Below are 135,576 nucleotides of genomic sequence, written 5' to 3' on the forward strand. Positions count from 1 at the left end.
AAATGATAAAGATGAGGGTGAAGACTAGGAATCAAGAAGAACGAGAAAAAAGAAGATGAAGGCCAAGATTGAGAATAAGGCCAAGAAGTTGATGAAGGAGCGAATCAAGGAAGAAAGCGAGAAGCATCCTTTCTTTGGTGCAAGTTTCTCATAATTATACTTCATCACAGTATCCTCTTCATAATTTTAGTCTGTCCACTTGGGAAAATCTCCTTTCTTCGATGGGACAGATTATCCCAAGTGGTTGTATGATATGAAAATGCATCTCTACGGACTTCACCCCTCTATTTGGGAAGTTATGGTTGTAGGTGTAACTCCGCCTACAAATGGTGTACTCACGGCCGAACAAGCTGAAGACTACTTCTAAAATGTGCAAGCCGTGAGGGTCATCACAAGCTCTCTTTATGCCTAAAAATTCAACAAAATCCGCAATGTTGAAGTGGCCAAGAAAATTTAAGACACATTGAGAGAGCCTCATGAGGGACCGATGATGTTAGAGAAGACAAGATGCACTTGTTGCAAGGAGAGTTGGAGCACTTTGTCATGCATGATGAAGAAACCGTGAGATAAATGTATGATAGACCAATAGTCCTTGTGTTGGATATTAGATCTCTTAGAAGCATAGAGTGGGATGATCATAAAGTGACAAAGAAGTTTCTTAGAGCTTTCAAATCAAGGAACTCTATTCTTGCAACAATGATTAGAATAGATCCAAAATTCAAGATCAAGACACCCAATCAACTTCTTGGTGAAATTCTCCATTAAGAGCTGGTTGAGAGAGATGTATCCAAGTCATTTAGTCACAAGATCAACAAGAATATTGCACTCAATGTTAGCTCAAGTGATAAGGTTGAATCAAGTCCCAAGACCCTCAAGTCAAAGAAGAAAGATTCAAGTGATGAAGTTTCCACCGATGAAGAAATAGCCTTGGTCTTGAGAAACTTCAAGAAGTTCATGAAGAAGAAGTATTACAAGAAAAATGGTGATGACTAGAAAAAGCCATCACAAAAAAGATGCTATGAGTGCAAAGAAGTGGGCCATTACATTGCCGATTGCCCACAATTAAAGAACAAATAAAAGGAGGAGAAGAGGTACAAGTAGAAGACCAAGGACTGTAAGAAGAAATATCAAGGTCATGCTCATGTTAATCAAGAATGGGAGTCAAGTCATGAAGACTCCGACAATGAAGGCATGGCAACTCTACCCATACTTACATCATCAAGAAAGCTCTTCAACAACATCTCCGATGATGAAGATGATGCTCCTTTTTACCACATGGCAAGAGGAACTAAGGTACAAGAATCGTTAACCTCTCCTTCCCAACCTTTCTCTACATCTAGTAGTGCACAAAATAATTTTGAAGATGAGAAAGAACAACATAGAGTTTATATGATAAAAGAATTTGGTAAGAAAGGTTTCAAAGAAATTAAAAAACTTATGGAGAAATTAGAGAAAAAAGTGTCTCGATAGGCAAGAAGACTTTCTCATCCTTGAGAATGAGAGAAACCTTGCCTTAGAGAAAACTTTTGCCGAAGAAAAGGTGAAGATTGAAAAATTGGCTATTGACTTGTCTCTAGTTAATGATTCAAATGAGAGGATGTCAAAGGAGAATATTTTGATAAATGAATATCTAACTTCCCTAAAGGCCACTTATAGTGAACTTAAAGAAAGCTTCTCATGCTTAACGACTAAATACAATGGTCTTGAAGTTAGCTATAATGCTTTTTGGGAAAGCACCAAAACCAATTCCAAAGCAACTCTTAACCTCAATATCTCTACAAGTGAAGGTTGCTCCAAATGCTATAAAATTGACGTGCAAGCTTGTGTTACTAACATAGCAAAGCTAGAGAAGTTGATCCAAGCAAAGGATGCTCAACTTGAGAGAATGAACATGTTAGTAAAGAATGGATATGAAGGCAATGTCAAGCCCAATCCTAAGGTTAACTACGTCAATGTAAGACATTCTAACAAAAAGGATGGGCTTGAATATTATAAGAGAGAAAATGTAAATGACCGGAAGGTGGTTAAGGTAAGGAATGTGTCATGTTAACAAAATGAGCAAATTTTGAGAACTCGATGACATTGCTCATGGTGTGACCACCACAATTCCCTCCAAAGTCAAGAAAAGTGTTGAGACTCCCATCAAGGACAAGGTTCTCAAGCATGAGCCATCACCAAGATACACCACTAACTACATGTTGGCAATGGACCACAGTGGTAAAATAATGGTCAAGTACATTGAGCTTACACTAAAAAGGCTATTATGTGGATTCCAACAGTTTATCCATCTAACCTATAAGGACCCAAATCTTTTTGAGTACTTAAATTCCAAGGTTAACTTGTTTCGTAGGCCTACTCCTCCAGTGGCACTTATGGTTGCTTGAGAGTGGATGCTCAAATCATATGACCAGGGAGAGGAACTTATTCACATCTCTAAAGCTTCATAATGTATCTAAAGAAACTATTGTCTTTGGAGACAATAGCAAAGGGATGTGATTGGTTTGAGTAAAATTGCTATCTCTCATGACACTTCAATTACAAATATTTATTTGGTTAAATCTTTGGGATGCAATTTGTTGTCGGTCTCATAACTTTGTGAGAAAGGCTTTAGTTGTCTATTTACAAATGAGGGTGTGATCGTCTTTAAAAGGGAGAATTTCTCTATTGCCTTTACGGGTCGTTTGAAGGGCAAACTCTATCTTGTTGATTTCTCAAAAGAGAAGGTTGAGCCCGAGACTTGTTTAGTGGCAAAATCGGACTTGGGTTGACTTTGGCATCACCGACTAGCCTATGTTGGGATGAGGAACTTGGCCAAAGTTCAAAAAGGCGAACACATCCTAGGACTAACCAATGTTGTTTTTGAGAAAGATAGGCTGTGTAGCGCATACCAAGCCGAAAAGCAAGTTGGTGCTTCACACCCCGCCAAGAACATCATGACATCATCAAAACCATTGAAGCTTCTACACATGGATTTGTTTGGACCTATTGCATATATAAGCATTGACAATAACAAATATAGTCTTGTCATTGTTGATGATTTTTCTCGATTCACTTGGGTATTGTTTTTGCAAGATAAAAGTGAAACTCAAGGAATAGTTAAAAAGTTCATTAGAAGAGCTCGAAACGAATATTAACTGAAGATCAAGAACATTAGAAGTGACAATGGCTCAGGATTTCGAAACACCAATGTTGAGGAATTTCTTGATGAGATAGGATCAATTGTTAATTCTCCGCTCCATACACTCAACAAAATAGCATCGTGGAGAGAAAGAATAGGATATTGATTGAAGCTGCAAGAACCATGCTTGATAAGTACAAGACTTCGGATATTTTTTGGGCCGAAGCAATCAGCACGGCTTGCCATGCAATCAACCGCCTCTACCTCCACAAATACTTGGGCAAGAGACCCAACGAGATAATCACCGGTAACAAACCCAAGGTGCACTACTTTAGAGTTTTTGGGAGTAAGGATTTTATACTTAAGAAAAATTAAAAGCTCAAAATTTGCACCAAAGGTTGATGAAGGCTTTCTACTTGGTTACGATACTAACGAACATGCCTACCATGTCTTCAACAAAACCACCGATTGTGTTGAGGTCACGGTAGACATAACTTTTGATAAATCCAATGGCTCTCAAGTAGAGCAAGTTTATAAAAACCTTGTAGATGAGGAGGAACCCCAAGTCTATTAATCATGAGGATGGGCTTGGGTAAAGTGAGGGCTCATAAAGTTGAAACTCAAGCTCAGGTTAGAGAAAAAAACAATGACTCATCATCATCCACAAGAGTTGAACCACCAAGCTCTTAACAACCTCAAGATCAAAATCAAGTTCATGGTGACGATTAAGTTCATGGCATTGATCAAGGGGGAGAACAAGGTAGGGAAGCTCAAGAATATGCTCCACATATTGAAGATGATGATGATAGACCCATTCAACCTCAATCACAAGTGCCTCATCCAAGAGTTCATCAAAGCATTCAACGGGATCATCCCATTGATAATATCCTTGGAAGTATTGAAAGAGAGGTAACTACTCATTCACGTTTAGCAACTTTTTATAGACATTACTTGTTTGTTTCCTCCTTGGATCCTTTCAAGTTAGATGAAGCACTTGATGATCCGGATTGGGTAATTGCCATACAAGAGGAGTTAAACAACTTCACAAGAAATGAAATATGGGAGTTGGTTGAAAGACCCAAGCAAAATGTGATTGGCACCAAGTGGGTATTTTGAAACAAGCAAGATGACACTAGTGTCATCACAAGGAATAAAGCAAAGTTAATTGCACAAGGTTTCACCCAAACTGAAGGTTTGGATTTTGGTGAAACCTATGCACTTGTAGCTAGGCTTGAGTGAACTCGTATTTTATTAGCCTATGCTACACACCATGATTTTAAATTTTATAAAATGGACGTGAAAAGTGCATTCTTGAACGGCCCCCTACCGAGCTGGTGTATGTAGAACAACCGCCGGGCTTTAAAGATCTAAGATTTTCAAATCATGTGTACAAGCTCCATAAGCCGCTCTATGTGCTCCTAGAGCATGGTCTGAATGCCTTAAGGATTCTCTTCTTATGAACGACTTTGTAATGGACAAAGCAGATTCTACCTTCTTTACTCACAAAGTTGATACTACCTTCTTTACTCACAAAGTTGATAAGGATATCTTTGTTTGCCAAATCTATATCGATGACATTATATTTGGTTCTACTGATAAAAAATTTTGTGAGGAGTTTAGTAGGATCATGACCAAGAGGTTTGAGATTTTCATGATAGGTGATTTGAAGTTCTTCCTTGGAGCAAATGAAGGAAGGGACTTTCATATGTCAAACCAAGTATGTGAAGGATATGCTCAAGAAGTTTGACATGGCCGATGCCAAGCCCATCAAGACACCCATGGTATGAAATGGTCATCTTAATCTCAATGAAGAAGGGAAGTCGGTTGATCAAAAGTATATCGCTCCATGATCGGCTCTCTTCTTTACCTTTATCCATCTGGACCCGATATTATGCTTAGTGTGTGCAAGTGTGCAAGATTTCAAGCCAATCCTAAGTAATGTCATTTAATAGCTGTTAAGAGAACTTTGAGATATTTGGTTTATGGTATCCCAAAGGCTCCACTTTCGATCTACTTGGCTATTCCGATTCGGATTATGCCGGTTGCAAGGTAGATAGAAATAGTACCACGGGAACTTGCCAATTTCTTGGAAGGTCCCTAGTGTCTTGGAACTCTAAGAAATAAAATTTGGTTGCTTTATCCACTACCGAAGCTGAATATATTGCAGCAGGTGCTTGTTGTACCTAGTTCTTGTGGATGAAGCAAACGTTAAGTGGATTTGGTTGTGAGTTTAGCAAGATTCCGCGCTTGTGTGATAATAAGAGCGCTATTAAGCTAGCAAACAATTCAGTGCAACACTCTCGAACAAAGCACATAGATATAAGACATCATTTCTTAAGGGATCATGAGGCTAAGAGAGATATTGCTTTAAGTCATGTGAGCATCGAACGACAACTTGCCGATATCTTCACTAAGCCTCTAGATGAGCAAAAGTTTTGTGATTTGAGGAGTGAACTAAATATCTTGGATTCTCGTAACTTAGCTTGACTTGTTGCATGTACTTGATTGTTGTCTAGGTAGGAAAACTGACTTTACTTATGTTGAGTTGTTTTAAAATATTTGGACTTTGATCTTTAAATCAAAACTTGACTCTTGTGATCATAGTTATGTATTGTTGATTGTGGCTGATTACTAAGTGTCAAGTTATCTCATATGTCTACTAACCATATCTCTCAAAATCTCCAAAATTATTTATCTCAAAATCTGTCTCTTTGGAGAAAATAAGCTACCGTCGCAACTTCCGATCTGCATCGGAGGTTTCTCTATTATTCTGATCAAGGGCTCTCGGGAGACAAATTTAATGTTCATGGGAACTTCCGGCACAAGGTCAGAACTTCCAATAATCATCAGATCTTTCAGCATTCTTCCGACCAAGGGCTCTCGGGTTCGAATTTCTTTTCGTCGGAACTTCCGACCCCGCATCGGAACTTCCGACAATTCACTTACACCAATATATACCCGTTGGACAGCCTCCCCCAAACCCTAATTCCACTCTCATTCAAAATCGATGGCCTCCTCACTCTCCCCTCAAACTCTCCACGGGATTTCAAGTTTCAACTGTGGGATTTGGTTGTTTGGTGTTTCTTTAAATTCTCTACTCCTCGGAAGATCCGATCCCCATCATCCTTCCTCCGATTCGCATGGAAAATTCTCAAGGTAAATCATTCAAAAATCCCATCGCTCAACCAAGATCTTCCATTGGACCATACAAGGCAAGCCTTTTTCAGTTGAATATGCACAGTTTGCAGGCATTCTTGGGTTCTCTAATGCTGATCTCACGAGAGAAAGATACATGAAGAGGAAAATGTGCTAGATGATGGAGAACTTCACTTCATGTATGACAGTGCTTATAGTGATATTAAGTTTGGGACAATACATGGGTTGACACCTTACTACAAGCTGCTCAACCAACTCTTCCGCTACACTCTGTGTCCCAAAAGTGGTGGTTAGGACAACATCTCCAACATGTCCAAGAATTTGCTTACAAGAATGGCTCCCAATAAAAATGAGTTTAGCATGTTTGACTTCATTTGGGAGGAGATCATCACATGTTCAGTTTCACCCAAAAAGGGTTGTCACTATGTTCCATATATCTTTGCTATGATCAAAGAAGTGACAGGTGTTGAAATCTTGACCGATAAGGGCCATCAAGTTTACAAGATAAAGAAAGGTTCACTTCAGCATCTCCTCAAACTTGGAGCTCATGCACCTCGCCGCTCCACTCAAGGACCATCACATGCCCCTTCTAGCTCTCATGGTCCATCTAGTTCACAAGGTCCTTCAAGCCTCTCGTGGTCCTCCACGTGCTCCAAAGAAGAAAGGGATTCTCAATTTCATATCTCAAGGGTTATTTGCATGCTTCAATGTGGGTCGCCACAATGCAGAGGAGATCCATGCCCACAAGAAGTATGTTGATGAGCAGCTCCTCAAGATTGAGGCAAGGCAAAAGGAGATAATGGCCAAAAGTGATATTCCACACTCTCCTATTCGTGCTCCTCTGGATTTTCCTCCTCCACCAGTTTTCTATAATCCTTGGGAGGAGATGGGAGGCCCCTCCATGATGTTTGGTGCTCCCTAAGTGGATGATGATGATATTAAAGAAGATTTGGGTGGGCACGAGGAGTCGGATAAAGAAGAAGAAGAAGAGGAAGTACCCGCTGCCGACATACCTATGGATGATGAAGAAGATGATGGGGATGATGAGTGATGGCTATGGAAGAGCCTCTCCTTTTTGGCGCTTGATGCCAAAGAGGGAGTGATCTCACCATAGGGCCATATGTGGATGTGGATGATCTATCTATGTATCTTAGTATCTAGTAGCTTGAACATTGAACCCTTGTGCTTGTGGACAAATGAGACTTGTATTTGTGTTATGTGTGGTGGTGTGCCAAGTGAAACTTTTAATTTTTAAGACTTATTTATGATTTGCTATGCTAGTGTGATTTTAGAACTTAATGTTTGTGTGACGCTCATGACTTGATGGTTGTTTATTTTCACTTTGTTGTTGTGGTATATCCTGTCATATGCATCACATTTATTCTTATCACACTTTGCACCCCATGAATGAAATGATATAGGGCGACTCTTTTAATATGTGCAAATGTCATTTGAGGCCATTCTTGATTTCATCTTGAAGAATGCACATACTAAGGGGGAGCTCAACTATATGATTGAATTCATAATGTTTATGGTATTACTTATGAGCCTTAATTGTGTTGTCATCAATCACCAAAAAGGGAGAGATTGAAAGTGCATTTGGCTTTCTAAGTGGGTTTTTGTGTTGATGACATGCATAACTAAGGAGCTAAAGTGTTTATTGAGCTATGGATAGATTAAAATTCAATGAAATAAAATATTTGCATGAAAAGACGCCAATCTACTTGATAGGATGTGATGGAGCTCAAAAGAATATCTTTATTTTTTTCTATTTTGAATTTGAGTACAGGAAACACCGTACTATTAAGAGGGATGCGAATGGATAGCTTGAAGATATCAAATTGCTTAATTGAGATGCTTACTACCTAAGAGAGACATAAAATCACACACTTGTCTACTTAGTTTTCTCACTAACTTACTGTGCATCGGAGGTTCTGAACCCTGCCGGAAGTTTCTTGATAGTTCCGACAGGGGATCTTCAGCCGGCTGTTCTTAATAGGGTCTGAAGTTTTAACCAACACACTAACGGCTAGTTTTTTGGGGGTCAGGTATTTATACCCCTCCGCACCCCCTCCTCACTTGCTGCTATTCTTCTCCGAGAAAAACACCATCATAAGCTTCTGCTCCACTCCCCAATCCTTCCTTTGAGCAAATCCTCGAGTTGATTCGAGCTAGGGCTTGGGTGAGAGCAAGATTGAGGTGCGAGGCTTGAACACTTGAGTGAGAAGGCAGCCACGTTCATCTCAAGAGCACTTGAAGCATCTCCATCCATCGATTCGCATTTGTTACTCTTGAAGCTTGCTTCTAGACGGTTCGGCGTCGCCCGGTTGAGCATCCTCTCGTGTGTGCGCGCCCCGGTAAGTTTGTATTACCCATCCTTTGTGGATTTTATAGTAACTGACTCAATCCTCTTTTATGGTTGATTGAGTGAGGTAAATGATTAGTGCAAGATTCAGCTCTTTGTGAGCTCCTCAATGGAGATGTAGCTTCCTTAGTGGGAGTGAACTTTGGGAACAAATCTCTTGTGTCTTGAGCTTATTGCATTTATTTAGTTCTTGTAAACCTAGAATTTATTTTGTGACGATCTACGTACTCAACTTATTGTGCTTGCAAAAATATTGCAGAAGTCTCCTATTCAGTCAGGTTCTGCAGTTTCAGGTTTAATCTTAAATTTTGTATAAAAACTTTCCTTTTATCGGAAGTTCCGGTCCAGTGCCGGAACTTTCGACCCACTGGAACTTCCTACACAGGGTCGAAAGTTCTGACAGGTTTAACCGCTGCAAAGATTTTTTTTAGAAATTTTCAGATACGCCACCCCCCTAGGCATCACCAAGATCCTTTCAAGATCCCCTAACAAGCTCGATGGCATCTTTCAACTTCACCACCGTGGCGCTCGAGGAGGGCGCGACTTTCATCTTCGGCTCGTGGGTCTTCGTCACCAACAGCATAGACAACATCCGTCGGCACCTCATCGACATCAGGAAGTCGAAGGCATATGCACCAACTTCCCGTCGTGACATCGATGACCTCGTCGAGGATCTCGACGAGATTCAACTATCTGATTTGATCAAAACCCCAGACGACCTTGACTTCAGCTTGCGCGACAACGTCAACGTGCCGCTGCTACTTCGACTGCTTATCTCAACTAGAAACTAGTCGGGGATGGCTGTCGCACGCTAAACAACCAGTCGGAATCGATTCAGACTAGATGGATTCATCAATAAATCGCCCATGAATCAAGCTAAGTGACTTATATCTTTCTCCAACTTGTTAACGACAAGATTGGTCATGTGCCAACCACTAGTTTGGGTATGCCCATCGATGGGAATTACCCTCGAAGGCTACACCACAACCAACTACTTTATACGCTGCAACACACGCTCTCGCCGACTACTTTAATTTACACGGAACCCGCATTATCGCCGACTACTTTATGCCAACGAGCATTCTTTTTGTCGCAACGACGAGTACTTATTCCTACATTCATTGTCTTCTCTTAATGGTCCCTATTCTACTTGGGTAGCAAATGTCTTAATCCGTGAAACCTTGGATCTTCAGTCATGCCTAAGCGACTCTATATGTACACGGGACAAAGATCTCGTACACGCTATCAGAAAAGGCCAGAACGGGACCAGGTGATTAAACATAATAGGCGGACTACCTGGGACGTGTGGTTGGGATATAGATGTGTGCACCAACCACACATCTATGTCATAGCCCACCCAGACATAAAAGTGAAATCATACTAGAAATTTAGATCCTTACCCAACAACAGTTTCGCAAAAATGATCTTACTCCCCAATGCTAGCATCACCTACAAGTAGTATACACGTACGATAGGGGATGAAAATTATATTGTTGATTTGACATGAAAGAAAACGAGGACATTAGGTTGTTAGATCCAACATAATAGGATAAGTGGTAAACTGGATTATGTTAGGAAACTCTATCCTTAGTCGAGATTGTTGGAGGTGAAAATTGAATAGAAATAATAAAACGTAGGCATTACATGCACCTTTGATTTCCATTATAGATCCCATCAAGGAGTGCACTTGGATGGGAAAACACCCAATGAATACATAGAATGGAACTAAAATGACCGTGTCACTTCAGATGTATGTAAAGAAATTCTAAATTTACAAGTAATTTGCATATAAAATAAATCTAAAAATCTGAACTTCCATATATATATATATATATATATATATATATACATACACAATATGCATTAGCAAGTACATTCATGTATTCACTTAATCAGCCTAGCAGTCCCTTGTTCCATTGCTGACACTCTTTGCGCATTCACCATTTGAATTCCCTCACCATCAGGTGAACTATCACCTAGATTTGTTGCTGGCATTCTTTTACGTTGCCTAGCATTTTGAGCCCAATTGGCGAGGCCTTCAGATATATTCTCATCGAACATTGCTTTCTTAAATGAACTTCCCATCTTCATCAATAAACAATATAGGAAATCATAATCAAAACTTAGAATTAATTAGAGAACATTAACAATCTAGGATTGTACTTGTAGCTTAATACACATGCATGGCATAGATTGAATATATTACCACTTAATATGCATGCTAATTTTTTTAATAAACTTAAATGTTGTTAAAAGTGGCCAATTCTCTAAAGCAAAACACAAGGAACAACATGGGTATTACAAATAAATGAATTCATTTTGAACACCCAAATAAATTTAGTTAGCATACCTGCGAGATGATAGCATAGAGTGGTAAAGTGCTGTAACCGCATAGGAGTTGGCTGATCACACTGAAACCACAGAAATAATATGAGCTCCTGATTTATTGCAAGTTTAAAAGTTTCTAATATGATAATTATAGGATACCTTATCACAAGTCGAGCTATAACATATGCTGGTTTTCCCATAATGCATGATTTGAATCCATATATAACCTGCAAGGTTCATTGAGTTTTAAGATGACAAATAATTTCACAATACTATGTAAATTAAGGAAAACATGTTGAGGTTGTTTGATATGGTATTCTATATGGTCCAATTTATGATTGTGTCAATTCTTCATGATAAGTTTCAATGTTAAATTTTATACAAGAACACAACCCATCATGTGATTGTAAGTTTATCCTATAACCAATACATTGATGCTTGGTAGGATGTCAAGGGTATAGTTTATTGATCTTACCAACAACCAAAAGAAAAATGCAATCTCAAATGCATTTTGGAATAAGACGATGTGGATCAAGAGGAGGACTAGTTTAGGCCGGCCAAACCAAAAGTATTCATCCGAAGGAGACACAACTAGATCCCCTTCTATTGCCGTATGCTTTTGGGCAACCTCGAGAGCCAATTCAGTAATAATATGCTCCATCTTACTTCCAACCACAAGTAGCACCTATAAGGAAGAAGATACATAAATATGTTGCGAATATATTGGTGAAATAGAAGTATATAGTGACCTTACTATAAGACAATCATTTTACTATGAAACTAGCACAAGGTGCGTGATTAATACTTCCAGACTATTATCAGATGAAAAAATTGGAATTTGCATATATTAATGTATTTTAATATTCATACTTACAATATAATTATTTACTTACAATGAAAGGGACTACCGATAGCCATATGTAGACATACCATCCTATAACAACACGGCAAAAGAACAGTGTTAGTATTTCTCATAGGCTTAAACATTTTAATATAGGCCAAACAAATATAAGTGATAAAAGATAAGTTATGAAGAGAAAAATTCACAAAAGGTATTGTATCTTATATAGCTATAATGAAGAAGTAATACTCATTTAGCAGACAAATTGTACCATGAACATTCAGTAGCAAGAATATCATAAGCAAAGCCCAAAGGTACCAACTGCAACAAAAAACATGTGCATTAGTTCATCAACCATTACGTTTTAGCGTTACTAAACTATATGAAAACTAATATATATTAACATGGTAGCTTCTGCATTTACCTTATGCCAACAACTTTCTTGAAGTCACCCTCCAGTGCTCTATTCATATAATCGTAAAAATTGAATTTTGGATGCCCCCTACAATGTTTCTACAAAACAGACAAATAATAATATAAAGATATTTCATATATAATGTGGCATATTATAAAAAAGGCAGAAGAGAGTGTATTAGTAACTACCATGATGAAGCCAAGTCTCAGGGTTGTGTAGTCCTCCTCAGTGACTGACCCATAGAATTGTTTGAAGAAGGCACGCTAAATTTAAAGGTATATTTACTATTAGTTAGTATCCAGTTGGTGTTAACATCATACATTATGTGCTGACAATATAAAAAAAATACATGGGAAGTAAGATACCAGCCAACCGAAAATTCCCCATCTTTTTCCATGACCTTTGAAGTGAGATTGGATAAATTTGAATTCTTGCACATGTTTGATCATTTGAGGACCTACAAATGTTGACCCAATGACACATAATGAGCATGCAGTTCCATCACCGCTTAAAACAAAAGCTGTGTAGTTAATCACTTGCTAAACTAGGAGATGCTTGTATCATACCATTGTCATCATTTTGCTGGATCTTCTCCTCCCAGTGTTTCCATTTTCTTGTCTAGATGGTAATGAACAAAATATTTAGCAAACGGTGTGACAAGTCGTTTTGAACACAAAGCTTCACGTTTGAATACCTGTGTGACTCCAAGAATAAGTGTAACAGCACTGAGAACCACGTGCGTGACTGCTAGGGCAAAGATAAAAATGTGCAGCTGGTGAATGGCTTCAGTAGAGAGGATTGGAACTTTGCCCTGTATTAGAATGTGACAGCAGAGAAGTGGTGTGAGCTGTCCATGAAAGATGAAGGGGGCAGTGATAGGAAAATGGCAATATATATCTTTCTCAACAGCGTATAGGAAAACAAAATAACGATTCTACAGAATCACTTCTCAAGAAAAATACTACTTTGAAACGTATAAATAACTCAGAGATCAGAAATAAAATAGCTTATTTGCAAAATATGACTTTTATTTCTCTGAATGGATCGAGTAAACGGAAGCCGGTCAGACATGAGAGGGTGTCCTGAACGGGTTCAGGTAAACGCCGGTTGCCACGGGAATAATCCCATCCGGCAAAGCAGGGCAGACGGCAGATGGTGCGCACCTTTTTCAGGCAGTAGTCACTGGAGGCGCCTCCTCCGGCGAGGAGCCTCCTCGCGCTGCCCAGGACGCCGGTGAACGCGGCGGCGCCGTAGTGCGCGGCTTTCTTGGGGGCGCGCGGCGGCGGGCGCGGGCACGGCAGCAGGTGGTGCATGACGCTCTCCCGGACGCATATCTTCTGCGTGGCGCCCTGGAAGACGTTGAGCATCAGGGAGATGAACCCCAGCAGCATCAGCTCTGCACCGGCGCATCGATCAGGAAACAGTCAGAATCGCACTCCACGTTCTCGAGGCAACAGCGATCGAGAGGAGGAGAATGGTGATGATGTCCGACCAACTAACCTTCCTTTACCTTGAGGAGGGCCTCGTACAGCGGCTTCCGATGGCTCTTCGACAGCCTCTGTTCTTGCAGGAGAACACACGCATTAGAACAAGGGCCAAATAAAGCAGTGATTAACCGTGGAGAGCATGTCTCATGAACCGGACCTTGCCGAGGCGGTGGAGCAGCCGCTCGAAGAGCAGGGAGATGACGACGATGACGGAGCAGACGGACGCGACGATCCATGTGGGCGTGTGCTCCAGCGTGATCTCCGACCCGCCTTTGGCCCCTCCCCCGGCCATGGCGCCAGCCGCCAAAGCCCACAGCAGGACGTTCGATCGGAGCGGTGTGTGGGTGGGGTTCTTTACTCCTTATTCCTGTTCTTCGCCGCCCCAACAATGTCAAACGGGGGCATTATTCATGCTCAGAGGTGGTGACCATGATGGCAGCAAATTAGACATCGCCTCTTCATCATATTTATAGATATATGCTTACGAGATGGGGCTGGTCATAAGCTTTGACTTGGACGTTGAAGAGGAAAAGGGGAGAGAAAGAGAGAGAGACTAACAAGAAACAAATAAAGCAGCACGAAGTATCTCGATACCTTCCTATGTCTGCATTATTTTACCAGGTATATGCAGCATATATATTATCGATCTGGAACGTGCGTTTTGTTTTCATTTGAGAAGACTTAGTTTTTTTTCCCGATCACAGTCAACGGTGCAAGAATAACCTGCCCCGTACCCGTCTGTACTGGGCTACTAGCCGACCCTAGAGCTCACTAGGAATATTAAATATAGTTTAATTATAAAATTAATTGTATAAATGAAGATTAATTTGCGAGACGAATCTATTAAACATAATTAAGTAATTGTATAAATAATGAGAAGTATGAGCTGACTGGCTCATCTGACTAGTACTCCCAATGCAAACCGGCCGGTCGATTTCAGCTCAGCAGAAAGGAAGGCCAGATGGAGGCCTAACAACTGATGCCCATGGTATATCCTATTCGCCAGGCCGCGTCCGAAATGAAAGCACATGAAAGAAATAGTTACTCACCCGCAACTAGCAAGACACTCCCAACTGCAAGCATGCCTTTGCTGACTGCCACTTGCTCGCTGACTACTGGACTTGACTGTGCCGATCGATCCGTTCGCAAAGAGCCGATCTGAAAACTGTCTAGATGCATGCATCGAACATGGGCTGATCGATGATGGACATCTACGAGAGAGATGGGGAGTAAACTTGGAGATGATGAAGCAAGTAAGTTTCCAGTGGGCGATCGAGCAGTATGCGGACTGCGGTCGATGAGCCCCTGCCGCATGGTGCCATTGCATCCCACGGGCGCGGACTGCGGTCGTGGGAGTGGCCAAATCGGACAGGGACTTGGCTCTCGGAAGGAGCATCGCAGCCGCGTCCGCCCGTGTTGCTGGATGACGCATGCTTGTATGGTCGTTGGTCTACTGTATTCTCGCTCTCTTATGTACTTAGGCTGGTGCCAACGGCGGCGGTATCGCCCCCCTATCGGCACGGCTCAGGCGGGAGCGAGGCGGGAGGCGAGCGGGAGGGAGAGAGAAGGCGGGATCGATCCCGCCGGGCGGGAGCGCTATCGCCCCACTCTCGCCCACATTGGCAGGCGCGCGAGGGCAGGAGGCGGGCGGGAGCGAGGCGGCGCGCTGGCGTCGGGCGAGAGGGGTGGGGTGGGAGTGATGTGACGCGTTTCTATTGGTCCACATGGAGGTTGAAATAATTAAATCTGGAAAAGAAAAACTGACGTGGAGGAGAGAGAAGTGAGAGCTGGTACTATAACCTGTGCATTGGAGGGGTGGGGTGAGAGTGGCGTGAGAGCTGACGTGGCGGGGAGATATCTCCCTCCACTACTCGACTCAGTCTTAGACTCGGTTTTGTTACTACAGGGTTTATTATAAATCTCATCACGTCGAAGGTTTATTATAAACCTCATCACGTCGAATGTTTGATACTGAGTAGTATTAAATATAGATTAATGATAAAACAAATTCCATAATCCATAAGCTTTTTTGCGAGATAGCCTGATTAGTCTATGATTAGCCCATGTGATACTATAGTAATCATGTTCTAATCATGTCCTAATCATAGATTACAACAACAACAACAACTTAGCCTTTTGTCCCAAGCAAGTTGGGGTAGGCTAGAGATGAAACCCACAGAAAACAAGAATAAGAAACACAAAAGGGCACAAGCCAAAGGAAGAGTTAGGAGTTAAACAAAAAGTAACAAAAATTACGGTTCAGGTACGTTAATTGCTAGTCTCCAAGCGTTCCTATCCATAGCTAATTTCTTAGCGATATTCCACTCCTTAAGGTCTCTCTTAACCGTCTCGTTCCAAGTTAGTTTAGGTCTACCTCTACCTCTCTTAACATTATCGCCCCGCTTTAAAACTCCACTACGCACCGGCGCCTCGGGAGGCCTCCGTTGTACATGTCCAAACCATCTCAACCGATGTTGGATCAACTTCTCCTCGATAGGTGCCACCCCGACCCTATCTCGAATCTCTTCGTTCCGGACTCTATCCCTTCTTGTATGCCCGCAGAACCAACGCAGCATACGCATCTCTGCTACACTCAGTTGCTGGACATGTCGCCTTTTTGTAGGCCAACATTCGGCACCGTATAACATCGCCGGGCGAATCGCCGTCCTATAGAACTTACCTTTTAGCCTCTGTGGCACCTTCTTATCACAGAGGACGCCCGAAGCCTGCCGCCACTTCAACCAACCAGCTGAAATTCTATGTCTAACATCTTCATCAATGTCTCCATCTTTCTGAAGCATTGATCCTAGATACCGGATCCATCTTGCGAATAAGCTCTAGGTTTATACAGTTTTTATAATTAACTTATGCTAAATTTTTTAATTGATATTGAAATATTCAGTGTGATAGCACTCATCCAAACAGCCTCTCACTGACTACGACGAAGGAGCATGTTCTTTTGGCAACCTCCTAACCGTCACCCACTTGGCGCTTCTGCTAGTCAGCGTGTGAAGGAGCATGTTGACTTGGACCTTCCGTGGAAATGTGGAATGGGCATGCATTGTCTAGAGGTGAGAAAAACCAAAGCAGCACGAAACATCTCAGATGCGACGATGAGTTGTTCCTTCTCGATGCGGTTAATTAACCTGCTGAGACAAAAAAAAATTAACATGTTCAGAAACGACAGTGACGCCGCGGCGGAAACAAACATTGACTGGACCGAGGGTGTGTTCGTTAGCCGGTGATTTTTGCAAAAGCTGATGTGACCTGTGTGGCCAGTGGAAAAACTGATGTAGAAAAGCTGTTGTAGGAAAAATAGAAGACTATTTGGTTAAAACAGTTATGAGCTGTGGAAAACTGTATGTTGTGGGTGAAATACCTGTAATACCTCTGAAGGTTCGTGGGACTGTCTATATACCAAAATACTCGTACAAATCTAATATGTTCACTATTTCACATGTAAATATATCTTTTGGAAAAGAAAATATTAAATTTTCTAAGTTTTTCGTCCATATGATCCACATAAATAGAACTGTAGCAATTACACAAGGTAACTGGCTCGTAAAATTATAATATATGTCAATGTAAGCTTAGTGTTTGGTAATTCTGATTATTTTTTGCCGATTCTCTGAGGTGAGTGGTAAGATGTCTGAAGTGCCCCCGAAACTGACGATATCTTATTTTTTTACTAAATACAAGGAGATGTCAATATTTTTTTTACTTTTTTATCTTGAATAGATATACAACATATTTACAAGAAATTAAAATAATAATTAGCAGCCAACCATATATCAATTTTGCACTAATGGTCCATTAACAAATCTAAAATCTAATGAATCTTTACAGCACCAATAAAATGCAATAATCGCATCACAATATTTCTTGCATTATCTGTTCAGGGAGGAGCAGCCAAGATGTGTCGGTGTCCAGAGGATGAGCGGGCACAGCAGGGCTGGGAGAGAGCATCCGGGCGGGGCGACGCTGGGGCTGGCGGGACGGCGACGGAGCGGGGCGGGGCGATGACGAGCCGGGGCGACGCCGGGGCAGGGCGGTGCGGGGCGGCGCTGGGGCTGGCGGGACGGGGCAGGGCGGGGCAGCGACGGGGCAGGGCGGGGCGACGCCGGGGCAGGGCGGGGCAGCGACGGGGCAGGGCGGGGCGACGCCGGGGCAGGGCGGCGCCCGGTGGGGCGGGAGGCGCGGGTGGGACGGAGGACGGGAGTCGGACGAGCGGGGGATAGAAGCGAACCGTTTTTTCACAACCAGTGGTAGGTGGGTAATTTTTTACCCCAAAAGCTATTGAAAGCGGTGGGAGAGGTGCTCTTCCATTTATACTATGGTGAAAACTGCTTTCGGACAAAAAGGCTTAGAGCGTTTAAACATTTTGGTTGGTTTTTAACTTTTACAAAAGCAAAAATAGGTTGGAAAGTTTAACCAAACATACCTTGAGCCTGCTAGACGATCCAAAGCCAGCGTGGCAGCGGCCGAGGGTTGAGAACGACCGATCGGAGAGGGGCCTTCAATTCCGGCCGTTTTGTCGCTCGCATTCAGGGGATGGCCGGATCGGACCAATCTATCGTTCGTCGGGCGACATGCATGTTCACACACACATACAGAGAGAGAGAGAGAGAGCCATCTGGGAACGATCGTTCGTTAGGGTCATGTGCAGAGAGACGACTGCTGGATCGAGGGCCTGCTAGTCGCGCTGCTGGGTGGTGATGATCGAGCCAGCTCATGCTGCGTGCTGCAAGGACAATGATAGCGAGCGAATGAAGAGAACGCTCAAAGCTTACCAGCAAACCACCTCATCGCGTTGGCATTTCCATCTCCCAAATGAATCATCGCGGTGTGAATGCGTTGGCTTATTAGCCAGCAAATCAGCAGGTTGAGCAGCTAAATTATACTAGAAAAGTCCGCGGCTTTGGCGCATGAGATCCGTATCCCGCATCCTTATATTGTAGTTGATGTGGACTTTAGTTCGTTCATGCAGTAGTCGTATCTGCCAGGTCGATGCGATGATCTAGTAACTAGATGAATCGGAGGCATAACATAAGTATGCGAGAGGCGCGCGCCTCGGTCGGAGACGCTGTTTTTATTCAGTTTAATTTGTTAGCAATATCTTCAGTCCAGGTTTGTCTGATGAAGTAACTATGTGGACTAATGACTGACGTAGACATACTGATAAACAAACCATCGTCATAAGTCCGTCGATTTCAGATCCACGCACTGATAATTAAAAAGGGATGCCTGCATGGCAAGTTGGTAACTGGGATTGTGCGCCGTTCCCAAACATGGGAGAAAAGTAAGACCGTCGATCCATGCACCGAGCTGGCCATCAACCACCACTGCAGCATGTGATGGCAGTTTGGCAGGAGAGATGGAGATGGAGACGAAGAGTGTGTTCGTTTCCTACCTTCTAAATTTTAGACCCATCACATCAAAGAGAATCTTGTCATTTAGAAATATTAAATAAAGTCTAATTACAAAACTTTTTGCACAGATGGGTGCTAATTCGCGAGACAAATTTAATGAGCCTAATTAATCCATAATTTACCACAGTGATGCTACAGTAATCATCCGCTAATCACGAACTAATATATCTCATTAGATTCGTCTCGCGAATTAGCCCTGGGGTTCTGCAATTAGTTTTGTAATTAGACTTTATTTAATATTTCTAAATGATAAGATTCTTTTTGATGTGACCCCTCTAAACTTTAGACCCCAGAAAACGAACACACCCGAAGACGAAGACGAGGAGCCGCTGCATCGTCAGACGATGATCGGGGGAACATCAGTTGACCCGGCCAGTGACTGAGGAGGTCCGCCAGCGCCCGCGGGAAATGGTTGTCTGATCCCCGCAAGTAGCATGGCAAGATGGTCAGTTTAAGAATCGAAGACTTGACTTGACTTGACTTGACTGCATAATATTTAGATAGTCAGCATTGCATAATCTGAAATATTTAGATTTAGAGCCTGTTTGGATCCAAGGGCAAATGGCAAAAGGGCAAATTGTAAAATTTTTGCTCCTGTCACATCAGATGTTTGGACGCTAATTAGAAGTATTAAATATAGTTTAATTAAAAAACTAATTACATAGATGAGGACTAAATAACGAGACGAATCTATTAAGCCTAATTAATCCATAATTAGCAAAATTACGGTAGCATTTGCCCTTTTGCACTTTGGGGTGTTTGGATCTAAAAGTGCAAAAAAAGTGTAAAAGAGCAAAAGTTTTGCACTTTCTCTTTCTCTTTCCATTGGATCCAAACAGACACTTAGCTGTTACTTGGTCCGCTTTTGATAAGTATACAGTACTCCCTCCGTTTAAAAAAGAATTCGATTCTCTGTTTGGATGCAGACGGACTTAATACCGCAAGGACTGATTCGCTTGTCCTAAACCTTATATCGGAAATGGTATTGAGTTAAAGAGATCTGGAGGGTGGTGATCGAGCGCACGCTGCAAGGACAACGACGACCATCAACCAGCGAGGCCGTGGCGGGGGCCGGATCGTGCTCGACGGCACAAGTGGACAGCGGCGTCCATGTACACATGTGATCAACCAACCTTCCATGGGTGCAGCACGCATGGAGTGCCAGTGTAGGCGGCCACGACCGAGAATAGTCAGACAATCGTTTCCACGCGTGCGGACTCCGGTGGCGTGTGGGAACTGGAACACAGAGAGACCGATCGAGCTGTTGAATTGGAATTGGAACGGGCAGCCGCGCGCGTCGTCGTGACGTGTCGTCGCACTGCTCTAGTAATAAAAATGAAAATAGTAATTTTCGATTTTCGAGAATTATTTTCGAGATTTTATCGACCTAAACGAAAATAAAAAAGATTATCAAAAAAATAAAAGCGAAAATGTTTAGAAAAATATAAAGTGAAGATGAAAATGATTTGAGCGTCTTCCGATCATTTTCGAGAAATATCATATTTTTAGAATATTCTACCGTATTTTATCGATAAAAATATCGTATTCATATAAAATGCCAGCACACCCTACTGCCTACACTTTTAGAATATCAGTCAGAACTTATTTATTCTAATCCTAAATCACGACTATGGATAATCTCATGGATGGTGGGATTAGTGTTTAAATTTTTAGTAATATGAAATGAGATACATGTTATGAATGGATGGATACTTAGACTAATATCTTAACCATCGGTACTTGTCTATGAAATGTGTCAAGTTATATGGTTAAGTTATATGGTTAGTGCTGTGCTCTACGGTTTAACATATTTATTACTTTTTAAAATATCATTTCGATGTTACCGATGTTGTTTTTTTCCGATGGAAAAATATGAAAGTGAAAATGCTGAAGCCCTTCGTGGATGTTTCGACCGTTTTCATCCTACATTGCTCACCGCCGCTGCTCTTACCGGCGCCGTCGCCTGCTGGTGGTCCGCCGGGGGCGACGCTGTTACTCTTACTGTACCCTGCCGCCTGCAGAAGCTGTCCACGCGGCGCGTGTCGTCTCTAGTTCGCGCAGATGAAGCGTGTGGCTCCTTCCGCAGCGTGCACGCGCAGTCTTGCTCCTCGTTCTCTCTTTTTTTGTCGTGCGATGAACGCCGCTGCAGAAACTGTGCCCCATCTGTGCGGATGCCCACGGGCTTCTGCTTGGAATCCCTTTCTACCATCCTGTTCGCGGAATAAATGAGTTTTATTCCGTTCACTGTTACCGTCTAAAACGGAACGGGCATGCTCTTGATATCTTTCCGTATTCTTTTGTTTTATTTGATCCTATTTTTCTGCTGACCCAGGTCAACATTTTTCGCAGCTTCTATGCTGAAAAGGGCCTGAAATACAACCAGAAGAAAAAAAAAACGTACGTGTCCTATGTATATGGGCCACATGCTGATGCTAGTAGAGCCTCTTTTATGCTAGGCCAGTGATTAGTGAAGTGCCATCAACTGGGCTGGGTTGCATTACTACCACACCATGCCACGCGCGACCTCTCTCTTTGGTCAACCAAAAAGCTCGTCGAAGCCCAACAACGGTCTTGAAACAGCAAAGCCCACGGCCACGTGTGGGATCTCCGGCGGGCGCCGCCTCGGCGCGCGCTGTTCGGCCACGCCGAGCTGATATGCCCGGCAGCGAGCGAAAGCGACCTAGCGGCGAGCCGGTGCTGTGGTGCACGTGCACCAACCACACATCTAGGCCGAGCCCGGCCGCTGCTGACAGGTGGGTGGCTCCGGCGGCCCGCAGCCCCAATCCGGCCGTCCGACGCTCCGTCGACGGCGGCGCGGCGCTCCAGCTCCGTAGACCTGGCGCAGCAGCATCGAAAAATCCAAAGGATTGGGGGATAAAGAGAGCGACAAAAATGACCCGTAATAAAAAAGAGGAAAAATTGTAAAGAAATCGAGGATTGGCAGGGAGGGTTTGTGCTCTGCTGCCGGCGCTCTCTTGTCTCTAGTCTCTAGCCTAAAGGTCGAACACAACTGCACAAGTGTATCCCCGCGGTTGCTGCGTCGCGCACACAGAGGAGAGGAGAAGAGAGGAGAGGGATTTCTTTCAGGAAAAAAGAGAGGAGAGGGAGGAGCAGGGGTGGGAGGAGGTCGAGATGGAGGTCGGCTTCCTGGGGCTGGGCATCATGGGGAAGGCAATGGCGACCAACCTCCTCCGCCACGGCTACCGGGTCACCGTCTGGAACCGGACCATCGCCAAGGTATCTATCGCAAGCGCCGCCGCGCGGTTCAATCCCCTCCCGTCCGACTAAGCCCGCTCATGCCCCTGATTGACATCCATGGCTGCCGCTTCTCCCAGTGCCAGGAGCTCGTCGCGCTCGGGGCCACCGTCGGGGAGACGCCCGCCGCCGTCGTCGCCAAGTGCAGATACACCATCGCCATGCTCTCCGACCCCAGCGCCGCCCTATCCGTGAGCGCACGATTCATGGCACCTTTGTAGCATTGCTAAGGCGCAACCTCTTTTTTTTATTGATTTCCAAACCTCTTCCTTTACATCTAGGTTGTCTTCGACAAGGATGGCGTGCTCGAGCAGATCGGGGCTGGCAAAGGCTACATCGACATGTCCACTGTCGATGCCGCAACTTCTTCAAAGATTAGTGAGGTATCGTCCCCAGTGCTTGTTCTTTTTCTTTGGGTTAGATTTGTTAGTCATGCCCTCAGTACCTTTACTTTATGCATTCCCTGATAATAGAAGCTCTAATTTATGCATACAGTCTACAAGACTGTAAGCTTCGTTCAATTGCCAATGCGGTGATGCATACTCTGTTAAGGACTTGATATCTTACTGGTAGATGGTGTGATCTTTTGACTGTCTGGGTGTATGGATTGCCACCGGAAAGGCCGCTAGGGACAAAGTCAGGCGATGTACTTTTTAAAAATTGAGCAATACTGACAAAAAATTACATTGTTGTTTGTTGGTATTTGTATCATTTATCAATTCTCATGGATGTCTCAACAGAATAGGAATTCAGCAACGATGTCTACTAATACTAGTCTGTAGTTTGAGTAGTTGTTTTTTCAGCGGATTATCTGCAATGTATAAATCTAAATGGTTGGCATGCCCCTTGACAGTGTTCACCTAAACGCTAAACGGTAGTCGTTCGGTCACCCCTCGAGTAGCAAGTACACCGTGTACATGTCGTGTAAACGGTGTGTACACAGGCTACACGGTTTGTACGGTAGAAATAAAATCCATATATTTATGCAATTGAAATTCAGAAAATCTAATATTTTATCAACCAAACATTACAGATTACCAAGCTTAACTGTTAAATAGACCAAATATGTAATCATATGCTCCTTATCAATTGATCATTCTTATTTTACGTGACAAATCACAATTTACAAATAACAAATGTCATACCATTTAAAAAATAAGGTATAGTTGATACTTCTCTATAGCATAAACGTTGTTTTAAATGGTCTACTCGTTGTGTAAAACCGTGTAGTTGTCGTTTTCTTACACCGTGTAGGCCGTGTAGCCCTGTTTTTTATCGTGTAAACGGTTGGACTGTGTAATCACCGTTCAGGCTCTAAACTGCACGGTAGCTTGTCAAGTAGCGTGTACACGGCCGTTTACGGCAACATTGCCCCTTGATCTCTGCACGGTCTCACCACTGGATATGGTAGTTTGATGCCACTTCTAGAATGTCCTAATTGCTTATAAATTATAATTAGAGGATTGTGGGTTTTCCAGCTTGCACGCATAAGTACACGTTCTACCACCGTATCAGATCTGCCTAGAGTTTATATGCATTCCCATCTTCTAATCATTCGAACTCACTTTTGCATATTGAGGCACTTTGATGGGTTAAGATAGTACACACTGAATCTTTTTTTTTCCTTTTCATTTTTAGAATTATATAATGAGTAAGGGAAGAATGATTGTTAAAGTATGTATATGTACCACTTGTTTTTTTTTTGCATTTTCCATTAATAGAGTTTATGAAATGAGGAAAGGAATATGTAATTGGAGGCAAGGAAGAAAAATCAAATTTCCTTACATACCATTGGGTACTTCCTGACAAATGCATTTAGTCATAGATCTGTTCTCCATGGAAATCCTGCTCGATGCTGTAGGCACAAATGCACCATCATCTATATGAATTATGAACTAGTGCACACTCGTGCTTAATCCGAGATTAATTTCATAGCATCTTATTTGTGAACTGTGTGAACACAGGATATGCAGCTGATTTATGTCCTCTCTAGTATCTAATGTAACTTTCATCAGGGTTACCATATGGATAGGGTTTATTAATAATCTACTGAGATTTGTTCTTCTTTGATCAATCTTTTTCAGGAAGTTAAACAAAAAGGCGGCGCTTTCATTGAAGCTCCGGTTTCAGGGAGCAAGAAGCCAGCTGAAGATGGTCAATTGGTCATTCTTGCTGCCGGGGACAAGGTTATTTGCTGTGTTCTGAGTTTGAGTTGATCTCCTTACAACTATATTGCTGCAAACTTGCTGTCTTTATGAGCTTATGCTACTTCACAGAATCTCCAATGTGACATTATCCTTCATCCATGGAAATAATTAAGTTGGCTACATTTGGGTTCAGTTGTAGCTCTTGTTAGCGCTTATGCATTGTTTGATTGCTTGTGGATCTAATGTTCATAATTTCCCTCACTCATTCTAGACTCAATTTTGATCATAACAGAGAAAATGAGTAATCAAATCACTGCAGTTTAAGGAGGGTATGGTACATATATTAGCCTCGTTTAATTGGACACAAAGTTTGGATCAAGATATGTTGTTTAATGAGGAAAACTCACCAGTGCATGTTACTTATAACCTGCAAGTTATCAGATACAAATAGCACGGCCCTGCCAAAAGATAATACCACGTATCGCTTAACTATACCCCTACCATATCTTGTTTGCTCATTTGATTCTCCCTTTTACATTTCAGACATTGTATGATGAAATGGTTCCTGCATTTGATGTACTTGGGAAAAAGTCGTTCTTTTTGGGAGAGATTGGAAATGGAGCTAAGATGAAGCTGGTGGTCAACATGATCATGGGAAGGTAGCTGTTTATTTTGGGCAGTTGAAAAGCATATAGACATTAAAGCACTTAAAATGTAGACATTCAAGTACTCATGATTAAAAATCTACTGATATCATTGTGACATGACAAATTTAGTACTTCTGTTATATTAGTGGATCATAATGTGCAATGCAGGTGTAGCTACAAGTACAAAAGAACAGAATAATGCATATTTGGGACTTGGGATCACCTAAATGTAATAATTATGTATGCTCATTTGTTCTATATAACCTAGTGCTATGTTGACTGTTAAGGATCACTGGAGACATAATTTGTAGGTTGCAATTTTTTTGGAGCTAATTTATCCTTTTTACTATTAATGATAATGATTTCTAACTCTATCACATGATAGAGGTTTTTCCTGCTCAAATCCGAGCCTTTTTTGTGCTTGATAGCATATCTAGCAAATCCGCCTGATTTTTGTCTGTTAGAATTATAGGCCTTCTCTGTCAGATGTGATTCTGTTGAGATACTTGTTGCACATTCAGAGGCGCACAACCCCTTTCTGCTGGTAGCACATGTTTACCTTTGTGGTTTGTAAGTTAACTGAGTACAGCTACGTTTCTTGGTGCAGTATGATGAATTCTTTGTCTGAGGGACTCTGTTTGGCCGACAAAAGTGGGTTGAGCCCCCAGACGCTTCTTGACGTACTGGTATGGCACTTGGTTTTCTTTTTGATTGCTGTAAACCTGTTGCTCCACCCTGTCACGATTGAATAACCGCATCTGTGTTTCTTGACCTCAATAGGATCTCGGCGCCATTGCAAACCCAATGTTCAAGCTGAAGGGGCCCGCAATGCTGCAGGGCAGCTATAGCCCTGCATTTCCTCTGAAACATCAGCAGAAGGACATGAGGTTAGCTCTTGCCCTGGGAGATGAAAACGCCGTCTCCATGCCAGTCTCAGCTGCTGCGAATGAGGTGCGCCTTCATTCCCTCTCGACTTGCGCTATGCCTCACAGAACACAGGGTTTGAGTGAAAACACATGACACCGCCATTTTCGATCGCAGGCATTCAAGAAGGCTAGAAGCCTGGGCCTGGGGGACCTGGATTTCTCGGCGGTCTATGAGGTAGTGAAGGGCGCAGGTGGTTCAGGCCAGGCATGATAAGCAATCAGCGGGCTCGTTTGGATGCTAGATTTGCAGCAGTGTCTCTCGTTCGTTGTAAGGCAATTGGCTCGTCTTCATAGCGTGTGTATATCCAGGATCTGGAACCCGACTTCGCAGAAAAAATAAGTCAGCATTTGATGGTTTGCTTGCACGATAGATGTTACTGGAAGCTTGGAACTAGCTGCGTGCATCACGAATGATTTTTTTTTTTTTGGACCTGCCTCAGCAGATTGAAAACATACAAGAAATGGCACTCTTCTCCTTTGTCAGTGCACTGTTTCCTACTTTCTTGTTCAGTCAGATTCTTTCTCCACGATGGTGTGTGTTTTATGAGCTCTGTTTCCCTAGTTTTGACCACACACAGAAATTATCGGGCGTATTAGACCATCTTATTTGGACATGGGGGGATTCCGTCTCTGTCCCTTCACGAATAAGCTACCCCAGCTTAATTCACAGCTTGCCTTCATGTGACTTGTGAGCGGGGTAAATTGCCCGTGCCGTGGGATCGGGGCTTAGCTCGTGGGGACCCATAGGGCAGGAGTCAAGGTCAACTTTTCTGTTGTTAATTTTTTTTTGCTTAAGCTTCTATAGAGTTTTTTAATTTATAAACATGATTAGCTTAAAATTTTGGCGCTTGTCAGCATTTTCTAGGGAAGTACTGGGATCGCGCGGTGAGGAGAAATCGCAAAGTGCACTGTATATTCATGAAAATAATGCTGACCTAAATATACCTGGAAGCACAAATTATTCTATGACTTCATCTTTTATTCGAAATTAAAAGGAATACACACATAGACGAACATAGATACTTAGGAGTGCAAATTGGTGGCACCTCCAACCTTCTTTAATATTTATACTAGATCGTTGTTTGTGGGTTGAGCCCGGACCATTTTAATTATTATTTCCTTAAAAAGGTTGGCTCAGCACGAAGCTGTCAGAGGAAAACGGCCACGAGCTCGGCAGGGATTCTGCTGCTACGATGGCTTCTAGAAGGCTCACTGGTTCTGGTTCAGGCATGTGCAAAGCAAGTGCGAGACAACCGGAGTGGATGCCTTTTGTTTGGATGTGGATGTGGCTGCTTCTCTTGCACCAGTGGGTTGAGGGCCCCGGAGGAAGATCCAAGAACACAAGCACACAACAAACGCGCATGAGAAGAAAAATGGTGGGAGAAATGCGAGCAAGTGCAGTAGTTGATTGGATGTGATATTTGTTGATTGGATGTGATGTTTGTGGATCGGACAGCATGAGAAGTATCTCTGCATCCTGCAAGTGCTGATGATGGCATTGCTTCTCGGAGTGGAACCACTGGGTTGATGTCAAGTTGTTAATTTTCATCAGGGAATAATATCGCAGATCATCCCTTTTCTTTTGGGGGTCAAAACTAAAGGAGCTAGTTGTCGCACTTTGTCTGTTCATGAACAAGAAATGTAGCCACTGGCAGTGCAAACCTGTGTGAAGTATTCTGAGGCTAAGATAGTATTAACAGCTGGTATATCCTGCAATGCTCTTTTCTGCCCATAGGTGCCGTAGAATGTAGATCATGGTACAATACTCAAGAAAACCAAACGAAACTAGACAGAAGAAACTGCTGCAGAAATCTTCAGTATTTTATTACAGCAGAGAGGGGGATGAACACGACAAGACGACAAGCATGCTGCCATTACCAAGACAATGTATTTGCCTTTGTAGAACCATCATCGGGGAAGCAATGCAAACAATGACTAAACTTCGGCATGATCAATATATAGCCTGGTGACAAAATAAAAAGATGCGAGAGAAGGCAGGAGCCGGAGCATCATCCTCCATCAGCGTGGAATGTGTCCCAGCTAAGCTAGCAGCACCACACACCATGCCTCGAGAAGCCCTTCCTTTCTTTCGGCAGGGGGGGCCCACATCCCCACCGCCACTGATTTTGCTTCTAGAAGGTCTCTCCTCGTCTTTCTGGCCTGGATCTCATCCGGGGTGGCCCTGGAGTGGACTGCTGCTGGTTCATGTAGCTTGTGCTTGGCGTGACACCAACTCTCACGCTCTCATCATGTGCAGATGTCCGTGCTGGAATTTCATGTTCGTTTGTCATCAAATCAAACCAAATCATATGATGTATGCATAGATTGTTTGGTCATCGATATCGTAAGCAGCTCACTTCGTTCCAAACATACGATAAATTGCTTTAATTTTTATCATAAGTCAAACTTTATCAAGTTTATAGAAAAAAAGCATATATATCTAAAGCATTTTGTAATGTGTTTTTAGATGGTTTTGTTATTGAAACCATTATGAAATATATCTTATTAATAGTATATTTATTTGTACGATAAATTGTTTTAATTTTATCATAAGTCAAACTTTTCTAAATCTGATCAAGTTTATAGAAAAAAAGCATATATATATATATATATATATCTACAGCATTTTGTAATGTGTTTTTAGATAGTTTTGTTATTAAAACCATTATGAAATATATCTTATTAATAGTATATTTATTTGATATTGTATTAAACTTGGTTAGACTTACAGAAATTTAACTTTGAGAAACGTAAACGATGTATATGGAAGGGAGGAAGAATAGTCGTGCTTAACCAACAAGTGGAACGTGGCGGATGATCAGTGCGAACTAATTAACCAGCCGAGGTTGGCCATCCACCATATGATGTTGATCTACGAAGGAAAAGCCAGGCACAGGCGCTGAGATATTGTGTAGTTTTCCTGTGTCCCACGCGTCCTTTTCATGTCATAAGAGGCATCATGCATTGGCGGGTGCCGCTACCAAATTTTTGCGTGTGGAAGTATGAGCTTGTGACAAGAGCTGGATTCCAAGTCGTTTTCTTATCCATTCTATGCATCATCATCACCCACAAGCCGCAAAAGGAGAGACTGCAATTTCGTCGAGAAGGATGTTTTGCATTGGTGCCAAGATGGCATTCCAAAACAAAGGACGGAAAAGCCCCATCAGCTTATTCGAGACTCGGAATGGTTTTCCTCTCACGGTTCAGTCCATAAAAAAAATCTTTGATCTTAGAAGGATTTCCTTCCGGTCAATGTACGTTGAGCGGCAGAGCATGATCGAGCAGGAAAGCTCCCTGGCACTGAGCCTGCTGAGAACCCCATCCAGCAGGACGAGGAGGACCCGGCCGGAGTCGCGGTCGTCTCCGACGGAGCAGTATGCCAGGGGGCAAATTAAAGCAACCCCTCTTGCCGGGCGTGCTCCGGACTGCACGGCTGCCGCCCAGCGTGGATTCCTCTGGGTCAAGTCGTCGGGAATCAAGCCAAGACTGCTTCGTCGATCGAGCTCAAACAAAAACAAACAGAGCGCGACGAGACGACTGCTGCTGCGAGCAACGTACTACGTCAAGGTCAAGATCATTTCTTGGTGTCGTCTGCCTAATAACGCCAAAGCAGCAAATTAACCATGCATATTACGACTCTACTGCCATCTCTGCAACTAACTAGGGGTTGGCTTGCATGTTTACAACCATCCATGTTACATAAAAGACTTATGGGTATTAAAAACCATAAAAGATTAACATCCAGGTGGGCATTTAATTAAAAACCAGAGCTTGTATGTGTGTTCTTTTTGGCAATTTTTCCAACTACCCCCTCCCTCTGCTCTAGATGCGTAGCAAAGTCTATAAATTTAGAAAAAAATCAAAACAACTAATAATTCGGGACGGAGCGAGTACTTGAAAAATAAATTGCTAAAAAAATTCTAACTACTCCCTCCGCTCTAGATGCGGACCTCTCTATTCTAGTCTAGAATACAACTATTACGTGAGGGGTAAATACCCCTTACGGTAATTAGCACTTTTGATTTGGTTTCTAATTCGCATGCATGCATGCCAACAAATCCAACTGCAGCATTGGCGGCCATAGACGCACGCAAAAGAAATAACATGCATGGTATACTTGTAAAAGGGCTAATAAACATGTACTGTAGTGGAAATTTGTTCGTGGCCTTACCCGGCCATCTCCTCTTTTTTTCTCACAATTCAGAAGGCGCCGGAGTTGCAGGAGGAAAAGGTGGCCAGCCGCGCGCCGAGGCCAGGAGCTAAGCAGAGGTGCACACACTGTTGCTACGGCGACGGCTTCTAGAAGGCTTTACAGGTTCCATCAAGCATAGGCATGTGCTCCTATACGCACCACCTTCAATCAAGCAAGTGCGGCGAGACAATCGGAGCCATGGCGGGTTACTGCATGAGAAATATCTCTTGGGTTCCGCGAGCGCGAGATGCACGGCGTTGCTTCGCGGAGGCGGAGGAGCTGATGAAATCACCGGGGTGGCGCATGCTGCTCCGCTTCGCTTCGGCAGAACGCGAGCCATGCTCTGCTCGCATCAGCCCCTGCACTCAGCTCTGGCTGATATTTTTCAAGATGCCTTCGCAACCTCCGTATCCGGCGCATGCTCACCACGCCACACAAGTGTCAAGCTGATGACAGTTACTACTAGTCAGTGTACTCGTGTTTACCCCGCGAGAGAAATCTCTTGGTAACAGTCGCGCTCTTCTCTGAATTCTCCGATCGAATGGCTTCAGGTGGGAACCGATAAGTTGCAGGAATTTGTTCGCACCATAGATTGTTTGTTTGCCCATGTGATGTCGACTTACAAAAGGCCACCAACAAGGTGTGTGTTCCCGTGTCCCATCCCAGGTGCCATTTTCATATCACGAAGGGAATCATAGTGTCCTTACCCAAACTGAACATGGTAGTGTAGGCAGGTTAAGAGCTTCCCAAATCATTTTCTTGTCCATCATCACTAGCCACAAAAAGGGCATCATACGCAATTATGTTGAGAAGGGTCTTTCTGGTACCATACGGATATTTGTTATCGACGACTGGTTGACACCCACATACTTCTTTCCCTGTACATTTTGCAAACATGAAACGAAGCATTTCTAGGTCAACTGCTGGATCACCTTTTCCGCTGAAAAATTCTACGTGAATAGGTGCATCGTTATTTTGTAAGAAATTAAATCTGCAGAGGTCACTGTTCTCAACATGATTATCTTACCTGAAGGGATGTTTTTCTTTCTACACCTCCTCCCACATACACATCCCAGGTAGGATTTTCTTTATTTTTAGCACTTCCCACTTTCTCTGCTGATTGAATGTGTCTTAAAGCTTTTTTGTGGAAGTTATGAATCTTCTATTTTATAAAATTTAAATAGAATAATTGTATCATTCTAAATGTGTACAATACATTTAGCACCTAAAATTGTTATTACATAACAACTAGCTTCCTTTGGTTTCTACAAAACTTTGTGCATCAATATCAAAAAAAATTTGCCTTATGTTGACAACTTTGAAAGTGTGTAATGGTGCGCTATTGCACACCCATTTTTAGTAATTCCATTTTCGTGGTATATGCACAAATTTATAAATGCATGACAACTAGGCATGCAGTTTAGGCCATAAATGGTCAATTACAAATCCTGGATGTGCGCACGATCAAAACAATCTTGGTATGCTCGGTCGACAGGGTACACGGAAAGAGAATGGTGAAATAGGCAACTAACACCCAGTTTTGAAGAAAGAGCATCGGGCATGAATGAACGTTTCTCCCCCTCCCCTCTCACCCATTGAAATAGAGGTAGTACAAATCAGGTTTATCATTCCACTTATTAGAGCAACTCCAGCACACCCAGATCTCTATCATAAGTTTAGAGGGTTAAAAAAAAAGATGTACTCCAGGAGACCCTCTAGGCCCTCTATTCTGGGAAGGGCTCTAAATTCTCTTCTCCACCCTCTATTCCTAGCGGGTCTAGAAGTTCTATTATAAGTTAGAATTAAAGGCTATTGCTGGAGTTGAAGCAAATTTGGAAGCTCCTAAAAATAGAGGCAGCCCCATTTAACATTTGGAGGGCTGATTTAGAGGTTATTGCTGGAGTTGCTCTTATCCGATTTCATCATTTGTCGCACCAGTTTTTAAATCAGCCCGTGTAACTTCTAAATTGGCTATTCACCCGCTGCGACATTGGCCTTCCATCAAAATTTACCACCACCGCTTCCAAAAAAAGAATACAGTGGTGCTCCTCACTTGCGGGGCCCACTGCCAGTCACCACCCTTTAGCCTCTATGGTGTAGCCGGATGCCCCAAGGTACATGACGCCCACACTCCCCGCCAGTCCGCATTGTATGTCGTAGATAACATAACTCTAATATCTAGCCTTTTAGGCAGAGCCTAAGTTTATTCCGGATAAGAAACAACCTCACAAAATGTTAAAAGCCCCCACTAGTTGCCACCATCACATCTACGTTCATATGTTTCATCAATCTTCTGTTTACCCTAGTCCCATCTAAAAATATCTTCAACAATTTGAGTAAAAATATCATTAGTCAAATGTGATTAGAAATGCAATTTTATGGATCAAACTCATGCTCCTAAAATATCTCACTCCCCAATTATTTTCACTCTCTTTTGAAAAGTTTTTATTATTCTACTATACACAAAAAGGTGCTGCTTTTACTCGATCACAGTACCTAGCACTCATCAAATCCTAATCTAAATTTGTCCTCACTCTCACCCTCCCTCTACTTAAACTCGCCAAAACCCCTTGCATCGCACCGCCACCACATCAGAAGAAGCAAGAAGCCGCGTGAAGGCGTGTGCACAGCACTGCACTGGCGTTCTCCATGGGCGCCGCCAAGCAAGAGGTTGAGGACGTGTACGCAGTCACTGCGCGAGCACGCTTCTTCTACGATTCCAAGGACAAGCAGAGAGAACGTGCCATGGCGATGGGAGCAGAGGAAGACGGCCCTAGGCTGGAGGTGGGGGAGCTCATCCCGGGTCTGCCGGACGACGTGGCCATCGAGTGCCTGGCGCGGGTGCCGAGCCGGTCGCACCGGTGCATGCGCCGCGTGTGCCGCGGGTGGCGCGGCGCCGTCGGGTCCGCGGAGTTCCGGCGGCGCCGGGGTGCCGCTGGGGCGGCGGAGGACGTCGTGTTCCTCGTCCAGGCCGCGCCCGCGGCCGGCGACGGGAAGGGATCGACGCCGGAGTGCGCGCTGACGGCGGCGAACCTCACCACCGGCGAGTGGCGGCGCGTGGAAGGGCCGGGCGAGGCGTGGGGACCCGTGCCGCTGTTCGCGCAGTGCGCGGCCGCCAACGACGGGCGCCACGTCGCCGTCGTGGGGGGCTGGGACCCGGACACGCTCCGCCCGACCAGCGACGTCCGCGTGCTCGACGTCCCCGCAGGCACGTGGCGGCGCGGCCGGCAGATGCCGGACAACCGGAGCTTCTTCGGGTGCGCCGGCGGCGACGGTAACATCTACGTCGCCGGCGGCCACGACGAGTCCAAGAACGCGCTCCGCTCCGCCCTCGCGTACAGCGTCGCGGCCGACGCCTGGCGCGCGCTCCCGGACATGTCCGAGGAGCGCGACGAGCCGCAGCTCGTCGCGGCCCCCGGCGGCGTCCTCGCGGCCAGCGGCTACCCGACCGAGGCCCAGGGCGCGTTTAAGAAGACCGCCGAGCGCTACGCCGCCACGGGCGGCGCCTGGGCCGACGAGGACGAGGTGGTCCCCGACACGGGCGAGACGTGCCTGGCCTCGGTGCGAGGGAAGGTGTGGGCCGTCGGGGCCGGGAAGGGCGGCGTGCGCGAGTGGGACGGCGCCGCGCGCGCGTGGAGGGAGGTGGCCGACGGGCCGCCGGGCATGAAGGCGTGCGTGAAGGCGGCCGGCATCGGCAACGGCGACGGCGCCGCGTTGTTCGTGTTCGGCACGGTGGCCGACGCGGCGGAGGGCAGCAAGTACTCCGCGTGGGTGATGGGAGCCGGCGGCGCTCCGTGGAAGCGGGTGCCCGTGCCGTCGGGGTTCGGCGGGTTCGTTTACTCAGCCGCGGCCGTGCGGGTTTAAATTTTCGCTTATCACTGTAGGCGTTTTCGCTCCGGAGCATCTTAAGAGTATCCAATATATTCAGTACCAATATTTTCAAATTGAAATATTTCTAAAAGGTTTTAGGCATAGAAAATACAACTCTCCATTGGTGGCCCTATATTTAGTTGCAAACTTTTGAAATATGCCACCTCATCGCAAGTGGATCATTTTGAACTCAAATTCGCCTAGTACAAGCCGATGCCATTGCCACCATGAGACAAGATGATTCCTACTCAGATGGTAAGTAATATAGCACCTATCCATCACCCGCAATATGTCATGCTAATTCTTGTTCTTATCTATTCATAGTTCCTACTCAGACGGTAATATAGCACGTATCTATTTCTTGTTCTTATCTATTCATTTTTGCCACGAGCATGCATCCCGAGCGAGGCCTTGCGCCATCACGGGCATAGGACATCACGCGCAGACACAGGGCTCATTGCCGGTAACGGGGCGCTTGTTGTCGACGGCATACGGCTGCCAGTTTCAGAGTATGGAGAAGCGTGGCGCAGCCGAGACAAAGAGATGAAGATGTGGGACTAGAAGAGCGCAGGGAATTTATTAGGAGCTCATCACAGCGGTGGAAATATAGCTCCAGATGTGGTAGTTTTTAAACGTGTGGGAATATTAGAAGCTGGAATAGGCATATGTTGGAGCTCGGATTTTCACGGTTTTTCCCAAAACGGATCATTTTGCACTTGTATTGGGTATTGTTGGAGATGCTCTTACAGAGCGAATGTTTTGGGTTTTGTTTCCTAATTCAAGTTTGATCATTATTTGCGTATATAGTTTCACTGGATTCAATTTATGAGCAGTGCTGTGCGTCGTCTAGTTTCTTTTTATAAGAAATGATAGCGGTGTGAATGGTGGCCGTGGAATATAAGAAATGATTACGTGTGAATGGTGGCCGTAGATTCCACGATGGCAGATGAGGCGGCACGAGGCAAATTAAAGCCATGGTAGAATGTACATAGGGTTTTTTTTTATAACAATGTACAGGGGTTTAAAAGAGATGTAGGGCTTCCTGCCAAATGCCAATTTTGTGCATCCATGGAAAATTTTACAGCTGAACAAATCATACATGAGAAGCCTACCTGAAGAAGACCAGAAACCACTCTTATTCTGATGCACTGTGCACAGGAAATTCTGTGCTTGTTCCTATTACAGGATAACCAACAAGCAAGTAACAACACCAAATCTGTCTGTATTCAGATGAGAAATATACAAGGCTGACGAAGCAAGAACACCGCAGTTCCTAGGTACAGGAAGGGGCGTCCGGTTGCTTAGCAGGGAGCGCTGCTTGGAATGCAGGGTGTGCCATGTACAATGCGTGGAGCCTCGCAAGGGTGGGGTAATTCGACTGCAGTCAAGACACATCAGCATGTTTCATTACTTCTTCAACTGAAATAAACTGCACAACGATTTACACCCGTATAACAGAAAGTAGAAAGGCTGTACCATGTCAATTTTAGTGCGCTCAATGGCTGCATAAATCTGGGGAGCGAGGAATACATCTGCCTGCATGACAAGAAGAATACAGAAGTACACGATCATGGATTTAGTTCTGCATTATACTGGGCTATCTTTGATGGCTTCAAAAAGAACAGTAGCCTTCCTAGTTGAGCAAGGACCAGTAGCAATTTGTATCATACTGCATTAGTGTTCTATTAGGAAATCTATTTAATTCCAGAGAAGACTTGCACACCATGAGAATAATAGATTTTAAAGACTTTGCACTTATGTTCATTTGGACTTGATAACCATACCTCTAGTTTTAGCAATGAATAAACACTGGCATATAAAACTTCCAGGAAACTTTAAAAGATTAGTTGTCTTAACATAAAAAGAATTAGCTGATGGTTCATTATTTAATTCTGTTTATTTTCTTCACGCATACATCACTCAACAAGTGTTATATCGCCAAAAGACTAGGTAATACCACTTCAAAGGGAAATTCAATACAATGGGGAAAAGAACCTGGTGATAAATCTCAGGGAAGCAAACATACCAGTTGGATTTCATCTCCTGTTGCATACTTCCCACCACAGCCTTTTTGTTGTATCAGGTTCTCAATTGCTAAAAAATTAGGGAAAGCAAGCACATTTCAGAATAGCAACAAGCGCAAAAGTGATAGGGGAAAAAGCACAATTAATAATAGCAAACAAGTGTGGTGATAGGGAAACATAAGAATGCTAAGAAACAATATGTTTCATAACTGAACTAAAAGAACTATGTTTGAGTTCCTACAATGATCAATACAAGTACAACCGAACTTCAAGGCAAGAAACATTTCTTCAAGCAAAAGTAGTAGTTACTTCAATCAGTAATTAACGGCTATGTCTGTGAAGACAACCTGTGAAACCTCTCTCAATTTGTTGTTGGGTCCACGAGACACTCTCCCCTGCACCAACTTTTTGCTCAATGAACCTCTGCAAAGAAATAAGCAACAAATTAAGTGATAACAGTTTAGCTTTTGTCCTTTAAACAAACTGTACAATATATTTTAGTTCATCAAAAACAAGTTGTCACAATATAGAATTAATAAGCAGAAAACAAATTGCATAATTGCACGATGCAAATATGAATCTTATTTCAGTATAAACTCAAACTCAGGCGTGCCAATCAATCTATTTATACATGTAGGACCTCATATGCCAAGAAGTAATATGCAGTACACTTACCAACACTGAGAGATTATGGAGAGGTTGAATACCAGAACTTACAATGTTCGCAATCTGGCACAGAAAGATAGTAAAGTACACATTAAGAATGATGAATTGGTGACTAAGAACAAAACAGAAGGAAAGAAAAAGGCAAACATACAGCACAAATTACTCCAGATTTTGGTTACACAGTGGCACCTTTCTACTACATGGTTTCGTGCTGGACCTGCCTGTGCCATAGCACATAGTATGCTATCCCTGTTCCCTGACGACAGCCTTGCCATGCAGAAAACCTGATGGACTTGCACATGCATGGACTCCAACAACTCCAACCATAATTGTTTTACTTGAGCATTATCTCTAGCATATCTACTCTTTATCTCTTACTTGATTAGTTCGTTTGTTGAGTCATAACCATACATGTCCTGCCCAGGCCACAATGAAATTCTAATGTGTGGTAGCCCAACTTTATACGCCTTCAGACCTAAAAAAGAGCTCCGGTCTGTGTTTCCACAAGCTCAATGTCAGCAGTCATGCCACAACAAAATAGGTATTTTTCATTTACAACTCTTTCCTTTTGAGTAAGATTGTCCTGATACCACTAGTAGGATGGAAAACACCATCAATTGCATCACTAACATGTGGCCCTAGCCCCCACATGTAGGCCTACAGTGAACAGTATTTAAGACATATATATGCATTTGTACTATGCTAATGAGTTACTCTTTTGTTATCCCTTCTGTTGTGCTACTTATTTAGTGGTTTTACCTCATACGATGAAACTGTGGATGACAGGGTGCAACTATTTGATGGGTTTAGATAGGAGCATCAAAGAAGCCGCCAAAAAAGCAACTAGTGAACAGATTGCATAACACTCAACTTAACTGCATTTGGCCGAAAAATTTTGCATAATGCCAAATTGCAATTCCCCCACAGATGGCACTTCTATATTGAATTGATTAAGAACAACATGTGGCCGCAATCATGAGCAAAGGGGTGGAGAACCTATCACCTGGTGATTCAAAGCCTTCTTTTTAGGGTCTTGAGGCAAAAGAGGAGGGTCGGGGTACTTGTCCTCCAAATACTGCATAGCCACATAGAAAAGAATTTCACTCACGTGATAACCGAAATTGGGATGACAAATGCTAATATCTCAATACTTGCCAATGCTATTGCATAAGAGTCGCCAATTACTGCATCATCATCAACCAGCGCAGGGACAAACTTCATAGGATTAAGCTTCAGGAATTCTGTTTCCCAGAAAGATCAACCAATTAGTGACTGTCCAAACAAGACTCTATGCACAATCTGATTGCAACCATGTTTGTTCCACCCGAAGCACTAGAAGTAGAACGACTAAAGTTGTCACATACGACTACCTATGTAGAATAACACCGAGCACTTCGTTAAAAAACAAAAAGAATAACACCGAGCAAGCACACTAAAGCTGCCCTGCTGTGCCTTACCAAAGCCCGTCAAGGCGTCAGCAGCGCCAAACAACACTCTAAACAAAGGCGAGCAAACAGACAAGTAGGTCAGTAGAAACTGCACGAAGTAGCCCAGCTACCTAACTCCATATCCAAGCAATCCTAGCACACGGTTGTACGAGTATTACCAACTCACCTGGATCAGACTGCTCGCCCTTGAGAAGGTTCACCGCCTTATACTCGTAGTCCACGCCTGCATAAAGACACAGCGTTCAAGATCAAGCGCACGTCGGTTGAACCCAATCCAACCCAACCCAACCCAGTGTCCCAATTTCCCAAATCCACCCAAAAGAACGGTGGCCTGATTGAGCGGGTGGCCGAGCCGCAGGCACCTTTGAGATTGAGGGCGATGCGGGCGCGGTGGGAGCACGAGCTGCGCCAGTACGAGTACAGCCTCGGCCGCCCCGCCGTCGCCGTCGCTTCCACCTCCGCCATTTTCAGTCACGAACTCACGATTGACTGACTAGCTGCTTCTCTGAGCTTCGGGAGTCAGGCGACGGAAAAGGAGAAGAGGAAGAACCGCACAACCGCAAAGCGAAGTGGAACACGGAAGGCAACTCAATATGGGCTCGTCGGTGATCCGGCCCAAGATGAGCGGAGAAAAGCCCGGCCCAACCACGTCACTTCCTCTTGGCAGGTGGGCCCCTGCCTCACTCAGTCCACAGTCTAGTCTGGCCTCGCGCGCTCCCTGGAGTGCGCCGAAAGCCGAGCCCAGTTGGTGGGCCCACTACCTTTACTCCCTTCCATGAAAGCGAAGTGGAAACTTTCCGAACCACCCCCTCGTGGTTTCCGATTTTCCCAGATTACCCCTACGAAATCCTACCATTCCCGCATCGCATCCTTCGCCGTGGTTTTGCGCCTCTCTCTCTGTAATCCTCTCCCCTGCTCCCTCCACTACCACTCCATCACCATCACCACCACTGCCCACGCGTCCCCCGCAAACCCTAGCCGAGGGAGGCAGTGGCCGGCGATGGACGGCGACGGAGGCGGCGCTGCGGCCGTGCACCATCACACGCGCTCCCCAGAGGACGTCTTCCGCGACTTCCGCGCGCGCCGCGCCGGCATCGTCAAGGCGCTCACCACGGGTCAGCTAGCCCCCCGCGCTTTTTTCCTAGCTTCCTCCTCTTGTGCTACGGGTTCGCGGATGCTTCGCTGATGCTCTAGCTGCTCTCTGTGGTGTGCGCAGATGTGGAGAAGTTCTACCAGATGTGCGACCCAGGTGAGGCGGGCTCCCGACTTGGTTCCTTTTTTTTCTCCACCTGTGCTGCTCGTATGGTCGAGTTAAGCTGTGTCTCTCATCGCGTGGTGATCCCACGGTTGTTTATGGTGCTCGATCCGGCTGCCGTTTAGGGCGTCGTCGGATTCTTAAGCTCTATTAGTCGGTTTGTTCAGCCCTGACTTATGTCAGATATGTAAGTTTTAGTGTGCGATTAGCACACTCTATTTGGTAATTTGACTGCATCCTGACCTCTAGTGTACTTCAACCTGTAGATTTAAGTCCTTAATTTAAAGAAATTTAAGTTGATTTGATTACATGTTTAAGAAAGTGTTTGGGTAATTTAAAGTCCAATGATGTGTGGTTGTTTGCATTTCTGTTTACATGCATAACGCTTGGGAGGAACGTAACAAATCATGTACATTACAAAATAGAGGGGACTATGACCAATCACGGGACAGCGTCAATTGGCAGGACACATAATCATTTAACTCATGTTCGAGTATGTCTCTACGTACTGGAAGTGCAGCCTGATTGAATACTAATCATGATTATGTCATGTTACTCGTAGTTACCATGAACCTATTTGTTCAAACTTAAGATAGATGTCTTTAGAGCTAAGGTCTGTTGCTACTACCATGACGTTTGAAATCTGGTTCAAACTATAAAATCTAACGTAATCGATGTAGCACCTTTCACTTGATACATCATGTGGGAATTACTTAACCTGATTTTTACAGGATGCCCTACTGTGAGTGAAAAAGGAATGAGAAGGAGCATGTGTTAGTAGAAGGAATTCCAAATTGTAGGAAGAAGTGGAGACAAGATAAAAGTCAGATACGGATATCAATGGTGACTGGCTTAATATTGCCCAACACCCTTAACTAATGCTGATGTATATTCATGGAAAACAAATATAAGTAAACTGGCATCTACTCATTTTGGCCACATCCACATTTTACTTAACTAACACTTGAAATAGCATTCCAAGCTCCGCTGTCTACTGATGTTCAATAGTGCACCACAAGTAGTGACTTTAACACATCATATTACGTTTCCTTCATTTTGTGTTGTTGATATAAAGCTGTTCATCTTATGCCAGAGAAAGAGAACTTGTGCCTTTATGGGTTGCCAAATGAGACTTGGGAGGTCACTCTGCCAGCTGAGGAAGTACCTCCTGAACTTCCAGAACCAGCATTGGGGATAAACTTTGCCCGTGATGGAATGATCGAAAAAGATTGGTTGTCTCTAGTTGCAGTTCATAGTGACGCGTGGCTACTATCTGTTGCATTCTACTTTGGGGCTCGCTTTGGATTCGATAAAGATGCCAGGTGTGTGTTTAGTTTTTTTTGCAAAGATTTAGTTCTTTTTTTTTCTTTTTTTTCACCGTACAGGCCTACACTGGGCTTGTATCTCCTTTTCATGCTTTTCTATTGCAGTACGGAACTGTATGTAATACAGATGTCTTTGACCACAGATTTATTTTCATAATTTGTTTTTCTCTTTTCCCCAAAACAGATTGTTCTTAGCAAAAGAGAGAGAGAGAGAGAAAAGGAGAGGGTCTAGTACTCTAGACGTTAGCAGGAGAGATGCGGAGGCACCAGTTGCTGTCATGGAGACTGGGGAGTGGAGAGGGATCAGTCAATCAGTGGGCTCTTTGGGGGAGTGTGGTATGGTGGTGTGTTAAGAGATGATGTATGGAATCGAAGAGTTGAGAGCTAGGGATGAGTATTTAAAGCTGTGTTCAGTGGGCTCCCAGCCATTATATTGCCACAGTAGTGGGATGACCCATTTTTAGGTGAACGATGGGGTCCCTTAATTAGGTGATGCCAATTTCTTTCCATTTATGTTTGTAGTTATCTACCTGGCATTTTCTTTTGGTCATGATGGCCTTTCTCCTTGTCTTGACAGAAAAATTAGTTGGTTCTTTTTATGAAAACAATTTAGCCACTTACTGTGCATTCACGTGGAGATTTTCACAGCATATGGAATAATTACCTTACTCTATAAACTTTTTCTTTACTAAATTAAATGATAGTGATGTGAGTTTTAGCTCTTTAAGGTTTCAAATCGAATTTGCATTTTTAGATAGAATTGCCTATTCATATTGCAGTCGTTTAGGGTTCATGTATTTGATTCTAGATGATGGATCAATAGCTTGGATTTTTCTCCCAGTTTAGCTAAAAAATATTAGATAGTGAACGGAGAACAATAGGGGTGCAAATTGGTGACCTTAGGTGCACCTCCAACCCTCTTTAGTTCAAATATTTGTGCTAATTTTCCAAAATGAGATCCCATTTTGCAGAAGTAGCACAAGTATTTGAACTAAAGAGGGTTGGAGGTGCACCTAAGGGTGTCACCAATTTACACCCCTAGAGAACAGGACATGATAATCCATGATATTTGCATTTCAGGAGAAGGCTCTTCACCATGATTAATAACCTGCCCACTGTTTATGAAGTTGTGACGGGGGTTGCTAAAAAGCAATCAAAAGCCCCCAATGGCAGCAGCAAAAGCAGCAAGTCTAACTCTAAAGTAAGTAAATATTTGTGGCTCAAAAGCAAGTATATGTTGCCAGATGCATTACATCTTGCCAATGTTGTCGAGGCAACCCCTTAGCTCATTTGTTTGCCTTCTCTTTCAGCCATCAAAACAGACAAACTCTAACAGCAAGCCTGCGAAGCCGGCTCACCCAAAAGAGGAGGAGGACAGTGGCCGGGAGGACGCAGAGGAGGAGGACCAGGCATACCTTTGTGGCTCCTGTGGTGAGAGCTATGCGAACGGCGAGTTCTGGATCTGCTGTGACGTCTGTGAGAAGTGGTTCCACGGCAAGTGCGTCCGCATCACCCCGGCCAAGGCAGAGCACATCAAGCAGTACAAGTGCCCCAGCTGCAGCAGCAAGCGGAGCCGAGAATGACGATGCCATGGGACGGGACATGCTCCCTGTTGACAGACGTGTTTAGAATCATTAGGAAGCGGTGAAGCGGTGTCGATAACCGGCTTCACCTGTAGTGGACCGGTGCATACGCCGGCTGTTGTACTTGTTTCATGGTGCGATGCTGTTGTTGTAATAGACATGGTGCTAGCTAGTGGTGATGTGTTGTGTTAGCAGGCTAACTGCTGTCATCGTAGTGTGAGATGAACCGCTGGAGTTTGGGAACTCTCATGTTCAGTAATTAAGTGTTGGGTTAATGTGTATGATGATTGCCACATATGCATGTGATTATGGTGAAGCTAGGGCAGACGTTGACCACGAACTTCACTGCTGCTGAGTATTAGGACCAGAAAGCAAGGTCTGATTCTCTAGGAGAAACTGCTGCTGAAACATGCGAAATTCCAGGCAGATGTAGTTGAAAGGAGGAAAAGGGTAAGATAGTTCTATCAGCAACTGTTAGTAGTATTATGTCTTAATTAGGGCAAAAAAAATCTTCAAAACTGCCATTGATAAACAGGGCTGCCTATTGGATGGTACAGTGGAAGGTGAAAGATGGAGGGCTACTTTGCATGAAAACTTTGAACTAAGGTACAAAGTGTGCATGTGAAATGCAAGGCGAAGCATACCCAACTGTACATATATATAAACATTTCAGCGCTTGCACAGCACATTTGTACTACTGTCAGCAGAGGCACTATTACATGCATGTTCAGTTTAGTTTAGGAATAGCGTCTTTCTTCCTGAATCAAGCTCTTATCTAAAGCTCCTCGAGAAGACAGGTCGCCTAGCAGTTCTTCTGCCTCACCCAAAAGACCTTCATAAGCAAGAGCCTCAAGGAGAATAATGTAGGTTGATTCATCAGGCATGCAGCCATGGGACACCATGTGAGCAAAGCAATCAATGGCAATATCCGTCCTCCAATTTTCACATAGACCAAGAAGTACAGCATTGTAGAATGTAGTGTCAGGTGATAAGCCCATATCCTGCACTCTGCAGAGCATACTGATTGCCCTGTCAGTTCTATCTTCTCTGGAGATCCCATAGGCTAAAGATTGGTAAGTAGTTGTATACGGGCAAATGCCACCAGAGACCATCACACGCAACAAATCAAGAGCTTCCTCCATTTTGCCAGCTTTGGCAACATTGGAAATTACTTTGTTGTAAGTAGTCAAACCTGAGGTACCAATTGTCGTGCCGCTCAGCAACTCAAGGGCTATCTGGGTCTTTCCAGCTTTCAGAAGAGCATCGACTACTATGTTATAGGTGGTTGAGTTCGGAATGCAACTGTTATCAGCCATTATCTCCAGAGTTTCAATTGCTTGCAAAAGCAATCCTTTCTGGCATAAAGAAGATATTACTGTGTTGAATGTCGTTTCGTCTGGGGGAAAATCACTGTGCATCATATTGACCATGAGCTGCCCAGCATCCTCCCAACAGTCAGCACTACACAAGCCCTTCAAAACAGTGTTATAGGTAATTGTATCAGGCTTGCACCCATAAGACTGCAGATTGCTCAACAATTCCATGGCATCATCAATACACTTCTCATTGCACAAACCATCAATGACACAATTGTATGTGATAATATCCGGGATGTATCCATGCTCTAACATTTGTTCAACAACTTTAATTGCACGATTAACCAACCCTTTCTGACATAGAGAAGCGATTATTGTGTTGAATGTCACTTCATCAGGGGGACAATCACTGCGGACCATCTCAGCCAAGAGCTCCTCAGCATGCTCCCACCGCTCTGTGCTGCACAGGCCCTTCAAAACAGTGGTATATGCAATGCTATCAGGCTTGCACCCGTAGGATTGCAGTGTGCTTAATAATTCAACTGCATCATCAACACGCCCTTCATTGCTCAAACCATCAAGAATACTGCTGTATGTGACGATATCTGGGATGCATCCATGCTCTGACATACGATCAATAACTTTAATTGCATGATCAACCAAGCCTTTCTGACACAGAGAAGTGATTACTGTGTTGAATGTCACTTCATCTGGGGCACATTTGTTGCTGGCCATCTCAGCCAAGAGCTCCTCAGCCTCCTTCCACTGTTCAGAGCCACACAAACTTTTCAACACAGGTGTGTAGGTGACAGCATCAGGTTTGCATCCACGGGACGGCAAGCTGCGCAAGACACTGAGTGCTTCATCAACATCGCCCTCATTGCACATGGCATTGATGAGGACATTGTAGGTGACGATGTCTGGCTCGCAGCCCTTGGCGCGCATCTCGTCAAGGAGCACCATGGCCTGCCTGTAGCCGCTCGCCTTGCAGGTGGCGTCGAGGAGGATGCTATAGGTGACCACGCTCGGGGAGCAGCCCCGGTGGAGCATATCGTCGAACATCGCAAGGGCGTCGGGGACGCGCCCGCGGACGCAGAGCGCGCGGATGAGCGGGTTGAACGTGAACGTGTCCGGCGGGAACGGCATCTCGCCGATGAGGCGGCGCGCGTCCTCGATCCGGCCGGCGCGGCAGTACCCGTTGACCATGGTGTTGTAGGTGACGACGGTGGCGGAGGCGCCGAGCGCCGCGAACACGCGCTCCGCGTCGGCCACGCGGCCGGCCGAGCACAGCCGCTTGATGAGGATGTTGCAGGGGACGGCGGGCGGGCGATTCCCGCTGCCGCCGGAGGACATGGAATCGACGAGTGCGAGGGCGTCTTCGATCTCCCCGCGCAGGACGAGGCTGCGCAGGCGCCTCTTGGCTCCCCCACCACGCCGGGGCGGGCCGCTCGGGTCCCTCCTCCACTTGCCGTCGACATGTTGGTCGTGCTGTTCGGGTGTGGCTCGCTGTCGCCTGAACCTGGGCTTCGTAGTGGGGAGCGAAGCAGAGGACGGAGTTGGGTGCGCGGGCTTCGGGAGCAGCGGCGCCGACGAGGTCGCCATCGCCATGGGAATGGGCTAGAGGCACAGAGCTGAACGCTGGAGAAGCTCGCGCGCTCTCGCTCTCACACACAGGCAGCACGGTTTGGGCCGTGTGAGCCCAAGTCGTGGCGGGCTGGGCCGCGTATATCCCCTGGGCTTGGTTATGGTCGCGTGGCTGCCCTACCTTCTTTCTGCTTCGAACAGTGGCAAGAGAGAGAAGAGGGGAGAGAGAGAGTGCGGCGGAGGCGATGGCGAGCGGAGGGAAGGGGCTGAACGCGACCGGGGAGTTCTTCCGGCGGAGGGACGAGTGGAGGAGGCACCCGTTGGTGGGGAACCAGCTGCGCCACGCCACACCGGGGCTCGGCATCGCCATCGTCGCCTTCGGGATCTACCTCGTGGGCGAGGCCGCCTACAACCGCATCTACCGCCCCTCCGGCGACCACCACCACTAGGTGGCCGGCCGGGGTCCGTGACTCCAAGGTAAATCCCCACCCGTCGCTCCCTGTTTCCCGAGCAAAATGAGTTTGTTTAGGCAGGTTTGGATTTGACGATCCATTTCGAGGATTGGTAGGGTTTGTTCATTTAGATCTGCCCATCTGAGATCGCGCTGTATTATTTCTTCCGGATCGGATTATGAATTCGTACACTGTACCCACACCGTGCTTGATTAAACTGAAGTATTAGCCTGCGTGAATGTTCCTCAGAGCTTTGGGACCAGAACGCGTAACTATCTGAACAATGTGTTTTTTTTATGCGTATCTTCTGTCAAATGGCATATGTGGCTATTCTGATCAGCAGTGAACTGTTAAACACGATAGCTATGTTTGCGTTAGACTTAATCTTACGAGATTGGTTTACACGTTTCAGATTTGACCCACACGATGCGGACTGAAATGTCAAACCACACTCTTTTCTCCTTGGCAGCCTAAGCATTCTCCTTTTCCAGTGATGTAATATAGTCTGCCAACTTAACTCCGTGGCATCGAGACCATCGGAGCAGCTCACTGGAATGTGGGCTAATCACTATAACTAAATGCATTAAGAGGGATGAATGTTTTTCCTTTATAAGCTGAACTTTGAATGTATAACATGAACAATACCCGCCTCAAGGAACTTGCTTTAGGTCAGGCTTTAAATTTCCTTATGCAATATATATGTTACAGTTATTTAAATTTCATTTTTGCATTAAGAGGCATTTATTGAACTATCTAAAGAACTTGTGAAAAATAGATGATATAGGCATGGGTTAATATCTTGAGATCTTTTCTAAGGTGCATATACATGGTGTGACCTTAAGCAGACATGGCCTAGATTTTGTTCCTACTTTCACCCTTGCTATAGGGATTGTTTAGAGTCGATGTGATCTCCTTTGGGCTTATCAATCAGCAATAGCTAGCACCGAGAATGATCAAGCTCCTTTACCTTCAGCTTCATCTCTGATACAGTTTTCTAACCCCCATTGATTTTTTGCTTGGTATTTTCCTAGCATGTAAATTAAGAATAACTAATTGTAACACTTCCCAAATTACATGTTATGTTGTGATAATTTTTTAATTTTCGCCGTATATGTTGGTCAACACAAATTCAATTATCATGATATATTTTATTACAGGCCTATCTAGATCATCAGTGTCCATCTAGTTGTATATGGTTATATTACTATTTATAAACAAGGAAACATAATACTTTTTTGACATCATTTGGATTTCCCTGCTGAACTTAAATAGTAGATGAGACCTATTCCACATGATTGATATGTTAGGCATTCTTCGGTTTCCCTTATTAGTTACTACTGTTGTTAAAATAACGTTTCCTTCTCAGATTAATTTATGTACTTATCAGTTTATGTGAATGTACGTTGGACGCTTGATGTGCTCTTGTGAAATGAAAAGTGACAACTCTTATTAGCCGATTAGTTGGAGATCTGTTGTACAAATATAACGATATTCAAAAGTGATGAGTATGGAAGAAATGTCTAAGTCAGCTGAAATCTTAATGGTTATATTATGCCACTGACTTCATCCTTTAGTAACTCGACTAAATTCTGAGGAATAGTTTGTATCAGTGCATATGGATTTAGTATATTAGTTTGAGGTTGTCTGTATATATGTGTCTATGCAAATGGAAACCAAAGACTCGTAATTAGGTTCTTCACCTTGTGGCTATGAGTTATGAATTTGCTGTCTTTTGAAGTGTGTGTGCATGATTAGCTTGCCCTCAATTAGTGCAAGGGCCTTAGCAAAAGGTTGCTTACTCACTTAGGTTTCCATTATTTGTTATCCAATACTGATTCCCTTCTTAATATTCATGTGATTAACTGGTGATATTGTATGTTGCAGGTAAAGTAGCTGGAGCAAACTTTATCAACTTCATCGGTGTTGTTTTTCTTTTACCCGTTTGAGCTCATAAGGTCAACCATGACCATCTAGTTTGTAACCATGGAGTCAACCGCTCTTAAAACGCTGTGCTTTTATGGCATTTGGGAATGGCATTGCTTTTGTAATACTCAACTCATGCAAATCTGTTGTATGCATGTATGATTTCTGAAGTGTTCATCCGAACTCATTCAGAGCTGATATATGTGAAATTGGCAGTTTCAATCTGAAAGTTATCTTGGACAAGCTGTCCGTTCGCAATCTTGTGGTAAATTTTTCGGCGACATATTACTGCACAATCTATCTCGCATGAGCTGAAGAAGCATAAGATGAATGTCAGTAGTACATTACTTTCAACACTCGACAGAGGTTTATAGTCATACAAAAAAGTAGCACACACAAATCTTTTCAGTCTATCGCTGTTAACTACAATTCATCCGATCCCCTCTCCCTCCAGGAACCGTGCAATTCCGATGTTGGCCGTAGTGAGTAGTCCTCTCCTCTGAACCGTTGTCCATTCCTGTTCATCCTAGGTCCATCCTCCCTGTTGATGTTCCTAGGATTCTCCTGCAGACGTCTCGCATTGTTGCCTCTCCTGAATCTCCCACTGACGTTGTCGTCTCTGCCATCGCCGTTGATGTTCCTAGCTCGGTTTATTCTTCTAGGCTTCCATGTTGGCGTCTCCAAATCCTCAGCAAAGTTACCAGCAAGTCGATGTCTTCCATTGCTGCTGCTCTGGTGCTCATCACCATAGTTGGCCCTCATGTGTCTCCCCAGCGCATCCCCGTCACTGGTATTAGTACTGTATTTCGGTTTCGATATTCCTCTAAAGTTCTCTCTTCCATTCAACTTATTTCTGGCTCCCCATCTTGGTTCCATTTCACCGCCTCTTGAACTGTCTGAATTCGAGTTGAACTCCTCACCGATCCGATCCTGTCTAGGAGCATTCCACCTCCCGGTGCCATTCTTATTGCCATCTCTGGTCCTTGGTCTCCATTTTGGCTCAGAACCACCATGGATCACCTGAGAGTCAGAGAACGAACTAGCACCTGCACGTCCCCTCTGGCCAACGCGACTAGTCGATGCAGAATTCAAGGCATGCCGTCTCCCGCCAGCGCGCTTTCTTGTGCTTGCACTACTACTTGTTTCCTGCCATCGCTGCTCACGATGGCCTTCCCTTGCTCGTTCCGAGTCCGAGAAGAAAGCATCACCACTCCAACCTCTGTCATCATCACTGGCAGCAGCCATGGCGCCTGCCACTTCCCATCTTGTGACGCCATTGTTCCTTCCATTTCGCCTGTGCATCGTTGCCCGTGGCACACGCCTAGAACGGGCATCTCCCATGTCCTCTGATTCCGAGGGAACCTCATCGTTGTCATCATCCGAACTCCAGTAGCCAGGAATGCTATCATCAGCGGCGGCCAAGTCATCCACCGGCTCCCAGGTCCCATCCCTTTCCATGAGTTCAACCGCTGGCTCCACGTCACCAGTACGATACGCTTCATCCCCGGTAGCATTCTCACGAACACCTTGCGCGCCGCCGCCTCCACGCCCAAGCAGCAGCATGTCCGCGGCGTTCCCGCGGGCACGCGGCGCGCTCGCCTCTCCGCCGTCGCCGACGAGCGCGTAGGGCTGCACGCTGTGGACGGCGTTCTTGGGGAAAAACCTGGCAGAGGTCGCGCCGGTGGCCGGGGACGCGAAGACCCGGGGCCCGTCGCGGTCGTTCCAGAGGTCGACGCCGCCGGGACGGTGGAATCGGTCGGCGAGCGCCCTGAGCTGGTCCTCGGCCGCGACGGAGAGCAGGTTGGGCGCTACGGCGGACGCGTCGGCGGCGGAGTCGGGGTCCCAGGGCCGCTCGAGGTGCGCCACGGCGTCGCGGAGCTCGGTGCGCTTCCGCATCTCGTAGAGCTGGCGCTCGCGGGCGAGGCGCGCCTTGAGGAGCTGCCGGGCCTTCTTGGCTTGCATCCGCTTCCACTGCCACTTGGACACGCCGCCGGGGTAGGTGCGCGGCCCGCCGCCGTTGCGGATGGCGAGGTCGCCGCGGCGGAGCGGGGGGCGGGCGCCGACGGGCGGGAGGAAGTGGGCGGGGAGGAGGAAGTAGTGGGACGACAGGGAGTGGAGGGAGGAGAGCGCCGTAGCCGCCCACGGCGCGGGGACCAGCATGGCGGCGGGCCGGCGGGGGCGCACGCCTCCGGCCGGGGAATCGCCGTGCTCTGTGTGGCCTGCGCGTGTGGATATCTGCAGCCTATCGCGGAAACGGGGTACGGGTCCCGTCCACTCTTCCTGTACGGCTGGCTGTCCAGAACACGGCACTTGGTTGGACGCTCCGGATCCGTTACGGAGGTCCTTGGAGATCTTTAGTCAGTTAGTCTAGTTGTACATTTGTACTATTCATCGTACTTCATGTAATTACGATTATTATTTCTATTAGATTTTTTTTCATGATAGATAGACACTTACTTGATTTTTTTTAATAAATAGACACTTACCTGCAGGGATGTCTCCATTATTTAGCTCTTTAGGCATGGGCTCAGTAGAGCATGCAGTTATTACTCGAGGATAGATATATAGGGCATAGTCTAAATATTGCTTTAGATGAGAATATGAGATATGGCATTCACGGATTGGTTCTCTTCGGACTTCTCTAGCGAGCCTAGCTCACGTATAAGAACCAGGTTTCTTCCGCTCGGGCTCTGCGCATGCAAGAGCCATTTGTTTGGTTGTATGGTTCACTCCAACCAGGTTGTAAGGAGATGATGTTTGGTTGCCCGCGTAGAGACATGTTGCGCAAGATAAAAATAGTAAAATAATTATCACCATAACATTTATTTGTATGATTATACGCCAATAGCCTTTGATTCATTTTGTCACAGCTTAACATTCTTTAGCATATCTTAATATAAGTTAATATATACTAATAATATACTAATTCTGTCATTAGGAGTACAAAACAATGCGCCGCGGGAGCCAGGCCCGTCGGAAACAGCCGCTCGCTGCGTTCCCAGCGAGCCAGGCTCCGATGCCCACGCAGGCAACCAAACAGGATAAACCTGCATCTAGAGAGCCTGGCCGGGCGATGTGCAAGCAATCAAACAGCCCCTTACGGTGTATTTGGTCTGCCGTACAGGCGGATGCGGAATCATTCCTCCAAGATATGAACGTGACGGCGGCAGCTGGTTTGCTTCATGGGACCAGCGGTGGATCCACCAGCCTGGTAAGGTGCGGTCACACCCGCCGCCGGTAACTCGTAATAGGCACGCGCCACCGCCTAAGCAGGGCCGGTGGGGTCAGGGTGAAACTAAAATCCAGGGGCCTTTCAATAATATTTTTTTCTAACATTTATAGATGAAAAATCATGAATGGTTTATATACAACTCGAATCCAAATATTATGCGTTCCTCGCTGAGTCACCAATGTCCAATAAATCGATTATCAATAACATAATGTAACGAAGTATCAATATTGATCTGACTGTCGTTCACAAATCAAATATAAAATACCAATTAATCCAATTCTTTGAGCCGGTGCGTATCAGGGCTAGCTATGGACAAAAATTCAAAATTTCTACATCGCTCCCTCCTCCGATTCCTGCCTTGCTTCTTGCTTGCTTGGATGCGGCCCTGCATGACGGTGACTCAGGGAGATAGGAACTATAGCGAGATGGAATAACTGAGGCCAGAGGGTTGGAGGCATGTCTATCGGACACGTGATCAATGCAAGATGATGGCCGCTATGCCTGCGCATCCGTGGATTGTGATCAGCCACGGCGGCAAGAGGATGAACCACCGACGCGCTACTTGATGCCTGCATACTGCCTTTCCGTGATGCGCCAATCGCCCCAGAAACAAAGATGAAATCACGAAAATCAAGAAGACGAGCGGGCTCTGCATCATACTCGGCCCCCAGTATTCATGCGCATCAATCTACTTATACCTGCTGCTCATGCGCATCAATCTACTTATACCTGCTGCTCATGCGCATCAATCTACTTGTACCTGCTGCATATGTACGTGCCAGGAGACCTTTGTTTTGGGACCCAGGACAGCCGCCCCTCCCCCACCGCCCCCCCCCCCCCGGACCGGGCCTACGCCCAACGCTCCCTCAGCTGCTCCGCCGCCCAACGCACTCACTCACGCTCGCTATAGGTAGATTAGGATTCTAGCTCCGCCACTGCATGGGAGAGGATCGGTGGATTACAATCATACTCAATTATGCACATACACATCTGAAAAGACATTAAGGAGTAGTTCTCGCCCAAGTGCATGGCCGTGAAGCCGACACCGTCACCATTCTCACGTCTGCACCGCCTGATCCTCGAGCTCGGATGACAGGAAGCCACGAGTGTACAGCTCCAATTAAAAGGCTAGGATCCTGGACGATAAAGAGGTCATGCGTGGTAATTAAGGGGATGTTTGGATCATCTAATTAAATTTTAGTTTCTATAACATCGAATGTTTTGATACTATTTAGAAGTATTGAACATAGATTAATTATAAAACTAACTATACAGATGGAGGTTAATTCATGAGACGAATCCATTAAACCTAATTACTCTATGATCTGACCATATTGTGCTACAGTAAACCTATGTTAATGATAGATTAATTAGGCTTAAGAGATTCATCTTGTGAATTAGACTCTATTTATGCAATTGGTTTTGTAATTAGCCTATATTTAATATTTATAATTGGTGTCCAAATATCCAATGTGACGGGAGTACGGGACTAAAATTTAGCCGGATCCAAGCAGACCCTAAGAGTGTCTACGTAAGGACGCAAGTGGGTACTCAATAGTGTTTATTGTCAGCTAATTAGTTACGATGTCATGCCACTCTAGTTTATTTTTCCTCCTAAATTATTTACACATAATGCTATTCTAATTTATTTTATCAACTCTTTGAGTCGATCCAATGACTCAAAATATATATAATGTGCATCCCTATGTCTATGAAGTCACCATGGATCTGGTGACCTGGATTTCATCGAGATTATTCTCCATTATATATCTCCAATGTATATGGCAGAGGTAGGTGGGCTGGTTCATCTTACTTCTTCAATGAAGTGTGCCTAAAGTTCTTCATCACTTTGGTGGTAGTCGATCCTAAACCCGTCACTACCTCTAGAATTATTACACCAAAATTGAATGAATCTCCCCCTTCATTTAGGTACTTTGGTGCAGCCATGTATCCCCTGCATGCAGTGGCGGAGCTAGAATTTTTGTAGGGGGTATGCTAAAAATAAAATGTTCATATGCAAACCGGTAAAATCTATTTAGCAACTCGGTAAAGTTTCATAAAAATTACCCGATAATTCAGTACACAACTACTAAATAGCATAATAAATCTTAAATTATAATCCAGATAGTTTAAAGCAACATTTGAAATATAAAAGACACCAGCTTAAATAACAAATAGAATTAGAACACTATCTTTTAGGCCCACGCTTTTCTAATGGCCATGAAAGTCTTGACTACGGGATGTTTGGATCCAAATGCTAATATCTGTATAAGTGCTAAACCTTAGCACTAACTCTTTCAAACAGGAGTGTTGATGGGGTGGGCTAAATTTAAGCCAAGACTAAAAAACTTTAGCATGAGTTACGAGTGCTAATAGGTGCTAAATTTAGCATCCAACTTTAGCTCATCAAATAGCCCTACATCATCTTCATCCACATCTTCAGAAATATCATTCTCAATGAACGTGACAAGGCAATCATCCGAGACCGGAACCTGGCAGCCGAGCTGGAGACGCAGCGACGCTCGGAGGCGGGTTCCCAAGGAGGGGCTGCCCAGCTGGGGCCGAACGCCAGGAGATAGGGCGCAGGGGTGGAGCCGGGGCACGCCGGCTGCCTGTCGCCAAGGAAAAGGGAGGGAGCCGTGTGCCGCCGTCTGGAGGTGGAATGGAGTTGTGGAGGGGCAGGCCGGTTGGGGAGTCGGCATGGTCTCGAGTAGATAGGCGTCGGCGCTCGCGAGTCGCACGTTAGTCGCGCGAGGGCCAAGCAGCTGCGGGGCAGAAGGAAAATTGGATTTTTTTTTTACAGACTACATGTATGCTTGTTAAGCTAGATCTAAGATATACCACACCATACCTGTGCAGCCCACTGGACCCGCTAGTGTTGCATGATGTAGCAAGAGAATAAACTCATATACTTACTTGGATAAGAAGATAATACATCAGGTACCACATAGAAGGCGTTGAAGCTTACAATGTCCCGGCGGGACAACTTCTAATGATATTTTCAGACTTATTTTCTCCAAAGAGTCTTGACAAACCAAAGTCTGCAATCTTCGACACCATATTATCATCTAGTAATATGTTTTCAGGTTCAAGGTCCGTGTCAGCAATACCACGTTTTTTCTATTGTGAAGGTAATGCAAAACGAAGCAAATCCCCCTGATTGTCTCATGTCTTCCATGCCACTCGAGAGGAACCATGCATGCAACATTTCTCGTACCTGAGAAGATGTGCTCACAAAGGCTTCTGTTAGGTACACACTCGAAGCAGAGCAACCTTTCTCGTGCTTCAGCCCAGACACTTTTGCCTCCTACTCCGAGTAGGGTGCAGAGGAACTGCGTTGTGTCAGCACTCAGCACTACAATAGCCTCTGAGTTGAGCTACATTTCTGTGCTGCAACCCAAAAAGATTAGTAACTTCTTCCAGGAACTCATCATCGCCAAGTTGCGCCTCGGAGATCCTTCTTCACAGCGATCCCCGTGCCCTCCTCAAGAACGCTAGGTAAAGAAAAAATTTCTTATTTGATACTAGAAGATAACTCAATTTGTTCTATGGTCCTAAAATTTTTTCCTCCCTTACGTGAACATAGTTCTAACTTTCATTCTTTATTTGATATATTCGTCACTTATGTTAGCTCATTCGGACGAAACAACCTCCAAATCACCTCCAAAACTTATGATTTTTTTGGTAATAGAACAAATAAATATTAACACATTTTGCTTAAAAACACACACATACTTTATAGTTTTAAAATTTAAATTCACCAAATTAGGTTACTTTTAGATCTTGCATATGAATTTTTATGGCACCAGAACACTTTCCAAAAATATAGGAAAACAACTAATATTGTTGCATATAGAATTGTAGTTCTGTTATATATTATTGCATCCTTGTGATGAATATTAGTTATTTTTCTATATTTTAGGAAAGTAGTTTGGTGCCATAAAAATTTAGGTAAGTTTCAAAGGTAGCCTAATTTAGTGAATTTTAATTTTAAGACTGTAAAGGTGCATGTGTTCTTTTAAGCGGAATGGATTCACCTACACGGAGAAAAAGGTTGACACAAACAAGGTTTATATAGGATAGTTGGTACTAATAACTTAGCAAAACACATATCTAGGGTGGCGCAACATGTTAACATGGATTATCACATAGGATGATGGGAGAGATTAATCCGAAAATGGAAGCTGAATGACTAAATTGGCTCAAGTAAAAGTTAAAGGATAAACTTGATAAGAAAATGTCTATTAGGATAATATTCGTATTGTTGGTGCATGAAAGCTGACACCTGATTTTTCTCTCTCGCTGAACTAAGTTGAACCTTGCACTGGTGATGCTTGTTTGGAGGTGTTTTTTTTCCAAACACAGTGCAAACGCAGATACTTACATATATGCACCCATACTCACCACAATAAATACAAGCATGCAAATCTACCACTACTTTCGAGAGACTGCGTCGGCAAATCTCAAGATTGACGAAGTCACGATAGATACATCGATACACGTCGCCTACTGCTGAAAAGAATACGCGGGTTAAATTTTACATTGAATTTAGAAAAATGCAAATACTTATGTTGATACGTTGAGTCGTAGACTGAAATTTAGGTGGACAAATTCTTTTTCAAGTAACCTTATAAGCTGAGCAATGCTCAGTTTGCTATTTATAACTTTTAAGCATGCTATAAGAAGAGTGAAATCACGTGGATATTAGTAAAAGCGAGTGTGAAATCTGAATTTGTCCTCAAGTTTTGATTGGAAAATGCATAGGGGCCTTCTTTTCTCCTCCGGAAGGTCTCATTTGGACCATCTGAAATTGAATGCTAAATAAGATTCAAGAAAAACTCCCTCCCGCCAAAAGAGAAAGTACAAAAGGAATCTAGGAAAATTTTATAAATCCAAAGAGGAGAAAACGTTACACGGATCTCAAGGTACGGGTTTTGGCAGGATGACATGATCCAACGGCGCTCAGCGCCGCAGTCTCCCTTATCCGATATCCGGAGATTCCAGTGACCGCCGTCGCGCAATCCACGTCAAACCTCCCACCACGCAAAAATTCCACGGGCACACACGACAGTGGAAATATACAAAAACACCCCCCGAAATTCGCTACCCAGTACCCACACGGCCACACCCCGCAAAAATCCCCAAACAGATTGCTAGTAGATCACTCCCTTTCTCTCTCCTCCCCGCCTTTCTCTCTCTAGACTTCTCCCAATCAATCCGCACCCACTCGAGTCACCCACCACCATGTCCGGCCTCCTCCGGTGGAGGCGCCTCGCCGGGGCCGCCACGCGCGCCGCGTCCACCCTCACCGCGGCCGAGTGCTCCCCGGCAGCAGCAGGCGCCGCTGGTGGCGCCGCCGCGCCTCTTCCGCCGCCGCCGCACAGGCGCCTCCAGGAGCGGCGCAAGTGGGAGTCCTCCTCCTCGGGGGGCAGCTCGTCGTCGTCCTCGACCGACGAGCCCGAGCCGCGGCGCATCCGCGCGGAGGCCCACTGCCCGCGCTGCTCCAAGCACATGGACATCCTCTTCTCCCACCGGGGCCCGCCGGCCGCGGGCGCCGGCGGAGGGTACCAGGCGCTCAACCTCTGCCCCAACTGCCGCAGCGCCTACTTCTTCCGCCCGCACGACCTCGCGCCGCTCCAGGGCACCTTCGTCGAGATCGGACGCGTCCGGGCCGACATCTTCGACCACCCCGCCGCGAGGGCCAGGGACCCCTCCTTCTGGGAGGCTATCAGGGCGAGCTCCTCGTCGCGCGACGACGGGGACGGTGGGGGTGTGGCCGTGCACGTGCCGCCCGGCCCGCCGTTCCACCCCAACCTTAACGTCGTCCGCGTCGCCGGCGGAGGCGGCGGAGGGGGAGGTGGCGGGAGCGCTGGTGCCGAGGAGGGAGCCGGGAAGGAGGGGTGGGGCGGTTCCAATTTGGGGAAGGATCTGCCCACGCCCAAGGAGATTTGTAAGGGGCTCGACAAGTACGTGATTGGGCAGGATAGAGCCAAGAAGGTGAAACACTCGTTTCATTTAATTTTGGCGTTTATTTTTGTCCGAGCATTTTGGTTATACTGTTCATAGTTAGAGTTGGGAATTGGAGTAATCAGGGACCACTTATTTTGCATCAGCTGACCAAAAAGCAGCATCAAGATGCACTTCTTCACTTGAGGGACTTTTACAGACTACAGTGGAATTTGATTGTTGATTTTCTTCTAGAGCCTTGTTAGCAGTATAATTTAAAATATTATTTTTATTACTGTGATCACTGTATCGTGAGAGTTTTGTGGTATTGCTCTGGGTAGGAAACAAAATGAAGCCATTGCTAGCATGAATGAGGTGGCCTAAGAGTCAAAATCGATATTTCTGATAGGCTGGCTGTTATGCTTTGTATCAATACTAAGCATGTTACTTGTTGTCATGTTTGTCTTGTGCAACGAGAACTCAGAGCTAGGGGCCTGTGTTTTACTATTTAACTGCTGCCTGATGAACTTCAATGTTATAGATAAAATACATTGCCATGTATACTTTTATTTCAGAAACTCGTTCATCAAGATCTGTGTGTTCTCGCATGTATGTTGCTCCTCCATATGAATTCTGCTTTAAGTTGTGATTTTATACTATTTAACATGTTGTTAGTGGAATGCAAGAGGAAAAGGAAATAAATGAGATGTTGGTTTTGGTTGAAATGGTAAATTGTTCTTTAGGAATTGCAATACAGTCTTTGGTATAAATTCAAATTGCAATACAGTATTGGAAATGCATTTGCCCACTGCTGTTCTGCTGTGTTGGCCCTTAAGCTTGTCCAACAACTTTGATATGGTTGCTGAGATCCGTTTTAGCACCATGAAACAATATAAATAATCATATACCTGGTCAGAACTGTCAATTGATCTAATCTTCTGTGGAGGATATTTTCTAGATTTAGTTCCTTCTCACTTTTGAATTGTGATATATTAATCATGAATATTGAAAGTTCCGCATAGGTATTCTATTTACTCATTCCAATTCCCACAATAATCTTGATTGCTTTGCCTCGGTTTTGGGTACTCGACAAGAACACTTTTCTGAATATGTCTTGGTCTGATGTAGCATTTTAAACCTGCAGGTGTTATCTGTCGCAGTTTACAACCACTATAAACGGATATACCATCAATCTTTACAAAAGGGGTCAGTTTTTCTTTACCACACTTCTTTTCTATAAAATAATGAAGGATATATTTATTCCCGCAACCATAGAAACTGGAATTTGCACATATCTTTCAGTGACTAATTATGTGGTATATAAGCTAAAAAAATTAGGTCTGGGGCAGATTCGGGTGGTTTTGATGGGGAAGCTGATGATGACGACAATGTGGAACTAGAGAAAAGCAATGTACTGTTAATGGGACCTACTGGCTCAGGTAAGGCATTTGCAACCATTTGGAGTTGTCATAGATCTACGTCAGCTGTCTTCTACAATGTTGGATCAACTAAAATACTGTAAAAAGAAAGGGCACTCAGCAGCAATTTGTTTTGATGATTCGTTTCTTTGACAGGTAAAACTTTACTTGCAAAGACATTAGCTCGCTTTGTGAATGTACCATTTGTAATTGCTGATGCGACAACATTGACCCAGGCAAGTATTGGCTACCTTTTGTGCTCCAGAGAGAAATGTTTAATTTTTAAGCACAGAACAAACGTCATGTAGACTGTATTACAGGCATCCATCAACAATATCGTGTAAACTGTGTTAGCAAGAACAAGAAGTGCCTATTTATGAGTTCTACATAAATCTATGTACTGATAATACAGAATCTGTCACATTATACTTAGGCTGGAGTATCTGTACATAATCTTAATTTCTTAATTAGTAAACTGTTGGGTATGAGCTAAAATGGTTAAGTGTATGTAGGCTCAGATATCCAATAGCTCTTACTGAGCCATGTAACTAAATAATAAAAAATGATCATGTCTTACTTTTTGCTCCTGCACTCATAGTCTTCGCCAGCTCCTTTTTCCCATCCTATCCGCTTGGTTTCAGCACCAAGGATTAAATTTTCCTACTTATTGCAGGCAGGGTATGTAGGAGAAGATGTAGAATCTATACTGTACAAGTTACTCGCGGTATGCTTTTTGACTATACATGCAGCAAAACATTGAACTGTGAATTGTATTGATATCATGCCTTCTGAAGTGACCTTTGATTATTTATTTTGATATAAACTAGGTCGCAGATTTTAATGTGCAAGCAGCACAGCAAGGAATGGTGTACATTGACGAAGTTGATAAGATTACAAAGAAGGTATGGCATATCTATCCTTGATTCCTTGCCATGGATTTCCCTCTCGGTAGGGATATTAATTAGTTTGTGATCCAACATGCAGGCTGAGAGCCTTAACATTAGTAGAGACGTGTCGGGTGAAGGTGTTCAGCAGGCATTGCTGAAAATGCTGGAAGGCACGGTAAGGCATATGTATTAATCTCCCAGTAATCCTTTTAGCTCTCTTGATAGTTAGCATACTGAGTTGCAAATTGGGTCGAAATTTTACATCTCTCCATGCAATTTGAGTAAATTCTTATCTCTAGGCTTTTGAGTACAGATTAGTGCGTATGTATGGATTATTTCCTTGGTCAAATGGTATCTGCATCTGTATTTCAATTTGTTGTGGAGGTTGAGTTGTTACCTACTACCTAGAGCTGGTTTGGACCTTTGCTATCCTTTACTGTATGTTTTATGTAGCAAAAATTCTTCTGGAGCTTCTCTTCTGATATCGTCTTTGGGGTTTATGACATGTGTACGATTTATACCAGATATTCTGTAATTATACATTGGTTGTCTAGATTATCCATTTGAAAGGAACTCAGTTCACTTGGTTGCAATTCAATGGAACGATCTTTGTGAGCCCTTTTTCTTTTTCTTTTTTTTTGCCATGAAGGGGTGCAATTGATAATCATAACTGTCCTTAAGGCCTCATCCTTGAGATGACAGGATCAAATCCTGGAAAATCGATGAATGCCCACCTATAATGTAGTTTGTGACCCAAATTGTGACTGTTAGCCATAAGATATGTATATCCTACCCTTGAGCTATCTACCAGCTAGTCTTTTTTTGGGACGTTTTAATTTTTTTGCCAAACAAAAGTTTATAATTTCTTTGTTATTTCTATATAGATATACTAATTATTTCCCTTTTGAAATTTTGACATGCTTAGATAGTCAACGTTCCTGAGAAAGGAGCAAGGAAGCATCCTCGTGGTGATAATATACAGGTAAAGTTAGCAAGCTCATTTACGATCTACCCTTTTACTCCACAAGATAACCATGTTTTTCACCTACCTTCTCCTGTATTAGCCCAAAGTGATAATGTGTTTGTTTATGGTCACATTTCTCTGTTTCATAGTTGAAGTATATTGTCTTAATATGTGTTATTTCACTCTTACTCCATTGAGACTATCTAGAAGTTAGTTGCTTCAATTGATTTGGGACCGTGCTTTAATGCTGTAAATCACTAAATTTTGAAAGCTGCCAACTGGTCACTGGTGGTTGTACCCTACTTGGCAGGGTATCTGTGCTTGCATGGTCCAATTTCATTGAATATTTTCTTAGATTTTATGCCTCTATGCATATGGTCAACTTAGACTTCTATATGAAACAGAAATAGTAGTGGTGAAGACCATTTTTTGTTGTAAAAGCATGCTAGATCAGATATGCCAAACTGTTTATTTGTGCCACAAGTGTGGACTAAGGGGAAAAAATAACACTTCCAAGTAACTCTTTGATCTTGCTTTTTTGTCATCTGTTGCTTAACAATTCAACAATGGTTAATTACAGTCTATATGGTCTTCATGTCCATGCAGATAGATACGAAGGACATTCTTTTTATATGTGGTGGTGCTTTTGTGGACTTGGAGAAAACTATATCTGAGAGGTACTAGCATTACCTCTTTGTAATATGCTGTCTGGTGTTTCCTCTTGGTCTTCATCTAAGGTGTTTTTCCGCTTACATTTTACCCAAAAAAAAAAAAGACGCCAGGATTCATCTATTGGCTTTGGGGCACCAGTCCGTGCAAACATGAGGGCCGGTGGTGTTTCAAGTGCTCAAGTGACATCATCCTTGTTAGAATCAGTGAGTACAGCTCTCCTATTGGGCTTAGATGACTTTCTGTCCTAGAAGTGTTCCAATGCATCTCCATTTTCAGGTTGAAAGTGGTGACCTAATAGCGTATGGACTTATCCCGGAATTTATTGGACGTTTTCCTATCCTCGTCAGCTTAGCTGCTTTAAATGAGGACCAGCTTGTTCAGGTATCCCTTATATCCTCTGTAGTTTTTTCTTAGATTCATGTTCTGAAGTAGTTGTGTTCCCTTATCTGGAGAAGTACATGTATATGTGAATCTTTCAATGATTATTTGAGCACTCTCTCATGAAGCACCAATGCAACTTTATCCTTCCAGGTTCTCACGGAGCCAAAGAATGCTTTGGGTAAACAATTCAAGAAATTGTTTAGCATGAACAATGTGAGTATATTTGCAATGAAAACATTCACAAAGTAATATCTTCCTTGCGTCTCAGCTTGGCTCAACATTGGATTTCAGGTGAAGCTTCATTTTACAGATGGGGCTCTTAGAATAATTGCCAAAAAGGCAATGTCCAAAAATACGGGTGCTCGGGGGTTAAGAACTATCCTTGAGAATATTCTCATGGATTCCATGTATGAGGTTTGTAGCATGATGCTTTTGGCCTCTCCTTCCATGGACCCTACCCATAACTCTACGGAACTGGCATCTGTATCTCTTTTCCAAAGGATTTGCTGCCATTTTACAGATTCCAGATACAAAATCTGGGGAGAAGCGGATCGATGCAGTGGTTGTGGATGAGGATGCAGTAGGATCAGTGGACCAACCTGGCTGCGGAGCCAAGATCCTTTACGGTGATGGTGCCTTGGATCAATATCTCTCCCAGATCAAAGTAAGGATACTTCACTATTTGATGTTGCTGGATCACAACCTCCGTATCTATACCATTGGCTGCCAGTATAATAGTCATCTAAAATTTTTGACAGGCGTCCGGAGATGGAGCAGGAAACGAAGTGGATGGAGAAGCTGAGCTTTCGGCGTCGAGAGCCATAGGCATGTGATACTTGGTTCTGACAGCTCTAGTGTAACCTGTAAAATATAATCCTAATTGTATCGATGTAAGTATTAGCCTTGTAAATGAAACAGAATGTGCAGCTCCCATTGTTCCTCGAGCCCCCGGCACGCGCTGCCTGGCCGCTCTCACGCCTTGCACAAATTGCAGCAGCCGAGCATGTTCAGTATCTATGCCGTACAGAGACTGTCATAATGTCATTGTGCTGATGAGTTGTAATAGCTGCTGGATGTTAAAACTTGGAACAACGGAATGCAAGTGATAAGGGGGCATGGAGGTGCAAAATGGTGTTGGCCGACTCTTTCTTTTTAACTAAGTCGCCTAACGTTTTGTGCCGTTGCTTGTAGGGGAGGATTTTGGTTACGACTTGCATACGAGGTAACTGAAAGTTTTTTTTTGGATTGCAATGAGTAACACTTTGAATGAAATCAAGTTTTAAAGAAATACGACGCACATTCTCGAGGAAACGCGACCGGCACCACTCATCGGGATCCAGCATCTCCGGCTATTTACGTGATACATGACTTCGAGTTAAGCCGATAGCTAGTCCCAACATATCAAGCCCTACTTTATAACGACGTGTGGGGCTCACTCGTCAGTCTCTCTCGTGTTCTTCTCCATCGATATTCTTCCCTTCTCTTTGCTCAAACTCAAAGCAATAGCACCTGCTGCTCTTCTTCGATCGAACAGCAGAGAAGCTCTCTGTCTCTACCTCTCCTCTTCGAACAACAGCAGCAGCAAGTGGCAGCCCGCATCAACCATCTCGTCTCCAAATCAGCTAGCGTTTCTCTCCAGGCACAAAATCCACCTCGCACTGCCCCTTCCCCTGCGTGGCGTGCTTGCTTTTTTGCAATTGATGCTGAGCTCGAGCGGGTGGTGGATTCTGTACAAATGACGACGTATACTGAATTCTGTACGTAGCCCGAAAGAATGGGGCATCTTTGGTAACATTTACTGTACCAAAAAAGATCGGGTCAACTTTTTCTGATCAAATCAGATCATATTACATTTCACAATAATTGGCAAGTAATAAGATACCATCATTTACAGCAACAGACTGAGTTCCAGTAATCCATCCAGATGTATATTACGAAGCGGAACAGACAAAACTGAGTTCAAGAATCCACTGCCTTAAATTCCAGATGTAGCCAACATTGCAAATCAGAATGCTGTTAGCTGCTATACCTAGCCAAGGTCTACCAAAACCTTTCTACCCTTTTAGCAGCTGCCCATGTTTCTACTTTCTACGGGTCAGCACACTGTAGTGAGGCAAGGAGTATCTGAGGCGAGTAGTGAGCTCCCAGTCCTCCATCATCGGGCCGCATCCTGGCCACGCCTCCAGGTTCTCGTGCATGTCGTAGATCGCCTCCATGCACTCGCTCAGCTCCTCGATCGCGTACCCGGCCACCGGCGCCGTCGAGTAGTAGCCCAGGACCAGCCTCGCCAGCACGATCGCCGACGCCGCCACGGCGGAGGGCCGCAACGCCACGCACCGGTAGTCCAGCAGCCCCATGTCGGCCAGGTGGTGCGCCAGGGCCCTGACCAACGCCGCCGCCGAGCCCTCCTCCTCCTGGTCCTGCGCGTGCCTCAAGAAGTGGTCGACGAACGTGTAGGCCGTGGGCCCGCTCAGGCGGTACCCGAGCGCCGCCACCAGCTCGCGCTCCGCGTCGAGGGCCTCGCTCCGGGTGCACCGGACATATGCGGCGACGGTGTCGGCGTTGATCCTCTGCGTGGTCTTCCTGTCCTCGTACTTGGCCGCGGCGAAGACGGCCGCGGCGCCCAGGAGGAGGAGCTGGCGCTCGCCGCCGTTCATCTTCCTGGCCGAGAGGAACCGGTCGACGTAGGAGACTGCGCGGTGCAGCGTGCCCGGGGCGAGGTCGTAGTACCTGGTGAAGTGGTGCATCTTCTCGATGAGGGTGGCGCGATCGATCATCATCATGTCCCCCGCCTGCGTGTCGCTGAGGTAGTCCGGCGAGGGCCGCTCCGCGGGGTCTTTCTCCATGACCCGGAACGTGGCGTCGATGCTGGCATCGTACTCGCTGCCGCACTGCTCCTGCTGCGGCCGCATCTCGGGCGGCGGCGTCTTGATGGTCACCGCCGCGTCGTCCTCAGCTGCATCGTCGCCGTAGCTGCGCGGTGCTCGAAGCATCGCCACGGGCGTCGTCGGCGCGGCGTCGTCGTGAGCGTCCATGGGGAAGGAAGCCATCAGGCCACGGCCCGGAACGTGGATGCTATGGATGCCGTGGAGCATGACGGCGCCCCGGAGCAACGCGCTGATGTCGGCGTCGTAGCCATACCCGCACCACGCGGCGGCAGGAACGCCCCCCGCGTACGTCGTCGGCTGAACGCCGAGGACGGGCGCGGCGCCGCAGGCCAGGCCAGGAAGGACGAAGGGAGCGACGGAGCACATGGTTGTTCGCCGGCCACGCGCAAGAAGCGAGCGAGGATCGGAGCCCCTGGTGCTGGCGCAGATGCGATCCGATCGCCGCCGCAGGGAGGGAGAGAAGTGGAGGGATGGTGGATCGATCGAGGATGGAAGCCAGAGGACGGGCGCTACTATTTATATCGCCCATGCATGGGTGGCAACTGGTTCTGAAACCGAGTTGGTCACTGGCCGGGGTTAGTTGCATACGATGTACGCGACCGGCGCTGATCCGAGTCCGAGCTGGTACGCGGCTGAGTCCGAGTTGGTCGATAGTGTCCCCAACTCCGAGCTGGTTGTTCTGAGCAGCTGGTAGCCTGCCTGGTACAAGAAGCCAAGAACATGCATGGGAGCAGGAAAACGGGTGCAGGAAGACGCTCCCTGACTAGGTGTACTGGGCGCATGTTTTTTTTTTTATTTTCAACCAAGACACCTTATGTTTGAACACTAGTGGGCACGGTACATGTGCTTTTTTTTTCTTTTTGCAAAACATATATATTACACTCACATGTACACTTGCACATGTAATCGTCTCTGAAGAACTAAACCAATGTATCTTAAGGTCAACCAAGTAAGTATAGACATGGTTGGGGAGGGCATCGATGATCTACCAAGAGGCAGCGGTAGTGAAGCTATTTGAGGCTCGTGCTCTAAGCTCATGGCATCTGCAAGTTTGCACCTAGCAGCTGAGGTAACTGTCAAGCGGAGGTCGACAGTGGTTGAGTGGTGCCTAGCGTTGGAGCAACATCTTGATATTTATGATGTGTCGAGTGGTGCGGTGCATTGCATGTTGAGTTGCTTGATGTTTGAGATATTATTTTCTCTTTTGTTGTGTTGCTCAATCTGAGCTTCCATCTTCTTTTTAATATAATCGGTATTTCTAAAAAATAACTGAGTAACTATAGATGTGACTATAAACGGATGCATCTTTATAACCACAAACACAGGACAATTAGACATGTAACGGAACGTGTAGCAACAGTAGCATCTTAATAGCCAGCCAATGCCAAATGAGCTTAGGTAGTATTTGGTCCTACATCTGTTTGGTTGAGGAGCGGCGGAACCGAGCGATTCCTTAAAAAGAATATTCGCTGAGATTCTGGGACGAGCTCGTCCCACTTGGACGGTGTCGACGCCATCTCCCCTCTCGTGCACCGGTGCAAGCACGCACGGAGAAGCTGCGGACTTGAGTGGCCGGAAGCCGACGCAAGGCGGAGCTGTGGAGGTGCGTACCTGGAGAGACGGAGGCGCCGACCTGGCCGGATTCACAGAGTTGTAGGCGACGAGATACATGAGCTGCTCCTGGCCGGAATCACGATCTGCTAGCCGGATTTACCTGTGATTTTTTTATTGGTGGCCGCGTAATTTCTTTTTCTTAGCTTTTTGCGTGGTTTGGATTGATCGGAAGTTGCTTTCATGGCTGTGAAGCGGGACGGGGCGCACATCCTTACCTGGGAGGGGAGGGGGCGGGTGGCGGCCTCCCGAGCAGAGGAGCCGGGCGGCGCGGCAAGAAGCCATGGAAAAGTAGAGATAGGAAGGAAAGGATCGTGGGACTAGCTGGTGGGCCTTACAGTTAGGTGTTAACGGAACCAAATATAGAGATGGAGCCACTCCATCCCTAAAACTAGAGATGGAACCATTCTATTTTATTCGCTCTCCAACCAAACATGTTACCTTAAATACAGGACATGGAATGGTGATTTTGTGTAGGGTGCCTCACCTATTGAAGTCCATCCTAGTTACGCACACGCAATTACTTTTAGTGCTATTCCTATTTGGTTGTAGCCATGCACTAGCGGTGTTTGTCATCGAAAAGAAGGAACAACAGAGGCTACAACTCCGCAAAACGTTTAGCAACAAACAGTCACACCTAAGCATCTTCAACCTACAAATTAATTGCCAGTTTGGTAAAACATATCACACAACACAACGAATTTACTTGGAAAGTGTCACAGATAATTCAAAACAACAGTTCAAAATGAATTCCAATCATCCATCATCCCGTTGATGTACCTATATACTACATACAGATAATATTGCAAAAATCGACACATAAACTGCTTCAATTCCTGTTTTCTAGCTAGGCGCTACAGCAAATCTAGCTTGCAGCAGCGTTCCTTGGTGTCCTTGCATGTTGATCAGATCACCAGAGGAGGCAGCGCGTAGATGAGTTTGCAGTCATCCATCATGTGGTAGCATCCCGGCCACGCCTCCGGGTGCTTGTGAATATCGTAGATCATGGCCATGCACCCGGCCAGGTCCTCCAGCTCGTACCCCGTCACCTTGACCTCCTCCTCGCTCCACGACGGCGCGGAGCCGCCCATGGCCATCCTCGCCAGGGCGATTGCGGACGCCGCCACGGCGGACGGCAGGAAGCGCGCGCCGCACCGGCAGTCCAGCAGCGCCAGGTCGGCGAGGTGGTGCGCCAGGGTCCTCAGCATCAGCAGCGAGCCGTCTTCCTCCTGGCCGTGCCTGGTGAAGTGGTCGACGAAGGTGTAGGCCGTGGGGCCGCTCAGGCGGTACCCCAGCGCGGCGAACAGGGCGCTTTCCGCGGCGACGACGTCGCACGCGGCGCATCCGACGTGCCTGGCGACGTCGTCGGCACGGAGCGCCAGGGTGGTGCTCCTGTCCTCGTACTTGGCCGCGGTGAACACGGCCACGGCGCCGACGAGGACCAGATTGACGCCGGCGCAGCCGCCGGCGGTCACGCTCGCCGACAGGAAGCGGTCGACGTAGGAGACCGCGCGGTGGAGCGTGCCCGGGGCGAGGTTGTAGTAGCCGGAGAAGTTGTACATCAGCGTCACGGAGCGCGGCGTCGATGCCGGCGTCGTACTCGCACCGCTGCGACTGCGGCTGCTTCTTGGGGGGCGACGTCGTCGTATGGACGGTGGCGACCGGGTCATCACCCGCGAAGGCATCGTCGCCGTAGCTGCGCGGCTCTCCAAGCACCGCCACGGGCGTCGTCAGGGCGGCGTCACGATGAGCGTCCGTGGGGACAGAAGCGAAGCCCGCGCCCGGAACCGGAACGCGAACGCTCCGGATGCCGCGGCGGAGGACGGCGTCCAGGTCGCCGTCGTAGTGATTGTAGTGTCGCCGAGTGCGCGCAAGAAACTCCATGGGCGGGTCGGCGGGGGTGCGTGGGCGCACGACGGCGGCGTGGATGTCGCGGAGCAACGCGTCGATGTCGGCGGCGTCGTCCCCGTCGCCGTAGTAGCCGTACCCGGCGGGAGCGGCCTCCACGTGAGTGGCCATCGTCGTCCTCGCGTCGGCGCCGGCGAGGCCGGGAAGGACGACGAAGGGTGGAAGGGTAGTGCACATGGTTCGCCGCGCAAGAAACAAGCGAGCTCGCTCTTGGCGGCGAGCCGGAGCTCTGAAACCCTAAGAGAGGAAGATGGGTGGAAGAGGACTGGATGATCTGGCACGACGGCAAGCGGCCATGCATATTTATCGATCGATCCACGAGCGGGGGGCCTGCTCCGAAGTGGTAGTGGTATTGGTATTGGACTCGACGAGACTCGTTGCATACGATGCACGCAATCCTACGCGTGATTAGCGGTGACACACGGCTAACAAACCAACCGGGCTTTAATTCGAACGTTCATTAGGATTGAAGTGTCAGTTCGTTATTCAGTTCGAACAGGTTCCGATTCGGACAGGAGACGCCAGATCACCATTCCCTGTGTCCGCGTGGCGCGTGCGTCGCCATCTCAGGGTCGAGCCCCCGGCCGCTCTCACGCCTCGCGTAATTTGCAGCAGGATTAAGAAGAGCGTAGCAGAGCAGGTTCAGTGTCTTAATTTGTTTGCCGTTCAGAGACTGTCAGAAAAGATGCGTGCCAATACAAGGAAGTACTAGTTTTACACTGGTATGGTGGGTGCTGTTTAGAGAATCCCTTCCATATTGAGGAGCTGCTATGTTCCAGTGTTCACAAGGGAGTGTTACATATTCTGGAGTAATGTACAGCACCTGAAGATTTTCTGAAGATTTTCAGAATTGGAAATTCCATCTCAATAGAAGAGCATAATGCATGTCGCTCCAATGCCAGAAATACACAGAACAGAAACCAAAGTCTCCTTTCTTCCCGCCGCGCCGCTCCCGCGTGGGCGACTCGGGCGGGCGAAACGCCGCCGCCGCCCCTTCCTCCTCCCTTCCCTTCGCCGCGCCGCCGCTCGAGCCGGCCGCCGGAAGTCTGTGCGGCTCGAAAGGACGGTGGCGGCGGGGCGGCCCGCTTCTCCCTCGCGCCCAAGCGAGCGCCGCCGCCTCGGCCGTCGAAGCAGGCGGCCCGTAGCGGCGCCGGCGTTGGTGGCCGGATTCGGCGCCGGCGAGCGCGGATCCGGTGCCCTCGCGGCTAAATCTACCGACAGGAGCGGCAACAGGCTGCTCCCTAGCGAGGGGCGGGGTCCATCACGTGGTCGCCGACGAGCGGGAGCCGGGCATGGGCGCGGAGGCGCCGCGAGCGCGCGGGCGTGGACGACGAGGTTGCGACGCCTCGAGGCGGGCGTGCGTGGAAGTGGAGGCGACCACGGTGGATGCGGCCGCGGTGGAGGTGACCTGGGGCAGCAAAGTCGTCGGCCGGCGCGGAGCTGCGTCACGCCCGACGAGGTGACGCGACGGTGCGGGTGGAGGCGGCATGGGAGGCCCGGCAAGGCGTATGGAGAGGCACTGCAGCGGCGGCCCAGTGCAGAGAGGAGACTATGCAGACTGCGTGCGAGGAAGGGGCAGTGGTATGGTGGTGGCGGGGGTGCTGGCAGGATAGCGAGTCCTTATTGTTGGTAGCCATGGCCGGCGGAGAAGCTTGTGGCAGCTGCAGGCAAGGGGTGTTGGGCGAACGCTCTGCTCGGTGCATCCGGCTGACAATGGCAGCATCTTGAGCGCCGCAATTCCTGTTGGAGACGTTGTTTTGGCACTCTCCTCGCTTTTGCACCAGAAACTCTATGTGAAAACCGTACCAAAGCTTGGGCGGGCGGCGACGGCGCATGTAGCGTCGCATCCTTCTTGAAGGCGTCGTCTTTGGAGTTTCCATTCTACCTCCCTGTCCTCCTGGCGACCTTGTTGCTGCTTGGTGTTGACGGCTGTGGGCGGCGCATTATGTGTTTCTATGTTTTGCTTGGCGGCGATCGGTCACGCATAGCGGCGGCTGGGTCGATGCTAAGCTCTTGCCATGGTGAATTTGGGCCTTGCGGTGGAGTGGATGGAGACCTAGTTGAAGATTGGGGGAGAGGGGGTGACCATGATGGGTGTTAGCAGCCAAAAGGTGGATGTTGGTGCAGTGTTTAGAGGGCAAGACTTCTGCTTGGCATTTGAGGGCGTCGGTTAGGAGGGACCGTGCGCCAGTGGTGACCACGAAGTTGGTATGAGACTGGCGTGGTAGGAGGTGGCCGGCAGATTTGCTTTGCCAAAGAGACCTGTGTGTTGAGACGTTGGGCGGTCCCGCAGAGTGGTGGCTGCTTCGGTGCGAGGTGAACCTTCGATGGCTGTTAGAGGCCCCATGTGGCATTTTGCTTTCCTCGACGGCGTGTCTAGGTTGCTTGGTGCCGCAGTATACATCATGAGCTCGGTGCACGCGGTTGGAAGTTGATGTCCAAAGGCAGTTGTTCTTGTGTCAGCTCGATGGCTTGCAGCGATCTACGACGGCTAGCCTCGCTTTGCGGGTGTTAGTCGGTGTAGGTCAACTTCGTGAGGAGACGTAAGCGGATCCGATGGCATGGCAGCTACATGGCTTGCAGCGGACCACAGCGGCTAACCCTGCATGGCAGTGGCTGGCTCGGCGCAGGACATCGTTGGCAGTGGCTGGCTCGGCGCAGGACATCGTTGTTAACAACGGCGCTGGCAATGACAATGGGTTATCCTTTGAAAATCTTATGATTAGGCGACAGTGCTGCTGTTGGTACACGAGCAGCAAGGTTGTGGAGTGTCCAGTGGTGTCGTTACCTCCATCCGACCAACCTGAATGCATGAGGTGTGTTGAGTTCGGCGTATGTTGATGACCTAATCCAATCTCAGAGGTTCCTCTTAGTTATTTTTTATTTAGTTTGTTTTTTATTTGATTATAGCCTTCCAGGAACATGATCTTATATTGTTCTACTATATCAATAGAAACACACACGTCGTGTGTTAAAAAATTAATATCAGAAATACAATGGAAGATCGCACCAACGATGTACACACCCAAAATCAGCATGGTGATGGACTGCAAAGTGGGAGTGGGACACCAGATCGCCATTGTTTCAGCAGCGCAGATGACCACAAGGAATCACATTCTCTCCACGGCCTACCAAGTTGCAGAAACATTTCCTCCACGGCATCGATGATGCTGGTTTTCGCCACCGTGGCGGCGGTGATTTTCGTCGGGGCAGCGGCGATTTCATCGGGGAGGAGCGGCGGTGGGTCAGGCACTCAGGCGGACCGGCTGGGGCGGCGCGCGGATCAGCCTAGCTACATTGGCAGCGGGACGGTTTTACTATTACTCACCTTGACCGGGGAATCTGGATGCAAGTATGTAACAAAAGGCTCCAGAATCAACGGCGGTGTGCACATCAAGCGTATCATCGTACCACCGGTGTTCTGTGATGAAACTTTTTACAGCAATTGCTCAGCAAACGATACAACAATGTTTTGTTCTATAAATCCACAGTGAATGCTCCGAGCACTGCACGGATGGAAGGAAGGCCCAAACAGACTGAATCACTGAAGCCTAGATTGCACGTGCAAGTGCATCAAAGGGTATTAGCACAATCTTCTAGTCTAGCGTGACCAAACGCACACGAACTCGATTCACAGTGATTACAAGAGCCTGCTGGAGGGGTGAGGTGACTCCCTCCTCATCTTGTCAGAAGTACACACTAGATTACCGACCGATGTCTGCTGAGACTCAGGCAGGCGACGATCGTTGCTCTAGAAATCAGTGTCGAAGCAGGATGTCATCACTTTCGACACGATTGACCTTGCGAAAGGTATGTAGCTAAGGCTGTACCTGCAGGCGCACCAATTTAAACTTCAGTTTTGTCGATCAGTACCCATGCCCATGTAACACTAACTTTTCTGAGATGGACTCTTGTACATGTGACATGTGAAAAAACAATTTTAAAGCAGAATACAAGTTTCGTTTGCTCATATGGTGGATATATATACACTATGATACCTCGTCAGGTGGTGTCTGGCTGGGAATGTTACTTAGAAATAGTGGCGTCTGGCTGGGAATGTTACTTAGAAACAGTGGTGTCTGGCTGGGAATGTTACTTACAAATAGGCTTAAGGTGGCAACAAGTTTAAGATTAAGTAGAAGAAATGCTTTGCAGACATCATGCAAGGTAAAAAAAATCACTCACTGAAGGATAACTAAACTTACCAAACAAGGGCACCAAATTCCAAAATGATGGCCAGTAGAGTCAACAGCTTGCTGTGAACCTGTTTAGTGGAAAAAAAGTGTAATTGACTCTACTTGATTGTAGAATTTGCATAGACATAAAATTTATAAAAGATGACATTAATGCCAGGCCTTAGATCATTTTACTTACATAGAGAGCACAGAATAGAGCAATTATGATGCTTGCAATGTATATAGCAGTGGCATATATTCGCACTGAATCAAGCATCATATCAAACTGCCTTTTTGGGCCTATAAGAAATGCTGTACTGCCAAACAAATGATCCCTCCATTAGTTGACATGACAAAAAAAAACATTGAGATATAGATAAATAAATAAATAGAGACAGTATCTTGATACAGATATGAAGAGTGAAGGGATACACTAATTTTACACCCAGGTGTAATATGAACAGTTCAATGTCAGTTTTCAAACTAAACCTATGCTGGTATTTCTGGTATCCGAGGCAAAACGGTTAGGTCCCAGCTCAGTTAGTGTTATATGTGATCATTGTCACCTGCTTCCCCCTAAAACCACCTCCAGACCAATATAAAAAGCTCTGCTGACTTTAAGGTCGATCCACATGCCAGGAGGGTTCTCCCAGCTGATCAAGTATCTACACTGACTAGAAGGGAATGGCATCGCCTAATTTCCACATAATTAGATTATGCTACTCATACTTGTTTTAGTTCTAAACAGTTTGTGCGTTGACTCAATTTACTGCAAAACCAAGATCTGAAGCAGAAACAAATATATGTTAAGCAGAACTTTGGCAGCTAGTGAAACAGACCTTCCAAGGGCCATCAAGTTGCCAAGGGTGAATGTTACCCCAAATTTCACCGGATTGAAGAAAACAATCATTGACTGGAACAATAGACATGAAAATTGTCAAATAATCCATAAGGGTTTGAATGTGGGAAAATATAAGGTAATTATAACAGGATAGGTAGGTATAAATATATGAATACAAGTGCAATCATGAGAGAGAAACAAATATTGCATTGTGCTTTCCCTTTATTATTTGAATGCTAGATTATCATGATGGCTATATCCTGGGACTGCTATGCTAGCTGTTGTATGCTGCCTCGAATATTAACACCATATTGATAATTGAGTTAATATCCACATATTATTTGAAGGAAAAGCATGATCATATGAGGAGACTTAGGGTGTGTTCGTTTCCTGGGATCTAAAATTTAGAGGGGTCACATCAAAGAGAATCTTGTTATTTAGAAGTATTAAATAAAGTCTAATTATAAAACTAATTGCAGAACCCCAGGGCTAATTCGCGAGACGAATCTAATGAGGTATATGATTAGCGGATGATTACTGTAGCATCACTGTGGCAAATTATGGATTAATTAGGCTGATTAAATTTGTCTCGCGAATTAGCATCCATCTGTGCAAAAAGTTTTGTAATTAGCCTTTATTTAATACTTCTAAATAATAAGATTTTCTTTGATGTGATGGGTCTAAAATTTAGAGGGTAGGAAACGAACACACGCTTAGAACTTCTTTTTTGAAAAAAAAAACAGAGAGAAGAGCTTAGGGACAGTGTAGAGCTTCAATTAGTTGCCTGACTTATTAACAACCGTAAGAGTGCTTCCAATCACTTCATGGAACAATACCAATTTCAGCTAGAACTGATCAGAAACAATATTGCTGTCCCGAACTGGGACCAAAAGGCAGCGAGGGCAGGCGAACTCACCAAGAAGGTGCACGTCAGACCGGCAGCCAAGCAAATCGCGAAACCGTAGAGCCTCTGCGCACAAGAGGTCAGCGAGTCATGGTTAGACAGCGGGACCACATTGCTCGAGCGATTTTACCGCGACTCCTCGCCGATCCCCGCGGAGAAAAGCAGCCGCCTAGCGAGATCCGCGGCTAGATCTGCGCAGCGACACGGCTCGCCGCCCGCCCCCCCGGATCCAAGAGGCGCGAGAGAGGGGATAAGCTGAGGGGATCCATGCGTGCGTGCTTGCCTGGGTGGTGTTGAGGGTGCAGCTGCGGTTGATGTCGTCGAAGAAGGACTGCTCCTCGGGGGGTGGCAACCCGGACTCCTCGTCGACCTCCATGCCCACCAGCATCTTGGCCCGCTCCAGCGCGCCGCGCATCGTGTCCATGGCCGGCGACTCTGCTCTGCTCCGCTACCTCTTCGCGGGTCCCGTCCCCTGCTGCGGGCGAAGGGAGGAGCTCGCGCGTCGCCGGCGGAGGAGTAGTCGGAGGATCGACACCTCGCCGAGTCGAGAGTTGAGCGGATTTCCGAACCGAAAAAAAAAATTCCTTCTCGCAGTAGGAGCAACTACCTCACTCCAAGCAATTGGCCGTAGCAATATTGGGTTGATTTGGAGACTATTTTATTATGGGCCGGGCTTTGTTATACATGATGGGCTTTGCAAGGCTTTAATTTAAGGTGGTGATGGGCGGAAGAGCTCCAACATGGCCTGATTAATGGGCTATGCCACCCCAGCTCTTCACTCTTTCTTTTTCTGTTTCTCTTTCTTTTTGTTTAGGATCGGTAGTCTTCTGTCTATAGGTTACATATTGTTTTCACTATCATATTCGAGTTGCAATTCAATTTATTTAGATTTTTCATGGTACACGCATATGACGTCTACTCATTGACTAATTTTATGCCTACAAGAGCACGTTTTGCCTTCAAAAATATTTAGCAGATTTGACAAATTTAGTTTATGTTGGGTTGATGATTCTAATAATGTATTTCTATAACGTGTTTATAATAAGTCACGGTTCTTTTAAAAATTCAACAAGGAATGATTCTCACTTTGCTCTAACTGCAAGGGCCTAATATATCATGGGGTATCCTAATGCTTATAACTCACAAGGCTACGACTAACTTATACATGATAGAGTTAATTATCACCATAGATCAAGCTCGGATGAATTTTTTTCTAATATGTTAAATATTGTGCTTCACTGTTCTATTTTATTATGTATGCAAAGTAGTTATCTGAAAAGAACCAGATATTACAAACATTAAAAGGCGAAAATGCCACCGGATTTATTCCCCTTTTGCAATACAGATTGTAAATCCATCGACTATCTATGGACGTAAGTGAAATATAGTACTCGTAGTGTATCAAAACTTACTTAGATACATTATACACATTATCGTACCACGTATATTTCTTTCACGGTTACTATTGCGTATCGGTTTGGCCTGATCCGTACCTCTACCTATTACTCCGTTCTACATGTAAGTACATTAGTACCGTTCCATTTGGAGCATTCTCGACCCTTTTCAAGTTTCACCCTTTTGCTCACTTGTCCGGTTGCCGCTCGGGGTTTCGGCGCTAATTTGACGGCGTTCCAATGGCAAGCCGAGAATAGCCGCTGCTTGTTGAACAACCGCACGTCTGAACTGGAGTCGACCCGCGCCGCGCCTTTGCCCGCACCCGCCGCGGCGCGCCTTTTGAGAGCCCCAGCTGGGCTGCTCGAATCGAACGCGACCCAGGCCCAGCTGTCAGCTGCGCGGTGGCGCCACGGCTGGCGGCGGCAGCCGGCCCGAGGAAAAACCCTAGCGCCGCCCCGCCCGAAACCCCTGAACCCGCGCCGCCTCCTATATAACCACGCTTGGCACCGCGCCGGACGCCGAGCAGAGCAGAGCACGCCGTCGCCGCTCTTTCGTTCCCGTCACCGGTGATTCCGAGGGAACAGGGGACAGAGAGCAATGCCGCGCGCTCCCGTCGCCACGCTGCTCTCGCTCAGGTGCCCCGCCGGCTTCCGATCCCGCCGGAGTTCCATGTTCGTTTCCGCGTCTCTGTTTTAGCTGACGCTCTTCGCTTTTCTTGGCTTCCCTGTGCGTTCGCAGCCGGAGGGGCTACGCCGCGGCGGCGGCCGGAGCGGAGGTGCACCAGCGCGCGGCGGCAATGGCGGCGAGGGGCTCGGCGTCGGCGGGTGTTAGTAACTCGGCGGCGGCGTCCAGGGAGGTGTTCTGGATGAGGGACCCGCAGACGGGGTGCTGGGCCCCCGAGGACCGCTTCGCCGACGTCGACGCGGCCGAGCTCCGCGCGCGCCTGCTCTCCAGGAAGGACTAGGGAGGAGCTGGTCCTTTCGGTTGATGATGAACCATTCAACCCATTGACGATTCAAACTTGATGAAGCCGAGTAATAACCTCCATTTGCTAGAATTCTGCGGCTCCATCTCCAAACCAATTGAAATAACCGAAACAGTGAAATGTTAGGCAGCCCAATCAAAGATACTCCTAAAATGCTTCTGTTATATCTGGAATCCTAATTGCTTTTATTTCTCTAAGATTTGTGTTGTTATCCTTCATGAAAAGGACATGCTCAACAAAGTTAAGTTGATTTGTTTGATGCGCTGCAAAGCAAGTCACAATCGAATCAGAGATGCGCCGACTGCTAGAGATAATTCAAATTAGGGAGGATAATTAATCATATGTTCTTGTGATGACGGAAAAAAAAGAGAGCACATGTAAGCAATGTTCACGCTCCAGGCTAAGTCGCAAAAAGAACCGGTAGAACACTGCACAAGCTGTCAGGCATCTAAAGCTCAGGATGGCTTGACTGCTCGGAGGCTGCAGCCGCCGGTGCCCTAGGCTCTGGACCTCATCTCCCTCGCGCCGCCGAACGCGTTCAGCCCGCGCAGCATCTCCGTCGCGTCGCGTTCGTCTCCGCCGGCGCCGCCCTCGTCCGCGGCGGCACTGTTCGCCGGCCGGACGGCCGCCGAGGACGTCCCCTTCTGGTCCGAGATCGCCGACGCTAGCGCGATCGGCATGAGGCACAGGCCCTTGCTCTGCAGGTACTGCATCGCCGTCGTCATGTTGTTCTCCATCAGCTGCACCACTTCCTGCTCGAACGCCGCGCCGTCCCGGAGCTCGGGCTGCCCGAGCAGGCCGCCCTCGCCCGCTTGCTGCCTGCCTGATCTCGGGGACAGGAGGAAACCCCCGGAGGAGCTCTGCGTTGCCAGTACACGTCACAACAAGCAATGGTCTAAAAAGCACGATGGACTCTGGATTCAGACTCGCATGATTTTACCTCGGTCTGAGACTCTGTCAGGAGCGGGACGACGGCTTCCGTCGCGCCCAGCCTGCTCATGCTAAGAACCTTCAATCACATCGATGAGATCAGAAAACAAGTAATGGTAATGCATACAGCATGGAACAGGAGATGGCGGTGGTGAGCAAACCTTGACTTGCAACTGGAGAAATTTGACGTAGTCGATGATTTCGTCGAGCATGGATGCCTTGTCAGTCTGCACGGCAGAAACGCAGGTTCAGAAACAGGTGCGCAGACAAATTTCTGTTTGGACAGGAATTAGTTTGGCAATCGAGTACCCTGTTGGAGTTTGGAACGAGCTCCTGTAAATTCTTCATCCTGTCAGAGATCTTCTCCCTTCGGAGCTGCAACGAACATAACCACAGTACGTTCAAACCTCATGTTCTTGATGAACTGATGAAATTCAGACCAAAGAAAAATAAATTATGAATAAGCTCACCCTCTCCGCAATGCTATGTGGATCAGTGGCCTGGCCTCGGCGAGCTCTGATGCGCGGCTTCGGAGCTCCATTCCCAGCAATCCCACTGCCATTCGGCACTTCTGATCGCGCCATGAGCGGCGCTGCGTTCAGCCCATTCTTGCCGCCGCTGGCTTCATTGGACTGTACATGGAGAAACGTTGTTCATCTGATCAGTTCAAATAAACTTTGGCTACCAAAAGTACAAGTAGCAATATACAGAGACTAGGAGAACAGAAACCTGTTTGGGATTATGTGTTACTCCTGTAGCATTAAACGATGCAAGCTGCCAAGGAACCAGCGAGGAGAGGTTCAGGTGATGCAGACCACTGAATTCCTGCAATGTCGCAATCAGGTTAGGTAAACAAACACGTCATCGTACACTTTCAGCCTGTGCCAACGCCGTCAGCTTACTGTGCATCTTTATTTTGATGCCTCTAGATGGTACTATTAACTAATAGTCTAATGCGTTATGCTTCTATTACAAATGAAACATGTCCGAGAAAAAAGACAAACAAGAAAGCTGGCATCGCACTCTTGACCTTTTGACTGATCTGCAGATCCTCAAAGTTTGTATTTTGCTGCCTAGAACCAGGAGCAAAAGAGAGCATCTTTCCAGTGTTGAACTCAGCATCATTCTGCAAGCATACAAAGCGAAAAATCACCATATCATATAAGAACATGATATAATTAAGCCGAAATTTCAATGTTAATGCTTCTGGTCACCCACATGTAGCTGCAGCGGTACAGATGGCACATTGCCTAGCTGCGGATACTTCTTGGCATCTGCAGCGCAGGCCTCACGCAGAAGATCACCGTTGCTAAGCGCACGGAAGCCGAAACCCTGTGATGTTTCTTCCCCAACCAACGAAGAAATCTGAGTGAACGTTGACGCCCACGCAGCTGGCACTGGCACAGGCTGTTCTCCCAGGATGAACTGTGGCAGGCCAGACTGCTCGCTCCCGCTGCTGTCGTTGGAGCTGCACACCACCGGTGCACTGTCGGCAAGCGATATGGCACAGGACGTGCTCAGGACCGAGCCCAGCGTGCTGGCCATCAGAGCGCCGTCCATTTCGAAGTTGAGGCCCTGCGTCGCGTCGTCTTGCAGCTGCGCTTGCAGGAACTGCTCGTGCAGCTCCACAGGCGACAACATCTCTTTTGCGCTTCTGTTCAAGAGCACCGGCGAGGAACCATTCTGGAGGTGGAACTCTGTGTCTTGATCTGGTGACGCTCCGATGTATGTCCCTGCAGAATCTGCAAGGGGGGCAGAAGCGCTGTCTGACCAAGATGAGCCGGTGAACACGAGGTCCTGAGGCCAAGCCGGTGCTGGGATGAAAGGATCGACGAAACCACCCATTGATCGCTTCGCCTGTGTGATGCCTGGAAATGATCGTGAAACAGAGTTGGAAGGTTCAGAAATTCAGATGGATGCAGTGTCAGTGAGATACCAGAGGCCCTTCAGCCAGTGACTGGAGGAAAGGAGAAGTTCAATTATGCAGGTAGCAGGCAGTTCAAGATCTCGCAACGGATAAAGCAGGGTTGACTATATTTGAAGCTTGAGATCCAGAGCATGATGGTGTATGTAAAACAACAATTGTTTGTAACGAAGTGCTACTACTATGTACTTATGGCCAGTATGGTCAACCGGGGCATCAGGGCTAATGAAAACTTAGAAAATTCCTCTGGTTATCTGACAACTGCATCGTCTCCCCTTCCTGAGAAGAATCTCCAAGATTCCCGTTATTAATCTTCCTAACTCAAACCGTTTGCATCTGAACAAATTGCTGCATAAAGAAATCGATGAATCCACAGAGTCACAGCCTCACAGGATAAGAAGCAAGAGCTAATACCACTAGCTCTTCCTTTCCGTTCGGCCCAGATTTTTTAATATATTCAGAACAACAAAAGTGGGATAACTAGGAATATAGAAGCCGTCACTCGGGGAGCACGTCTCGAGTCCATCAAAGCCGTGCTCTTATTTTAACTGGATTAGAAGGCATTGCAATAATTAAGAGCCGCCACTAGTATGACAGCAGATTATCAGTAACAAAGTAACCATGCCTACCAAGTAAAAAAAACAGATTTCACTAGAGGGGGATCAAAGTACAGATCCTAGCAAGAGACATCGCAGCACAAGGAGGAACAGAGTTGAAAACGCAAAGGCACCCAACGCCAACAGACGCGGTGCACTCAATCCAAACGTCTCCGCATCTCCCCACACCCCAAAAAGAAAACACGCAGGAACAAGACGACACAGCAGGATCAGTCGATCCGCATCGCGGAAAAGAAACGCCGAAACGAAAAGTCTGGCGCAATTCCGCAAGAAAACCTCAGCGGCAGCTATCCGGCGGCGCGGGGAGGACGACGCCCTCAGCCGAGCCGCCCAGACTGACGGAACCGGTGGCCGGAGAGAGAGAGGGCGAGATCGGAGGCGCGGTGGGGAGGAGACTGAGACGGAGGAGGAGGTGAGCTCACCAGTTGACGGAGTCGGAGGAGGAGGGGTAACCGCTTCAGCTCCCGCTCCTCCGCTTTCGCCTCTGCCCCGCCTGGAGAAGAGGAGGCGCCGTTTGTTTCTTGTGCGGGTGCCTGTGCCTGCCTGCGCGTTTGTTTGTGTGCGTGCCTGCGTCAGTGGGGTGCGCTTCGCTGGGCGTGACAAGTGTGGGCAGCGCAGGCGGGCGGGTGGGTTATATACCCGCGGCCACGCTAGCCTGCCTTGTCACTGTGCAATTCTTTTTTCACTCCTGCTCGTAGTACGTATTTGCGGAAGTGATACGGAGTTGTACAATCATTGGCTCTCGATGATGGCCATGATGAGGCGAGTTATGCACAGGCTTACTGCTCCATGATGGTTTTTAAGCTATTTACATGCAGTTATGTCTGACTCATTATGTGTGTGATTAATATAAAACTAATTAGTAGGTTACTCTTCATTAGTACTAGTATGTGGTTGATATATAGTAATAAAAGCATTAGGTATCTAGGTTGGTTTTTTTTTTGCCTGACGATGTTACAAACTGATTGTATATGGAAATACACGATACCTCTATCTTTAAGAATATGACGTTTTGAACAAACTAATGAAGTGTTTTAAAATATATTCTATAGTAGGTTTAAAAATATTATAAAAACACAATAGTGTTTTGATATGTTTTTAATGATTTTAGTATCGACCTACTATAAGAAAATATATGACAACTGAATTAATCGAAATATATTATAAAAACACAATGTTATTTGAAATGAACCATATATTAGTATTGTACAATTTGACACATCACAACTTTTAAATACAAAAAAATCATATTAAACTGACTAAAATCATATTAAGATGTTGGCAAAGTTTATTATTAAGTTCTAGGTCCAGTGTAGAATCATATATGTTCCGCTGGATTGTATAGAACTCCTTTTTTATTTGACTTTTCTTTCTTCTGTCTCTTTAATTTGTGCTTTATTTTTTTGTTCTTATTATTTTGTTGTCCTTCATTTTTTTCATTTCAATATATAATAACTACCAATAGATAAATGTCGTCTGCCATGCGGCCGTACCAACAGATCCTAAAGCTTTTCTCAAGATAAATTAATAGGTACAGAGGATATCCTATAGATATCTAGCGGACACTATCTTAAACTTTTCTTTTCAACAGAAAAAATTCCGTGTAGGCTTTCAAATGCTTATATACCGATCACTTTTAAAATGGATCTTGAGTACATATACAAGCACTTTCCCTACAAAAGAGGTGCGGTAAACAAATGATATTTCTGTCTTCATATTTTTCCGGTGGAAATGTTCCTTTTGCATCAAATAGCTAAACCCCACGTCCCTTTTCCAAGAGGCTTTTGTGAGATTTTTTTCTGCAGAACCGCTGTCGCTAAAAGAAGATATAGATTCCACACGGACGATTTGATAAGCCGGCGATTCTCGCACATCTTCTGGACAGGAAGTACAGAATCGTCCTACGAGACATGAAAAAGGGAGGCCGGCACTCGCAGGCAGTGAGCCAGCGAGCCTCATCCGGTGACACCAGGAGCTAGCAACGGGATCAGCCGAAAGCTTTCGCCTACCCAGTAGATTCGGGGGCAGTTTAAGGGCGCGATAAACTAATCACCAGGGAGTAAAAGTTACTATCACCAGCATCAGCAGCAGTAACAGTAATTAAAAGGTGCTTTATTTGCAGGGAGGAGGCTCAAGCTGCAGACGTCGCCCTGATCCCGAGAATGAAGAAGAGATGGGAGGGCGGATCCACTGCAAGTCTGGAGCGGCCCGGCGCCGGTTTTTTAGTCTCCGGCGGTCGGCTTTGCCTTTGCGTTGCGTGCGTGACTTGCGTCGCGCGCCCTTCGCAGCCTCGCACGCTGCAAAAGAAAAGAGCGGGGCGCGATGGCGAGCCCCCCGCGCCAACCGATCGGTCGTCGTCCGGCACCCCGTGGGGGGAAATGACCTAACTGCCCCTAGTCAGCAACCGTTGATGCGTCTGGTTGGCCCCGGTCAATGCGGGGGATAAGTTACGAGTGCTGATGGGCGTGACGTGGGTGTGTTAGAGCCTGTTTGTCTTGGTTTTGGCTTTTTAAAGGTGACTCCAAAACTTGGGACGCCTAAAAGCTAGGTTCTTTAGATTTGACCAATGCGTTGTTTTGGTTTGGTTGTCAAAATACACCTCAGAGTTATGGTACCTTCTTCTTCTTCTTTTCTCCCCGCAACACTTTATTTTTGCTCTTGTTATCATTCTTCAATTTGCATATCTGCCACGTCCCTGTTGCCTTCATCGCAGCAGCTCCGGCGGAGGGTACCCTCTCCGCGCGCGCCACCTCTCCCGCAGTCTCGGTGCGTACGTCCACGGCTGAGCGAGCGGCGAGCGCCGGCCGCGAGGGGACACCGTGGCGGTGCGGGCACACGCGGACCTCACTAGCTAGCTACTCGCCGCGCCGCGCGCAAAGCCGCTTTTACAGGACGTGCGAGCGCGGGAGACGTCGTCGGGCCGGTCATGCGCCTTGGCACGGCACGCGCCCTCGATCGCCAAACGGATCGTTGTCAGATCACGGCAGCAGAGCGCGATCGACACCTGCGGCTTCACCAATGTGCCTACACGGCCTGACGGGTCTTGTTCGTGCCGTTGGAGTCGCCGGGCTCGCCCCTCCCGCCGTCACGTTGCCCCTGCCTCGGGAAACCTATGGTTCCAGTTCCACTGGCCGTCCCCGCATGTTCTGTGCTAATTGGTGTGTTTGGAATTCACTCTCACTCGCGGTGCTGATTGTTGCAAAAGAGGGCATTTCACGACCTAGCTAGCGAACAATTGCCGTGGAGCACGCACAGCGATCAAACGTTCTTCTTCTGCTTTTTTTTACTGTCTGATCTGATGCCTTCGGAGGAGGGGCAGAGGGGGAAAAAACAAACCCCGAGCGGCCAAGGCCGAGCTCATCCACCATCCACGTTTTGTGATCTAATGCATGCACCCTGTTTAAAGTAGAAAGTATAGAGAAGAATGAGATGAACAAATGATTGATTGAATGAACAGTATGATTATATATTTATACATGGTGAAAGAGTATGTTCAAAGGATATGACTTTTGAGGGTTGAGACCCCTTTGCGAAAGGTCCAGAGCCTTTCGTGAAAGGTCATATCTATCTACTAAGAGGTGTCTCTTTACGAACGGGGGCAAACTAATTGATCACTAATAAACTTAATTCTAACACTCCTCCTCGATCAATTAGCTCCTTGTATGCTTCGTGTAATTTTTGTTCAATCATCCTTCATTATTGTATGGGAAAAATTTCTCCAAAAATCCTATGGGAAAAATCTGAGGAGAAACCAAATTGTATATTGATATGCTATTAAAACTCCTTTAAAACCTAGTGGAAAAATAGAAGAAAATAATATAGCATATATAGATTATTGTCTCATAGCAAACTCATATAAGAAAACCTCGAAAGGAGAAAATCATAAGAAAGTTTGGAGATCAATAATCATGATTTGTGGATCATAATCGAATAACCTCCCCAAAACCCAATGGAAAAATATGTGGAGGAACAATATCTTTGATACCCTCTTAAAAACCCTTATAGGGAAAACAGAAGATATGACATCCAATATGTCTTGAATATCACCTTTAAAAATCCCGATGGGGAAAATAGGAGATATGATATATATTCTTGTATTGATATTGCCTCGTTAAAACCTTTATGAGAAACCATTCTGAGAAAAAACTCATATATGGAAAAAGAGTACAATATGATGTTTGAATATGTTATAACTTAAGGAGAGTCTCCCCTAAGCCTTGCAAAAATCAAGGTACTTGTGTACCGATTTCGAATTACATTTCTATAATATAGTTGTTGGTAATACCTTTATGAGCAAAATTTACAAAATTATCTTATAATTCAATTTTGCAAGATGTTGAGCAATATATTTAGTAATACTGCTTTTGTATAACCTTTTATCATCTAAGCAATACAAGTCGTATTATCCTTATAGATAATATAAATGATTCAAAGGAATCACAATTAATCATTCAGTGAAGTTATGCATATTCATGTAATGCTTCAGAATGATAGGTGAAGTTACCATTACAATTTATTTTCATAACTTTAATAAAAATTTTACTACGATAGTATCAGTTAATAGTCTCGCAATATGAGGATTAGTTAGCCAATTGGTATCCCACTTGTCACGTTATGATTTATTTATAATAAATCAAAAACTTTCGCTACCATTTGATATCTATGGATATTCTTGTTTACCACCACCTATATGGTGCTATTGAGTGTGAATTTGTATGGCTTAACGCGGATGTAATTCGAGTTTAAGCTGAGGACTTAAACATTGAAATTACTGTGCACAAAATAATTAAGGTGTAGACCAATCTCATATCTGCAAAATATTTTCTTAGAAGCACACGTGTATGCACAAAATCGCTGCATTCTTCCTTCTTGTCTTGCGGTCTCGCCGCTGCCATAGGGGCACGCGCTGGCGGGCACCGCCTCCGCAGCCATTAATAAACAACTGCGGCACGAAGGCGGGCGGTTGGTTCCAGCAAGGATGTTGACGTTGTGGCTTTTGGCATCATCGTCTGCTCGTCGCTGTTCATATAAGATCAGATATCTCTACTATGCTCCGATCGATTCCATTCTTGTTCGAGCATTTCTTCACGAATGCAGGCAATTTGCCCGCTCGTCGCCAACATCGTTGATTGTTGTGTTGTGGCAGAACTCAGAAGCTAGTAGAGCAAACAGTGCTGATAACATGTTTAAAGCAAAAAGTAGAGAGTAGAATGGAATGTACAAATGATTCATTGATTGATTGAATGAACAGTGTGATTACATATTTATACATGGTGAAATGGTGTGTCCAAAGAACATGTCTCTTGGGGGTTGAGACCCTTCGCAAAAGGTTCAGAGGCTTTCGTGAAACGTCATATCTATCTAGTAAAATGTGTCTCTTTATAAACGAGGGCAAACTAATTGATCACTGAGAACACACCCACCACGCTCCACGGCTTCTAGCTTTCGTAGCCTTTTGGATGGCCCAGTTGCAAGCTAAGGCCTGCATCTGTTTCATGTTTCTGAACGTGACAATTCTCTTGGTGAGCAGTCTAAATATAATACAAAATATTGCCGTGTCAAAAAAAATTAACTTTTTAACTTTTCTTTTGCTCGGAATACGAAATCAAATAATACACATGGGCTGCGTTTTGCTCTCACAGAAATCTATTACTCCTAGCTAAGATGGTTTGTTAACCATGAATATCTCATCTACCTAAGAAATATGAATATCTTGGAATTCATGTCGTGGCAACTCAATTTCCACAAACCATATACATAGTGTCACACGCGTTAGTACGGTACGCTAGGATCACCTGCTAGCCTAAATGGTATATAAGCGAAGTATGAGGTAAATTTGGTAAAAGTAAATATTATTTTAAAGAATTACGTATGGAAAAACACTAGAGAACGGCTAACACTATAAAAAAAGTTTGTAGGGGCGGGTAAAGACGTATTTTTAGGGGTGGGTGCGGTACCCTCCTCTACTTCAGGAAATCGATTTGTAGGGGTATGACCCGCCCTACAAATCGATTTAAAAAAAATCAAAAAGCAAAAAGAAAATTGAAAATAGCAAAATAAAAAAAATATTGTAGCAAACTAGCCACCACCACAATCCCCTCGATTTACAATTTTTTTAACGAAATATACGCACTTGCATTACCCGGGGTTCGAACAGCATACCTCAAGCCTCACACGTACATTCCTTTCCATCACACTACACAGTCACTTGTGACTAGGTATGTTATTCTTTTATATTAACTCTGAAAGTAATTTGTAAGGGTGGGTGATGCCATCACCCGCCCCAATAAATCATTTCTAGGGGCGGGTGACGCCACCACCCGCTCCTAAAAATATTTTTCAATTTTATTCCAAAAAACTCATTTAAATATTTACATATAACAAAATAAATAAAAAAAATGAAACTTCTACACTTGGTTATTGTGAATTATAGATAAAAAATATGATAAATATATTTCAGTGTATATAAATGTTAAGATTGTTGAATGCTCAAAGTATAACTTGAGTAGTATAAGATACTATATACTCATAGCCATATGTAGGTTCATAATAATTTTTTAGACAACTAAATAACCTTAAATAAAAAATTTATCAACTACAAAGTTTCAGATTTAGTCATTCTCTATAATTTTGATATAAAGTTCGACTTCATCCGAGATTATATGAAAAAGTTAGGAATATTTTTACGTGGAACCATTTTTAGGGGCGGGTCATGCCATCGTCTGCCCCTTAAAATGCATTTTAGGGACGGGTGACGCCATCACCCGCCCCTAGAAATGCCATTTTTAGGGAGCGGGTGATGCGATGAAAATGATGCTCATTTGCAGAGGCGGGTGATGGCGTAATCCACCCCTAAAAATACTTTTCTAGGGGCGGGTCGGATGCTACAGTACCCCCGCTTCATTTGTAGGAGCGGGTTACCTTTTGACCAGCTCTTAGAAAAAGATGGAGCGTTGCTACAAATCATTTTTGTAGTAGTGTAACTTGGATAGCATGGCTATTCAAATGGAATAGGCTTGATTTCTCTTTAAAAAATATGCATATAGGAAAAAATATACATGCGATGATAACCATCATAGAGAAGGTAATGTTAATTAGATGGCAAGGCCATTTCCCTTGATAGAGGTTGGGTTTGCCTTGGGAAAACGTGCAAACAACTTTGCTAGGTAATCACTAAACCACATTAACTATAGTATTACACAAAGATATGCATTGTTAGCCCAACATAGAAACCAGAGACTTAATATGCCATTGAGGAGTTCAGTTGCTATCCTTGCGCTATTGGAGCTCGAATAATAAATATTCTTATCTTTTTGCACAATAAAGCCACAACATACGTGCCGCCCACCGAAACTAATAAAAAACTAATGAACGACCAAGAGGCGTGCGGTCGATATATCCCTAGTCACGCCACTCGTAACGTGTAAGGTGCAACGATGGGTATTCGGCGCTCCACCTCAGGACCACCACTGGGTCCCTCTCCACCTGTGCGCCTACGTCACCCCTCGGACCCAGGCGCTCCCTACAAGACCACCACCAGGGTGCCAAGCGTGGACGCTCACACCCCTCGCACCCGTCGACCTCCTTTCCCGTTGGCCTCCGACGGACGCACGGCATGGTGGGTCACATCCCCTTCGGCTGGCTGCCCATGGACCCCGCCGCCGCCTCCGCGGCCACCGGCAACCTTCCGGCCCCGTTCTCTGCTGCAGCTGCCAACGGACACGTGTACTACTACCTCGACCCAGCACTGTACGCGTCTGCCGTGCCGCTCGCCAGGCAGCCCGCGGTCCCGACCGCCGCAGAGGTGGCGAGGCGGCGCCAGGAGGAGGAGGACGCGGGAATCCACCTGGTTCACCTCCTCGTCACCTGCGCCGGCGCCATTCAGGCGGGCGACTACTCGGCTGCCGACGACAACCTGACCCAGGCGCGCTCCTTCCTCGCAGCGATTACGAGTTCGACCGGGATCGGGCGCGTCGCCAAGCACTTCGTGGACGCGCTCGCGCAGCGCCTCGTCCCGGCGCACCCGCAGGCGGCGCCGCCTCCCGCCACGCCAGCCGAGTTGCACATCCATTTCTACGATGCGGGGCCCTACCTCAAGTTCGCCTACTCCACGGCGAACCAGGCGATCCTCGACTCGTTCGAGGGCTGCGACCGCGTGCACGTCGTCGACTTGGCCCTCATGCAGGGGCTCCAGTGGCCGGCGCTCATTCACGCCCTGTCCCAACGCCACGGCGGGCCGCCGTACCTCCGCATCACCGGAATCGGAGGCGCCGGCGATGAGATCGGTGAGGTGGGCGTCCGCCTCGAGCAGTTCGCGCGCTCCCTGGACGTCCCCTTCACGTTCCGGGAGGTCCGCGTCGACCAGCTTGACGGCTTGCGCCACTGGATGCTCGGGGTCGTCCCCGGGGAGGCGCTGGCCTTCAACTCCGTACTGCAGCTCCATCGCCTCCTCGTCGACCCGGACGTCGATCCGGCGGTGCCCGCGCCGATCGATACCCTCCTCCATCTGGTTACCTCCCTGCAGCCCATGGTATTCACGGTCGTGGAGCAGGAGGCCGACCACAACAGGCCGGCGCTGGTAGAGAGGTTCACCAACGCGCTCTTCCACTACAGCGCCATGTTCGACTCCATGGTAGCCGCGAGCCACCGCACCGGCGGCGGCAGCACCACCAGCGCGCTCGCGGAGGCGTGCCTCCGGGCGGAGATCCTCGACGTCGTCTGCGGCGAGGGCAGCGCCCGCGCAGAGCGCCACGAGCCGGTGGGCCGCTGGCGCGAGCGCCTCGCGCGCGCGGGGCTGGCCCAGCTGCCGTTCGGCGCGGACGAGGTCCGCCGGGCGACGGCGCAGCTGATCCGCGCGACGCTGTTCTCCGCCACCGGGTACGGCGTCCTGGAGTGCGCCGGCAGCCTCGCGCTAGCGTGGCACGACCGGCCGCTGTACGCGGCGACGGCGTGGCGGGCAACAGGAGGAGATGTTGCCGTGCCGGCGCCGCGGCTGTCGCTGCCGAGGAGCGGGACAAGGGCCGCCGCCGCAACAGCAGGAACGGTAGCGGCGAGAGTAACGGCCGCGGAAACCGGGCAACTGCCTAGGGCACAGCTGAAGCCTGCCCTGAAGGAATAATCGTGCAGTGACAGTGAGATGGCGAGGTAGTCGAATAATAGTTGTGATAATGGGGTTGTGATCTGGTTTTGTTTGTGTGAGCCTGGGATGATGAACAATTCCGTCTGACTGTCTGAGTGACATGAGACTCTGCTGCTGCTGCTGCTAAATGTAAATCGTAATTTGTGATTTGAAATGTTGTAGCCCTGATCTTATGAAACATACAGTCGCTGAAAGTGGTGGCGGTGAACTGGTTATCGATCCTTGAGGTCTGATTCTCATGCCCTGATCTGCAACTGCAATGCTTTGTTACGAACACAGAACTCTCGTTTGCAGTCGTATCTTGCAGGGTGATTCTTTCTACTGAAACCACCGGCAGCCCTGACTAATTACGTCTTCGATCGATCCTCAGTTTGGTCAGGAACCGACGATCGGGGCCTGCGGCAGAGAAGTAGACTTGAACCAGGGGCGAAGCTAAAGGCTCCATTAGCCTCTGTGATGGCCTTGCCACAACGGCTAGGGTTCTGGTTTTCACTCTTCACGTGCTGTATGGCATGTTTTGACGAATGATTAGCATGCTAATTACATAATCGCTGTCACGAAATGGGGACGTAGCTCATATGGTAGAGCGCTCGCTTCGCATGCGAGAGGCACGGGGTTCGATTCCCCGCGTCTCCATTTACCTTTTGCTTTTTAGGACACCAAATACTTTCATTTCTGCTTGAAGCACTCGGTACAGGACGGTTTTGTCTCTAATAGTCTGCTGACAAAGTACTGGCAAGCTTCAATTTATGTCTTGTGCTTCAAAATCTTCTTTCCATTATTTTCAATTCCACACAATGCTACTCGACGTTTGCTCGAACGGAAAAAAAAAACTGCACTTGTAACACTCCTTTCTTATCACAAACCTTCTTGCCGTGAACAGATTTACAAACGAGGACATGCATCCATTCGTGAGAAAGACGTGCATCGACAGGCACGAATAGAGGTAGATCGATACCCAAGTACTGCATGCCATGCTTGTCATCTTGCCCTCCAGCCTGCATGCGCACGATCGCTCCGGCGCGTACGTGGTCTTTCTTGCAGGCAGCCTGTTCCGGAGCATCGGCATCGCTGCTGCATGAACTGATTTGCCAATCCCACCGAATCGTACGTAGTTAGCCGTGAATTGCGCGTGGCGCCTTCCTCACTCAGATCGCGTGCGTACAGCACATGATCGTATGCAACTAACTCGCGTACGTACATCTGGGGTCTAATTCTGCAGCCGCATACGGATCGAATACAACTCATCATCCGTTTTGGTGAAACTCGATGCATGCAGAGCCGGTGCCAGCCATCATCGGGCGATAAAGGGATGGTGCGTATGTAGTGCTTGGACCTTGGAGGATCGGAATGGATCGTTGCCATGCAGCTGGCCTTGCAATCAAGTGATGAAGATCACTTCTATTCTGTAGATACAGAAAAAGGTGTCTTGAGAGACATTCATAGAATTCATGGCATCTAGGCCAAGTTGCTAGGTACCAGGGCATCAAGTTTGTAATATATTCATTTGGGTTGTAGATTTGCATTGGCACGGAGCCCATGCATGGGTGTGTCAACCAAACATGCATGCACTTAATAATAAACTTTCTTGAGTTGATCAGTAAAGGAGAGATCTAACCAGAAGTTACCAAACTAAAATCGATTCAACGGTAATTACTTTTCAGAATCCATGGTCGCGTATCCATTCAACAGAAACAAGATCACTAAAGAAGAGAATTGCAAACAAACAAGATCACCAAACAAGATCGCGTAGAAGGAGAATTGCAAGGTATGGACCTGCATTTCGCGCAAGCCAGAAGGAAAGCTGATAAGCTACAGTGCGCATCGCCAAGAGCATTCCAACCAGTGACACATCTGAATGTTTCGCTCTAGTACATTAGTGATGAGGACTTGTATAGGAAAATCTACACACGATTACAATTGAGGACGTAGCTCATATGGTAGAGCGCTCGCTTTGCATGCGAGAGGCACGGGGTTGGATTACAATTGGGTTCCATTCCCCGCGTCTCCATTGTGATTTTTTTTAGATCTATATAATCATTTTCCAGCTCTACTTCAAACACATATTTTTTAGAATTCTTTTTGAGGCACAAGGCACACGATGGTTGTCTTTGGTAGCAAACTACCGGCCACCTGGCCTTCACTTTGTGTTTACTGCATTGCTACACGTCAGCGGTCTTATAGCTTATCTCATGTATATCCACATAGGATTTTTGATGAGGTGGAGGAGAGAGGGAGAGAAGAGAAAACAGGTGGTTGCTTCACGAAATAACCGCCTCATAGGCTAAAATTAAGGACTATGAGACCGCTTACTTACCATTATACCATGAGACGACACAAACGACAATCTACTATAGTGGTTGTCTGTTCGGTCATCTCAAGACGACGGCTCTAATGTACTCTCTTCCCACTCCACAAAGTACAACGTGATGCTTCATCTTTGCTTGAAAAGGCAATCGTTGTTTTTTTCAATTTTTGCCAAACTAAACTTATCGATCAAGCTATTGGGGCAGGCTGTAGATGCGAATCTTGTAACCCTTTGGGATGCAATGCACTGCAACTAATCGATCGCGTGCATCTGATGCGATGCAACTAATCCGAGTCCGACTCTGTCCGTCCGAGCAGCGTTCATCCTATGCATCCAACCTCGGTGACCAACTCGGATTAAGCGCGCGCGGACGATATATACAGGGAGCGCGCCATTACCCATCGTCGTCGTAGTTTCTGACCTCCATACTCGATCCACAACTTCTTCATCTCTCCCTCCCTGCGGCGGCGACTTGATCAGTTCTGCGCCGGGAGTTCCATCTTTGCTTGTTGCGCGCGACGCGGTCACCGTCAAGACGCCGCCGCCCGAGAAGCGGCCGCAGCAGGAGCAGTGCGGCAGCGAGTACGATGCCAGCGTCGACGCCACGTTCCGGGTCATGGAGAAAGAAACCGCGGAGCGGCCCTCGCCGGACTACCTCAGCGACACGCAGGCGGGGGGCATGATGATGATCGACCGCGCCACCCTCATCGAGAAGATGCACCACTTCTCCAGGTACTACGACCTCGCCCCGGGGACGCTGCACCGCGCCGTCTCCTACGTCGACCGCTTCCTCTCTGCCAGGATGATCCATGGCGGCGAGCGCCAGCTCCTCCTCCTGGGCGCCGCGGCCGTCTTCGCCGCGGCCAGGTACGAGGACAGGAAGACCACGCGGAGGATCAACGCCGACGCCGTCGCCGCATATGTCCGGTGCACCCGGAGCGAGGCCCTCGACGCGGAGCGCGAGCTGGTGGCGGCGCTTGGTTACCGCCTGAGCGGGCACGCGGCCTACACGTTCATCGACCACTTCTTGAGGCACACGCAGGACAAGGAGGAGGAGGGCTCGGCGGCGGCGTTGGTCAGGCCCCTGGCGCACCACCTGGCGGACATGGCGCTGCTGGACTACCGGTGCGTGGCGTTGCTGCCCTCCGCCGTGGCGGCGTCGGCGATCGTGCTGGCGAGGCTGGTCCTGGGCTACTACTCGACGGCGCCGGTGGCCGGGTACGCGATCGAGGAGCTGAGCGAGTGCATGGAGGCGATCTACGACATGCACGAGAACCTGGAGGCGTGGCCAGGATGCGGCCCGATGATGGAGGACTGGGAGCTCACTACTCGCCTCAGATACTCCTTGCCTCACTACAGTGTACTGACCCGTTAGAAACATGTGCAGCTGCTAAAGGGTAGAAAGGTTTTGGTAGACCTTGGCTAGGTATAGCAGCTAACAGTGTTCTGATTTGCAATGTTAACATGTACTATATCTGGAATTCAAGCCAGTGGATTCTTGAAACTCAGTTTTATCTGTTTCGATTCGAGACGGAGCTCGATTAGTTTCTGCTAGACGAGGATTAAGGAACATAACCAATACGGGGACAAGGCAATACCGGACCATAGCTGGATGGATTTACTGGAACTCAGGAAGGGGGAGAGGAAAGATTAGGTGGCATCGCGCGAGAGAAGAAAGAAGGGGGAGAGGAAGGGGAATGACGCCGGGGAGAAGAGAGAAAGGATGATAGAAATCTAGAAGTTTTTTGCAAATATTTGCTATTGTGGCGTCACGTGGCAAGCCACGTCGGTTTGGTTTTGGGTGCTCGCGTGGCATGTTTGGAATTTAGAATGGACCACTTAACATGGTTCCAATTGGATGATTTGAGTTTGGAGATTTAGGTGAAACCGCGGGACAAATTTGGAGATTTGAAGTGCAATTTACTCCTTTTTTTTTCTATATGCAACTTGTGATATATGTATATGTGATGACGTAGTCACCATCGAATAGTGATGGTAATCTTTGGCGTATCACTAAATTCACCATATCAGGATTCCTAACCAGGATTCAGACGACAGCACCATTCAGAGTTCAGACAACCACCATTGCACATTAGGCTACGTCATTAAGGTTACCGTGCAGACCTGTGACACGGGATCCTGAATTCCTGATGTGTTGCGAGTCGAGTTTCCTCGAGAACATACAGGTGCAATCCACGCATTCCAATTTCATCAAAGTGCTGCGGTCATTGTAATCCCCGAAAGGAAAAAAAAACCATTTTTCTGATACAAGAAATCGCTCCCGGATAAATTTTATGGTGAAAATTCCCTATTTGAGATCACTAAAGTTACTCGTTTTTCGTTGGTCCTCTAAAATTTTTTATTCCCTATATAATCACGGTTTTAACTTGCATTCCTAATTTAACTCTACGTTCATTTTTCATTCATGCACCATTTTAAATGGTACCTTTAAAATATGTAGACCCCACCTCAGCTACTTCGTGTCAATCTCACTGCGGAGTGCTCACCTTCTTCGTCTTCCCTCCCCCTTCTTGACTGCAGCTCGGCCGCCCAGGCGCACCTCCCCCGCCGGCCGCCACACGCCCGTCCCTGCGCGCCTCCCTCGTCCCCGCCGCGCGGGTCGGCCGCCGCTGCAGGCCTCCGCGCGCGCTGCCGCAGCCCTCCCCGCGGCCTCGGTGCAAGCCGCCGCAGGTCCCCGCGCGGCTGCGGCCCGACTCCCCGCCGCCCCTAGAGTTGCTGCCTCCGCGCCGGCCGCCTCCATGCCCCTGCTCGCCTCCCCGCTGCCCACACCGGCGCGCACCTCCGCGCGGCCTACGATTCTCAAGCCCAGCGATTCAACTCCAGAGTGGCGACGCACTCGAAGCTCGCGGTGGCCAGCAGCTAATCAATTAAGCAAGCTAATTGGCGGAATTGATTCGGAATCAATCAATCAAGCAAGCCAGCGGAATCAAGCAAGCAAGCTAATTGGCGGAATCAAGCAAGCAAGCAAGCAGGACGGGGCTGGCGCCGGCGCCGGCGCCGGCGGGCTTCTAGGCGAGCGCCCACACGCGAGTTCTTGCTGGCCACGCCGCCGCTCGCTCCTCCGCCCGGGGCAGGCCGCGGCGGCCCGAGCTCGCCCCCGAGCCGCGCGCCGCCGCCGCCGCCGCTGCCGAAGCCCCGCGTCGCCACTGCATCAGCAGCTGCCGGGACCGCGCTCCGCACGGCCGCCGGTGCCGCGAGCCTTCAGGCCCGCACGGCCGTCGGGGCCGCGTGCCGCCACGCCCGCATAAAGTTGAAATCATGATCATATAGAGAATAAAAATTTCTATAGAGCCAAGAAAAAGAAGCCAGTAATTTTAATTTTAGTGGTGTGAAATGGGAAATTTTCTCAATTTCGTGAGCTTTCCGTTGGAGTAGTCCGTGTCCGAGTCGAAGATGGTACCTGTTCGGAGAGCAGCCCCTCGTTAGTCAACAAATAGATCTTCAGTCGCCGCCGACGGCCAGATTCTCCGGCAAGAGCGAGCTTGCTGCTTGCTCTTTGCGCGGGGAACGAACCATGTGCGCCGTTGCTCCCATCCTGCTGCCCGGCCTTGCCGGCGCCGCGCCCGTGGCTTCTGGCCTGCGGGCGACGGTGGAGGGCGCTCCTGCCGCCCGGCCCGCCGACGTCGACGCGGCCGTGCGTCCGCCCATCCCCGCCGGACCGACGCCGCTGCCGTCCACGGAGTTCCTTGCACTGTCTCCGCAAGAGGAAGACGCCGACGTGGACGATGTCCTCCGCCGCATCCGCCTTCCTGCTGCCGCCAGCCTAGCTCCTCCTGTCTCCGGGGCAGATAAGCGCAGTTACGGCTGAGGAAGAGAGTGAGCCTGTATGCTTGTGCCCATCTGTTTTGTCTGTCATCATCTGACAAAAGTAAACGCCACTCTGCCTTTACATGAATGAGAATGATGAACCTCAGCTCAGTTCCTGCTGTATCTGACATTGAACTATTCAAGTTTACATGAAGCGCAGATAACAGATAACCACCTCAATCATGCTTGACAACCTCCATCGAATGATGACAACAAAGCCACAGCTCAAGCAAGGAAAGCGAACACTGAACATATTCTCCACAGGACACCAATACCCATTCTAAAGAATAAACACAGGTACAGCTATTCTTGCAACACAAATAAACATGTTACATTCAATGACATGGTAATTTCTTGACAACAGATGACAATCGCGAGCACAAACAGGCAGGTACAAGTTACACACTCACCCCACTATCAGGTACTTACCGCAACTCAAAATGCTCAGCCTTGCTTGTTGCTAGCACCACCACTACCACCTAGTTGAGCTCACTAGCCCTTTCTTGGCTCCAGACCAGCCTACATGGGTCTGGGAGCTTTCTACCAGAGCAATAACAATGCAAATTGTTGTTGAATTACCGTCGCTAGAGAGGATCGGAAAGGAGAGTCATCACTGGCTCTCTTCCTCTTCGTCTTCGGCATCCTCCTCGGCTTCCTTGTTGTCCGAGTCACTGCCGTTGCCGCCTGAGGCGGCATTGTTCTGGTAATGTGGCTGCTGTGCGGCTTGGTGGTGCATGCTACCTTTGATGCGGTACCGGACTCGGTGATTGCTGCTGCTGGCGACCTCCGCAGCCATGCCCGTTCTCCGCGTGCCGTTGCCGTCGGCAGGGATGGGGACGGCCACGGGCGCGGCACTGCCAGAGCCGGTGGCCTTGGAGAGCTCCATCTGCATCTTTAGGAAGAACTCCACGCGCTGCTCCTCCAGCTCCCGCGCGGCCTCCAATCGCTCCTGCTCCATCCGGAGCTCCTGCTCCCTCTTGGCGCTCTCCACGCGCTCGTACACCTCCCCGAGCCGCCGGATCGCCTGCGCCAGGTCGCGCAGGCCCTGCACGCGGCTGCTGCTGCTGCTCTCCGCGCCGTTCGTGGCCGCGGCCGGGGTGGGCTCCTCCACGCGCTGCCTCTTCCCGTTCGCCAACGCGGAGAGCGGCTCCGGCGGGAATCCGTCGGAGGAGTCAGACGACGCCGACGCCTGGGGCGGCGGCGATGGCATCCTCCGCTTTGCGCCCGCCGAGGGCTGGAGCGGCGTCCGGGTGCGCTGCGGGAAGTTGATGCGTGGCGGCACCATGGGCGGCGCGCTCCGGGCGGCCGCGGCCGCCGATGAGGACGAAGAATTGGCCTTGTACACGGGGGCGAGCAGGTCGTCGAGGCGGTCGAAGTAGGGCCAGGAGGAGGCGCGCTTGGCCTTCTCGACCTTGTACTTCTTCTTGAGCGTGTCGATGCGGTTCTTGCACTGGATGTCGGACCTGGCCCCCTTGGAGTAGCCGTCGCGGGAAGAGACGACCTCGGCGACCTCCTGCCACTGCGGGTGGCGGAGGCTGCCCCGGCCCAGCGCCACGAAGCGCTCCCCCCAGGCGTCGATCAGCGTGGAGGTGGCGCCGTCGCTCCAGGCGTCCTCCCGCCCGCCGCCGCCGCCGGAGGAGGGCGAGGGCTTGCGGAGTGGGATGGCGACGGCGACGTGGCCGGGCGGCGCGGCGGCCACCGTGACGGGGTCGGCGACCGGCAGCGGCGACGGGGAGCGCGACGGGGAGGGCGAGGGCGACGGGGAGGCTGCGCCGTCGTCGTCCATGGCCGGAGATCTGGGCGGCCGGCGGCGGCGCGGGGAGGGGGCCGAGGGTTTGGGGATATTTCTTTCCGGGATGGGGGAATCCGGAATTGTTCCGATTATTTTCTCCGGTGTTGTGGCCGTCGCGTCCGGCGGCGATGGGAGCGAGTCGTCGCCTGGGCGGAGCGGGATGGCCGGCACAGCTGCGCGTTGCCTTCCTTGTTGGGCCTCTACGGGCCGGGCCGGACCTAGAGGTCGAGACAGGCCTTTCCTACTTTGTTGGACAGGGCTCGGCCCACCGCCTGCGAAACGGAACATCTGTGTCGGCTGAACTGTCGAGCAAGACTTCAGACCGAGTGAGCGCACCGCCGGCTCCCTATCTCCGCTCTGCCGCGCCGCCGCAGATGGCCGGAGCCACCTCGCCGGCAGTGCGCGCCCTAGTCAGCCGCTGGCTTCCTCCACTCCTCCTCCTCTTCCTCCACGGGTAATTCTCTCCTTCTTCTACCACTTCTCTTACTACTATTGCTCCAAGCGGACCCGTTCAGGCTGCTGAAAGTAGCTGCTCAACCTTTCCTTGCCCTAAAAATGTTAGATTTGCTACACTAGCATGCTTTCTTCGAGAGATCTGACAAAAAATCGGCCTAGTCAAGCTGGACATCCTTTAATTCGGACCCGTTTTGGACATATCGATGTCAAACATGCTTACATGCCCGTGGCCCTTAACTATATATATGCACAGTGATTCCTGAATTGACGATAGATAATTGGTAATTCTACATCAACCAAAGTAGCTCTTACTTGAGGCCGCATTTTTGGGTGTGTTGTATGCTGTAGCTGTAGAAAGGAAGTAACGAAGTGTCTTTACAATGTTGAAAGGCTTGTTCTCTTGTGTAAGCTGAGACTCTGCTGCATATGTCATATGTGATGTTTAGGGTTGCACGTGATGTAGGATTTTGGTGTGTTATCAATTTAGGTGCTGCAGCTGTGGTGCTGTCGAGAGGGAGAGAACTCTTGCGATGATCAAGCCGGATGGTTTGTCTGGGAACTACACTGAAAAGATCAAGACGGCCATCTTGGATTCTGGATTTCATATTGTCAAAGAGACCCAGGTCCAGCTTGATGCTGAGAGGGCATCTCTCTTCTATGCGGAGCATTCTGGGAGAAGCTTCTTTGACTGCCTGGTCAAGTATATAACAAGGTATTAATGTTGTTTGAAAGACTTGTCTCTTGCACGCTTCATTTAGTCTATCGCTGCAGCCTCCAGTCGTCTAGAACATCTACTTGTTCCTTTTGTTTCTACTAGTTTATTCGTCATTCAGTGTGGTGATTTCAATGGGAAAAGATACTAGTTTGTACTTGTTCCAACACCAAACCCTGAGCTAAATAGTTCTTTGGTAGCTGACTTTATCAGAAAAGCCAAGTAGCCATTTCTGAAATATGAACATGTCAAGCTGCTTGTTGTTCTATTCGGAAACCCCATGGCCATGACTACTTTGCAATGAAGGTGCAGTCATCAGGTTTTGAGCCCCATGGCCATGGACAGAAAAGTGAGATGTTCTAAACTTGTCCTCAATGGACTAGTACGCACGTACATCTGAATCAGCATGTACCTTTTTATTCACTAAATGCAAATTTTGTTCAATGTAACCTGCACATTTGCATTAGGCCCTCCAAGGCTAATGCCAATTCTAACAGTTTGTAACATGATGTTTTATGTTGGCAATCTTAAGTGGTCCAGTTCTTGCTATGGTTCTGGAAAGGACTGATGCTGTTGCACAATGGCGTGCTTTGATTGGGCCAACTGATGCAAGAAAGGCTAAAACTTCTCATCCAAACAGGTTAAACACTGCGCTCTTTCTCTTCTTTTTCTTCCCAGTTAAAACACTTCATATGGCCTCTATGATATTTTTAGTCAATTGATGGAAAATGGAAACAGTTATTAGCAATTGTCATCAAGGATGCACTTTGTCACGAATCTACACTGCAGTTCTTAGGTGACTTAGAGAGTAATGGGCCTGAATATTTTTCTCTTATTTTTTTATTGCATTACTATGCTCACTTTTGGTTGTTTTTAGTAACCAACGGTATTCCTTCCCGTTTCAGCATTAGAGCAATGTGTGGGTTGGACTCAGAGAAAAACTGTGTGCATGGTTCAGATTCACTAGAATCTGCAGCCAGAGAGATTTCGTTTTTCTTTGGAGAGGCTGATTCTGGTTGGTTTCTTCACTACTTATTTCATAATTCTGAAGACTATTCCATAAAATTTCTGACCTTAATCTTTGACAATGCAGAAACTGTGGAACATGATGAGCTTTAGACACTAAGCTGGTATTAGTGAAGGCAGTAAATTGAAACTTGATGGCTCCTTTGAACTCGTAGTTGACGAAACTTCAAGTGAATCAGATGGTGCTGCTCTGGACTCCACATTACAATTGTTGACCTGGTAACTTCATATACAGAGTTCTGAAAGAATTGATCTGCAGATTTTGATTGCTGAAGATTAGGATGGTTTGCCAGAAACCATCACTTGCTCTGTTACAATGACAGATATGTTTGACTGCACTGGACGCAATTAGATCTTAGAATTGATTCTGGTTTACCAGAAACTGTCACTTGGCAGTGCTTCATTTCAAGATGCAGTCCATCACTTGGTTTCCATGAAATGGGGACAAGAGAATTGTCAGTTTGTCCAAGAGCGGATGTTAAGGATCAGAAATTTGGTCTAATGTAATTATCCATAGTTTGTGCGTGAGTGCACGCTCAGCGTTGTAACATGCAATCTCTGATAAGCCTACTGAGTGCGGGCCGACAAATTTGCTTGTTGATCTGTCTCCTAGATGGAATTTCGCTGCACGACCGTTCCAGCAAGTCAACCTATGTGCGACACTGATACTACCTTTTTTTCATTTTTTTTTGAAAGAACTAGTTATAGTCACAAGTAATTTACAATACAAAAATAAACACTTCAACGCAAAGCCAGCAGGGTAGCATTTCACGTCTAGTTAACCGAATATATATATACTACTGATGTACAATACTGCGATGCCTGGTTCATATCGTTATTTATCCAGCAACACTAACATTTGTATGTCGAATCGTGCAAAATTGGATTCAAAATTTGTCAAAAAGAAGTGAATTTAAAGCCTGCCTTTTGTTTCAAAAAAAGAAGAAGTGAATTTATAATTTGAAGCCGTGGAACTGCAGCCGGTCAACTCAAACTCCATTCGTATCTCCGAAATGAACAAAAAACACTTATCACAAAATTTACCGATCTCCCAAACCAAATGCCCGTCCTGGCTACTTTCTTTGGGGAGCAAATTGAGCCTTGACCCCGAGCCCGCGCCCCAACCCGCAGCCCAACCGCCGTCCGTATCCCAGCCGCCGCCCGGCTCGGCCCCTGCCGTCAGATCGGCCGCCGGAACGAGACACCCGAGGCCATCCGAAGGTCGGAGCCCCGCTCACCCTACTGGCGCGCGCTGCACGACACTCCCACACGTCTTGCAGGTAATCCCTTTCTCCCGAACCATTGTGCAATGTGGCGGGTTTATTTCGCAGTTGTATGTGATGAGTGGATGCATCCTCCCTGCTAGAGTGCTAGGTCTGTCACATGTGATAGTTTGTTGGGTTTCAGCTAGTATCTCGTCAGTAAAATTAAGGGAAAATTAAACTTCAACCGTAAATATGCTCCTCCCAATGGACACAACTGAAAGTCTGAATTATGATCGCCTTTTTTGAGATGAAAAGGCAGCCTCTTGCTGTCGCCATTCATTTGTCAATTTGTTAGCTTATGCTCTGGTATTCTGGATCTGTGGTGGTAAAAGTCGTACTGTAGGATTGATTTTCCCTTGTGCATTTGAGTTATGGATGGCAACAGATATTACATTAATTTGTTGGCAGAGTGAAACAATCCACTAAATTGGGATGATGAATTGATGGCTGGCAACGTACTGACTAGCGCGCCTGACGAGCAATATTCGCCAATTGAAGTTACTCCCACAATGAGACCAGACCAGAAAAGAGGCCAAGAATTTCTTAGAGGCGTTAGACAATTTGTTGGCAAACAAGAAAGAGGCGGATGCAATTAAAGAGCTCAAGAAAGATGAGAGATTTAAGCAAGCATATGCACTAGAGCAGAAGTGGCTTGCACTAGAACAGAGGAGGGGGTTGCACTGGAACAAAAGAGGGCTGCAATTGAGGCAAAAAGTCTTGAGGTGGAGAGCAAAGAATTAGATTTGAAGAGAATGTTTTAATAAGAGAGAATTATGGCTATGGACATTAGTGTCATGTCTGGGCCACATCAGCAGTACTACGAAAGCCTGCAAAATGAGATCATCACTCGACGGTTGAATAGCTTGGGTTGAGCTTGTATGAACTGCTGTGCTGTTTTATCTGTTAAGCTGTTTGAACTATTACCGTTTGTGAACCTTAGTAGGTTGTAAGGGTCATTATGGTGTGTCCGCCACGGCGCCACCATCTTGTTTTTCTTAGCATTGTTACCTCCACAGAAAACATTGTTCTTCAAGGTACTTGCAAACACATATTTGTTTGGGAAGTCTAATGTGACCGTCCCCCATGTTCTGTATGTAATCCATTGAGAGAATGTTGTTTTAATTGGTGGAATGGCAATCATCACTTCGGCAAAGTAGATAACACTGACAGGATTCATATATCATTGTTCACGGTTTGACTTTGTTATGGAATTTTGAGCAATACTAAAAAAAGGATGAACTCTCTGCTCAGGTCACATGTATTTCAGAGGCAGAAATAAGAAAGGCAAGTGTTTCTACAGTTACACTTGTTCTTGAAAGATATAAAGGTTTCCTATTACTGTTCTGTTTCATTTTTTGCCAGTTGCTTGCTCTGCCCAGATTTTCCCTCCTTTTCTAATGTTCCATGCTCCGTGTGGTTACCACTGGTGTATCTTCAGTATTTCGCTTATTTGCTTAGCAGGTTGATCTACGAGGGTGTTAAAAGTTGTTGAATTATGATGCTAGCTAGCATTGTGTGTACCTTAGGATGCATGCTAGCCAGGGCAATTTCTTAATCATCGATTGATGATGGTTCGGAAAAGAGGAAATCACGGCACAGGAAGTTAGTTGATAGATTGGCAATTTGAGAGAAATGGCCTTTGACGCATTAATTGTAATGGCTTAGTCTTATCTCCTTATTGTGGACCTGTGATGTTATCTGTCATAATTCATCATTCCTCTCAACTAGCAGTACACTGGAAGGGCTATAGGCTGAGTTGATTTCGCCTCGGTTACTAATTCTTTTTGGCACAAAATAACATCTATCCCTTGATGATAGGTTGATTAGTCATCTTTTCTTAAGAAACAATGTTTAGTCATCGTTCAGAATTGCACTTCTTAGTCTGTAACCCAAATAGAAACTTACATAATTCACTTGAGTTGGTTATAGCTCCGGTATTTTGTTGGCGCTTTAGCTTGTATGCAAAGTGATCTTACATTGCAGTTCTGCCACTGGACCCTATTATGATCTTTGTTGAGCGCCTGTATGGCTATATATGACCCTTTGTTGTTCTGTTTACGGCAAATATAAGGATAGAAGATATTCCATGGTCCTTAACAGTTTCAAATAGTTGTTCCCACGGAAGCCGCAGAATTATTTTTTTTTTGGCATGGAAACAAAAACCTTATTCCATAGCGCCTTAGTATTCTGCATTGGACGACCCAAGAGCTAAGCTTCAGTCGCCTGACAATAGCAATTCGATTGTAGAAAGAATTACAACCCTGTGATCATGCCATCTTGCAGTACATGGTTGTGAATCATGATCATTGCAATTTACAACCATGTCTGCACCGCTGCTGTGGGGAGTGGACTGGACTCGTGTTGTTGCACGGTCTGTGCATTTTCTGTCAATGAAGAGGGAAGTTCCCATCTGCCTGCCGAGGTACGGGGGCCTGCTTTCGAGGGCGAGTTGTTGGAGACTTCTTCGATGGCGGAATGTTCATCCTTTTGCCACTCTGTCTCACGATAAAAAAAGGGATGTGCTGCTTTCAGAGGAAACGAAACCAGGTGAGTTGAACTGAACTGAACACAAAGCTTGCCGCGAAATCACGCAACTGCAAGCATACATGCTTTGGTGAAACAACGCTGTCAGTTGGCAGATTCAGGCATTTATACGCGATGGTGTCCGTGAGACCAGAAAAGATAGGTCCTGCCGGCGGCCGGTAAAGACCACTTGCTCCATGATTGGAGTCAAAGCAGGAGCTGCAAGTGCAGAGACCAAAGTCTTTGCTGGGCAGAATTGAGATGAGATGAGATGAGATGCCAGAGCCATCGCTCGCACGCTGCCGCGCTCCCTAGCCTGCGTCCTCGAGGTGCAGACCCGGTTGGAACTTGGAGCGCTCACTGCATGGGCCGGCACACAAACTGGTCTAGTAGATCAGGGCTCGGATCGGTACGTACGGGCAGCCCCAAGTGTGCTCGCCAACACTTGGAATCGCCTCGTCAATCATGCAGGCGTGGGCGCGAGTTTCCAGCCACGGATCGGAATGGGATGAGCGGTGGCTTGCCATGGCAGTAACCATGCCTGGTGGCTACGCATCTGCTGCTTGAGACCCGTGCCGGGTAGCATGTTCAGGGTTCAGGGGATCCGCGTTTTTCCAGCCTTGCTACGCGTGCTGCTAACGACAGACGACGCTGTGGAGTAGAGCTAGCAGCCTCTTATCTGCAAATGGCCATGCACTGTCGATTGAAGCAAGCCACCATGTTTTTTTTTTATCCTTGGGAGTTGGGGATTTGCGATATTCCTTTTGTTCCCAATGATAGATTGGTTTCATCAGGTATTTTAACCCACGGTTCACGAAGCTCTACAGTCTTACCCCTTTTTGTGCGTGTGTGTTCATGTGTTTCACAATATTGTAGTAGGCATAGCCCCACAGGCAGACAGATGGATGGTTTATTTTTTTTTCTTTTTTTGTACTTTGTGTTTGCTGCATTACTTTTGACGTCACGACATCTTTTGATTTGACGCTTGTCGCTTCAGGTTCATTCGGTTTTAATTACTAACGACAGTCCTCTGGTTGTCCTCTTTCTCGCACGTTACTTTTTCCCCCTAGCGATGAACGACGGAGCTTCAGCCTTCAGATCGAGATATGGACAAACAATTCGATTTTGATGCAGGAAACAGATCGAGGAACATTCAACCAAGTGATCAACACTACACAGATTATTGTATTGCCCGTGGATAGAGTTCAAATTTAAGATGAAGAAATTAGATATTACCGTTTCTTTGCTTACAACAAGAAAAACAAGAACAAGCAGAAACTGAGAGAAGAAGAAAAGGAGTCTTCTATGCATGCATCTCTGACCGATTGTTGCACCAAAGCTTCACGTCGTCTTCTTTTAGTGTCTCCTCCGTAGGGCCGTCGCTGTAGTCATCGGGTGCGCGCAGCGCCACCGAGGGCCGACGAGCAACGATCGAGCTGCGACGCCGCCGGCGCAGGCTGGAGAAGCCGCCCTTCCGCGGCAGCGGCTCACAGTCACCGGTCACCAGCACGGCCTCGTGCTGGCCACGAAGGGCGTGGCGAAGCACGGCTCCAGGCCGAGCCACGGCGGGCAGGTCGACGACGCCGCGCCGCGCGGCGAGGGCGGGCCCGCGAGCGCCGCCAGGTAGATCGCGGCCAGCCTGCGTGCCGCGCGCCGGAGCCACCGCGCCGTCAGCCAGCGCAGGCGGAGCCGCCGCAGGATTCCCCGCCCGCGCCCGCCGCCGAGCCGGGCGACCGGGAGCCTCCGGCGCCGGTGCCGGCGGCCGAGACCGCGCCACCGCAGCCGGCGCCACGGCTCGGCGTCCCCCATCCTCCTGTTTGCGGCCCGGCAGGCCGCTGTCTCCCTCGGGCCTCGGATCCTCGCTCTCCTGCTTCTTCCCTTCGTCCTCGTCAACCCTTTTGTCTTTGGCTCGTCAGGGTGTGGCGCTGGGAGTGTGTGATATACGGGGGGCAGGTGGCTGGACCATGGAAACCTCCAAATGCACTTATATCAGTGGTGCCGGGAAACTTGCATGCCAAGAGGGTTTGTGCATGCCAACGATTCATTCGCATCCCTGTACTATGGTAAATAGTAAAGACAGAAAAACAGCACTGGTATGTTCCCAACCTGTTCCAAATCATAATTTATTTTAATTTATCTAGATATATAATTTTTATTATGTATCTAGACATGAACATATATCTAGATACATAGTAAAATTTATATATCTAAAATTTATATATCTAAATTTACATAGCACTACGTAAGGTATTATGTGCTCAACCTTTTGCAATTATAAAATTTGTTTCGTTTTGTTAAGACAAGTCTTGGAACGATAATTACTTAATTAATATTTAATTTTTTTGACACAATGCTGATGTCATTGGATTTGTACTAATAAAGATAATTTCTTACTATTTTACTTTTGCACCGCATAAATAAAATATTAATGGAGTTGTTTTAATAAAACGAGATGTGCCATGCATGTGAAAAATAAGGGAGTAATGTATAGTAGGGATTAAGCATCTCACTCAGGGGCGGGGCGGACCATAGAGGAGGCGAAAGTAGGCATCGGTCTCAGCTTCCTCGACTCGCTGTACTACTGCAAGTCTATATCTATAATTGTTCGGCTGATGTCCACAAGCAGAAATTCATAAGAAGAAATTCACAAGAGTTAGCTCAATAACTTACTATTTGAAGTCTGTCTCAAAATTAAATGATGCTTAGTAACTTACTATTTGCGTTTACATGTGGGCGACCCCAGCTGCATGTATCCTCTCCTCTCTCCCAGCTTCCTCTCCTCCTTGGGTTCCCTACGCACTTGCCTGCCGGCCCTCTCTCATCAGGGCGCGTCTACCCTATCGCCGGAGCTTGACATCGACGCCGCACTACTGCTGCTACCGAAAGCTGCGTTTGGAGTCCCCTACTTGTCCGTGACCCGACGTTTCTGAACGAATAACATCTGTGCTGTGACCTAGCATTGACGCAGCAGCAGTAGTAAAAGGAGCACACGTTTCACTCGGAACTTATTGATCGAGCACCCGGCTGCCCCGGCCGGATCGCGGGCGAGTCAACTAGAGAAAAGCAGCCGGCGGGCGTAGCCACACTTACTTCTGTTAGTGTTGGTTGGTGAAAGCCTGAAAGATCGTCCACCTAAAAAGGAGCAAGATTTACTAGCTCGACCTGAAGCCTGAACAACCATGCTCTCTGTTCTTGATTCGCTTGCGCACCAGCACAAAGCCAACCCCCCCCCCCCCCACCTGGAGAAAATGGGACAATATCTCCACCTTTCTCTTCCTCCTTTTACCGCCGGCCACATTTTTCGCAAATTAAAGTACCAACAGAATAAAATTATGTTTTTGTTAAAAAAACAGATATATACCGCAGCGGGGCCAGTGAAAGCTAGTGGCGGAACATTCGCCGAACATTGATTGCTGCAGCCGCTACCACCCAGCGGGTCCTGAATAACCCGCTCTCTCGCCAATCGTTACCCCTGGCCCTGGGTTGAGAACGTTGACTGAAACCAGCCCAGCTTAGCAAACGTTCTGAAACGATGCGGCAAGGGGGACCGCCGGACAAGGCATCGTGTCCTGGGCTTGTCAACGGAGAGAGAGGGCAGCAGCAGCAGCGGGATGGGCATCATCCGAGCTCGACGCCAAGACGCACTGGCGGCGCCCCAGGTTTGTTGGTGCCTTTGCCCCGGACGCCCCACGGCATGAGAATGGAGAGGAGGGACAGCCTGACGGGCGGGCGCTCCAGCTTTGTCCATGGCGGGCGGCAGTTTTCTCCTCCGGCAATCTTGCCTTCTTACTTTTTGCCTGCTGTGTGGTTGGGTTGTTCTTGTTCGGGCCTGCCTCTTTTTTTTCGTGGTGTGGAAATTTGCTCGGATTATTCTGCGTCACTGTCAGCTTGTACTGTAATGTTCCTCTGTCGTGTCCCCTCTGGAATGGATGGATTTATTTGGCCGGTATTGCCACTTTTACTATTAGCAGTAACTAGAGACGAAAGCAGGCGAAACCTCCTTCAGTTACCTGTCGTAGTGAGTGGCTGTGGCTCTCCCGTAGAGATGGCAAGGGGCACGTGCTCGCTGGTATTGTACACCCGCTAAGAAATTCATACCAGCTGCCGGGTATAGATTATGTCCCAAACCCGTACCCGCGCGGGTGGCGGGTATCCGCGGGCTACCCGTGCCCGACAATCTATTAAGTACTCAAACATTCAGATGTATCAGCCAATAGACACATACATAAAACTGAGACAATAATACATGATAAACATCAATCATAAGACTTATAGAGTGTTTCACAAATCATAACACCATTGATCACATCAGACATCACAAGTTCACAGCTAGATTAATATCCAGTTACTGTCCACCATCCGTAGCATGACATCACTAGTTCACTACATTAGACATCAAAGTTCCAAAACAAAGTTATTGGATCATAATAAAATGAGTATATGATCTGCATTCTTTATATTATGTCGGGTTTAAAAAACCCGCGGGTTTGCGGATTCGGGTGCTACGATCCCATACCCATGCGCGCGTACCCGTTGGGTACAGATTATCACCTATTAAGAAACCCACGGGTATAGATATTAGCTCGTACCTGTACCCTAATAGAGTAAAAATCCGCCGGGTTTCGGGTGTCGGATACCCATTGCTATCTCTACTCTCGCGTCATGCAACTATGCAGAGCCAGCATTTCCGCTTCCGTTTCCCCGGTGCGGCCGGCGCGTGGCACGGACAGATCTCTCGGTGGGCTGTCATTGACTCCCATTGGGCTGCGGGCCTGGTGGACCTCACGGGCAGCACCGTGGGCGAGACGGCAGGCCTCCGACGAATTGATTGAGGAGTTTTTTTAAAAAAAGGGTTCAAAAAAATAAAATTCGGAAAAGGGATGCCGGTTGGGAATATTTTGAAAAATAGGTACCTCCCCCCGCTGATCGGGCGGGAGGCGTGGGGCCGGGGACCTCCCGCCCATCCAGCGGGCAGGAGGTTCGAAAACTATTTCCATGCCCCTCCCGAGGGCCTCTTCGCGAATAAGAAACGAAGAGGCCCTGAGACAGGCATCCCGCCCGGCCAGTGGGCGGGAGGTGCCCCTGCTTATTTTTTTATTTTTTGTTGAAATTTGTGTTTTACAAACTATTTAAAATTTAAATTTTTTTCAAATACAAGATTTATTCGCCATACTCTTTTGTATACACTAAAAAATTTAGTTCAATTTTACGAAGAAGATTACGGTATCTAAAGCTCGTATGAAGATCGTTAAGCGATAACGTTTTGCAACGTAGAATCCAAATATTACGATAGTACGATACATGAAGCCATTAAAAATAAAATAGTACGATAACAAACAAGTTTAAATGTACAAATGCCAAGTCACAGTTATAATTACAAACACACATAATGATCTGTTAAAAGTCAATGCGGCAAATATTACGAATGGTCTACTAAAATTACAAATACACATCCAGGTCTGATACAAATTTAACGCGGCAAATATTACACATGAGCAAACAACGTTCAAATAAAATTACAACTAAACGATGCCTGATGACGTAGTAGCACTCGATCGGCGACGTCTCCCACTCCTTGATGCAACCGAAGGTCTTCCATCTGTAGCATCACCTGTAGGGCCAGCTTCAGCAGAACTGGGGCCAGCATCATTGTTTGGACAACGTTTATACATATATCCACTCTGATTACATGCACTGCAGCGCTGTATCCTCGGACGGAGCTCTGACTCATCCATATCATTACGAATACACCGTGTCTGACGACACCCTCTCTTAACCCGAGCTGATCTTAGGTCTGGAATATATATCACAGGATTCGCTGTCTCAGTGAACGATCCAACCATACGGAATCCGTAGATCTCATATTGCCAGGTGCTGGCAATTGTCTCCTTTCTGAAGTAATGGGAAACATATATATCGACAGGATGTCGAATATCCACACAAGCAGCCATTACATGAGAACAAGGTATATGCAGCAACTTTGGCCTCATGCATGAGCAACAACAAATTCCATCAAATTTGAGAATGCACTCCTTTACAGGAGTTTGACGTCTCATGCCACGTCGTGCTCTGTCTTTGGGAGCTACCTCAAACTTGCGCTCCTGTGTACCCCATTGCCGTACGTGGTGTAGCTGGGCGCTAGCTGCCTTCTTAGTCATATATTTTATCATCATTTTTTCAAAATATCTATTAGGATCTTGCATGAATGCCTGATTTTTAGTGAACGGATCCCTAAAGTAATCGGTACACCCGCGGACGATGAATTCCACAATTGCAACCAGTGGAAGCCCACGAACACCTCGCAGCACCCAATTGTAAATCTCAGCGAAGTTGGTGGTCATTATGCCGTACCTTGCACCATCGGTATCGTAAAGTAACGCCCACTTCTCCTTCGGTTCATTCTCAATCCATTCAGAAAAGGTTTTCACCGCCGACCCAGACCTTCTGCGAGTACGTGTAGTATCTGTTGGCAGAGAACACAAAGCCTCTGCTTCATCCTGTGCAGTTCTGGTTTTTGCTGCGTCCTCGCTTCTTTTCTTCCCGGTCAGTTCATCAAGTTTCTGCCACTGCTTGTTAAATTTTTGCTGATTTGTTTCCTTGCATAGTCCCTTGAACATATCCATAAGGTGCTTGTTCTTGAATTGCCTGAAAAAATTTGCACCGATGTGTCTCATGCACCACCTACTGCGAACATCACGCCACTTGGGCGGCTCTCCGGTGTCCACACACCCCTCCTGCAAATCTAGTATTGCCCTCAGTATGCCGGCGTGACGATTATGAATCAGGTAGACATCTTTCCTATCCTGAACGACTGCAAGCTTAACCCATTCCAGAAACCAGTACCAATTATCTGTGTTCTCACTCTCAACAAAAGCAAAAGCAACAGGAAGCAATTGATTGTTTCCATCCACTCCAATAGCTGTCAGCATTTTCAATCTATACTTTCCTATGAGAAAGGTCCCATCGATGCACAGGAGAGGTCGGCAGTGTTGGAATGCGTTAATGTATGGACCCAAGCTGAAAAAGACCCGCTGCAATATGTAGGGCGGACCTTCTCCTCTGTCTATCCTTTTCAGGTTATAATAGATTTCTGGATTTCTCTGACATAGGATGGCCAGCAATCGAGAAATATTATCATATGCAGCCTCGAACGTACCAAACCTCATCTCCAACACCTTCTGTTTTGCACTTCACGGCTCGCTGTACGAGATGGTATATTTGTACTTTTTCTGAATATGCCTCATAATAGACTTTGGCTCAAATGTACGACAAGATAACTGAAGTCGCTGTTTACCCATTCTTCAGGCACATCATCATTATCATCAGACGAATCGGCATTCGTTGCTTCATCCAATTCACGTTCTTCGTCTTGCAGCTGTTCAACAATAAAGGGTATGTTCTCGCCCTCATCAGCCACGCATTGAGGTGCTGCGGTGCCACCTGCCTCAATGTTTGCCTCCTCAAATTCTTCATCAATATTTTCATCCCCCGGAGCAGCTTCAATGTTTATTAAAGGATTCTGGTGCACACTGACAAGAAGTATCAGTGGCCATTGCCAATGACTTGCATTTTGCAGATAAGTTAACCAGTCCTCGTTGCTTGCAAGTGGCATCAGCTCCCAGATCAAAGCGTGAGTGGTACGATTTATGACGCACTGAACACTCACAGTGTGTGTCTCCTGATTAATCCTTAATCCCCTCATTAACCAGTTGCATAGGGATTTAAATGTCCTCTTGTGCGGTCTAGTAATTCCTCTGACCGCACAGTTGAATTCACTTAAATCTACCCCATTCGGCCCATAAATCACATTTCCTTCTCCGTAATATATACTGAAAATACCCTTCTCGGAAGACATATCTGTCAATCATTAATAAACTAATTATACTACATATTAATACACAACGACCCTAAGTTTCAGCGATTCCCAGATTATATTTTTCAGATTCTAAACTATTCAGAATATAAATTATACTAAAAACAATTGAAAATACTAAAAACTATTCAAAACATAACTACTCTAAGAAATATTTCCTAAATTATAGTTATTTTCAAGAAATTATACGGTTAGAATGAGAATATACCTCCAAATCGACGTCTGAACAGGGCTTCGCCGCTTCCTCTTCTCTCTTCCTCTCCTCTCTTTCTTTTTTTTTCTGGTTTTTGCTGAATAAAATGGAAATTTAGGGGCAGGTGGGGGCTTATATAGCTGGGGGGGACCTCCCGCCCGACCAACGGGCGGCATGCCCCTCGGCACCACCTCCCGCCCGTTGGATGGACGGGATGCCCCCACAGGGATCTCTTCACGAATAAGATAACTTTCTTATTTGCGAACAGGCCCTCGGGGAACCTCCCGCCCGCTGGATGGGCGGGAGGTCCCCGGCCCCACGTCTCCCGCCCGATCAACGGGCGGGAGGTACCCATTTTTCTAATTTTTCCCAACCGGCCTGTGACGCCCTGAGAATCCACCAAATTAAATCACGCGCTAGAGTGCTTTGTTTAAAAGCCGTTCGTCGTCAAAACCCTAGCCCTAATCCTTTCTGAACGACACCGAACTTGACCGCTGTCCTATCCCGCACCGCTCGGCGGCCGACGACCACGCGCGACCGCTTTTCCGCGATCAGCGCCGGCGCGATTCTTTTCGTCTCGCGCAGCGCGCGGAGGACGCACGCGCGTGGCCGACCGACCGCGGTTGCCGCCGCGATCGGCGCCGACGCGACCCCCCCTTCCCTTTCTTTTCCCTCTTGCTCTCTCCTTTTTCCTTTCTTTTTTTTTCTTTTCTCTCTCCCATTTCTTCTCTCTTCTTTCTTCCCTTTTCCCTCTCTTTCTTTTCTCTCTTTTTCTCTTTCCCTCCTCTCTTCTCCTCCCTTCTCTTTTCCCCTTTTCCCCTGCTCCCGAGCGCCGCCCGGCTCCTGAGCCACGGCCATCTCCCTCCCCTCGCGCGCACACGCCCCTGGGCTCGGCCGCCCGTGCCCACGCGCGCGCGCCCCGCGCGTGCACCGCGTGCCGCGCCAACCGCCGTGCCGCCCGACGCTTGCACGCGCACGCCATGCCGCGACGCCGCGCCGCCCGTCGCTAGCCGCGCCGCCCGCCGCTGTTCCCCTGCCGCTTCCCCGCCCTGTGCCGCACAACGCCCGCCCCACGTGCCCGCACGCGTGCCGAGCCGTCACGTCGCTCCGGCCTCGCCGCCCGCGCCGCCGCTCGACGACACGGACGCCATAACGCAGACGCCATTAAGGCGCCCCGCGCCGCTCGCCAGCCTCCCCACCGGCCACCACCGCCCCACCGCCTTTGGTCGTCTATAAAAGGACCCTCACCCCGCCCCCGAGCTCGGCACCCGCACACGGCCTCTTCCCCAAGCTCGTTGCACCGCCGCCGCGCACCGCTCGGCCGCCGCCCGCTGCCCGCCGTCGCCCGGCCCCCTCGCTCCACCTCGGCCCAAGGTGAGGCCGGGGATGGGATCCCCGTGCCCCCCTCTCCCTCATCCCCCTACCCCGAGCCGCCCTTTGGCCCTGGCCGGCCGGCGTGCTCGCCGCCGCCGCCCCTGTTTCCCCTCCCCTGTTTCCTGTCAACGGGAGAGGAGGAAGGAGGGGCATTTTGCCCATAGCCCCCCCTTTTTCCCTGTATTTCCCCAAAAAGAACCCCCTCCCTTAATTACTCCTTTTTGCTAAAGAGACCCTGCTCTTTCTAGCATTTCAAACCAAACCCCACCATTACATAAACCTAAATATGACCGACACCCTTTAGCATGCCCTGAGTATTTCTAGTATTCGCAAATAGGTCCGTACTCCTTCCGGATAATTGCGAACAAGCCCCTGGACCCCTGTTTAACCCCTAAACCCCTCTTTAACTCGTCATTTTATGCACCAAACGGTCTCCGATCGACCCGAAACTTTACCACACCCATTCTAGTATAGTTCTAGCCATGCCATTAAGAAACCACCCAAAAATATTACCCCTAACTCCGTAACTAAATTATTTCCGATTCAAGCTCAACGATGAAAGATTTTAGTTCTTTCGTTTGATTGTGTGTCTGTTTGTTTGCGCCTTAGAACACGGAGTGAACGAGGAAGGTCCTGACTGTGACCAAGCGAATGAGGACCAGTTCTGCGACCCCGAGCCCGAAGGGCAGTGCTTCGATCAGGACCTCCCGCAAGGGTTTGATGATGGTAAGTTCAATCCCGCCCTTTGATGCATGTTTCTGTCCTAGTTTTTATAAACTCAACCCAGTGGCCTGTTTTATAAAAATTGCATGGTTTTGCTTGCTGAAAACATGGTAGGATAGCCACCCTTGTTTGTGATAATCATACCTTGACCAACTGGTTTTATAAAGAAAGTGTGTGTGTGTGTGAGAAGGGATAGAATGTGGTTTTAAAAGACGAGTCAAGCGGGATGGATGGCATTTCTGTGTGAATTGCCGTTGGTGTGCTCGTACCTGTGTGGTTGAGCGAGAAAGGGAGATATCCATCCTATCACCCCTAAGGACCGAGTTGATGTGTCGTCTCACCTAGCTTCCTGTCGTGCAAACCACTTGACCGTTGTATGGGCAACGGCTTAGCATAAATCCCACTAGTTAACCTGATAGCCATCAGGAGAGCTGAGAGCAACGGGTGATCAAGGAGAAGGGATAAGCTCTGTGTGACTTATGCCCCGGTTAAACCTCGGAGATAGGTCGAATGACCCCTTGATGGATCCCGTGGTGGTTAGTCAGGTCTAGCTAAGGTGGGTAATGGCTTAGTTGGGATCTGCACAGACACTACGGTGATCGTGTTGTGGTACCCCACCTGTGGGTAAAGTTGCACACCTCTGCAGAGTTAAAATCTATTCGAATAGCCGTGCCCACGGTATTGGGCAAGTTATGGTGTGGTCACATAACTAGTGTTTCTCTCCGGGAATGGTTGGGTTGGTGTGAGTTGTTTGGGAAAGTGTCCGACAGTGGCGCCGTATGCTACGGCGGACGGGGAGTCCAGTAGCAATTTAAAACTTGGATCCTATGTGGATTGACATCGTGTGCTCCTTGGTACTAGAAAACTTGTTCTGAAAATATTTTAAAACAAACCTTTGCATACAACCGAGTTTTCCGCAAATGAACCATAACCTTATCCTTGGATTGTCCTGTGCATTGATTTCTGTTATACCCCCTCCGTGGGTGTGATTGGACTTGCTGAGTACGTTTGTACTCACCCCATTCTTACTTTTACAGTGGAAGACCCAGACTACGTTCCCGAAGACATCGAGTAGGGTTTCGTCCTGCACCCAGTCTCGCCTGTGGTTAAGGCCACCGTTGGAATTCCGCATGGCGCAAGACTCTGATGATCCTCTTTTCGTAGCTAGTGTAGTAGTGTGGGTTTTAGTTGTAATTCTCACGATAGTGGCGCTTCACTGCCCATTACCGCGTAGAGTTGTACGGTGATGTACCATCTGATGTAATAAAAGTATTATCAGCCTCCTGGGACTGATAAAGCAACACTTTTAAGCCTTCCCTGATGGGGGATGCTTCACGGCCCCCCTTTTTCCAATTTTTTTAATCCCTTTTTTTAAAAAAATTCGTGAGCAGGACGGCAAGAGCGCCGCCCGACCCCTCGACGCGGATTCCCCGCAGCGCGATCCTGAGGATGGCGCGGTGCCTGCGCCTCCACGCGCAACAGAGGCGGCGCAGGGGCACCACCGCACCGGCGAGGAGCGACATGGAGGGCGCGCGACGCCAGCTTGTCATTCATCGTGAGGCCCTTCCAACAAACAAGAAGCCGCCGTTGCGGACGTCGATATGAACGACAATCTTCCCATTAGCCTCTAAGGCGGTATACGGCTAGCACATACATTGTGCATTTGTCCAATCCGTGAAGGCCAGGCCGACCCCGGTGGCGCGTCCCCATCTTCGCCGGAGACTCGGAAGGAGGAGGAGCCACCGCCGCGGCGGAAAGCGACGAAGCGCACGGCGCTGGGGGCGGAGGATGAGCCGCCAACCCCGCAGAAGACCCGCGCGTGCAGCAGCGAGCCCTAGCCGATGCCGATCCTGCGATCCACCTTCAATTCATGTCAGCCCGGCGTCGGCCGCAGAGAAGGGGAGCGAGAAGGGGAACGCCGGAGCATTGGCTCCAAGCCCCGATCGAGGAGGACGATGTCTGTCTGGTGCGGTGACTCAGGGCGCTCGCCAAGGAGTTGGTCATGGTGTGCGATCGGAGCTAGAGCCACTCATAGGTCAGCATTCAGGCAGAAGCTGCTTCTGAAGAGAATGCCGTTGAGTTTCAGAGTTCGGCGCCCGTTGATTCAGCCCGTGTTTGGGCCGCGCATCAGTGCCAGGACCAGAAAGGCCCAGCCCGCCTACTACTGGTCTGACGTGGATCGTGCTTGCTCGCAATGAAGGGGCTGAGCCCATGTAACAGTTGGATATACTCCCTTCGCCTACAAATGTTAGACGTATTTTGACGGCAGAAAATCAATTTTTGCAAACTTTGATCAACAATTAGTTAAACTATATCTACATTTAGTGTATAAATTTCGTATCAATGTATTTTCTGTATTCAAAGTGATTTTAAGATTACATATATTAAGTCTTTAACTATATACGTACATCATATTATAAGAGAAATCATGGATCAAAATATATTGTGAAAGATTTTACCTGGTTAAAATATATCTACATTTCTAGAAGAAGGGAGTAATAAACTCTGGTTTGGGGATGCCGGCGAAGGTATATGGTGGCTAGGGGATGCAGATGCATCCACGAGAAAATAGAAAACCAGTGATTTGAATCAATTTTTCAGCATTAATGCATCTCCATACCTCAAGCTCATGCACCCACAAGTGCACCAAGCAAGTGCATCCTCTCTAATTTGCTCTAGCTTCACACCGGGTCCACACACAACGCGGCGGGTGACTTGGTTAGAGACTTAGGTTGAGTCCAGTGGTGGGGGGAGATATCTCCCCGCCACGTCAGCTCTCACCCTCACTCTCACCCACTCTTACCTCACCCCTCCAATGCAGAGGCTATAGTACCAGCTCTCACTTCTCTCTCCTCCACGTCAGCTTTTCTTTTCCACATTTAATTATTTCACTCTCTTTTGTTCGCGTACGCAAAATAATTCAATAAACTAATTTTATTCAACTAAAAGAAATACCGATTACATCATAATTAGAAAAGGAAATTACATCGCAATTAAAAATAGCAAAAATACATAATAATTAAAAGAAAATTCTAATCCTCCTCCGAATCCTCATCTAGTCCAAGCTCTTTTTCCACCATCTTGATGGTCTTGAAATGAGTACGTTTTTCTGCTTCATCCATATCCGCGGTTGATCGGAACTTCATTATGTTCCATTGCTTGAATAGTTTAGCCTTCACTAAGCCACTCCACATATTCTTCATTGCAAATGCTTTACTTTCTACCGCACTACTTGATTAGGATTCCTTCCCCTTCCCCTTCTCCTTCCCCTTAGCCTTCTCCTTCCGCTTAGCCGCCTTGGCCCTATCACGGCGTATTGGACGAGTCTCACTGTCCTGCTCGGTGTCTTCTGTTCCGTCGGAGCTGTACTCACCCAAAATTCTGAGGCGGGTTCTCTTGCTACTCACATCGGATCCGCTGCCAGGATCATGTTTCGCTGCCCACTTGGGTTCGTGGCGAACAGCTCTCCACCAATGATGGCGCTTGAATGCTGTTGTCACTTTCGGGTCGTTCTCGTACCCCGGGGTTGCGGCGAAGAATTGACATCGGAACGGCGATGCATCGGAGAAGGGTCATCTTGGGGAGATGATTGTGACCCGTCGGACTGTAAGAGATCGGTGAAGGTATGGAAATTTGGAGACCAACCGGTCATGGTGGAAGAGATTTCGGATTGTAGAGGAGAGAAATGAGCTCAAATGGGGTGTGGGAAGAGTGAAAACCGGGTGGTGGGGTATTTATAGGGGGTTGGAGATGAAATTTGAAATTTTTTGTAATTTTTTTCGAATTTTTTAGAGTTCAAACAGTCAAATAACGGCTAGTTCAACGGATAGTCCACGTGGACCAATCAAAACGCACCACGTCACGTCCTCTCGCCCGCGCACGCCGACGCCAGCGCACCGCCTCGCTACCGCCCGCCTACCGCCCTGGCGCGCCTGCCAACGCGGGCGAGAGCGGGACGATAGCGCCCTCTCCCGCGCCCGCTCCCGCCCGGCGGGACTGCTACCGCCTTCTCTCTACCTCTCGCCTCGCTCTCGCCTGAGCTGGGCCGACAGGGGGGCGGTACCGCCCCCCATTGGCACCAGCGCCGAGTGTTGTCTGTTCAGAGGCGCCAGGCTTGAAATGTACTGCAGCTTTGTGGGTTTTGGAGTTTTACTTTCTCCTCTCGCTCATATACAGGTGCGACATGTACTAGTTCAAGTTGGGGCCTGGATGATGAACTAGTTGGTTTGATCCCCTCCTAGCTTTTGTAAACTCTTTGGTGGTTTGCGATGTCTACGGAACCTAGGAAGTAATAAAAGTGAGCTCTAAATTTCTTCTTGGGCACGGTACCAGGTACTACACCTGGTACTAAAGCTCGCTTAATACTAGGTCCAAAATTTCTATTGGATGAAAAAGTTAGCTTTCTAGTACTGAATTCTGTCGGAAGACGTTGGAAGGCATATTGGCTACATGTATGAATAGATGTCCAGGTGGCCCGCGGCCCAACAGCCCGATCCAAGGCACATTTTTTTATCCGGCCCAAGCACGGCCTGGCACGGTGGCCATCGTACCCGTGCTGGCCCGGTCCACTGGCCATGCCCGAGCGTGGGCCGCCACCCCAGCACGCTGGGCGGCACGAGCTCGGCACAGTTAAAAGAGCCGGCCCATTAAGGATCCGTTACCTTCCGCCCCATATAACATGAATGAAGAAAAAACTCTAGCAGTGAGACTCCTCGATCCTCCTTCCCCAGCCGCCACATGCCTCTCACTCTCACCCTCTCCCTCTCCGTCTCCGAGATCCAGTCGCCCGCCTCTCCCTCACGCGCGCTGCCGCCACCCTTCTCACGCTCGGAGCTCCTCCCCTCCGCCGCCACGCCGCTCCCCCTCTCCTCTACTCCACCGCCGGCACGGCTCCCCCTCTCCTCTCCTCCACTGCCGGCATCGCTCCCACCTCCTCCCCTCCGCTGCCGGCGCCACTCCCCTTCTTCTCTACTCCACCACCAGCGCGGCTCCCCCTCTCCTCTCATCCACTGCCGGCGTCGCTCCCCCTCCTCTTCTCCGTCGCTCCCCCTCCTCTTCTCCGTCACCGGCGCGGCTTCCCCTACTCTCCTCTGCCGCCGATGCGGCTCCCAGGCTCCGAGCCTCCCATCGCACCCCATGACCCCACCTTACCGTCGCCTCCCTCCCTCGTGGGCTGTGGGCCAGCGCAGCACGCGCAATGTGCATGTGCTTCACGGGCTGGCCCAGCATGAAATAGGCCTATTGCCTGGGCTGTTGGTGCAGCTCGTGGGCTGGCACGGCCCAGCACGGTGGGGGTGCAGTGCCGAGTTTGGCCCGGCACAAAGTTGGTCGGGCCTAGCCGGGCCCATGCCAGGCCGGGCTGGACCGTCCGTTTGGACATCTATACATGTATGTGTTGACCTTGATGAGCATGCAACAAAGATTTTATCAGACGATGCGGCACCATTATTTGGAAAAGATTTCATATATGATATATATCGTTGGGAAGCTTATTTCACTACCTCCGATCCGTTGGATTGGATTGATGGGCATTGGCAACGGCAAGTTGGCAACTACTACATACCATTTTCCAGGAAACACCATGTCACAGGTGTGTTCTATCTCTATTACTATCAGAGCAAGTAAGCATTCGCTGTAGTGGCGGAGTCTAGTTAGGGTCATACTGGGCTCCGGCCCTCCTTGCCAATAAGAAACTGGTAAAGAGTTCAGCACGTATCTGTTGCACGTCTGCTAATTTTGCATGAATGCATGCATATCTCACATACATCTCTTCTTCATTAGATCTAGAGATGTAGAACTTAACTCAGCTAACGGAAGCTGTAAAAGCTGTTTCCTTTCACGCTCCGCCACTGATTCGCTGCACGGTACACGTACCTGATCCTACGTCGTCGATGGAGGCAGAACCGTACGCGCGTCGTCGTCTGCTGCTTGCTTATCTTCATCAGCAACTCGCGCTCTGGCCTCCGGCTGCTAACTACGGTAACTTTCCTAGCTTGCACGTCTGTGCCGTCGTCGTCTTCTTCCTCACGGAACCAACGCAGGCCACTGCGGAGGTGCAACCTGCAGGTAGCGGGAAAAGTCCATGCGTGGTTGCTGTCGTCTAGATAAAATGCAGCAGCATTATCTGCACCTGCATTTACCCACATCACACACGTCCAGTGCCGTGTGTGGGTTGCATTGGCAGAAATTAGCAAGTGGCTTTCATCTTTTAGTTCTTACCAGATCAGGTATGCATCTAAGGCTGTGTTTGGTTCAGCTGTGGATTTCTGAAAATCTAATTTCTAGAATAGCTGTGGGAAAGCTGTTGTGTGGAATCAGCTGTCGGAAAGCTGAAACCTGTTTAGCTGAATCAACTGCCAACTGTGGATTTCTGTAAAAAATGTCTGTTATGCCCCTGAGGCCATGTAAGAACGTTTATATTCTAATTAATCACATGGACCTGTAGATGACCATTTTTAGAGAGGAATTTTTCAAATTTATCAATATTTAATATATATACTAATGTATTCAATTTTATAATTATCATCTTTTTGTATTTTATTCTAAAAATTATATATAACAAATAAATAGACATCAATTTTCCTTTCTTCTTTCTTATATTTTTTTTCCTTCTCTCTTTTTCTCTTTTTTCCCCTTTCCTTTTCTATTCCCTTCCCGTACTCGGAGGGCCGGCGACCTTCTCCCGTCGGAGGGCCGGCGAGCTTATCCCCCAGCATCTCTCCATCTCTCTCTCTCTCTCTCTGTGTGTGTGTGTTGGAGGAGGCAGGGGAGGCGCGCAGCGAAGGAAGGTCAGCGCGCGGCGGCAGACGTGGGCGGGGTGCTCCGTACGGCATCCGCGACGGCCGCGAAGGCGGCGAGCTCGGCGACGAGGTGCGGGTTCGGGAGCGTGGCAAGGTAGTCGGCGTTGTCGGCGGCGGCAGGGGGAGGAGGAGGAGGAGCTCCAACAGGCGTGCAGAGAACCGGACCCGCATCGAGGTAAACACCGCCCCCTTTTGAAATTCACCGTCACCGAGCTTCCCTTTGTCAAATTGGTGACCGGCGAAGCGGGTGCAGGTCGTGGGGGACCTCCGTACACCAAGCTGCCGCCGTTTGGAGCTCGGGAAGCCGTCTTCCCTGTCGCCGACGTCTGCCGCCGCTTCGAGTTCGGTGAGCACGTCGCCCCGACCTTGTGTTCGCTCTCTGGACCCCTTCTCCCCTCTATCTCGCTCCCCAGGATGCCGTGAAATCGAAGAACCCGCCGCCTCATCGAATCGTAGCCGGGAAGGATGACCTCGACGAACGTCGCCTCGGTGGTGGTCGCCGCCGACGGAGCCGCGCATCGATGGTGGTCGCCACCACTAGATCCACGCAAATGCCGCCTCGGGAGGCCGGAGAGGGCGCCGCGATGGGCAAGAACTCCAGCCGCCAGAGATGGGTAGGAACTCTAGCCGCCGGAGTAGGGGAGGGTGGCGGCGCCCCTACCCCAGTCGCGTTGGAGACGAGAGAGCACGAGTCGGGGGAGTCTCGGGAGGAAGGAGAAAAGAACGAAGAACGAAGCGGTACGCTCATAACCGATGGCAGTGGGTAAATAACGGGTAGAATCGGTGGAAATCTGGGATGCCAGCTGATTTCGGAGTGAACTAGGGGAATCGGTCGATTCTCCGGAATCGCTGTGCCCGTCCAACCCCTTTAGTTACGATAGTAGATTATGTGACGCGAATCGGTCGTCCGAATCGGAACCAAAGGGACCCTAAGTATATATTAGTATAAATTGGACGGCAAGTCCAGTGTGTACGTACTCGGCACTAGCTCACTACTCTCTCATCTCAATCGTAGTATACTAGAGCTAGCGTCAGAGAGAGAAAGAGTTGCGAACTTGCCTTGCAACCGGCAAACAGATCATCGAGCGAGGTGCCTCATCACTTGGCCGCTACGGCGCCGGGCTTCACGTCGTCACTGCTCCGGCCGGGGGCGGAGCGGGAGCAGTGGCGGCGCCGGCGACCTCGCAGACTCCACGTCGCGGCGGTAATTAACGATCACGATCCATCCCACACCGCCACACTTGCACGCAATCAGCAACGTCCAGGACCGGAGGTGTTTTTTTGTTTTCAATTTTTCAAACTCAGATCACACAGTAAATTCGTCTTCCGGTGTAAACTGCAAGCAATTAGTAATAAACATCTTTCTCACGATTGCATATACATATTGTACACCACTTCATGATCTCATAGTTTTGTTAGATCTTGTAGATGCATTATTATTCAACTACAAAACCAGGTAACATAGGCCATCCAACTATCCTGCGCAAATTTGGCTCTTTGTGTAGTTTCAAAGGTAGTTTTTATTTTTTTAAAAAAAATTCTAATTAGATCTAAAAAATAAAAAATAATCTATTTTAAATCAGAAAAATATGAAACTAGTATCAAAATTTTTCTAAAAATATAACCTATCTATTATTGCTCTATTTGAAACTTATTTATTCAAAAATAATAGGCATAACTATAAGCAACCAAATACTATGAACATAAAAAAATTGGATCCAAATAACTAACAAATAGAGTGTCAATAGATAGGTTACATTTTTAGAAAAGTTTTGATACCCATTTCATATTTTTTATTTAAAACAAATTACTTATGAATTTTTTAGTTTAAAATTGTATATTTTAAATTTTCATAAAATGAAAATCCACCTTTGAAACCACCCAAAGGACCAAATTTGCATAGTTTTGATAATTGGATGGCCTATGTTATCCTATTTTGTAGTGAAGGTTGAAAATTTAACTTTTGTGACGGTTCGAGAGTATAAACCGGACTTTTCTCTTATCATAATACATAGCGGCAACGGGAATTCGTTCATGCAAGTTGGTGCCATGTCCAGCAACATCCATCAGCTTTTGAGTTGTGATATAGTAGTACAAAAAGCAAGTTGTGGTTACTTAAATTTACGCGTGAACCCAAATTCTGAACTCAAGCCCTTGAATTTCCAAAGGAAATGAAAACTTTGGGCTAAAAAATCATAGATTCAAAGGCATAAAATTTTGTAATTGCAGAAGTGCTACCTATAATTGCATTAAGAAGAAAGTTTAGAAGTATATATAAAGTTATGGATGCGCCACCAACAAATGAAAAATAGATTACCAACACTCAAATGGATGCGCCACCAACAAATGCTAGCAAGGTTCATTCAGCGACGAGCCCGTAGGAGTTGAAAAATATCACCTTTGAATCTCGAAAAACCAGTTTCCGCCCCCATCTAGAGTAGAGATCGATTTTGAACAGGTCAATAATCAAACATTTCAATATCTCAACACAAAATTACCTGAATTTAGCGACTTTAGAAGGTAGGGTACGGTTTCATTGTACGTATTTGACATATTATAATTTTACAAAACCATGCATAGTTTGTATTTTATCCAAACATCTTGTTTGATAGGTATGTTGTTTTTAAGAAGGATCATTTCTTTACTTGCCGACAAAAGAAGATACCTGACATGTGCATGTCTATTTCACGGCCATATCGACGGTATATTTTTTTTGAATGGAACAGGAGGGGCGCACCCCTACTGCGATTTTATTAAAAAAAAAAGAACAGAAGTTTATGTACAAAGAAGCCAAAGAAAACTAACTAGCTAAGAAAGAAAGAAAAGGTTATAGAGATTGGAGCCAAGACTCTAAAGCGAGAACTAAGACTGGTTTGGTCCTGTGAGAGAGGAGAGACATTTCGTTAACAAAGTTTCTCTTGAATTCTCCACCGAGGGATCAGTATCCAAAGATTCAGTCGTTTCTGGCCGTCCAAATGCTCCAGGACATGAGGATGATGATCTCCATAAAGAAAGGCACCTGTAGTTTTTCCTTGATCTGCCTGAAAATACTTAGCATTGGCCTTGCTGTGATCACTGCAGCTCCAATAGAGGCCCAACAGGCTTTGGCAAAGTTGCAGCATAGGAAGAAGTGTGTGACTGTTTCTAGTTTTTGGAGAATGCACAGGTCCTATGTGTTGGTGTCTAGCTCCATATTTAGTCTGCTGCGGAGGTCACATGTACTTAATCTATCTCTAATCAGCAGCCAAAAGAAGACTTTGTGCTTCATTTGACACCAAAACCACTGGAAGATTGGGTGAACTGCCCGATGACCCATGATTTTTGTTTGTAAGCCTTTGATGCTGAGAAGTTCGAGTTGCCCCAGCTATAATGCCATTGATCTTTGTCGTTATTGGGTTCTAGCTGCTGGATTGTGAGCACCAGATTCTGGAACTGCTAGATGCCATCGACGGTATATCTGGATTTAAGAGTTTGTCTCTGGTATTTGCGACAAAGAAAAAAAGGGTTCAAGTGTAGTAGGAAACTGAAAAGACTGTGGCTTTATACCTCGAACATCGCCATATATGTTCAGTTTTTGTTGTAGGACACTGCAAATTTGTGGGTCGTTTGTCTACATGACACTATAGGAAATAAAGAGGGGAAGACCATTATGCCCCAGGCTTCATGCATGTTACAAAGTTTATGTTAAAAATAAGCAAAAATACAGATAATGAATATAGCAATATAATACATCGTTCTACAAAACTTTAGGATGGCTTATATATAATAATCTATACATGGTGAAAAAAATTCAGGTGGTGTGAAGCTGGGGGCATGATTAATTGTTGATCTTCCCCCCTCCTCTCTAGTGTCCCTGGAGATAGAACCAAAATTTTGCAATGTCCTAAACCAAAATCGAATGTGACATGTCTTAGAGACAAAGACACCACTCTTTTAGTGTCCTACAAATTATTTTTCCTACCAATGACTGTCCGATCCCATGTGCGAAGCCAGTATGCAGTACGTGTATGAACAGGAGAGTATTTGTGAGATCGACGACAAACGTGTTGTTTCCTGTACGAGTAGATATATACAGCCCATCGTTGACAGCGACGACTAGCTAGCCAAACGACACAAGTGGCTACTGTAACATTTCAAGCACTGTAGGTATAGATAGACATTTTTTATAAGAAAATTAAAGCTTTATTGATCTCAGAAAATTAAAATCAAGGTGATATATATTAACTGGATTTATACCATTACAATTATCGTACTTCAGAAATATACCATCACTATTCGCGATATTGTGAACATGTCATCATAATTTTATAATTCTTGGAGATATACCACTGCGTACCTTTTTAGCGTGTTTATAAAAAAATTGGACCAAAATATAATCATCTCCTTCCTCCCATATCATATCCTGTCTGTTTCTCCCCCTCTTCTCTCTCCATCGCTGCCGTCATGTCTGCCGCCCGTGCTCCAGCCTAGTCCCGCGCGCGCCCCGGTCCAGCCTGGCCCCGCGGCTGCCGCCTGTCCGGCCGCGGGGGCGGCGCTTCGGTCCAGACCCGCGCGTCCGCGGACCGGCTCGGTTGCCTCGCCGGCTGAACCGCAGCGACACGTGGCGCATTAGCGTGCCTGCCGGCACGACGGCGGCACACATCCGGCCGCGCACGGGGTGCCGATGCGGCCGGCCACGGGAGCTGCAACACGGGGGGCTGCGGCGGGGTGCTGCGCTGCACGGGGTATGGCCGCGCGCCCAACACGTTAGCAGAATTCGCGCTGAACCAGTTCAACTTTGCCATTCAAAGGAGGAGACGAGCGAGGAGGCGACGAGCATGGCAAAGGAGGAGCCGGACGCCATGGAAGGGTGTAGAGAGGGAAGACGAAGAAGAAGATGGAGGGTATTTTGATCTGTAAATTTTAAAAAATATATTGAAAGAGTAACTAGTGGTATATTTCTGTAAATATCGTGAATAGTAATAATATATCTCCGAACTGCGATAATTGTAATGGTATAAGTCCAATTAACTCTGTACATAATGATCACTCTCAACCTCTACACAGCTAGTACGTGCGCAGCATAAAACACTGACTCCACCATTGTAACACTTGGATTGCGAGAAACCTACTTCAAAAGCGACACCTCCATGAAGATGACGGCACGCACACATGACGACATTGTCATGATCCAACCAGTAAATACCAGACCACGCATTTCACCATGTAGAGAAGATTTTTTTGTCTACATACTATATATGCTTTCAAGAAGAAAGCAAACAATTTCCCACAAGCACAACTAAATAAAAAGATCAGACATAGGGACTTCTTCCCAGAGTTGAGTAACCGATACCCAACTAAAGCGAAGCTCTCGGGGCTTCGTTTTCGTGAGTCAATATCGACGACGTACCATCTATTAGTTCTGTTTTCAGAGGAAGAATATACAAGAAAAATATGAAGTCAGAAATTTTGGTAGTCCATCACCCGCTCATATATCTCTTTTTGCACACTTCTTCACGTACACACACGCAGAAGATCTAGGGAAGGCATTTTCCTTTTTTCTTTGCCGGCGCGCGGCACACCGGCCGTTAGATGAACAACGAAAAAGCTATCTAGACCCTTATTGGAATTACTGATAACTCGCATCATGCCGACAGGCTACCTGGAGCCGGAATGCACCTTGCGGCAGCGGCAGACGAGGGAAGAGCAAGAAGGGAGGCACTACTGCAGTTTTTTTGGAGCGGGTAAAAATTTATTTGTAGAGGCGGGTACGTTACCCGCCTCTGCTTCTCGCAGTTAAACATGTTGTTTGTAGGGGCGGCTAACGCCCCTGAAAACCATTCACGGGTGGGTCACCCTCACCCGCCCGTAGAAATCCATTTTCAGATCCAGGGTCGGGTCGCGGCGTGACCCAACCCTACAGGTCAAATAAAAAAAGTAAAAAATAAATCACCGGCAGCTGGTAGCCGCTGTTGCTCCCCTGCACTGACTCGGGGCATACCGCCGGGGACGGAAAGCATCGCCGCCGCCACCGCTCGTGCGCTTGCCGTCGGAATCCGCCATGCGCTTGCTCGCCGACGAATCCACCCCTGCGCTTGCCGCTTGATCTACCCGCCCGCGCGCTCGCGGCCAGACCCGGCCACGTGCTCGCCGCCACCTCCCGCCGTCGGATCGGGCCGCCGCTGCCACATCCGCCTCCCTCTCCCGCGCCGCGCCGCCACTACTTCCCCGTGCTGCGCCAAGCCGCTACTCCTCCCCCGCGCCGGTAGCTCCCCTGCACCGGCAACTCCGCGCGCCACGGAGGCCCGCGTCGGTCGTCCCGTGCGCTGCTTTCCCCCTCGGGCCGCACAACCCTCCTAGTGCCACCGTGGCTCTAGGTGGCGGGAGAGAGAAGTGGAGATGGAGGCGAGGGAGGAGCGGCTCGATCCGCGCCGTCGCAGCACCACTTGAGCCGCCGTGACTCCGCTAGGTGAGAGAGGGAAGGCCGGCGAGGGAGGGAGAGGAGGGGAAGGGCGGCGAGGGAGGGAGAAGAGGAAGAGGAAGAGAAGGGAGGGCTGCGGGGGAGAGAAGGGATGGGCGATGCGGCGAGAGAGGAGGCGATCGAGAGAGGAAGGGAGTGGATTGGAGGGAGAGAGAAGGAAGCAGACGGGTTGTGTAGGCTGCGGCGGCGCGTCATTGGTGAAGGGCGAGGGGATGCGGATCGATGATGTAGGATCGGGGACCGAGAGGGGGTGGCTCAATTTTTAGGGCGGGTGACGCCATTTCGAGGGGCGGGTGATGCCACCACCCGCCCTTAAAAATATTTTTCTACTTTATTCTAAAAATTTATTTCAATCTTTACATATAGCTGTATGAGATACTATAGAGTCATAGCTGTTAGAAAATTTATAATAATTTTTTGGGATATTAGATGACCTTAGATAAAAAAAGTTATCAACTACAAAATTGTAGACCTTGTCAATCTATACAATTTTGGTATAAAGTTTGACTTCATCCGAGATTATATGAAAGTTATGAATTTTTTTACGTGACTATTTGTAGGTGTGGGTGATGGCGCCACCCGCCCCTATTTTTTTTCAATTTTATTCTGAAAATTCATTTAAATACTTCCATATAGCAAAACAAATCAAAAAAGTAAAATTTCTATACTATGATTATTGTGAACTATAGATAAAAAATATACCAAGTATATTTCAGTGTATATAAAGGTTAAGATTGTTGAAATCTCAAAATATAACTTGTTGTACGAGATACTGTATAGTTATAGCCATATGTAGGTTCATAATAATTTTTTGGACCATTAAATAATCTTAAATGAAAAGTTATAAGCTACAAAGTTTTATATCTCGTCCTTAAAAATGATACCCATTTGCAGGGACAAATGATAGCATAACCTGCCTTTAAAAATGCTTTTTTGAGGCGGGTTGGATGCTACGGTGCCCTCATCTCTGGAAAAAAAACGAAGTAACGAATGTTCTTTTAGTGAGAATCAGGGAGCGGCTTCGCGCCGGCGCCAAGCAGCTGCCGTCGTCCAGCTCGTACCACACGGCTTGGGTCGCCGTGGTGCCAGCACGGGGGCTCCTGCCGCGCCGCGCTTCCCACGGTATCTCGAGTGGATCATGCGGAACCAGCACGACGACGGCTCATGGGGCATCGGCAGGCACCTTGGCCGCCTTCCGCGGCTCGGCAAGGACGCCGTCTCCACGCTGGCGTGCGTCCTGGCGCTCAAGACATGGAACATCGGCGATGACCACATCAGGAAAGGTAAAATGCATATTCCCCGCATTTCAAACTATAATTCAAACTTGTTTAATCAATTTTAATAAAATTATTTGAAAAAATACTAATATTTACTTGATGAAATAAATATATATATATATATCTTGCAGGTTTATTTATTTGATAGATGCTAATATATTTTAACATATTTAATTTGGAACGGAGAGAGTACATGCCAGCATTGGATCAACATTACACCTCTCTTAGTCCTCGTTCTTTGACAGTGACATGTTTGTTCGTTTCAGGGCTTCGTTTTATTGAGAACAATTCGTCTTGCGTTATGGATGACAAGTGTGACACGCCGGTGGGGTTCAACATCATCTTTCCCGGCATGATCAAGTCCGGCATTGATTTGGGATTGGAACTTCCATTGAGACAATCTGATTTCGATGAGATCCTCCGGCTTCAAGTAAAAAGGTTCGTCATCGCTGCAGACGTGCAGATACACTTTTACTTGAAGCGAACCATGCCTTAGCTTGTTTACTGCATCGTCCTTTTTTTTTACTTGTCCTTCTAGAATCTGTACACAGCCAAACTTTCAAAAGTCGACCATTAGTATAGCAATATTATCAAAATTGCCTATATGGAAACTGCATAGCTAGATTTGCATTCAGAAATGCTAATTGAGTAGATTTTTTATTAATATCCATCGGAACAAAGTTAGAATAAAGTAGTACTCAGAACCTGTTTGTTTTGCTTACCAAGTTTGTACGGATGGCAGCCACAGCACAGATCAAGGAAGAAAAGCTTACATGGCATACGTAGCAGAAGGATTAGGAGACATAATACAAGACTGGGACGAGATTCTGCGGTACCAAAGCAAGAACGGCTCATTGTTCAACTCGCCTTCCGCGACCTCTGCTTTCGCAATCCACAGTCATGACACCAATGCTCTCAAGTACCTGGACTTACTTGGAAACAAGTTTGTCAGCTCAGGTGTGCTCGTAGTTCACGGGCATGTGTCAAGAACTCATCAAGAACCAATGCAATTTGACGCGTTCATCTAATGCCAATGGTTGTTTGCAGTTCCAACAGCGTATCCGATGAGCATATACTCACGACTTTGCATGGTAGACACCCTTGAAAAGATGGGAATATCTCATCATTTCTCCTGTGAAATAAACAGCATACTGGACCTGACATACAGGTAATACCTTTGAGTATATCTGCTGCTGCACACCCATCGCTCTTTGCTCCTTTTCACTCGCTAGGCTTAGTTTTCAAGATCATGGCTGCAAAATGAGGAGGAGATCATCATGGATATGGAAACATGTGCAATGGCATTCCGCATCCTGCGTATGCATGGATACGACATCACCTCCGGTATTTGAGACTTATAACATTACTTGTTCTTGTCTGCACTTGGGAAATGCTAATCAACCTCCTGAACCTCCTCTGCAGATGTCTTTTCTCAATTTTCTGAAGATTCCAGATTCCGCGATTCGGTTCAAGGGCAACTGAATGACACCAAGACTTTGCTCGAACTGTACAAAGTTTCTCAGAAGATGAATGGAACCTGGAAAACGTTAGTTCCTGGACAGGTGAACTGCTGAAGCAACAATTGAGCACCAAGAGAGTGTCAAACCATAATGCCCCAAGAGGTAATATAATCTTCGTCACTACACAAAACTTTCTTTGATTGATTCCCATTTAAACATAACGCAGAATTTCATACGCTTCAGGTGCAGTATGCTCTTCAGTTTCCCTTCTACTCTGCCAACGTTGAACCACTAGAGCACAAGATGAACATTGAACATTTTGACATTAAGCGTATCCGAATGCGAAAATCAGCATATCTGTGAGTTCCTTCCTAAAAAAACCTTCCCCCTCTACGAGTAATAAATAATATAATATGAGTTATGAATCTTCAAAATCCTATGAGTTTTGACAACAGAGCATTTTTTATTCATTTTTTTCTTTAAATGCATATGTATTAGGGCGTGTCACGCAACAGATGATATCCTGGCATTAGCCATTGAAGAATTCCAGTCCTCCCAATCACTTTACCAGCAAGAAGTCAAGTACATAAAGAGGTGATGTTCATACATCCATCAGGCCTCCATGGTCCTCATATGAATTGCACCAAGAAACTCACCCTTTAGGCGCTAACTTCCATCCAACTCGTTGTCAACAGTTGGTTCAAAGAGGTTGGACTGGACCAGCTCAAGTTTGGAAGATCGTGATCTTCATGGCTTCCACTGTGTTCCCTTCGAAATCGTCCGCCGCCCGCATCGCATCAATCAAAAACACTCTTTTGATAACTGTAGTCTTCGACTTCTTTGACGGTCGAGGATCAACAGAGGAGCTGGAAAACCTTCTTGCGTTATTTGAGAAGTATGCAGCACTGTCTCCTTCAATTCCTTTGGTTTACTCCGGCAATCAGAATTTATTCCTAACTGATCCATTTATTTGCAGGTGGGATGCACATGCCGGAATCTGCTTCTGCTCTAAACATGTAGAGATTTTGTTCTACGCCGTTTACAACACAAGCAACCAGATTGCAGCGAAGGCTGAGGAGGTGCAGAACCGTCGCGTCGTCGACCAGATCGCCGAAATTGTAAGGCTGCCATCGATCTCCATTTCAGCACTCTCCATTGGAGCTGCACAGGCCATTGATCTGAAACTCTTGCCTGCAGTGGGTTAACTTGGCGAGGGCCTTCATGGTGGAGGCAGAGTGGACGAGGGAGAAGCATGTGCCGACCATCGAAGAGTACATGCCAGTCGCGGAGGTGAGCTTTGCCCTAGGCACCATCCTCGCGATTCCGCTGTACCTGGCCGGGCCGGAGCTCTCGGAGGACACGGTCAGGGGTCCGGAGGATCTGCTCAGGCACACGTCCATCTGCGCCCGCCTGCTCAACGATCTTCAGACCTACGAGAAGGAGCGCGACCAAGGGTACGTGAACAGCGTGCCGCTGTACGCGCTCCGCCACGGCGGCTTGACATCGTCGGCGTCCATCGAGGCGGCGAAGAGGGAGATCAGGAGGGACATCGTGGCCTGCCGGAGGGAGCTGCTGAGGCTGGTGCTCAGGGAGGGCCGCGCCATCCCGAGGCCGTGCAGGGAGCTCTTCTGGAACATGTGCAAGGTAGCGCACCTGTTCTACTTGCAGGGGGATGGGTTCCTCTCGCTGAAGGAGCTGATGGCCGCAGCAAGTGCGACTGTCCGGGAGCCGCTGCAAGTAGCTAGAGCAGAGGATAACGGAGTTTGGATTTCACTTGGTCCGATTATTCATTGCAAAGATGTGCTGAAATATGATTCAGGTTATGTACGTGGTCCATCCTGCTGATAACAAATGTTTGCTGTAAAAATAAAATGGAATGATAGAGCAGCTTCTACTTTGTGACATCCGCAGTGAAATGCACCGGTTTGTTGGAGGAAAAACTCTGGATCTGCAGTCTGCAATGGCTATTATGAGGGTTTTCACGTCTGATAATCTTGGTAGTTTTGAAAGATATAACAACCTCAGCATTATACTGCTACTGAAGCTGAAAGTGCAGCTTAACAGAATACCTCAAGAGAAAACATGAACCCTAAACTTAAAGAACTCAAGATAAAGACATCCCACACATAAGTTACAGTACTCGTACTGAGAACACATCCAATGTTGCCGTGTGTTTATATGTTACCGTATTACCAAACTTAATTGCAATTATATCTGTGCATCAAAAATTCATCAAAACAATATGGATGGATAGAGCACTTAAACATCTACCATCATGCAAAGTTTGAGGTTGAACAAAAAATTGTGCAAGAAGAAACAAAAAGAGAAATCAGCACTTGAATAGTTGTGGGTTCAACTATTCATGGATGATCCGCAACCCGCAACTATTTAAGTGCAGGTTTCGCTTTTTTATTTCTCCTTGTTCAAGTTTTTGTTCAACCTTAAACTTTGCATTATCGTAGATGTTTGTGTGCTCTATCAATTTATATTTTTTGATGAATTTTTAATGCACCAATTTATATGTCATCGTGTTTGGTAACACAGTAATACCTAAAGAGGTGGTAATACTGGATATATTCTCCTACTTGTATAGCAATCAAAGTTTATGCAGTATTTTTCACAAGTGAATCTTCTATTAGCAAAACAGCCTAAATTAAAAAAAAAGATGGCTCTAACATTCAGAAACCTCTTTCCATGAAACTGAAACATCATATCGATGCTGCAGGCTTTAGGAAATATTACTATCCGATAAACCAAGAAAAAACCGTCCGTCCACCATTGCTGGGTCTGCCTCCCTTCCATGGAGCTTCTCAGACCCTGATGGAAACCAAGAAAAAACCGGGGGATGACCGTCGACTGAAAACCTTCCCCCAATTTCAGGCGACTTGAAGCTACGAGGCTTTGAGGACAAAACAAATTCAGCTCATCTTCTAGTACATCTCAGCACGTGTCACGCGGGCAAGGACGGCGAACTGTACAGAAACCGCCGGGCGCCGGACACTACAGTAGGCACGACGAACCCAGCGAGTGTGATGTTGCCCGGCGTCAGCAACTAACAAGCATACAGGGCGGCCGCGCCACGAACCATCCACCCTCCATCTCCAGTGCCGTGGGGGCGCCGCTTGGTCGCTCTCGCGGGTACCACCGGCGGACGGCGCCGGCCGGTTACGCGGGCGTCGGCGACGACGCAGCCGCCGCCGCCGCCGCCTCCACCAACTCCTGCTCCTCGGCCTTGCCCGCGGCCGCCGCACGGCGGCGCAGCTGGCGCGCGCGCGCGCAGAGGAACGCGCCGAGCGCCACCTGCATTGTGATGGCCACGCCGGCGAGCGCGATCCCGAACCTCTCGCCGAAGTTGAGCCGCTGCCACGCCGACTTTTCGGCCGGAGGGGCCGCGCGAGGATGAGGATGGCGCGCGCCCGGGAGTCCCGGCACCGCGGGCGGCAGCGGCGGGGCCTGCTGCTGCTGGTGCGGCGGGGGCGGGAGGTGGAGCGGCGCCGGCGCGGGAGCCGGGGACGGCGAGCCGGCGGCAGCGTCGGTCAGGGGAAGCGAGGAGAGGAGCAGCTGGGCGAGGAGGGCGGTGGCGGCTGCGATGACGGTCAGGGCCCGGCGGGCGCCCGGGGATTCGCTGCCTCGCGGCGCCATGGGGGAGGCATTGGCTGGGCTGGAGCTGGAGGCCGCCTGTGCTCTGGGGGAAGCAGGACGGGACGGGGAAGGGGGTCGTGGAGTTATGAGCAGTGCAACGCGGTTTTGGTTTCCAGCCAGCTTGTGGCGCGCGGCGGCCGTCGCCGTCGCCATCCCGGCCGACGCGCCGTGTGGGGAAGCCCTGCGCTGTCCTCGCCGTGCTGGTCCGGGGAATGGATGCCGCCGCGCTGGCGGGTTCGCCCTCCCTGTCCTGATGGCGATCTGCCCTCCTGCTGATGGAGCTCCTCCTCCTCTGCCCCGCTGGCTGCTGCTGCGGCCTTCCAACGCCCAACGGAAAAAATTGAGTAAAAATGCACCGCCGATCCTCTAACTTTACTCATGATTCCCAAACTTTCAAAATACATATCTAAATTCTCAAATTTGCTAATTATATCATGTGAAATTCAAATCAACAATTTTTAAGTTATAAAATGGAAGTGTTCAACTTACGTGAAGCTTACATGTGGGTCCAAATTTTATTTTTAAAATTTTCTTCTCAACTCTTATATTTTCTAATATTTTTTAGGATAAATTGGATAGACGCCACGGAACTTTTTCGCGTTTTGAAAAACGCCACGGAACTTTTGGGCCTTAGAAAAATACCACGGAACTTTTACTCGGCTTTGATAGACGCCACGGGATACGTTTTGGGGGGGTGTGGCCCACTGTCAGGGGAGAGTATTTCCGTATTTCCAATCGTGCCCCTCCTCACCTCATACATGGCAGGATCTGATCCAAATCTAAAAAAACACAAACACACGATGGAGCCTCTGTTCTTCCCCGAGCGGAACCCCTAGGTAGGCAGCCGCCGCCGCCGCCACCGCCGAGGTGCGCACGCCGCCGCCCGCCGAGCTGCGCCCGACCCCGACCCTCTGCTCCACGAGCTGTGCCCGACACCCCGACTTCCTCCACCTTGTTGTATCAGCGGCACCATGGAAGGGATGGAGCTAGCAGTTCGGTCAGAACCGTAAGTGTCTTCCTACTGTTGTAATTCGATTCTTGTTCGCTTGGACATAGTAACTATAAGGATGATTATAACCATTGTTGACTTGTCGCTTTATAGGATCATGTTCAGAGTAGACGTTAAGGTCGAAGGTTTCATGTCAGTTGATGCTAATGGTAGGAAGCGTTTTACCAGAGGCTTTACACGTGATTGGGTAATGGATAGCGATAGCATGACGCTGGATTTGCTGAATAGTACATTAAAATCTGAAACAAGCTGGGGTGAGAATCGGAAGGTGATTTTTTGGGTGCATGACAAGAGGGCCGGTGAGGATCATCTTATAGATTCTGACAACCAACTCAAAGAGGTCATTGACATGTACAAAGAAGAGAGGAATTTTATGCTTTATGTGTCTGTGTTTGATAAGGAGGTGTGTGAGTCCATTGAGGTTGTGCCGCTAATCAACCAAAGCCATGCACAATCTGCATCTAATGAAGCAGGACCAAGTGCTGCTGCTCATGCAGAATCAGATGATGAGTTGCCTAATATGGATGATGTGTTTGACGCTGCTGAGGAGTATGTGGGTGTTGATGATGAGTATATTTACGGTATTAAGCCACAAAGTACTAATGGGGCTGCTACTGGAACAACCCATAATGAGCCTGCTACTGCAAAAACTAATAATGCTACTGCAACAACCCATAATGAGCCTTCTAATGAGGCTGCTAACCAACCTCCTACTGAGCCAAATGTAGGGGCAGCACGTGCTGCTAGTGGGAATGTGGTAGAGCCAGTGATGAATGACGATGATCCTCAGTGTCTGGTTGTAACCCATGACCCTGAGTTACCATACATTACGAAAGATGCAATTTTTCCCGATATGATTACATTCAGAAAAGCTATTAGGAACCATGCTGTGCAATCTGGTTTTGAATTAGCTCCTGGTGTGAAGACAGATAAGACAAGATTTATAGCTCGTTGCGCTGCCGAGGGCTGTCCATGGCGTATACATGCCTCTAGGTTGCAGGATGAAATAATAGTTCAGGTGATGGTGTAACTAACCATTAATGCTTTGTTTATAATCTGTTCACTGAAACATTTTTTCTTGCAGATAAAATCATTGCCTGAGGAGCACAACTGTTCAACAACCAAGCTATGTGAGGGCAGGATGGCGACACAGGAATGGGTTGCAGATCATTTGACTGACTGGGTTAAAACCAACCCAGGGAAGGGTGCTCTAGCTGCTAAAGAGAAGCTGGAAGAGCAGTACAAAATCAAGTTGAAGTATTCCAAGGCATGGTCAGGACTGAAGCTAGACTCAATGAAAGTTCATGGTACATACAACAACAGTTTTCAAGAGTTGTTCAACTGGGCATCAGAAATAGCAAAGGAGTGTCCAGGGTCAGTTTTGGAGATAAATGTGGAGAAAGTTGGTAGGAGACAGAGATTTAAGAGAATGTTCTTTGCACTGAAGCCTTGTATAGATGGATTTTTGAATGGCTGCAAACCGTATATTGCAATAGATGCAACTAGACTTGTTGGTAGATACACTGGTCAATTAGCTTCAGCTACATCCGTTGATGGTCACAATTGGTTGTTTTATGTTGCATTTGCAATTTTTGACTCAGAAACAGAAAAGAACTGGACATGGTTCATGGAGAAGTTGCACAAAGCTATAGGAGACCCACCTGGTTTAGTCATTTCTTCAGATGCATGTAAAGGTTTAGTGGAGGGTATTGCAGCAATATATCCACATGCAGAGCATAGAGAGTGCATGAGGCACTTGTATGCCAATTTCTTGAAGCAATTTAGAGGTCCAATTTTTACTCAACACCTCTACCCTGCTGCAAGATCATACACAGTAGATAGGTTCAAGTGGCAGTTGCAGAAGATAGCTGAGCATTGTCCAGAAGCAATAACATGGCTTGACCAAAACCATAAAAGGATATGGTACAGAAGTGGCTTTGCTGAGGATTGCAAATGTGACTACTTGACAAATAATATTTCTGACAGTTTCAATAATCAAATTAAGGGACTCAGAGGACTATTGCCTCATGAATTGTGTGATGGATTGAGAGTGCTGATAATGGAGAAGATGGCATCCAGAAGGGACATTGGGAGACAATTAGATGGTGGTATTCTACCCTCTGTAATGATGGAACTCAACAAAGCAAGCAACGAGCTGAAGGTAGTTCAGATTTCTCGAGGAGATGTTGACTTTGCAGAAGTGACACTTATTGATGCAGATAATGTAACAAGGAGGCACACAGTGGACTTAGAAAACCACAAATGTTCATGCAGAAAGTGGCAACT

The 135,576-nt window shown here is 47.2% G+C and overlaps 20 protein-coding genes and 1 non-coding gene across 23 annotated transcripts; 10 read left to right on the plus strand and 11 right to left on the minus strand.

Annotated features, from left to right (window-relative positions):
• Window positions 1-10,257: 10,257 nt before the first annotated feature.
• On the minus strand, window positions 10,258-14,240 carry LOC112892246 (MLO-like protein 1). Its single transcript, XM_025959387.1, has 14 exons — window positions 13,868-14,240; window positions 13,724-13,781; window positions 13,387-13,619; window positions 12,918-13,034; window positions 12,790-12,841; window positions 12,589-12,680; window positions 12,412-12,486; window positions 12,233-12,321; window positions 12,080-12,129; window positions 11,861-11,901; window positions 11,443-11,652; window positions 11,127-11,194; window positions 10,990-11,050; window positions 10,258-10,724 (listed from the first exon to the last, which is right to left on the minus strand). Exons 1-14 carry the CDS (start codon window positions 14,000-14,002, stop codon window positions 10,524-10,526), a joined length of 1,482 nt encoding a protein of 493 aa, XP_025815172.1. The 5' UTR covers window positions 14,003-14,240; the 3' UTR covers window positions 10,258-10,523.
• Window positions 14,241-22,107: 7,867 nt separating this feature from the next.
• On the plus strand, window positions 22,108-26,597 carry LOC112892255 (glyoxylate/succinic semialdehyde reductase 1). The gene is made up of 8 exons (XM_025959400.1): window positions 22,108-22,376; window positions 22,475-22,585; window positions 22,676-22,777; window positions 24,479-24,580; window positions 25,085-25,200; window positions 25,796-25,874; window positions 25,969-26,139; window positions 26,230-26,597. Exons 1-8 carry the CDS (start codon window positions 22,272-22,274, stop codon window positions 26,323-26,325), a joined length of 882 nt encoding a protein of 293 aa, XP_025815185.1. The 5' UTR covers window positions 22,108-22,271; the 3' UTR covers window positions 26,326-26,597.
• A 6,305-nt stretch (window positions 26,598-32,902) lies between these two features.
• Window positions 32,903-34,465, plus strand: LOC112875349 (F-box/kelch-repeat protein SKIP20-like). Its single transcript, XM_025939174.1, has one exon. The coding sequence runs from the start codon at window positions 32,956-32,958 to the stop codon at window positions 34,168-34,170; it is 1,215 nt and encodes a 404-aa protein (XP_025794959.1). The 5' UTR covers window positions 32,903-32,955; the 3' UTR covers window positions 34,171-34,465.
• Window positions 34,466-35,209: 744 nt separating this feature from the next.
• On the minus strand, window positions 35,210-38,843 carry LOC112880347 (glutathione S-transferase Z1-like). Its single transcript, XM_025944924.1, has 9 exons — window positions 38,677-38,843; window positions 38,481-38,537; window positions 38,022-38,107; window positions 37,870-37,941; window positions 36,876-36,929; window positions 36,548-36,623; window positions 36,203-36,270; window positions 35,653-35,712; window positions 35,210-35,554 (listed from the first exon to the last, which is right to left on the minus strand). The coding sequence occupies exons 1-9, from the start codon at window positions 38,777-38,779 to the stop codon at window positions 35,450-35,452; spliced, it is 681 nt and encodes a 226-aa protein (XP_025800709.1). The 5' UTR covers window positions 38,780-38,843; the 3' UTR covers window positions 35,210-35,449.
• Window positions 38,844-39,192: 349 nt separating this feature from the next.
• Window positions 39,193-42,817, plus strand: LOC112880341 (PHD finger protein ALFIN-LIKE 7). The gene is made up of 5 exons (XM_025944911.1): window positions 39,193-39,429; window positions 39,531-39,563; window positions 40,663-40,891; window positions 41,975-42,095; window positions 42,205-42,817. Exons 1-5 carry the CDS (start codon window positions 39,315-39,317, stop codon window positions 42,475-42,477), a joined length of 771 nt encoding a protein of 256 aa, XP_025800696.1. The 5' UTR covers window positions 39,193-39,314; the 3' UTR covers window positions 42,478-42,817.
• A 154-nt stretch (window positions 42,818-42,971) lies between these two features.
• Window positions 42,972-45,395, minus strand: LOC112897656 (pentatricopeptide repeat-containing protein At1g09900-like). The gene has a single exon (XM_025966011.1). The coding sequence runs from the start codon at window positions 45,393-45,395 to the stop codon at window positions 43,215-43,217; it is 2,181 nt and encodes a 726-aa protein (XP_025821796.1). The 3' UTR covers window positions 42,972-43,214.
• A 148-nt stretch (window positions 45,396-45,543) lies between these two features.
• Window positions 45,544-47,976, plus strand: LOC112880355 (NADH dehydrogenase [ubiquinone] 1 beta subcomplex subunit 3-B-like). The gene is made up of 2 exons (XM_025944935.1): window positions 45,544-45,854; window positions 47,714-47,976. Exon 1 carries the CDS (start codon window positions 45,623-45,625, stop codon window positions 45,824-45,826), a length of 204 nt encoding a protein of 67 aa, XP_025800720.1. The 5' UTR covers window positions 45,544-45,622; the 3' UTR covers window positions 45,827-45,854; window positions 47,714-47,976.
• A 98-nt stretch (window positions 47,977-48,074) lies between these two features.
• On the minus strand, window positions 48,075-50,025 carry LOC112880335. Its single transcript, XM_025944897.1, has one exon. The coding sequence runs from the start codon at window positions 49,910-49,912 to the stop codon at window positions 48,176-48,178; it is 1,737 nt and encodes a 578-aa protein (XP_025800682.1). The 5' UTR covers window positions 49,913-50,025; the 3' UTR covers window positions 48,075-48,175.
• A 6,080-nt stretch (window positions 50,026-56,105) lies between these two features.
• Window positions 56,106-62,398, plus strand: LOC112880329 (CLP protease regulatory subunit CLPX1, mitochondrial-like). The gene is made up of 15 exons (XM_025944885.1): window positions 56,106-56,981; window positions 58,075-58,136; window positions 58,269-58,369; window positions 58,505-58,584; window positions 59,022-59,072; window positions 59,176-59,250; window positions 59,333-59,410; window positions 60,161-60,217; window positions 60,806-60,876; window positions 60,975-61,074; window positions 61,148-61,252; window positions 61,403-61,465; window positions 61,544-61,666; window positions 61,773-61,916; window positions 62,011-62,398. Exons 1-15 carry the CDS (start codon window positions 56,229-56,231, stop codon window positions 62,083-62,085), a joined length of 1,938 nt encoding a protein of 645 aa, XP_025800670.1. The 5' UTR covers window positions 56,106-56,228; the 3' UTR covers window positions 62,086-62,398.
• A 935-nt stretch (window positions 62,399-63,333) lies between these two features.
• LOC112897675 (putative cyclin-F2-1) lies at window positions 63,334-64,506 on the minus strand. Its single transcript, XM_025966030.1, has one exon. It carries the CDS (start codon window positions 64,504-64,506, stop codon window positions 63,334-63,336), a length of 1,173 nt encoding a protein of 390 aa, XP_025821815.1.
• A 2,150-nt stretch (window positions 64,507-66,656) lies between these two features.
• LOC112897680 (putative cyclin-F2-1) lies at window positions 66,657-67,313 on the minus strand. The gene has a single exon (XM_025966036.1). It carries the CDS (start codon window positions 67,311-67,313, stop codon window positions 66,657-66,659), a length of 657 nt encoding a protein of 218 aa, XP_025821821.1.
• A 3,746-nt stretch (window positions 67,314-71,059) lies between these two features.
• LOC112895490 (vesicle transport protein SFT2B) lies at window positions 71,060-74,182 on the minus strand. Its single transcript, XM_025963477.1, has 6 exons — window positions 73,863-74,182; window positions 73,592-73,645; window positions 72,674-72,747; window positions 72,034-72,151; window positions 71,865-71,923; window positions 71,060-71,489 (listed from the first exon to the last, which is right to left on the minus strand). The coding sequence occupies exons 1-6, from the start codon at window positions 74,001-74,003 to the stop codon at window positions 71,411-71,413; spliced, it is 525 nt and encodes a 174-aa protein (XP_025819262.1). The 5' UTR covers window positions 74,004-74,182; the 3' UTR covers window positions 71,060-71,410.
• A 1,255-nt stretch (window positions 74,183-75,437) lies between these two features.
• LOC112879045 (protein SENESCENCE-ASSOCIATED GENE 21, mitochondrial-like) lies at window positions 75,438-76,218 on the plus strand. The gene is made up of 2 exons (XM_025943367.1): window positions 75,438-75,609; window positions 75,713-76,218. The coding sequence occupies exons 1-2, from the start codon at window positions 75,572-75,574 to the stop codon at window positions 75,936-75,938; spliced, it is 264 nt and encodes an 87-aa protein (XP_025799152.1). The 5' UTR covers window positions 75,438-75,571; the 3' UTR covers window positions 75,939-76,218.
• A 52-nt stretch (window positions 76,219-76,270) lies between these two features.
• Window positions 76,271-80,021, minus strand: LOC112879044. The gene is made up of 9 exons (XM_025943366.1): window positions 79,853-80,021; window positions 78,108-78,757; window positions 77,920-78,015; window positions 77,619-77,714; window positions 77,360-77,521; window positions 77,199-77,264; window positions 77,051-77,116; window positions 76,900-76,968; window positions 76,271-76,819 (listed from the first exon to the last, which is right to left on the minus strand). Exons 2-9 carry the CDS (start codon window positions 78,732-78,734, stop codon window positions 76,457-76,459), a joined length of 1,545 nt encoding a protein of 514 aa, XP_025799151.1. The 5' UTR covers window positions 78,735-78,757; window positions 79,853-80,021; the 3' UTR covers window positions 76,271-76,456.
• Window positions 80,022-87,045: 7,024 nt separating this feature from the next.
• Window positions 87,046-92,252, plus strand: LOC112897688 (DELLA protein SLR1-like). Its single transcript, XM_025966049.1, has 2 exons — window positions 87,046-88,505; window positions 91,358-92,252. The coding sequence occupies exons 1-2, from the start codon at window positions 87,046-87,048 to the stop codon at window positions 92,250-92,252; spliced, it is 2,355 nt and encodes a 784-aa protein (XP_025821834.1).
• On the plus strand, window positions 89,133-89,205 carry TRNAA-CGC. Its single transcript has one exon. It is a non-coding gene; the product is annotated as a tRNA-Ala (tRNA).
• A 2,693-nt stretch (window positions 92,253-94,945) lies between the features above and the next one.
• Window positions 94,946-96,638, minus strand: LOC112892523 (trihelix transcription factor ASIL2-like). The gene has a single exon (XM_025959665.1). The coding sequence runs from the start codon at window positions 96,489-96,491 to the stop codon at window positions 95,316-95,318; it is 1,176 nt and encodes a 391-aa protein (XP_025815450.1). The 5' UTR covers window positions 96,492-96,638; the 3' UTR covers window positions 94,946-95,315.
• Window positions 96,587-99,335, plus strand: LOC112892534 (probable nucleoside diphosphate kinase 5). 3 transcript variants are annotated; one of them, XM_025959676.1, is made up of 5 exons: window positions 96,587-96,951; window positions 97,417-97,665; window positions 98,198-98,305; window positions 98,571-98,680; window positions 98,759-99,335. In XM_025959676.1, exons 1-5 carry the CDS (start codon window positions 96,626-96,628, stop codon window positions 98,782-98,784), a joined length of 819 nt encoding a protein of 272 aa, XP_025815461.1. In that variant the 5' UTR covers window positions 96,587-96,625; the 3' UTR covers window positions 98,785-99,335. The 3 variants fall into 3 exon arrangements, with proteins under 3 accessions (XP_025815461.1, XP_025815465.1, XP_025815473.1); XM_025959680.1 differs by having other exon boundaries at window positions 97,441-97,665; XM_025959688.1 differs by having other exon boundaries at window positions 97,450-97,665.
• Window positions 99,336-103,641: 4,306 nt separating this feature from the next.
• Window positions 103,642-104,448, minus strand: LOC112902159. The gene has a single exon (XM_025971089.1). It carries the CDS (start codon window positions 104,286-104,288, stop codon window positions 103,980-103,982), a length of 309 nt encoding a protein of 102 aa, XP_025826874.1. The 5' UTR covers window positions 104,289-104,448; the 3' UTR covers window positions 103,642-103,979.
• Window positions 104,449-129,270: 24,822 nt separating this feature from the next.
• On the plus strand, window positions 129,271-130,484 carry LOC112897695 (ent-kaur-16-ene synthase, chloroplastic-like). Its single transcript, XM_025966057.1, has 3 exons — window positions 129,271-129,534; window positions 129,616-129,757; window positions 129,837-130,484. Exons 1-3 carry the CDS (start codon window positions 129,389-129,391, stop codon window positions 130,482-130,484), a joined length of 936 nt encoding a protein of 311 aa, XP_025821842.1. The 5' UTR covers window positions 129,271-129,388.
• A 727-nt stretch (window positions 130,485-131,211) lies between these two features.
• LOC112877298 (proline-rich receptor-like protein kinase PERK2) lies at window positions 131,212-132,360 on the minus strand. The gene has a single exon (XM_025941551.1). The coding sequence runs from the start codon at window positions 132,279-132,281 to the stop codon at window positions 131,805-131,807; it is 477 nt and encodes a 158-aa protein (XP_025797336.1). The 5' UTR covers window positions 132,282-132,360; the 3' UTR covers window positions 131,212-131,804.
• Between the last annotated feature and the right edge of the window lie 3,216 nt (window positions 132,361-135,576).

The sequence above is a fragment of the Panicum hallii genome, chromosome 1, assembly GCF_002211085.1.
Source record: "Panicum hallii strain FIL2 chromosome 1, PHallii_v3.1, whole genome shotgun sequence".
NCBI classification, from domain to species: domain Eukaryota; kingdom Viridiplantae; phylum Streptophyta; class Magnoliopsida; order Poales; family Poaceae; genus Panicum; species Panicum hallii.

Excerpts from the sequence above, each read along its gene's own strand:
- LOC112880335 (XM_025944897.1), bottom strand. The coding sequence starts at position 49,912 with ATGCTGGTCCCCGCGCCGTGGGCGGCTACGGCGCTCTCCTCCCTCCAC.
- LOC112892246 (XM_025959387.1), bottom strand. The coding sequence starts at position 14,002 with ATGGCCGGGGGAGGGGCCAAAGGCGGGTCGGAGATCACGCTGGAGCAC. Across the intron at positions 13,035-13,386 it reads GTGACTACTGCCTGAAAAAG|GGCAAAGTTCCAATCCTCTC; the intron begins GTGCGCACCATC and ends ATTCTAATACAG. Across the intron at positions 12,130-12,232 it reads AAGAAAGTTGTTGGCATAAG|TTGGTACCTTTGGGCTTTGC; the intron begins GTAAATGCAGAA and ends TTTTTGTTGCAG.
- LOC112897675 (XM_025966030.1), bottom strand. The coding sequence starts at position 64,506 with ATGTGCTCCGTCGCTCCCTTCGTCCTTCCTGGCCTGGCCTGCGGCGCC.
- LOC112877298 (XM_025941551.1), bottom strand. The coding sequence starts at position 132,281 with ATGGCGCCGCGAGGCAGCGAATCCCCGGGCGCCCGCCGGGCCCTGACC.
- LOC112880347 (XM_025944924.1), bottom strand. The coding sequence starts at position 38,779 with ATGGCGGAGGTGGAAGCGACGGCGACGGCGGGGCGGCCGAGGCTGTAC. Across the intron at positions 36,930-37,869 it reads AGAAGGCTTTGAATCACCAG|ATTGCGAACATTGTAAGTTC; the intron begins GTGATAGGTTCT and ends TTTCTGTGCCAG. Across the intron at positions 35,555-35,652 it reads AGCGCACTAAAATTGACATG|TCGAATTACCCCACCCTTGC; the intron begins GTACAGCCTTTC and ends TCTTGACTGCAG.
- LOC112897680 (XM_025966036.1), bottom strand. The coding sequence starts at position 67,313 with ATGTACAACTTCTCCGGCTACTACAACCTCGCCCCGGGCACGCTCCAC.
- LOC112892255 (XM_025959400.1), top strand. The coding sequence starts at position 22,272 with ATGGAGGTCGGCTTCCTGGGGCTGGGCATCATGGGGAAGGCAATGGCG. Across the intron at positions 22,586-22,675 it reads ACCCCAGCGCCGCCCTATCC|GTTGTCTTCGACAAGGATGG; the intron begins GTGAGCGCACGA and ends CTTTACATCTAG. Across the intron at positions 25,875-25,968 it reads AGACGCTTCTTGACGTACTG|GATCTCGGCGCCATTGCAAA; the intron begins GTATGGCACTTG and ends TGACCTCAATAG.
- LOC112875349 (XM_025939174.1), top strand. The coding sequence starts at position 32,956 with ATGGGCGCCGCCAAGCAAGAGGTTGAGGACGTGTACGCAGTCACTGCG.
- LOC112902159 (XM_025971089.1), bottom strand. The coding sequence starts at position 104,288 with ATGGGGGACGCCGAGCCGTGGCGCCGGCTGCGGTGGCGCGGTCTCGGC.
- LOC112880355 (XM_025944935.1), top strand. The coding sequence starts at position 45,623 with ATGGCGAGCGGAGGGAAGGGGCTGAACGCGACCGGGGAGTTCTTCCGG.
- LOC112895490 (XM_025963477.1), bottom strand. The coding sequence starts at position 74,003 with ATGGACACGATGCGCGGCGCGCTGGAGCGGGCCAAGATGCTGGTGGGC. Across the intron at positions 71,924-72,033 it reads CTCTATTCTGTGCTCTCTAT|GTTCACAGCAAGCTGTTGAC; the intron begins GTAAGTAAAATG and ends TCCACTAAACAG. Across the intron at positions 71,490-71,864 it reads GAATTTGGTGCCCTTGTTTG|GTACAGCCTTAGCTACATAC; the intron begins GTAAGTTTAGTT and ends GTGCGCCTGCAG.
- LOC112897656 (XM_025966011.1), bottom strand. The coding sequence starts at position 45,395 with ATGGCGACCTCGTCGGCGCCGCTGCTCCCGAAGCCCGCGCACCCAACT.
- LOC112879044 (XM_025943366.1), bottom strand. The coding sequence starts at position 78,734 with ATGGGTGGTTTCGTCGATCCTTTCATCCCAGCACCGGCTTGGCCTCAG. Across the intron at positions 77,265-77,359 it reads CACATAGCATTGCGGAGAGG|CTCCGAAGGGAGAAGATCTC; the intron begins GTGAGCTTATTC and ends TGTTCGTTGCAG. Across the intron at positions 76,969-77,050 it reads TTCTCCAGTTGCAAGTCAAG|GTTCTTAGCATGAGCAGGCT; the intron begins GTTTGCTCACCA and ends ATGTGATTGAAG.
- LOC112880341 (XM_025944911.1), top strand. The coding sequence starts at position 39,315 with ATGGACGGCGACGGAGGCGGCGCTGCGGCCGTGCACCATCACACGCGC. Across the intron at positions 39,430-39,530 it reads CGTCAAGGCGCTCACCACGG|ATGTGGAGAAGTTCTACCAG; the intron begins GTCAGCTAGCCC and ends TGGTGTGCGCAG. Across the intron at positions 39,564-40,662 it reads CTACCAGATGTGCGACCCAG|AGAAAGAGAACTTGTGCCTT; the intron begins GTGAGGCGGGCT and ends ATCTTATGCCAG.
- LOC112892523 (XM_025959665.1), bottom strand. The coding sequence starts at position 96,491 with ATGGACGACGACGGCGCAGCCTCCCCGTCGCCCTCGCCCTCCCCGTCG.
- LOC112892534 (XM_025959676.1), top strand. The coding sequence starts at position 96,626 with ATGGGAGCGAGTCGTCGCCTGGGCGGAGCGGGATGGCCGGCACAGCTG. Across the intron at positions 96,952-97,416 it reads CTCCTCCTCTTCCTCCACGG|GATTTTGGTGTGTTATCAAT; the intron begins GTAATTCTCTCC and ends CACGTGATGTAG. Across the intron at positions 98,306-98,570 it reads AAAACTTCTCATCCAAACAG|CATTAGAGCAATGTGTGGGT; the intron begins GTTAAACACTGC and ends TTCCCGTTTCAG.
- LOC112880329 (XM_025944885.1), top strand. The coding sequence starts at position 56,229 with ATGTCCGGCCTCCTCCGGTGGAGGCGCCTCGCCGGGGCCGCCACGCGC. Across the intron at positions 59,411-60,160 it reads TGAAAATGCTGGAAGGCACG|ATAGTCAACGTTCCTGAGAA; the intron begins GTAAGGCATATG and ends TGACATGCTTAG. Across the intron at positions 60,877-60,974 it reads GAGAAAACTATATCTGAGAG|ACGCCAGGATTCATCTATTG; the intron begins GTACTAGCATTA and ends AAAAAAAAAAAG.
- LOC112879045 (XM_025943367.1), top strand. The coding sequence starts at position 75,572 with ATGCCGCGCGCTCCCGTCGCCACGCTGCTCTCGCTCAG. Across the intron at positions 75,610-75,712 it reads GCCACGCTGCTCTCGCTCAG|CCGGAGGGGCTACGCCGCGG; the intron begins GTGCCCCGCCGG and ends GTGCGTTCGCAG.
- LOC112897695 (XM_025966057.1), top strand. The coding sequence starts at position 129,389 with ATGGCTTCCACTGTGTTCCCTTCGAAATCGTCCGCCGCCCGCATCGCA. Across the intron at positions 129,535-129,615 it reads CTTCTTGCGTTATTTGAGAA|GTGGGATGCACATGCCGGAA; the intron begins GTATGCAGCACT and ends ATTTATTTGCAG. Across the intron at positions 129,758-129,836 it reads TCGACCAGATCGCCGAAATT|TGGGTTAACTTGGCGAGGGC; the intron begins GTAAGGCTGCCA and ends TCTTGCCTGCAG.
- LOC112897688 (XM_025966049.1), top strand. The coding sequence starts at position 87,046 with ATGGTGGGTCACATCCCCTTCGGCTGGCTGCCCATGGACCCCGCCGCC. Across the intron at positions 88,506-91,357 it reads GTAACGGCCGCGGAAACCGG|TTCTGCGCCGGGAGTTCCAT; the intron begins GCAACTGCCTAG and ends CGACTTGATCAG.